The following is a 144179-nucleotide window of genomic DNA, read 5'->3' on the forward strand; positions in this document are numbered from 1 at the left end:
CTTAGGCTAGGGCACCATTAGGCTTAGGCTATGGCTAGGGCTTCCCTAGCCTAAGGCTGGAGCTCCCATAGGCTTAGGCTAGGGCACCCCTAGGCTTATGCTAAGACTAGGGCTCCTCTAGCCTTAGGCTAGGGCTCCACTAGCCTGGACTAGGGCACCCCTAGGCTTAGGATAAGGCTAGGGCTCCCCTAGCCTTAGGCAGGGCTCCCCTAGCCTTAGGTTAGGGCGCCTTTAGGCTTAGGCGATGGCTAGGGCTCCCCTAGCCTAAGCTAGGGTTCCCCTAGGCTGAGGCTAGGCTCCCCTAGCCTTAGGCTAGGGTACCCCTAGGCTTAGGCTAGGGCTCCCCATTCCTAAGGCTAGGGCTCCACTAACCTTAGGCTAGGGCACCCCTAGGCTTAGGCTAAGGCTAGGGCGCCCCAAGCCTTAGGCTAGGGCTCCCTTAGCCTTAGGCTAGGGCTCCCCTAACCTTAGGCAAGGGCACCCCTAGCCTTAGGCTAGTGCACCCCTAATCTTAGGCTAGGGCTCCCCTAGCCTTAGGCTAGGGCTCCCCTAGCCTTAGACTAGGGCTCCCCTAGCCTTAGGCTAGGGCACCCCTAGGCTTAGGCTAGGGCTCCTCTAGTCTTAGGCTTGGGCTCCCATAGCCTTAGGCTCGGGCTCCCCTAGCCTTAGGCTCGGGCTCCCCTAGCCTTAGGCTCAGGCACCCCTAGCCTTAGTCTACGGCTCCCCTAGCCTTATGCTAGGGCACCCCTAGCCTTAGGCTAGGACTCTCCAAGCCTTAGGCTAGCGCACCCCTAGGCTTAGGCTAAGTCTAGTGCTCCCCTAGCCTTACGCTAGGGCACCCCTTAGCTTAGGCTAAGGCTAGGGCTCCCCTTGCCTTAGGCTAGGGCTCCCGTACCCTTAGACTAGGGCTCCCCTAACCTTAGGCTAGGGCACACCTAGCCTTAGGCTAAGGCTAGGGCTCCCCTAGCCTTTGGCGAGGGCACCCCTAGGCTTAGGCAAGGGCACCCCTAGACTTAGGCTAAGGCTAGGGCTCCTCTAGCCTTAGGCTAGGGCACCCGTATGCTTAGGCTAAGGCAAGGGCTCCTCTAGCCTTAGGCTAGGGCTCCCCTAGCCTCGGCTAGGGCACCCCTAGATTTAGGCTAAGGCTAAGGTTCCCCTAGACTTAGGTTAGGGCTCCCCTAGTCTTAGGCTAGGGCTCAACTAGCCTTAGGCTAGTGTTCCCCTAGCCTTAGGCTAGGGCACCCCTAGGCTTAGCCTAAGGCTAAGGCTCCCCTAGCCTTAGGCTAGGCCTCCCCTAGCGTTAGGCTAGGGCTCCCCTAGTCTTAGGCTAGGGCTCAACTAGCCTTAGGCTAGTGTTCCCCTAGCCTTAGGCTTTGGCTATCCTAGCCTTAGTCTAGGGCTCCCCTAGCCTTAGTCTAGGGCTCCCCTAACCTTAGGCTATGGCTCCCCTAGCCTTAGGCTTTGGCTATCCTAGCCTTAGGGTAGGGCACCACTTGGCTTAGGCTAGGGCACCCCTAGGCTTAGGCTAGGGCTCCCCTAGCCTTAGGCTAGGGCTCCCCTAGCCTTAGTCTAGGGCTCCCCTAGCCTTAGTCTAGGGCTCCCCTAACCTTAGGCTATGGCACCCCTAGGCTTAGGCTATGGCTACGGCTCGCCTAGCCTAAGGCTAGGGCTCCCCTAGTCTTAGGCTAGGGCCCCCCTAGGCTTAGGCTAAGACTAGGGCTCCTCTAGCCTTAGGCTAAGGCTCCCCTAGCCTGGACTAGGGCACCCCTAGGCTTAGGCTAAGGCTATGGCTCCCCTAGCCTTAGGCAGGGCTCCCCTAGCCTTAGGTTAGGGCACCTTTAGGCTTAGGCGATGGCTAGGGCTCCCCTAGCCTAAGGCTAGGGCTCCCCTAGGCTGAGGCTAGGCTCCCCTAGCCTTATTCTTGGACACCCCTAGTCTTAGACTAAGGCTAGGGCCGGCTAGCCTTAGGCTAGCGCACCCCTAGGCTTAGGTTAGGGCTCCCCTAGCCTTAGGCTAGGGCTTCCCTAGCCTTAGTCTAGGGCTCCCCTAACCTTAGGCTACGGCTCCCCTAGCCTTAGCCTAGGGCTCCCATAGCCTTAGGCTATGGCACCCCTAGGCTTAGGCTAAGGCTAGGGCTCCCCTAGCCTTAGGCTAGGGCTCCCTTAGCATTAGGCTAGGGCTCCCCTAACCTTAGGCAAGGGCACCCCTAGCCTTAGGCTAGGGCACCCATAGGCTTAGGCTAAGGCTAGGGCTCACCTAGCCTTAGGCTAAGGCACCCCTAGTCTTAGGCTTGGGCTCCCCTAGCCTTAGGCTAGGCCACCCCTAGGCTTAGGCTAAGGCTTGTGCTCCCCTAGCTTTAGGCTAGGGCACCCCTAAGCTTAGGCTAAGGCTAGGGCTCCCGTAGCCTTAGGCTAGGGCTCCCCTAGCCTTAGACTAGGGCTCCCCTGGCCTTAGGCTAGGGCTCCCATAGCCTTAGGCTAGGGCTCCCATAGCCTTAGGCTAGGGCACCCCTAGGCTTAGGCTAAGGCTAGGGGTGTCCTAGCCTTAGGCTAGGGCTCCCCTAGCATTGCATAGGGCACCCCTAGGCCTAGGCTTACGCTAGGGCTCCCCTAGCCTTAGCCTAGGGCACCTTTAGGCTTATGCTAAGGCTAGGGCTCCCCTAGCCTTAGGCTAGGGCACCTTTAGGCTTAGGCTAGGGCTCCCCTAGCCTTAGGCTAGGGCTCCCTTAGCCTTAGGCTAGGGCTCGCCTAGCTTTAGGCTAGGGCACCACTAGGCTTAGGCTAAGGCTAGGGCTCCCCTAGCCTAAGGCTAGGGCACCCCTAGGCTTAGGCTAGGGCTCCCCTAGCCTTAGGCTAGGGTACCCCTAGGCTTAGGCTAGGGCTCCCATAGCCTTAGGCTAGGGTACCACTAGGCATAGCCTAAATCTAAAGCTCCCCTAGCCTTAGGTTAGGGCACCCCTAGGTTTAGGCTAGGGCTCCCCTACCCTTAGGCTAGGGAACCCCTATGCTTAGACTAAGGCTAAGGATCCCCTAGCCTTAGGCTAGGGCTCCCCTAGCATTAGGCAGGGCTCCCCTAGCATTAGGCTAGGGCACCCCTAGGGTTACACTAAGGCTAGGGCTCCCCTAGCCTTAGGCTAGGTCTCCCCTAGCCTTGGATAGGGCACCCCTAAGCCTAGGCTAATGCAAGTGCTACCCTAGCCTTACGTTAGGGCACCCCTAGGCTTAGGCTAAGGCTAAGGCTCCCCTAGCCTTAGGCTAGGGCTCCCCTAGCCTTAGGCTAGATCACCCCTAGGCTTAGGCTAAGGCTTGGGTTCCCCTAGCCTTCGGCTAAGGATCCCCAAGCCTTAGGCTAGGGCACCCATAGGCTTAGGCTAAGGCTAGGGCTCCCCTAACCTTAGGATATGGCTCCCCTAGCCTTAGGCTAGGGTACCCCTAGGCTTAGGCTAAGGCTTGTGCTCCCCTAGCCTTAGGCTAGGGCACCCTTAGGCTTAGGCTAGGGCTCCCCTAGCCTTAGGTTCGGGCATCCCTAGGCATAGGCTAAGGCTAGGGCTCCCCTAGCCTTAGGCTAGGGCACCCCTAAGCTTAGGCTCGGGCACCCCTAGGCTTAGGCTAGAGCTCCACTAGTCTTAGGCTAGGTCTCCCCTCACCTTATGCTAGGGCACCCCTTGGCTTAGGCTAACGCTAGGGCTCCCCTAACCTTAGGCTAGGGCTCTCCTAGCCTTAGGATTGGGCACCGCTAGGCTTAGGCTAGGGCTCCCCTAGCCTTAGGCTAGGGCACCCATAGGCTTAGGCTAGGGTTCCCTTAGCCTTAGGCTAGGGCACATTTAGGCTTAGGCAAAGGCTAGGGCTCCCCTAGCCTTAGGCTAGGGCACCCCTAGCTTGGGCTAGGGCTCCCCTAGCCTTAGGCTAGGGCACCCATAGTCTTAGGCTAAGGCTAGGGCTCCCCTAGCCTTAGGCTAGGGCACCCCTTGGCTTAGGCTAGGGCTCCCCTAGCCTTAGGATAGGGCACCCATAGGCTTAGGCTACGGCACCCATAGGCTTAGGCCAAGGCTAGGGCTTCCCTAGCCTTAGGTATGGCAGCCCTAGGCTTAGGATTGGGCTCCCCTAGCCTTAGACTAGGGCACCCCTAGGCTTAGGCTAAGGCTAGGGCTCCCCTAGTCTTAGGCTAGGGCACCCCTAAGCTTAGGCTAAGGCTAGGGCTCCCCTAGCCTTAGGATAGGGCTCCCCTATCCTTAGGCTAGGGCTCCCCTAGCCTTAGGCTAGGGCACCCCTAGGCTTAGGGTAAAGCTAGCGCTCTCCTAGCCTTAGGCTAGGGCACGCCTAGGCTTAGCCTATGGCTCCCCTAGCCTTAGGCTCGGGCACCCCTAGCCTTAGGCTAGGGCTCCCCTAGCCTTAAGCAAAGGCTCCCCAAGCCTTAGGCTAGGGCACCCATAGGCTTAGGCTAAGGCTAGGGCTCCCCTAGACTTAGGCTAGGGCTCCCCTAGCCTTAGGCTAGGGCACCCCTAGACTTAGGTTAGGGCACCCCTAGGATTAGGTAAGGCTAGGGCTCCCCTAGCCTTAGGCTAGGGCACCCCTAGGCTTAGGCTAAGGCAAGGTCTCCCCTAGCCTTAGGCTCAGGCTCTCCTAGCCTTAGGCTAGGGCACCCCTAGGCTTAGGCTCGGGCACCCCTAGGCTTAGATTAGGGCTCCATTAGCCTTAGACTAGGTCTCCCCTAGCCTTAGGCTAGGGCACCCCTAGGAATAGGCTAAGGCTAGGGCTCCCCTAGCCTTTGGCTAGGGCACCCCTTGGTTTAGGCTAGGGCTCCCCTAGCCTTAGGCTAGGGCACCCATAGGCTTAGGCTAGGGCACCCATAGGCTTAGGCTAAGGCTAGGGCTCCCCTAGCCTTAGGCTAGGGCTGCCCTATCCTTAGGCTAGGGCTCCCCTAGCCTAAGGCTAGGGCACCACAAGGCTTAGGGTAAGGCAAGGGCTCTCCTAGCCTTAGGCTAGGGCACGCGTAGGCTAAGGCTAGGGCTCCCGTAGCCTTAGGCTCCGGCACCGCTAGCCTTAGGGTAGGGCTCCACAAGACTTAGGCTAGTGCTCCCCTATCCTTAGGCCAGGGTACCCCTAGGCTTAGTCCAGGGCTCCCCTAGCCTTAGGCTAGGGCTCCCCTAGCCTTAGGCTAGGGCTCCCCTAGCCTTAGGCTAGGGCACACCTAGGCTTAGGCTAGGGCTCCCCTAGCCTTAGGTTCGGGCACCCCTAGGCTTAGGCTAGGGCTCCCCTAGGCTTAGGCTCTTGATCCCCTAGCCGTACCTTAGGGCACCCCTAGGCTTAGGCTAAGGCTAGGGCCCCCCTAGCCTTTGGCTAGTGCTCCCCTAGCCTTAGGCTATGGCTCCCCTAGCCTTAGGCTAGGGCAGCCCTAGGCTTAGGCTAAGGCTTTGGCTCCCCTAGGCTTAGGCTAGGGCTTCCCTAGCCTTAGGCTAGATCACCCCTAGGCTTAGGCTAAGACTTGGGCTCCCATCGCCTTCCCCTAGCCTTAGGCTAGGGCTCCCCTAGCCTTAGGCTAGGGCTCCCCTACCTTTAGGCTAGGGCTTCCCTAGCCTTAGGCTAGTGCTCCCCTAGCCTTAGGCTAGGGCACCCCTAGGCTTAGGCTAAGGCTTTGGCTCCCCTAGCCTTAGGCTAGGGCTTCCCTAGCCTTAGGCTAGATCACCCCTAGGCTTAGGCTAAGACTTGGGCTCCCATCGCCTTCCCCTAGCCTTAGGCTAGGGCTCCCCTAGCCTTAGGCTAGGGCTCCCCTAGCCTTAGGCTAGGGCTCCCCTAGCCTTAGGCTAGGGCTCCCCTAGCCTTAGGCTAGGGCTCCCCTAGCCTTAGGCTAGGGCTCCCCTAGCCTTAGGCTAGGGCTCCCCTAGCCTTAGGCTAGATCACCCCTAGGCTTAGGCTAGGGCTCCCCTAGCCTTAGGCTAGGGCTCCCCTAGCCTTAGGCTAGGGCTCCCCTAGCCTTAGGCTAGGGCTCCCCTAGCCTTAGGCTAGGGCTCCCCTAGCCTTAGGCTAGGGCTCCCCTAGCCTTAGGCTAGGGCTCCCCTAGCCTAAGGCTAGGGCACCACAAGGCTTAGGGTAAGGCAAGGGCTCTCCTAGCCTTAGGCTAGGGCACGCGTAGGCTAAGGCTAGGGCTCCCGTAGCCTTAGGCTCCGGCACCGCTAGCCTTAGGGTAGGGCTCCACAAGACTTAGGCTAGTGCTCCCCTATCCTTAGGCCAGGGTACCCCTAGGCTTAGTCCAGGGCTCCCCTAGCCTTAGGCTAGGGCTCCCCTAGCCTTAGGCTAGGGCTCCCCTAGCCTTAGGCTAGGGCACACCTAGGCTTAGGCTAGGGCTCCCCTAGCCTTAGGTTCGGGCACCCCTAGGCTTAGGCTAGGGCTCCCCTAGGCTTAGGCTCTTGATCCCCTAGCCGTACCTTAGGGCACCCCTAGGCTTAGGCTAAGGCTAGGGCCCCCCTAGCCTTTGGCTAGTGCTCCCCTAGCCTTAGGCTATGGCTCCCCTAGCCTTAGGCTAGGGCAGCCCTAGGCTTAGGCTAAGGCTTTGGCTCCCCTAGGCTTAGGCTAGGGCTTCCCTAGCCTTAGGCTAGATCACCCCTAGGCTTAGGCTAAGACTTGGGCTCCCATCGCCTTCCCCTAGCCTTAGGCTAGGGCTCCCCTAGCCTTAGGCTAGGGCTCCCCTACCTTTAGGCTAGGGCTTCCCTAGCCTTAGGCTAGTGCTCCCCTAGCCTTAGGCTAGGGCACCCCTAGGCTTAGGCTAAGGCTTTGGCTCCCCTAGCCTTAGGCTAGGGCTTCCCTAGCCTTAGGCTAGATCACCCCTAGGCTTAGGCTAAGACTTGGGCTCCCATCGCCTTCCCCTAGCCTTAGGCTAGGGCTCCCCTAAGCCTTAGGCTAGGGCTCCCCTAGCCTTAGGCTAGGGCTCCCCTAGCCTTAGGCTAGGGCTCCCCTAGCCTTAGGCTAGGGCTCCCCTAGCCTTAGGCTAGGGCTCCCCTAGCCTTAGGCTAGGGCTCCCCTAGCCTTAGGCTAGGGCTCCCCTAGCCTTAGGCTAGATCACCCCTAGGCTTAGGCTAGGGCTCCCCTAGCCTTAGGCTAGGGCTCCCCTAGCCTTAGGCTAGGGCTCCCCTAGCCTTAGGCTAGGGCTCCCCTAGCCTTAGGCTAGGGCTCCCCTAGCCTTAGGCTAGGGCTCCCCTAGCCTTAGGCTAGGGCTCCCCTAGCCTTAGGCTAGGGCTCCCCTAGCCTTAGGCTAGGGCACCCCTAGGCTTCGGCTAAGGCTTTGGCTTCCCTAGCCTTAGACTAGGGCTTCCCTAGCCTTAGGCTAGATCACCCCTAGGCTTAGGCTAAGACTTGGGCTCCCCTAGCCTTAGGCTAATGCTCCCCAAGCCATAGGCTAGGGCACCCCTAGGCTTAGGGTAACGCTAGGGCTCCCCTAGCCTTAGGCTACGGCTCCTCTAGCCTTAGGCTAGGGCTCCCCTAGCCTTAGGCTAGATCACCCCTAGGCTTAGGCTAAGGCTAGTGCTCCCCTATTCTTAGGCTAGGGCAACCATAGGCTTCCGCTAAGGCTAGGGCTCCCTAGCCTTAGGCTAGGGCACCACTAGGCTTAGGCTAGGGCTCCCCTAGCCTTAGGCTCGTGCTCCCCTAGCCATAGGCTCGTGCTACCCTAGCCTTAGGCTCGGGCACCCCTTGCCTTAGGCTAGGGTTCACCTAGACTAAGGCTAGGGCTCCCCTAGCCTTAGGATAGTGCTCACCTATCCTTAGGCCAGGGCACCTGTAGGCTAAGTCCAGGGCTCCCCTAGCCTTAGGGTAGGGCTATCTAGCCTTAGGCTATGGCTCCCCTAACCTTATGTTAGGGCACCCCTAGGCTTAGGCTAAGGCTAGGGCTCCCCTAGCCTTCGGCTAGGGCTCCCCTAGCCTTAGGGTAGGTCACCCCTAAGCTTAGGCTAAGGCTAGGGCTCCCTTAGCCTTAGGCTAGGGCTCCCCTATCCTTAGGCTAGGGCACCCCTAGGCTTAGGCTCGTGCACCCTTGGGCTTAGGCTAGGGTTCCCCTAGACTTAGGCTAGGGCTCCCCTAGCCTTACGCTAGTGCGCCCCTATCCTTATGCCAGAGCACCACTAGGCTTAGTCCAGGGCTTCCCTAGCCCTTGGCTAGGGCTCCACTATCCTTAGGCTAGGGCAGCCCTAGGCATAGGCTAAGGCTAGGGCTCCCCTAGACTTAGGCTAAGGTTCCCCAAGCCTTAGGCTAGGGCACCCATAGGCTTAGGCTAAGGCTAGGGCTCCCCTAGCCTTAGGCTAAGGCTCCCCTATCCTTAGGCTAGGGCTCCCCTAGCCTTAGATTAGGGCACCCCTAGGCTTAGGCTAGGGCACCCCTAAGCTTAGGCTAGGGCTCCCCTAGCATTAGACTAGGGATCCCCTAGGCTTAGACTAGGGCACACCTAGGCTTAGGCTGGGGCACCTCTAGGCTTAGGCTAGGACTCCCCTAGTCTTTGGCTAGGGCACACCTAGGCTTAAGCTCGGGCTCCCCTAGCCATAGGCTAGTGCACCACTAGGTTTAGGCTAAGGCTAAGGCTTCCCTAGCCTTAGGCTAGGGTTTCCCTAGCCTTAGGGTAGGTCACCCATAGGCTTAGGCTAAGGCTAGGGCTCCCCTAGCCTTAGGCTAAGGCTCCCCTAGCCTTAGGCTAGGGCACCCCTAGGCTTAAGCTTAGGCACCCCTAGGCTTAGGCTAGGGCTCCCCTAGCCTTAGGCTAGGGCTCCCCTAGGCTTAGGCTAAGACTAGGACTCCCCTAGCCTTAGGCTAAGGCTCCCCTATCCTTAGGCTAGGGCTCCCCTAGCCTTAGCCTAGGGCACCCCTAGGCTTAGGCTAGGCCACCCCTAAGCTTAGGCTAGGGCTCCCCTAGCCTTAGGCTAGGGCTCCCCTAGGCTTAGGCTAGGGCACACCTAGGCTTAGGCTGGGGCACCCCTAGGCTTAGTCTAGGACTCCCCTAGCCTTTGGCTAGGGCACCCCTAGGCTTATGCTCGGGCTCCCCTAGCCATAGGCTAGGGCTCCCCTAACCTTATGCTAGGGCACCCCTAGGCTTAGGCTAAGGTTTGGGCTCCCCTAGCCTTAGGCTAGGGCTCCCATAGCCTTAGGCTAGGGCACCCATAGGCTTAGGCTAGGGCACCCATAGGCTTAGGCTAAGGCTAGGGCTCCCCTAGCGTTAGGCTAGGGCTATCCTAACTTTATGCTAGGGCAACCCTAGGCTTAGGCTAAGGCTAGGGCTCCCCTAGCCTTAGGCTAGGGCTTGCCCAGCCTTAGGCTTGGGCTCCCCTAGCCTTCAACTAGGGCTCCCCTAGCCTTAGGGTAGGTCACCCCTAGGCTTAGGCTAAGGCTAGGGCTCCCCTAGCCTTAGGCTAGGGCTCCCCTATCCTTAGGCTAGGGCTCCCCTAGCCTTCGGCTAGGGCTCCCCTAGCCTTAGGGTAGGTCATCCCTAGGCTTAGGCTAGGGCTCCCCTAGCCTTAGGCTAGGGCAACCCTAGGCTTAGGCTCGGGCACCCCTAGGCTTAGGCTAGGGCTCCCCTAGCCTTAGGCTAGGACTCCCCTAGGTTTAGGCTAAGACTATGGCTCCCCTAGCCTTAGGCAAGGGCTCCCGAGCTTTAGGCTAGGGCTCCCCTAGCCTTAGGCAAGGGCACCCCTAGGCTTATGCTAAGGCTAGGGCTCCCCTAGCCTAAGACTAGGGCTCCCCTAACCTTAGGCCAGGGCACCCATAGGCTTAGGCTAAGGCTAGGGCTCCCCTAGCCTTAGGTATGGCACCCCTAGGTTTAGGCTAAGGCTAGGGCTCCCCTAGTCTTAGGCAAGGGCACCCCTAAGCTTAGGCTAAGGCTAGCGCTCCCCTAGACTTCGGCTAGGGCTCCCCTATCCTTAGGCTAGGGCTCCCCTAGCCTTAGGCTAGGGCACACCTAGTCTTAGGCTAAGGCTAGGGCTCCCCTAGACTTAGGCTAGGGTTCTCCTAGACTTAGGCTAGGGCACCCCGAGGCTTAGGCTATGGCTCCCCTAGCCATAGGCTCGGGCTACCCTATCCTTAGGCTCGTGCTCCCCTATCCTTAGGCTCGCGCTCCCCTAGCCTTAGGCTAGGGCACCCCTAGGCTTAGGATAGGGCTCCCCTAGGCTTATGCTAAGACTAGGGCTCCCCGAGCCTTAGGCTAGTGCTCCCCAGCCTTAGGCTAGGGGTCCCCTAGCTTTAGGCAAGGGCACCCCTAGGCTTAGGCTAAGGCTAGGGCTCCCCTAGCCTTAGGCTAGAGCTCCCCTAGCCTTAGGCTCGGGCACCCCTAGGCTTAGGCTCGAGCACCCCTAAGCTTTGGCTAGGGCACCCCTAGGCTTAGGCTACGGCTCCCCTAGCCTTAGGCTAGGGCTACCCTAGCCTTAGGCTAGGGCTCCCCTAGACTTAGGGTACGACACCCCGAGGCTTAGGCTAAGGCTAGGGCTCCCCTAGCCTTAGGTTAAGGCTCCCCTATCATTAGGCTAGGGGTCCCCTAGCCTTAGGCTATGGCACCCCTAGCCTTAGGTTCGGGCACCCCTAGACTTATGCTAGGGCTCCCCTAGGAATAGGCTAAGACTTGGGCTCCCATAGCCTTAGGCTAGGGCTCCCCAAGCCTTAGGCTAGGGGTCCCCTAGCCTTAGGCAAGGGCACCCCTAGGCTTAGGCTAAGGCTAGGGCTCCCCTAGCCTTAGGCTCTTTCTCCCCTATCCTTACGTTAGGGCACCCCTAGGCTTAGGCTAAGGCTAGGGCTCCCCTAGATTTAGGCTACGGCTCCCCTAGCCTTAGGCTAGTGCTCCCCTATCCTTAGGCCAGGGCACCCCTAGGCTTATTCCAGGGCTCCGCTAGCCTTAGGCTAGGGCTCCCCTAGCCTTAGGCTAGCGCACACCTAGGCTTAGGCTAGGACTCCCCTAGCTTTAGGTTAGGGCACCCCTAGGCTTAGGCTAGGGTTCCCTTAGCCTTAGGCTAGGACACCCCTAGGCTTAGACTAAGGCTACGGCTCCCCTAACCTTAGGCTAGATCACTCCTAGGCTTATGCTAAGGCTAGGGCTCCCCTAGCCTTAGGCTATGTCTCCCCAAGCCTTAGGCTAGGGCACCCATAGGCTTAGGCTAAGGCTAGGGCTCCCCTAGACTTAGGCTAGGGCTCCCCTAAGCTTAGGCTAAGGCTAGGGCTCCCGTAGCCTTAGGCTAGGGCTCCCCTAACCTTATGCCAGGGCACCCCTAGGCTTAGGCTAAGGCTAGGGCTCCCCTAGCCTTAGGCTAAGGCTCCCCTAGCCTTAGGCTAGGGCTCCCCTAGCCTTAGGATCGGGCACCCCTAGGCTTAGCCTCGGGCACCCCTAGGCTTAGGCTAGGGCTCCCCTAGCCTTAGGCTAGGGCTCCCCAGCCTTAGGCTAGGGCTCCACTAGCCTTTGGCTAGGGCACCCCTAGGCTTAGGCTAGGGATCCCCTAGCCATAGGCTAGGGCACCCCTAGTCTTAGGCTAAGGCTAGGGCTTCCCTAGCCTTAGGCTTGGGCTCCCCTAGCCTTAGGCTAGGTCTCCCCTAGCCTTAGGCAAGGGCACCACTAGGGTTCGGCTAAGGCTAGTGCTCCCCTAGCCTTAGGCAATGGCTCCACTAGCCTTAGGCTAGGTCACCCCTAGGCTTAGGCTATGGGGCCCCTAGCCTTAGGCTAGGGCACCCCTAGGCTTAGGCTAAGTCTAGGACTCTCCTATCCTTAGGCTAGGGCTCCCCTAGCCTTAGGCTATGGCACCCCTTGGCTTAGGCTAGGACTCCCATAGCCTTAGGCTAGGGCACCCCTAGGCTTAGGGAAGGCTAGGGCTCCCCTAGCCTTAGGCTAGGGCTCCCCTAGCCCTAGGCTAGGGAACGCCTAGGCTTAATCTAGGGTTCCCCTAGCCTTAGGCTCAGGCTCCCCTAGCCTTTGGCTATGGCTCCCCTATCCTTAGGACACGGCACCCCTAGGCTTAGTCCAGGGCTCCCCTAGCCTTAGGCTAGTGCTCTCTAGCCTTAGGCTAGGGCAAACCTAGGCTTAGGCTAGGGCTCCCCTAGCCTTAGGTTCGGGCACCCCTAGGCATAGGCTAGGGCTCCCCTAGGATTAGGATAGGTCTCCCCTAGCCTTTGGCTAGGGCACCCCTAGCCTTAGATTCGGGCCCCCCTAGGCTTAGGATAGGGCTAGGGCTCCCCTAGACTTAGGCTAGGGCTCCCCTAGCCTTAGGCTATGCTCCCCTATCCTTAGGCCAGGGCACCCCTAGGCTTATTCCAGGGCTCCCCTAGCCTTTGGCTATGGCACCCCTAGGCTTAGGCTGGGACTCCCCTAGCCTTAGGTTAGGGCACCCCTAGGGTTCCCTTAGCCTTAGGCTAGGGCTCCCCTAGCCTAAGGCTAGGGCTCCGCTAGCCTTAGGCTAGGACACCCCTAGGCTTAGACTAAGGCTAGGGCTCCCCTAACCTTAGGCTAGATCACCCCTAGGCTTAAGCTAAGGCTAGTGCTCCCCTATCCTTAGGGCAGGGCACCCCTAGGCTTATTCCAGGGCTCCCCTAGCCTTTGGCTATGGCACCCCTAGGCTTAGGCTGGGACTCCCCTAACCTTAGGTTAGGGCACCCCTAGGCTTAGCCTAGGGCTCCATTAGCCTTAGGCTAGGGATCCCCTATCCTTAGGCTAGGGTTCCCCTAGCCTTAGGCTCGGGCACCCCTAGCCTTAGGCTAGGGCACGCCTATCCTTAGGCCAGGGCACCCCTAGGCTTAGTCAAGGGCTCCCCTAGCCTTAGGCTAGGGCTCCCCTAGCCATAGGCTTGGGAACACCTAGGCGTAGACGAGGGCTCCCCTAGCCTTAGGTTCGGGCTTTCCTAGGCTTAGGCTAGGGCTCCCCTAGGCTTAGGATAGGTCTCCCCTAACCTTTGGCTAGGGCACCCCTAGGCTTAGGCTAGGACTCCCCTTGCCTTAGGTGAGGGCACCCCTAGGCTTAGGCTAGGGTTACCTTAGCCTTAGGCTAGGGCTCCCCTAGCCTAAAGCTAGGGCTCCCCTAACCTTAGGCTAGGGCACCCCTAGGCTAAGGCTAAGGGTAGGGCTCCCCTAGCCTTAGGTCTTGCTCCCTAGCCTTACGTTAAGGCACCCCTAAGCTTAGGCTAATGCTAGGGCTCCCCTAGCCTTAGGCTACGGCTCCCTTGGCCTTAGGCTAGGGCACACCTAGGCTTAGGCTAGGGAACCCCTAGGCTTAGGCTAAGCCTAGAGCTCCCCTAGCCTTAGGCTAGTGCACACCTAGGCTTAGGCTAGGGCTCCCCTAGCCTTAGGCTAGGACTCCCCTAGCCTTGGGCTAGGGCACCCCTAGGCTTAGGCTTGGGTTCGCTTAACATTAGGCTAAGGCTCCCCTAGCCTAAGGCTAGGGCTCCCATAGGCTTAGGCTAAGTCTAGGGCTCCCCTAGCCTTAGGCTAGGGCACCCCTAGGCTTAGGCTAAGGCTAGGGCTCCCCTAGCCTTAGGCTAGATCACCCCTAGGCTTAGGCTAAGGCAAGGGCTCCCCTAATCTTAGGCTAAGGCTCCCCAAGCCTTAGGCTAGGGTACCCATAGGCTTAGGCTAAGGCTAGGGCTCCCCCAGCCTTAGGCTAGGGCTCCCCTAGCATTAGGCTAGGGCTCCCCTAGCCTTAGGCTAAGGCTAGGGCTCCCCTAGCCTTAGGCTAGCGCACCCCTAGGCTTAGGCTAGGACGCCCCTATCCTTAGGCTAGGTCACCCCTAGGTTTAGGCTTGGACACCCCTAACCTTAGGTTAGGACACCCCTAGGCTTAGGCTAGGGCTCCCCTAGCCTTAGGATAGGGCTCCCCTAGGCTTAGGTTAGGGCTCCCTTAGCTTTAGGCTAGGGCTCCCCTAGCCTTTGGCTAGGGCACCCCTAGGCTTAGGCTAGGGCTCCCCGAGCCATAGGCTAGGGCACCCCGAGGCTTAGGGTAAGGCTAGGGCTTCCCTAGCCTTAGGCTTGGGCTCCCCTAGCCTTAGGCTAGGTCTCCCCTAGCCTTAGGCAAGGGCACCCCTAGGCTTAGGCTAGGACTCCCATAGCCTTAGGCTAGGGCACCCTGAGGCTTAGGGTAAGGCTAGGACTCCCCTAGCCTTGGGCTAGGGCACCCCTAGCCTTAGGCTAGGGTTTCCCTAGCCTAAGGCTAGGGCTCCCCTAGCCTTAGGCTAGGGCTCCCCTATCCTTAGGCTAGGGCTCCCCTAGCCCTAGGCTAGGGAACGCCTAGGCTTAGGCTAGGGCTCCCCTAGCCTTTGGCTTGGGTACCCCTAGCCTTAGGCTAGGGCTCCCCTATCCTTAGGACAGGGCACTCCTAGGCTTAGTCCAGGGCTCCCCTAGACTTAGGCTAGGGTTCTCCTAGACTTAGGCTAGGCCAACCCGAGGCTTAGGCTAGGGCTCCCCTAGCCTTAGGCTTGGGCACCCATAGGCTTAGGCTAAGGCTAGGGCTCCCCTAGCCTTAGGCTTGGGCTCCCCTAGCCTTCAACTAAGGCTCCCCTAGCCTTAGGGTAGGTCACCCCTAGGCTTAGGCTAAGGCTAGGGCTCCCCTAGCCTTAGGCTAGGGTTCCCCTATCCTTAGGCTAGGGCTCCCCTAGCCTTCGGCTAGGGCTCCCCTAGCCTTAGGGTAGGTCATCCCTAGGCTTAAGCTAGGGCTCCCCTAGCCTTAGGCTAGGGCACCCCTAGGCTTAGGTTCGGGCACCCCTAGGCTTAGGCTAGGGCTCCCCTAGCCTTAGGCTAGGACTCCCCTAGGTTTAGGCTAAGACTATGGCTCCCCTAGTCTTAGGCTAGGGCTCCCCAGCATTAGGCTAAGGCTCCCCTAGCCTTAGGCAAGGGCACCCCTAGGCTTAGGCTAAGGCTAGGGCTCCCCTAGCCTAAGACTAGGGCTCCCCTAACCTTAGGCCAGGGCACCCATAGGCTTAGGCTAGGGCACCCATAGGCTTAGGCTAAAGCTAGGGCTCCCCTAGCCTTAGGTATGGCAACCCTAGGTTTAGGCTAAGGCTAGGGCTCCCCTAGTCTTAAGCAAGGGCACCCCTAAGCTTAGGCTAAGGCTAGGGCTCCCCTATCCTTAGGCTAGGGCTCCCAATCCTTAGGCTAGGGTTCCCCTATACTTCGGCGCGGGCTCCCCTAGCCTTAGGCTAGGGCACCCCTAGGCTTAGGATTGGGCTCCACTAGACTTAGGTTCGGGCACCCCTAGGCTTAGGCTAGGGCTCCCCTAGGCTTAAGCTAAGACTAGGGCTCCCCGAGCCTTAGGCTAGTGCTCTCCAGCCTTAGGCTTGGGGTCCCCTAGCCTTAGGCAAGGGCACCCTAGGCTTAGGCTAAGGCTAGGGCTCCCCTAGCCTTAGGCTAGAGCTCCCCTAGCCTTAGGCTCGGGCACCCCTAGGCTTAGGCTCGAGCACCCCTAAGCTTTGGCTAGGGCTCCATTAGCCTTAGGCTAGTGCTCCCCTATCCTTAGGCTAGGGCTACCCTAGCATTAGGCTAGGGCTCCCCTAGCCTTAGGGTATGTCACCCCGAGGCTTAGGCTAAGGCTAGGGCTCCCCTAGCCTTAGGCTAAGGCTCCCCTATCCTTAGGCTAGGGCTCCCCTAGCCTTAGGTTCGGGCATCCCTAGGCTTACTGTAGGGCTCCCCTAGGCTTAGGCTAAGAATAGGGCTCCCCTAGCCTTATGCTAGGGCTCCCCAAGCCTTAGGCTAGGGTTCCCCTAGCCTTAGGCAAGGGCACCCCTAGGCTTAGGCTCGGGCACCCCTAGCCTTAGACTAGTGCTCCATTAGCCTTAGGCTAGGTCTCCCCTAGCCTTAGGCTAGGGCTACCCTAGCCTTAGTCTAGGGCTCCCCTAACCTTAGGCTAAGGCTCCCCTAGCCTTAGCCTAGGGCTCCCCTAGCCTTAGGCTATGGCACCCCTAGGCTTAGGCTAAGGCTAGGGCTCCGCTAGCCTTAGGCAGGGCTCCCCTAGCCTTAGGCTAGGGCACCATTAGGCTTAGGCTATGGCTAGGGCTTCCCTAGCCTAAGGCTGGAGCTCCCATAGGCTTAGGCTAGGGCACCCCTAGGCTTATGCTAAGACTAGGGCTCCTCTAGCCTTAGGCTAGGGCACCACTAGCCTGGACTAGGGCACCCCTAGGCTTAGGATAAGGCTAGGGCTCCCCTAGCCTTAGGCAGGGCTCCCCTAGCCTTAGGTTAGGGTGCCTTTAGGCTTAGGCGATGGCTAGGACTCCCCTAGCCTAAGCTAGGGCACCCCTAGGCTTAGGCTAGGGCTCCTCTAGTCTTAGGCTTGGGCTCCCATAGCCTTAGGCTCGGGCTCCCCTAGCCTTAGGCTCGGGCTCCCCTAGCCTTAGGCTCAGGCACCCCTAGCCTTAGTCTACGGCTCCCCTAGCCTTATGCTAGGGCACCCCTAGCCTTAGGCTAGGACTCTCCAAGCCTTAGGCTAGCGCACCCCTAGGCTTAGGCTAAGTCTAGTGCTCCCCTAGCCTTACGCTAGGGCACCCCTTAGCTTAGGATAAGGCTAGGGCTCCCCTTGCCTTAGGCTAGGGCTCCCGTACCCTTAGACTAGGGCTCCCCTAACCTTAGGCTAGGGCACACCTAGCCTTAGGCTAAGGCTAGGGCTCCCCTAGCCTTTGGCGAGGGCACCCCTAGGCTTAGGCTAGGGCACCCCTAGACTTAGGCTAAGGCTAGGGCTCCTCTAGCCTTAGGCTAGGGCACCCGTATGCTTAGGCTAAGGCAAGGGCTCCTCTAGCCTTAGGCTAGGGCTCCCCTAGCCTGGGCTAGGGCACCCCTAGATTTAGGCTAAGGCTAAGGTTCCCCTAGACTTAGGTTAGGGCTCCCCTAGTCTTAGGCTAGGGCTCAACTAGCCTTAGGCTAGTGTTCCCCTAGCCTTAGGCTAGGGCACCCCTAGGCTTAGCCTAAGGCTAAGGCTCCCCTAGCCTTAGGCTAGGCCTCCCCTAGCGTTAGGCTAGGGCTCCCCTAGTCTTAGGCTAGGGCTCAACTAGCCTTAGGCTAGTGTTCCCCTAGCCTTAGGCTTTGGCTATCCTAGCCTTAGTCTAGGGCTCCCCTAGCCTTAGTCTAGGCTCCCCTAACCTTAGGCTATGGCTCCCCTAGCCTTAGGCTTTGGCTATCCTAGCCTTAGGGTAGGGCACCACTTGGCTTAGGCTAGGGCACCCCTAGGCTTAGGCTAGGGCTCCCCTAGCCTTAGGCTAGGGCTCCCCTAGCCTTAGTCTAGGGCTCCCCTAGCCTTAGTCTAGGGCTCCCCTAACCTTAGGCTATGGCACCCCTAGGCTTAGGCTATGGCTACGGCTCGCCTAGCCTAAGGCTAGGGCTCCCCTAGTCTTAGGCTAGGGCCCCCCTAGGCTTAGGCTAAGACTAGGGCTCCTCTAGCCTTAGGCTAAGGCTCCCCTAGCCTGGACTAGGGCACCCCTAGGCTTAGGCTAAGGCTATGGCTCCCCTAGCCTTAGGCAGGGCTCCCCTAGCCTTAGGTTAGGGCACCTTTAGGCTTAGGCGATGGCTAGGGCTCCCCTAGCCTAAGGCTAGGGCTCCCCTAGGCTGAGGCTAGGCTCCCCTAGCCTTATTCTTGGACACCCCTAGTCTTAGACTAAGGCTAGGGCCGGCTAGCCTTAGGCTAGCGCACCCCTAGGCTTAGGTTAGGGCTCCCCTAGCCTTAGGCTAGGGCTTCCCTAGCCTTAGTCTAGGGCTCCCCTAACCTTAGGCTACGGCTCCCCTAGCCTTAGCCTAGGGCTCCCATAGCCTTAGGCTATGGCACCCCTAGGCTTAGGCTAAGGCTAGGGCTCCCCTAGCCTTAGGCTAGGGCTCCCTTAGCATTAGGCTAGGGCTCCCCTAACCTTAGGCAAGGGCACCCCTAGCCTTAGGCTAGGGCACCCATAGGCTTAGGCTAAGGCTAGGGCTCACCTAGCCTTAGGCTAAGGCACCCCTAGTCTTAGGCTTGGGCTCCCCTAGCCTTAGGCTAGGCCACCCCTAGGCTTAGGCTAAGGCTTGTGCTCCCCTAGCTTTAGGCTAGGGCACCCCTAAGCTTAGGCTAAGGCTAGGGCTCCCGTAGCCTTAGGCTAGGGCTCCCCTAGCCTTAGACTAGGGCTCCCCTGGCCTTAGGCTAGGGCTCCCATAGCCTTAGGCTAGGGCTCCCATAGCCTTAGGCTAGGGCACCCCTAGGCTTAGGCTAAGGCTAGGGCTGTCCTAGCCTTAGGCTAGGGCTCCCCTAGCATTGCATAGGGCACCCCTAGGCCTAGGCTTACGCCAGGGCTCCCCTAGCCTTAGCCTAGGGCACCTTTAGGCTTATGCTAGGGCTAGGGCTCCCCTAGCCTTAGGCTAGGGCACCTTTAGGCTTAGGCTAGGGCTCCCCTAGCCTTAGGCTAGGGCTCCCTTAGCCTTAGGCTAGGGCTCGCCTAGCTTTAGGCTAGGGCACCACTAGGCTTAGGCTAAGGCTAGGGCTCCCCTAGCCTAAGGCTAGGGCACCCCTAGGCTTAGGCTAGGGCTCCCCTAGCCTTAGGCTAGGGTACCCCTAGGCTTAGGCTAGGGCTACCATAGCCTTAGGCTAGGGTACCACTAGGCATAGCCTAAATCTAAAGCTCCCCTAGCCTTAGGCAGGGCTCCCCTAGCATTAGGCTAGGGCACCCCTAGGGTTACACTAAGGCTAGGGCTCCCCTAGCCTTAGGCTAGGTCTCCCCTAGCCTTGGATAGGGCACCCCTAAGCCTAGGCTAATGCAAGTGCTACCCTAGCCTTAGGTTAGGGCACCCCTAGGCTTAGGCTAAGGCTAAGGCTCCCCTAGCCTTAGGCTAGGGCTCCCCTAGCCTTAGGCTAGATCACCCCTAGGCTTAGGCTAAGGCTTGGGTTCCCCTAGCCTTCGGCTAAGGATCCCCAAGCCTTAGGCTAGGGCACCCATAGGCTTAGGCTAAGGCTAGGGCTCCCCTAACCTTAGGATATGGCTCCCCTAGCCTTAGGCTAGGGTACCCCTAGGCTTAGGCTAAGGCTTGTGCTCCCCTAGCCTTAGGCTAGGGCACCCTTAGGCTTAGGCTAGGGTTCCCCAGCCTTAGGTTCGGGCATCCCTAGGCATAGGCTAAGGCTAGGGCTCCCCTAGCCTTAGGCTAGGGCACCCCTAAGCTTAGGCTCGGGCACCCCTAGGCTTAGGCTAGAGCTCCACTAGTCTTAGGCTAGGTCTCCCCTCACCTTATGCTAGGGCACCCCTTGGCTTAGGCTAACGCTAGGGCTCCCCTAACCTTAGGCTAGGGCTCTCCTAGCCTTAGGATTGGGCACCGCTAGGCTTAGGCTAGGGCTCCCCTAGCCTTAGGCTAGGGCACCCATAGGCTTAGGCTAGGGTTCCCTTAGCCTTAGGCTAGGGCACATTTAGGCTTAGGCAAAGGCTAGGGCTCCCCTAGCCTTAGGCTAGGGCACCCCTAGCTTGGGCTAGGGCTCCCCTAGCCTTAGGCTAGGGCACCCATAGTCTTAGGCTAAGGCTAGGGCTCCCCTAGCCTTAGGCTAGGGCACCCCTTGGCTTAGGCTAGGGCTCCCCTAGCCTTAGGATAGGGCACCCATAGGCTTAGGCTAGGGCACCCATAGGCTTAGGCCAAGGCTAGGGCTTCCCTAGCCTTAGGTATGGCAGCCCTAGGCTTAGGATTGGGCTCCCCTAGCCTTAGACTAGGGCACCCCTAGGCTTAGGCTAAGGCTAGGGCTCCCCTAGTCTTAGGCTAGGGCACCCCTAAGCTTAGGCTAAGGCTAGGGCTCCCCTAGCCTTAGGATAGGGCTCCCCTATCCTTAGGCTAGGGCTCCCCTAGCCTTAGGCTAGGGCACCCCTAGGCTTAGGGTAAAGCTAGCGCTCTCCTAGCCTTAGGCTAGGGCACGCCTAGGCTTAGCCTATGGCTCCCCTAGCCTTAGGCTCGGGCACCCCTAGCCTTAGGCTAGGGCTCCCCTAGCCTTAAGCAAAGGCTCCCCAAGCCTTAGGCTAGGGCACCCATAGGCTTAGGCTAAGGCTAGGGCTCCCCTAGACTTAGGCTAGGGCTCCCCTAGCCTTAGGCTAGGGCACCCCTAGACTTAGGTTAGGGCACCCCTAGGATTAGGTAAGGCTAGGGCTCCCCTAGCCTTAGGCTAGGGCACCCCTAGGCTTAGGCTAAGGCAAGGTCTCCCCTAGCCTTAGGCTCAGGCTCTCCTAGCCTTAGGCTAGGGCACCCCTAGGCTTAGGCTCGGGCACCCCTAGGCTTAGATTAGGGCTCCATTAGCCTTAGACTAGGTCTCCCCTAGCCTTAGGCTAGGGCACCCCTAGGATTAGGCTAAGGCTAGGGCTCCCCTAGCCTTTGGCTAGGGCACCCCTTGGTTTAGGCTAGGGCTCCCCTAGCCTTAGGCTAGGGCACCCATAGGCTTAGGCTAGGGCACCCATAGGCTTAGGCTAAGGCTAGGGCTCCCCTAGCCTTAGGCTAGGGCTGCCCTATCCTTAGGCTAGGGCTCCCCTAGCCTAAGGCTAGGGCACCACAAGGCTTAGGGTAAGGCTAGGGCTCTCCTAGCCTTAGGCTAGGGCACGCGTAGGCTAAGGCTAGGGCTCCCGTAGCCTTAGGCTCCGGCACCGCTAGCCTTAGGGTAGGGCTCCACAAGACTTAGGCTAGTGCTCCCCTATCCTTAGGCCAGGGTACCCCTAGGCTTAGTCCAGGGCTCCCCTAGCCTTAGGCTAGGGCTCCCCTAGCCTTAGGCTAGGGCTCCCCTAGCCTTAGGCTAGGGCACACCTAGGCTTAGGCTAGGGCTCCCCTAGGCTTAGGCTCTTGATCCCCTAGCCGTACCTTAGGGCACCCCTAGGCTTAGGCTAAGGCTAGGGCCCCCCTAGCCTTTGGCTAGTGCTCCCCTAGCCTTAGGCTATGGCTCCCCTAGCCTTAGGCTAGGGCAGCCCTAGGCTTAGGCTAAGGCTAGGTCTCCCCTAGCCTTAGACTAGGGCTCCCCTAGCATTAGGCTAGGGTTCCCCTAGCCTTGGATAGGGCACCCCTAGGCCTAGGCTCACGCTAGGGCTCCCCTATCCTTAGGCTAGGGCACCCCTAGGCTTAGGCTAAGGCTTTGGCTCCCCTAGCCTTAGGCTAGGGCTCCCCTAGCTTTAGGCTAGGGCTTCCCTAGCCTTAGGCTAGTGCTCCCCTAGCCTTAGGCTAGGGCACCCCTAGGCTTAGGCTAAGGCTTTGGCTCCCCTAGCCTTAGGCTAGGGCTTCCCTAGCCTTAGGCTAGATCACCCCTAGGCTTAGGCTAAGACTTGGGCTCCCATCGCCTTCCCCTAGCCTTAGGCTAGGGCTCCCCTAGCCTTAGGCTAGATCACCCCTAGGCTTAGGCTAGGGCTCCCCTAGCCTTAGGCTAGGGCTCCCCTAGCCTTAGGCTAGGGCTCCCCTAGCCTTAGGCTAGGGCACCCCTAGGCTTCGGCTAAGGCTTTGGCTTCCCTAGCCTTAGACTAGGGCTTCCCTAGCCTTAGGCTAGATCACCCCTAGGCTTAGGCTAAGACTTCGGCTCCCCTAGCCTTAGGCTAATGCTCCCCAAGCCATAGGCTAGGGCACCCCTAGGCTTAGGGTAACGCTAGGGCTCCCCTTGCCTTAGGCTACGGCTCCTCTAGCCTTAGGCAAGGGCTCCCCTAGCCTTAGGCTAGATCACCCCTAGGCTTAGGCTAAGGCTAGTGCTACCCTATTCTTAGGCTAGGGCAACCATAGGCTTCGGCTAAGGCTAGGGCTCCCTAGCCTTAGGCTAGGGCACCACTAGGCTTAGGCTAGGGCTCCCCTAGCCTTAGGCTCGTGCTCCCCTAGCCATAGGCTCGTGCTACCCTAGCCTTAGGCTCGGGCACCCCTTGCCTTAGGCTAGGGTTCACCTAGACTAAGGCTAGGGCTCCCCTAGCCTTAGGATAGTGCTCACCTATCCTTAGGCCAGGGCACCTGTAGGCTAAGTCCAGGGCTCCCCTAGCCTTAGGGTAGGGCTATCTAGCCTTAGGCTATGGCTCCCCTAACCTTATGTTAGGGCACCCCTAGGCTTAGGCTAAGGCTAGGGCTCCCCTAGCCTTCGGCTAGGGCTCCCCTAGCCTTAGGGTAGGTCACCCCTAAGCTTAGGCTAAGGCTAGGGCTCCCTTAGCCTTAGGCTAGGGCTCCCCTATCCTTAGGCTAGGGCACCCCTAGGCTTAGGCTCGTGCACCCTTAGGCTTAGGCTAGGGTTCCCCTAGACTTAGGCTAGGGCTCCCCTAGCCTTACGCTAGTGCGCCCCTATCCTTAGGCCTGAGCACCACTAGGCTTAGTCCAGGGCTTCCCTAGCCCTTGGCTAGGGCTCCACTATCCTTAGGCTAGGGCAGCCCTAGGCATAGGCTAAGGCTAGGGCTCCCCTAGACTTAGGCTAAGGTTCCCCAAGCCTTAGGCTAGGGCACCCATAGGCTTAGGCTAAGGCTAGGGCTCCCCTAGCCTTAGGCTAAGGCTCCCCTATCCTTAGGCTAGGGCTCCCCTAGCCTTAGATTAGGGCACCCCTAGGCTTAGGCTAGGGCACCCCTAAGCTTAGGCTAGGGCTCCCCTAGCATTAGACTAGGGCTCCCCTAGGCTTAGGCTAGGGCACACCTAGGCTTAGGCTGGGGCACCTCTAGGCTTAGGCTAGGACTCCCCTAGTCTTTGGCTAGGGCACACCTAGGCTTAAGCTCGGGCTCCCCTAGCCATAGGCTAGTGCACCACTAGGTTTAGGCTAAGGCTAAGGCTTCCCTAGCCTTAGGCTAGGGTTTCCCTAGCCTTAGGGTAGGTCACCCATAGGCTTAGGCTAAGGCTAGGGCTCCCCTAGCCTTAGGCTAAGGCTCCCCTAGCCTTAGGCTAGGGCACCCCTAGGCTTAAGCTTAGGCACCCCTAGGCTTAGGCTAGGGCTCCCCTAGCCTTAGGCTAGGGCTCCCCTAGGCTTAGGCTAAGACTAGGACTCCCCTAGCCTTAGGCTAAGGCTCCCCTATCCTTAGGCTAGGGCTCCCCTAGCCTTAGCCTAGGGCACCCCTAGGCTTAGGCTAGGCCACACCTAAGCTTAGGCTAGGGCTCCCCTAGCCTTAGGCTAGGGCTCCCCTAGGCTTAGGCTAGGGCACACCTAGGCTTAGGCTGGGGCACCCCTAGGCTTAGTCTAGGACTCCCCTAGCCTTTGGCTAGGGCACCCCTAGGCTTATGCTCGGGCTCCCCTAGCCATAGGCTAGGGCTCCCCTAACCTTATGCTAGGGCACCCCTAGGCTTAGGCTAAGGTTTGGGCTCCCCTAGCCTTAGGCTAGGGCTCCCATAGCCTTAGGCTAGGGCACCCATAGGCTTAGGGTAGGGCACCCATAGGCTTAGGCTAAGGCTAGGGCTCCCCTAGCGTTAGGCTAGGGCTATCCTAACTTTATGCTAGGGCACCCCTAGGCTTAGGCTAAGGCTAGGGCTCCCCTAGCCTTAGGCTAGGGCTTGCCCAGCCTTAGGCTTGGGCTCCCCTAGCCTTCAACTAGGGCTCCCCTAGCCTTAGGGTAGGTCACCCCTAGGCTTAGGCTAAGGCTAGGGCTCCCCTAGCCTTAGGCTAGGGCTCCCCTATCCTTAGGCTAGGGCTCCCCTAGCCTTCGGCTAGGGCTCCCCTAGCCTTAGGGTAGGTCATCCCTAGGCTTAGGCTAGGGCTCCCCTAGCCTTAGGCTAGGGCAACCCTAGGCTTAGGCTCGGGCACCCCTAGGCTTAGGCTAGGGCTCCCCTAGCCTTAGGCTAGGACTCCCCTAGGTTTAGGCTAAGACTATGGCTCCCCTAGCCTTAGGCAAGGGCTCCCCAGCTTTAGGCTAGGGCTCCGCTAGCCTTAGGCAAGGGCACCCATAGGCTTATGCTAAGGCTAGGGCTCCCCTAGCCTAAGACTAGGGCTCCCCTAACCTTAGGCCAGGGCACCCATAGGCTTAGGCTAAGGCTAGGGCTCCCCTAGCCTTAGGTATGGCACCCCTAGGTTTAGGCTAAGGCTAGGGCTCCCCTAGTCTTAGGCAAGGGCACCCCTAAGCTTAGGCTAAGGCTAGCGCTCCCCTAGACTTAGGCTAGGGCTCCCGTATCCTTAGGCTAGGGCTCCCCTAGCCTTAGGCTAGGGCACACCTAGTCTTAGGCTAAGGCTAGGGCTCCCCTAGACTTAGGCTAGGGTTCTCCTAGACTTAGGCTAGGGCACCCCGAGGCTTAGGCTATGGCTCCCCTAGCCATAGGCTCGGGCTACCCTATCCTTAGGCTCGTGCTCCCCTATCCTTAGGCTCGCGCTCCCCTAGCCTTAGGCTAGGGCACCCCTAGGCTTAGGATAGGGCTCCCCTAGGCTTATGCTAAGACTAGGGCTCCCCGAGCCTTAGGCTAGTGCTCCCCAGCCTTAGGCTAGGGGTCCCCTAGCTTTAGGCAAGGGCACCCCTAGGCTTAGGCTAAGGCTAGGGCTCCCCTAGCCTTAGGCTAGAGCTCCCCTAGCCTTAGGCTCGGGCACCCCTAGGCTTAGGCTCGAGCACCCCTAAGCTTTGGCTAGGGCACCCCTAGGCTTAGGCTACGGCTCCCCTAGCCTTAGGCTAGGGCTACCCTAGCCTTAGGCTAGGGCTCCCCTAGACTTAGGGTACGACACCCCGAGGCTTAGGCTAAGGCTAGGGCTCCCCTAGCCTTAGGTTAAGGCTCCCCTATCATTAGGCTAGGGGTCCCCTAGCCTTAGGCTAGGGCACCCCTAGCCTTAGGTTCGGGCACCCCTAGACTTATGCTAGGGCTCCCCTAGGAATAGGCTAAGACTTGGGCTCCCATAGCCTTAGGCTAGGGCTCCCCAAGCCTTAGGCTAGGGGTCCCCTAGCCTTAGGCAAGGGCACCCCTAGGCTTAGGCTAAGGCTAGGGCTCCCCTAGCCTTAGGCTCTTTCTCCCCTATCCTTACGTTAGGGCACCCCTAGGCTTAGGCTAAGGCTAGGGCTCCCCTAGATTTAGGCTACGGCTCCCCTAGCCTTAGGCTAGTGCTCCCCTATCCTTAGGCCAGGGCACCCCTAGGCTTATTCCAGGGCTCCGCTAGCCTTAGGCTAGGGCTCCCCTAGCCTTAGGCTAGCGCACACCTAGGATTAGGCTAGGACTCCCCTAGCTTTAGGTTAGGGCACCCCTAGGCTTAGGCTAGGGTTCCCTTAGCCTTAGGCTAGGACACCCCTAGGCTTAGACTAAGGCTACGGCTCCCCTAACCTTAGGCTAGATCACTCCTAGGCTTATGCTAAGGCTAGGGCTCCCCTAGCCTTAGGCTATGTCTCCCCAAGCCTTAGGCTAGGGCACCCATAGGCTTAGGCTAAGGCTAGGGCTCCCCTAGACTTAGGCTAGGGCTCCCCTAAGCTTAGGCTAAGGCTAGGGCTCCCGTAGCCTTAGGCTAGGGCTCCCCTAACCTTATGCCAGGGCACCCCTAGGCTTAGGCTAAGGCTAGGGCTCCCCTAGCCTTAGGCTAAGGCTCCCCTAGCCTTAGGCTAGGGCTCCCCTAGCCTTAGGATCGGGCACCCCTAGGCTTAGCCTCGGGCACCCCTAGGCTTAGGCTAGGGCTCCCCTAGCCTTAGGCTAGGGCTCCCCAGCCTTAGGCTAGGGCTCCACTAGCCTTTGGCTAGGGCACCCCTAGGCTTAGGCTAGGGATCCCCTAGCCATAGGCTAGGGCACCCCTAGTCTTAGGCTAAGGCTAGGGCTTCCCTAGCCTTAGGCTTGGGCTCCCCTAGCCTTAGGCTAGGTCTCCCCTAGCCTTAGGCAAGGGCACCACTAGGGTTCGGCTAAGGCTAGTGCTCCCCTAGCCTTAGGCAATGGCACCACTAGCCTTAGGCTAGGTCACCCCTAGGCTTAGGCTATGGGGCCCCTAGCCTTAGGCTAGGGCACCCCTAGGCTTAGGCTAAGTCTAGGACTCTCCTATCCTTAGGCTAGGGCTCCCCTAGCCTTAGGCTATGGCACCCCTTGGCTTAGGCTAGGACTCCCATAGCCTTAGGCTAGGGCACCCCTAGGCTTAGGGAAGGCTAGGGCTCCCCTAGCCTTAGGCTAGGGCTCCCCTAGCCCTAGGCTAGGGAACGCCTAGGCTTAATCTAGGGTTCCCCTAGCCTTAGGCTCAGGCTCCCCTAGCCTTTGGCTATGGCTCCCCTATCCTTAGGACAGGGCACCCCTAGGCTTAGTCCAGGGCTCCCCTAGCCTTAGGCTAGTGCTCTCTAGCCTTAGGCTAGGGCAAACCTAGGCTTAGGCTAGGGCTCCCCTAGCCTTAGGTTCGGGCACCCCTAGGCATAGGCTAGGGCTCCCCTAGGATTAGGATAGGTCTCCCCTAGCCTTTGGCTAGGGCACCCCTAGCCTTAGATTCGGGCCCCCCTAGGCTTAGGATAGGGCTAGGGCTCCCCTAGACTTAGGCTAGGGCTCCCCTAGCCTTAGGCTAGTGCTCCCCTATCCTTAGGCCAGGGCACCCCTAGGCTTATTCCAGGGCTCCCCTAGCCTTTGGCTATGGCACCCCTAGGCTTAGGCTGGGACTCCCCTAGCCTTAGGTTAGGGCACCCCTAGGGTTCCCTTAGCCTTAGGCTAGGGCTCCCCTAGCCTAAGGCTAGGGCTCCGCTAGCCTTAGGCTAGGACACCCCTAGGCTTAGACTAAGGCTAGGGCTCCCCTAACCTTAGGCTAGATCACGCCTAGGCTTAAGCTAAGGCTAGGGCTCCCCTATCCTTAGGGCAGGGCACCCCTAGGCTTATTCCAGGGCTCCCCTAGCCTTTGGCTATGGCACCCCTAGGCTTAGGCGGGGACTCCCCTAACCTTAGGTTAGGGCACCCCTAGGCTTAGCCTAGGGCTCCATTAGCCTTAGGCTAGGGATCCCCTATCCTTAGGCTAGGGTTCCCCTAGCCTTAGGCTCGGGCACCCCTAGCCTTAGGCTAGGGCACGCCTATCCTTAGGCCAGGGCACCCCTAGGCTTAGTCAAGGGCTCCCCTAGCCTTAGGCTAGGGCTCCCCTAGCCATAGGCTTGGGCACACCTAGGCGTAGACAAGGGCTCCCCTAGCCTTAGGTTCGGGCTTTCCTAGGCTTAGGCTAGGGCTCCCCTAGGCTTAGGATAGGTCTCCCCTAGCCTTTGGCTAGGGCACCCCTAGGCTTAGGCTAGGACTCCCCTTGCCTTCGGTGAGGGCACCCCTAGGCTTAGGCTAGGGTTACCTTAGCCTTAGGCTAGGGCTCCCCTAGCCTAAAGCTAGGGCTCCCCTAACCTTAGGCTAGGGCACCCCTAGGCTAAGGCTAAGGGTAGGGCTCCCCTAGCCTTAGGTCTTGCTCCCTAGCCTTACGTTAAGGCACCCCTAAGCTTAGGCTAATGCTAGGGCTCCCCTAGCCTTAGGCTACGGCTCCCTTGGCCTTAGGCTAGGGCACACCTAGGCTTAGGCTAGGGAACCCCTAGGCTTAGGCTAAGCCTAGAGCTCCCCTAGCCTTAGGCTAGTGCAGCCCTAGGCTTAGGCTAGGGCTCCCCTAGCCTTAGGCTAGGACTCCCCTAGCCTTGGGCTAGGGCACCCCTAGGCTTAGGCTTGGGTTCGCTTAACATTAGGCTAAGGCTCCCCTAGCCTAAGGCTAGGGCTCCCCTAGGCTTAGGCTAAGTCTAGGGCTCCCCTAGCCTTAGGCTAGGGCACCCCTAGGCTTAGGCTAAGGCTAGGGCTCCCCTAGCCTTAGGCTAGATCACCCCTAGGCTTAGGCTAAGGCAAGGGCTCCCCTAATCTTAGGCTAAGGCTCCCCAAGCCTTAGGCTAGGGTACCCATAGGCTTAGGCTAAGGCTAGGGCTCCCCCAGCCTTAGGCTAGGGCTCCCCTAGCATTAGGCTAGGGCTCCCCTAGCCTTAGGCTAAGGCTAGGGCTCCCCTAGCCTTAGGCTAGCGCACCCCTAGGCTTAGGCTAGGACGCCCCTATCCTTAGGCTAGGTCACCCCTAGGTTTAGGCTTGGACACCCCTAACCTTAGGTTAGGACACCCCTAGGCTTAGGCTAGGGCTCCCCTAGCCTTAGGATAGGGCTCCCCTAGGCTTAGGTTAGGGCTCCCTTAGCTTTAGGCTAGGGCTCCCCTAGCCTTTGGCTAGGGCACCCCTAGGCTTAGGCTAGGGCTCCCCGAGCCATAGGCTAGGGCACCCCGAGGCTTAGGGTAAGGCTAGGGCTTCCCTAGCCTTAGGCTTGGGCTCCCCTAGCCTTAGGCTAGGTCTCCCCTAGCCTTAGGCTAGGTCTCCCCTAGCCTTAGGCAAGGGCACCCCTAGGCTTAGGCTAGGACTCCCATAGCCTTAGGCTAGGGCACCCTGAGGCTTAGGGTAAGGCTAGGACTCCCCTAGCCTTGGGCTAGGGCACCCCTAGCCTTAGGCTAGGGCTTCCCTAGCCTAAGGCTAGGGCTCCCCTAGCCTTAGGCTAGGGCTCCCCTATCCTTAGGCTAGGGCTCCCCTAGCCCTAGGCTAGGGAACGCCTAGGCTTAGGCTAGGGCTCCCCTAGCCTTTGGCTTGGGTACCCCTAGCCTTAGGCTAGGGCTCGCCTATCCTTAGGACAGGGCACTCCTAGGCTTAGTCCAGGGCTCCCCTAGACTTAGGCTAGGGCTCCCATAGCCTTAGGCTAGGGCATCCCTAGACTTAGGCTAGGGTTCTCCTAGACTTAGGCTAGGCCAACCCGAGGCTTAGGCTAGGGCTCCCCTAGCCTTAGGCTAGGGCACCCATAGGCTTAGGCTAAGGCTAGGGCTCCCCTAGCCTTAGGCTTGGGCTCCCCTAGCCTTCAACTAAGGCTCCCCTAGCCTTAGGGTAGGTCACCCCTAGGCTTAGGCTAAGGCTAGGGCTCCCCTAGCCTTAGGCTAGGGTTCCCCTATCCTTAGGCTAGGGCTCCCCTAGCCTTCGGCTAGGGCTCCCCTAGCCTTAGGGTAGGTCATCCCTAGGCTTAGGCTAGGGCTCCCCTAGCCTTAGGCTAGGACTCCCCTAGGTTTAGGCTAAGACTATGGCTCCCCTAGTCTTAGGCTAGGGCTCCCCAGCATTAGGCTAAGGCTCCCCTAGCCTTAGGCAAGGGCACCCCTAGGCTTAGGCTAAGGCTAGGGCTCCCCTAGCCTAAGACTAGGGCTCCCCTAACCTTAGGCCAGGGCACCCATAGGCTTAGGCTAGGGCACCCATAGGCTTAGGCTAAAGCTAGGGCTCCCCTAGCCTTAGGTATGGCAACCCTAGGTTTAGGCTAAGGCTAGGGCTCCCCTAGTCTTAAGCAAGGGCACCCCTAAGCTTAGGCTAAGGCTAGGGCTCCCCTATCCTTAGGCTAGGGCTCCCAATCCTTAGGCTAGGGTTCCCCTATACTTCGGCGCGGGCTCCCCTAGCCTTAGGCTAGGGCACCCCTAGGCTTAGGATTGGGCTCCACTAGACTTAGGTTCGGGCACCCCTAGGCTTAGGCTAGGGCTCCCCTAGGCTTAGGCTAAGACTAGGGCTCCCCGAGCCTTAGGCTAGTGCTCTCCAGCCTTAGGCTAGGGGTCCCCTAGCCTTAGGCAAGGGCACCCTAGGCATAGGCTAAGGCTAGGGCTCCCCTAGCCTTAGGCTAGAGCTCCCCTAGCCTTAGGCTCGGGCACCCCTAGGCTTAGGCTCGAGCACCCCTAAGCTTTGGCTAGGGCTCCATTAGCCTTAGGCTAGTGCTCCCCTATCCTTAGGCAAGGGCTACCCTAGCATTAGGCTAGGGCTCCCCTAGCCTTAGGGTATGTCACCCCGAGGCTTAGGCTAAGGCTAGGGCTCCCCTAGCCTTAGGCTAAGGCTCCCCTATCATTAGGCTAGGGCTCCCCTAGCCTTAGGTTCGGGCATCCCTAGGCTTACTGTAGGGCTCCCCTAGGCTTAGGCTAAGAATAGGGCTCCCCTAGCCTTATGCTAGGGCTCCCCAAGCCTTAGGCTAGGGTTCCCCTAGCCTTAGGCAAGGGCACCCCTAGGCTTAGGCTCGGGCACCCCTAGCCTTAGACTAGGGCTCCATTAGCCTTAGGCTAGGTCTCCCCTAGCCTTAGGCTAGGGCTACCCTAGCCTAAGGCTAGGGCTCCCCTAGCCTTAGGGTATGTCACCCCGAGGCTTAGGCTAAGGCTAGGGCTTCCCTAGCCTTAGGCTAAGGCTCCCCTATCCTTAGGCTAGGGCTCCCCTAGCCTTAGGCTAGGACACCCCTAGGCTTAGGCTCGGGCACCCCTAGGCTAAGGCTAGGGCTCCCCTAGCCTTAGGTTCGGGCACCCCTAGGCTTACTGTAGGGCTCCCCTAGGCTTAGGCTAAGACTAGGGCTCCCCTAGCCTTAGGCTAGGGCTCCCCAAGCCTTATGCTAGGGTTCCCCTAGCCTTAGGCAAGGGCACTCCAAGGCTTAGGCTCGGGCACCCCTAGCCTTAGGCTAGGGCTCCATTAGCCTTAGGCTAGGGCTCCCCTAGCCTTAGTCTAGGGCTCACCTAGCCTTAGGTTGGGGCACCCCTAAGATTAGGCTAAGGCTAGGGCTCCCCTAGCCTACTGCTAGGGCTCCCCTAGACTTAGAGTAAGTCTCCCCGAGGCTTAGGCTAAGGCTAGGGCTCCCCTAGCCTTAGGCTAAGGCTCCCCTATCCTTAGGCTAGGGCTCCCCTAGCATTAGGTTAGGGCACCCTTAGGCTTAGGCTCGGGCACCCCTAGGCTTAGGCTAGGGCTCCCCTAGCCTTAGGCTAGGGCTCCATTAGCCTTAGGCTAGGGCTCCCCTAGCGTTAGTCTAGGGCTCACCTAGCCTTAGGTTGGGGCACCCCTAAGCTTAGGCTAAGGCTAGGGCTCCCCTAGCCTACTGCTAGGGCTCCCCTATCCTTAGGGTAAGTCACCCCGAGGCTTAGGGTAAGGCTAGGGCTCCCCTAGCCTTAGGCTAAGGCTCCCCTATCCTTAGGCTAGGGCTCCCCTAGCATTAGGTTAGGGCACCCTTAGGCTTAGGCTCGGGCACCCCTAGGCTTAGGCTAAGGCTAGGTCTCCCCTAGCCTTAGGCTAGACCTCCCCTAGCCTTAGGCTCGGGCACCCCTAGGCTTAGGCTCGAGCACCCCTAAGCTTTGGCTAGGGCTCCATTAGCCTTAGGCTAGTGCTCCCCTAGCCTTAGGCTAGGGCTACCCTAGCCTTAGGCTAGGGCTCCCCAAGCCTTAGGGTATGTCACCCCGAGGCTTAGGCTAAGGCTAGGGCTCCCCTAGCCTTAGGCTAAGGCTCCCCTATCCTTAGGCTAGGGCACCCCTAGGCTTTGGATAGGGCTCCCCTACCCTTACGTTCGGGCACCCCTAGGCTTACTGTAGGGCTCCCCTAGGCTTAGGCTAAGACTAGGGCTCCCCTACCCTTAGGCTAGGGCTCCCCAAGTCTTAGGCTAGGGTTCCCCTAGGCTTAGGGTCGGGCACCCCTAGGCTAAGGCTAGGGCTCCCCTAGCCTTAGGCTAGGGATCCCCTAGCCTTAGGCTAGGGCACCCCTAGGCTTTGGATAAGGCTCCCTTACCGTTACGTTCGGGCACCACTAGGCTTACTGTAGGGCTCCCCTAGGCTTAGGCTAAGACTAGGGCTCCCCTAGCCTTAGGCTAGGGCTCCCCAAGCCTTAGGCTAGGGTTCCCCTAGGCTTAGGCAAGGGCACCCCTAGGCTTAGGCTCGGGCACCCCTAGGCTTAGGCTAAGGCTAGGGCTCCCCTAGCCTTAGGTTCGGGCACCCCTAGGCTTAGGCTAAGGCAAGGGCTCCCCTAGCCTTAGGTTAGGTCACCCCTAGGCTTAGGCTAAGGCTAGGGATCCCTGAGCCTTAGGCTAAGGCTCCCCTAGCCTTAGGCTAGGGCTCCCTTAGCCATAGGCTAGGGCACCCCTAAGCTTAGGCTCGGGAACCCCTACATTTAGGCTAGGGCTCCCCTAGCCTTAAGCTAGGGCTCCCCTAACCTTAGGCTTGGGCTCCCCTAGGTTTAGGCTCGGGGACCCCTAGCCTTAGGCTAGTGCTCCCCTACCCTTAGGGTAAGTCACCCATAGCCTTAGGCTAAGGCTCCCCTATCCTAAGGCTAGGGCTCCCCTAGGCTTAGGATAGGGCTCCTCTAGCCTTAGGTTCGGGCACTCCCAGTGTTAGGCTAGGGCTCCCCTAGGCTTAGGCTAAGACTAAAGCTTCCCTAGCCTGAGGCTAGGGCTCCCCTAGCCTTAGGCTCGGGCACCCCTAGGCTTAGGCTCGAGCACCCCTAAGCTTTGGCTAGGGCTCCATTAGCCTTAGGCTAGTGCTCCCCTATCCTTAGGCTAGGGCTACCCTAGCATTAGGCTAGGGCTCCCCTAGCCTTAGGGTATGTCACCCCGAGGCTTAGGCTAAGGCTAGGGCTCCCCTAGCCTTAGGCTAAGGCTCCCCTATCCTTAGGCTAGGGCTCCCCTAGCCTTAGGTTCGGGCATCCCTAGGCTTACTGTAGGGCTCCCCTAGGCTTAGGCTAAGAATAGGGCTCCCCTAGCCTTATGCTAGGGCTCCCCAAGCCTTAGGCTAGGGTTCCCCTAGCCTTAGGCAAGGGCACCCCTAGGCTTAGGCTCGGGCACCCCTAGCCTTAGACTAGGGCTCCATTAGCCTTAGGCTAGGTCTCCCCTAGCCTTAGGCTAGGGCTACCCTAGCCTAAGGCTAGGGCTCCCCTAGCCTTAGGGTATGTCACCCCGAGGCTTAGGCTAAGGCTAGGGCTCCCCTAGCCTTAGGCTAAGGCTCCCCTATCCTTAGGCTAGGGCTCCCCTAGCCTTAGGCTAGGACACCCCTAGGCTTAGGCTCGGGCACCCCTAGGCTAAGGCTAGGGCTCCCCTAGCCTTAGGTTCGGGCACCCCTAGGCTTACTGTAGGGCTCCCCTAGGCTTAGGCTAAGACTAGGGCTCCCCTAGCCTTAGGCTAGGGCTCCCCAAGCCTTATGCTAGGGTTCCCCTAGCCTTAGGCAAGGGCACTCCAAGGCTTAGGCTCGGGCACCCCTAGCCTTAGGCTAGGGCTCCATTAGCCTTAGGCTAGGGCTCCCCTAGCCTTAGTCTAGGGCTCACCTAGCCTTAGGTTGGGGCACCCCTAAGATTAGGCTAAGGCTAGGGCTCCCCTAGCCTACTGCTAGGGCTCCCCTAGACTTAGAGTAAGTCTCCCCGAGGCTTAGGCTAAGGCTAGGGCTCCCCTAGCCTTAGGCTAAGGCTCCCCTATCCTTAGGCTAGGGCTCCCCTAGCATTAGGTTAGGGCACCCTTAGGCTTAGGCTCGGGCACCCCTAGGCTTAGGCTAGGGCTCCCCTAGCCTTAGGCTAGGGCTCCATTAGCCTTAGGCTAGGGCTCCCCTAGCGTTAGTCTAGGGCTCACCTAGCCTTAGGTTGGGGCACCCCTAAGCTTAGGCTAAGGCTAGGGCTCCCCTAGCCTACTGCTAGGGCTCCCCTATCCTTAGGGTAAGTCACCCCGAGGCTTAGGGTAAGGCTAGGGCTCCCCTAGCCTTAGGCTAAGGCTCCCCTATCCTTAGGCTAGGGCTCCCCTAGCATTAGGTTAGGGCACCCTTAGGCTTAGGCTCGGGCACCCCTAGGCTTAGGCTAAGGCTAGGTCTCCCCTAGCCTTAGGCTAGACCTCCCCTAGCCTTAGGCTCGGGCACCCCTAGGCTTAGGCTCGAGCACCCCTAAGCTTTGGCTAGGGCTCCATTAGCCTTAGGCTAGTGCTCCCCTAGCCTTAGGCTAGGGCTACCCTAGCCTTAGGCTAGGGCTCCCCAAGCCTTAGGGTATGTCACCCCGAGGCTTAGGCTAAGGCTAGGGCTCCCCTAGCCTTAGGCTAAGGCTCCCCTATCCTTAGGCTAGGGCACCCCTAGGCTTTGGATAGGGCTCCCCTACCCTTACGTTCGGGCACCCCTAGGCTTACTGTAGGGCTCCCCTAGGCTTAGGCTAAGACTAGGGCTCCCCTACCCTTAGGCTAGGGCTCCCCAAGTCTTAGGCTAGGGTTCCCCTAGGCTTAGGGTCGGGCACCCCTAGGCTAAGGCTAGGGCTCCCCTAGCCTTAGGCTAGGGATCCCCTAGCCTTAGGCTAGGGCACCCCTAGGCTTTGGATAAGGCTCCCTTACCGTTACGTTCGGGCACCACTAGGCTTACTGTAGGGCTCCCCTAGGCTTAGGCTAAGACTAGGGCTCCCCTAGCCTTAGGCTAGGGCTCCCCAAGCCTTAGGCTAGGGTTCCCCTAGGCTTAGGCAAGGGCACCCCTAGGCTTAGGCTCGGGCACCCCTAGGCTTAGGCTAAGGCTAGGGCTCCCCTAGCCTTAGGTTCGGGCACCCCTAGGCTTAGGCTAAGGCAAGGGCTCCCCTAGCCTTAGGTTAGGTCACCCCTAGGCTTAGGCTAAGGCTAGGGATCCCTGAGCCTTAGGCTAAGGCTCCCCTAGCCTTAGGCTAGGGCTCCCTTAGCCATAGGCTAGGGCACCCCTAAGCTTAGGCTCGGGAACCCCTACATTTAGGCTAGGGCTCCCCTAGCCTTAAGCTAGGGCTCCCCTAACCTTAGGCTTGGGCTCCCCTAGGTTTAGGCTCGGGGACCCCTAGCCTTAGGCTAGTGCTCCCCTACCCTTAGGGTAAGTCACCCATAGCCTTAGGCTAAGGCTCCCCTATCCTAAGGCTAGGGCTCCCCTAGGCTTAGGATAGGGCTCCTCTAGCCTTAGGTTCGGGCACTCCCAGTGTTAGGCTAGGGCTCCCCTAGGCTTAGGCTAAGACTAAAGCTTCCCTAGCCTGAGGCTAGGGCTCCCCTAGCCTTAGGCTCGGGCACCCCTAGGCTTAGGCTCGAGCACCCCTAAGCTTTGGCTAGGGCTCCATTAGCCTTAGGCTAGTGCTCCCCTATCCTTAGGCTAGGGCTACCCTAGCATTAGGCTAGGGCTCCCCTAGCCTTAGGGTATGTCACCCCGAGGCTTAGGCTAAGGCTAGGGCTCCCCTAGCCTTAGGCTAAGGCTCCCCTATCCTTAGGCTAGGGCTCCCCTAGCCTTAGGTTCGGGCATCCCTAGGCTTACTGTAGGGCTCCCCTAGGCTTAGGCTAAGAATAGGGCTCCCCTAGCCTTATGCTAGGGCTCCCCAAGCCTTAGGCTAGGGTTCCCCTAGCCTTAGGCAAGGGCACCCCTAGGCTTAGGCTCGGGCACCCCTAGCCTTAGACTAGGGCTCCATTAGCCTTAGGCTAGGTCTCCCCTAGCCTTAGGCTAGGGCTACCCTAGCCTAAGGCTAGGGCTCCCCTAGCCTTAGGGTATGTCACCCCGAGGCTTAGGCTAAGGCTAGGGCTCCCCTAGCCTTAGGCTAAGGCTCCCCTATCCTTAGGCTAGGGCTCCCCTAGCCTTAGGCTAGGACACCCCTAGGCTTAGGGTCGGGCACCCCTAGGCTAAGGCTAGGGCTCCCCTAGCCTTAGGTTCGGGCACCCCTAGGCTTACTGTAGGGCTCCCCTAGGCTTAGGCTAAGACGAGGGCTCCCCTAGCCTTAGGCTAGGGCTCCCCAAGCCTTATGCTAGGGTTCCCCTAGCCTTAGGCAAGGGCACTCCAAGGCTTAGGCTCGGGCACCCCTAGCCTTAGGCTAGGGCTCCATTAGCCTTAGGCTAGGGCTCCCCTAGCCTTAGTCTAGGGCTCACCTAGCCTTAGGTTGGGGCACCCCTAAGATTAGGCTAAGGCTAGGGCTCCCCTAGCCTACTGCTAGGGCTCCCCTAGACTTAGAGTAAGTCTCCCCGAGGCTTAGGCTAAGGCTAGGGCTCCCCTAGCCTTAGGCTAAGGCTCCCCTATCCTTAGGCTAGGGCTCCCCTAGCATTAGGTTAGGGCACCCTTAGGCTTAGGCTCGGGCACCCCTAGGCTTAGGCTAGGGCTCCCCTAGCCTTAGGCTAGGGCTCCATTAGCCTTAGGCTAGGGCTCCCCTAGCGTTAGTCTAGGGCTCACCTAGCCTTAGGTTGGGGCACCCCTAAGCTTAGGCTAAGGCTAGGGCTCCCCTAGCCTACTGCTAGGGCTCCCCTATCCTTAGGGTAAGTCACCCCGAGCTTAGGGTAAGGCTAGGGCTCCTCTAGCCTTAGGCTAAGGCTCCCCTATCCTTAGGCTAGGGCTCCCCTAGCATTAGGTTAGGGCACCCTTAGGCTTAGGCTCGGGCACCCCTAGGCTTAGGCTAAGGCTAGGTCTCCCCTAGCCTTAGGCTAGACCTCCCCTAGCCTTAGGCTCGGGCACCCCTAGGCTTAGGCTCGAGCACCCCTAAGCTTTGGCTAGGGCTCCATTAGCCTTAGGCTAGTGCTCCCCTAGCCTTAGGCTAGGGCTACCCTAGCCTTAGGCTAGGGCTCCCCAAGCCTTAGGGTATGTCACCCCGAGGCTTAGGCTAAGGCTAGGGCTCCCCTAGCCTTAGGCTAAGGCTCCCCTATCCTTAGGCTAGGGCACCCCTAGGCTTTGGATAGGGCTCCCCTACCCTTACGTTCGGGCACCCCTAGGCTTACTGTAGGGCTCCCCTAGGCTTAGGCTAAGACTAGGGCTCCCCTACCCTTAGGCTAGGGCTCCCCAAGTCTTAGGCTAGGGTTCCCCTAGGCTTAGGGTCGGGCACCCCTAGGCTAAGGCTAGGGCTCCCCTAGCCTTAGGCTAGGGATCCCCTAGCCTTAGGCTAGGGATCCCCTAGCCTTAGGCTAGGGCACCCCTAGGCTTTGGATAAGGCTCCCTTACCGTTACGTTCGGGCACCACTAGGCTTACTGTAGGGCTCCCCTAGGCTTAGGCTAAGACTAGGGCTCCCCTAGCCTTAGGCTAGGGCTCCCCAAGCCTTAGGCTAGGGTTCCCCTAGGCTTAGGCAAGGGCACCCCTAGGCTTAGGCTCGGGCACCCCTAGGCTTAGGCTAAGGCTAGGGCTCCCCTAGCCTTAGGTTCGGGCACCCCTAGGCTTAGGCTAAGGCAAGGGCTCCCCTAGCCTTAGGTTAGGTCACCCCTAGGCTTAGGCTAAGGCTAGGGATCCCTGAGCCTTAGGCTAAGGCTCCCCTAGCCTTAGGCTAGGGCTCCCTTAGCCATAGGCTAGGGCACCCCTAAGCTTAGGCTCGGGAACCCCTACATTTAGGCTAGGGCTCCCCTAGCCTTAAGCTAGGGCTCCCCTAACCTTAGGCTTGGGCTCCCCTAGGTTTAGGCTCGGGGATCCCTAGCCTTAGGCTAGTGCTCCCCTACCCTTAGGGTAAGTCACCCATAGCCTTAGGCTAAGGCTCCCCTATCCTAAGGCTAGGGCTCCCCTAGGCTTAGGATACGGCTCCTCTAGCCTTACGTTCGGGCACTCCCAGTGTTAGGCTAGGGCTCCCCTAGGCTTAGGCTAAGACTAAAGCTTCCCTAGCCTGAGGCTAGGGCTCCCCTAGCCTTAGGCTAGGGCACCCCTAGGCTTAGGCTAAGGCTAGGGCTCCCCTTGCCTGAGGCTAGGGCTCCCCTAGCCTTAGGCTAGGGCACCCCTAAGCTTAGGCTCGGGCACCCCTAGGCTTAGGCTAGGGCTCCATTTGCCTTAGGCTAGGGCTCCCCTAGCCTTAGGCTATGGCACCCCTATGCTTACGCTAAGGCTAGGGCTCCCCTAGCCTTAGGCTATGGCACCCCTAGGCTTAGGCTAGGGCTCCCCTAGCCTTAGGTTGGGGCACCCCTAAGCTTAGGCTAAGGCTAGGGCTCCCCTAACCTTTTGGTAGGGCACCCCTAGGCTTAGGCTAAGGCTAAGGCTCCCCTAACCTTCGGCTAGTGCTCCCCTAGCCTAAGGCTAGGGCACCCCTAGGCTTAGGCTCGGGCAACCCTAGGCTTAGGGTAGGACTCCCCTAGCCTTAGGCTAGGGCTCCCCTAGGCTTTGGCTAGGGCACACCTAGGCTTTGGATAGGGCTCCCCTAGTCTTAGGTTCGGGCACCCCTAGGCTTAGGCTAGGGCTCCCCTAGCCTTAGGTTAAGGCACCCCTAGGCTTAGGCTAGGACTCCCCTAGCCTTAGGCGAGGGCACCCGAGGCTTAGGCTAGGGCTCCCCTAGCCATAGGCTAGGGCACCCCTAGGTTTAGGCTAAGGCTAGGGCTTCCCTAGCCTTAGGTTTGGGCTCCCCTAGCCTTAGGCTAGGTCTCCCCTGGCCTTAGCCAAGGGCACCCCTAGGCTTAGGCTAAGGCTAGGGCTCCCGTAGCCTTAGGCTAGGGCTCCCATAGCCTTAGGCTAGGGCACCCATAGGCTTAGGCTAGGGCACACATAGGCTTAGGCTAAGGCTAGGGCTCCCCTAGCCTTAGGTATGGCAGCCCTAGGCTTAGGCTTTGGCTCCCCTAGTCTAAGCCTAGGGCTCCCCTAGCTTTAGGCTAGGGCTTCCCTAGCCTTACACTAGGGCACCCCTAGGCTTAGGCTAGGGCTACTGCTCCCCTAGCCTTATGCTAGGGCACTTCTAGGCTTGGGCTAAGGCTAGGGCTCCCCTAGCCTTAGGTTGGGACACCGCTAAGCTTAGGCTAAGGCTAGGGCTCCCCTAGCCTTAGGCTAGGGCTCCTCTAACCTTTCCCTAGGGTACCCCTAAGCTTAGGCTAAGGCTACGGCTCCCCTAACCTTAGGCTAGGGCTCCCCTAGCCTTAGGGTATGTCACCCCGAGGCTTAGGCTAAGGCTAAGGCTCCCCAATCCTTAGGCTAGGGCTCCCTTAGCCTTAGGCTAGGGCACCCCTAGGCTTAGGCTCGGGCACGCCTAGGCTAAGGCTAGGGCTCCCCTAGGCTTAGCCTAGGGCACACCTATGCTTAGGATAGGGCTCCCCTAGTCTTAGGTTCGGGCACCCCTAGGCTTAGGTTAGGGCTCCCCTAGCCTTATGCTAGGGCTCCACTAGCCTTTGGCGAGGGCACCCCTAGGCTTAGGCTAGGGCTCCCCTTGCAATAAGCTACGGCACCCCTAGGTTTAGGCTAAGAATAGGGTTTCCCTAGCCTTAGGTTTGGGGTCCCCTAGCCTTAGGCTAGGTCTCCCCTAGCCTTAGGCAAGGGCACCCCTAGGTTTAGGCTAGGGCACCCATAGGCTTAGGCTAGGGCACCCATAGGCTTAGGCTAAGGCTCGGGCTCCCCTAGCCTTAGGTATGGCAGCCCTAGGCTTAGGCTTGGGCTCCCCTAGCTTAAGCCTTGGGCTCCCCTAGCTTTAGGCTAGGGCTCCCCTAGCCTTACACTAGGGCACCCCTAGGCTTAGGCTAAGGCTAGGGCTCCCCTAGCCTTAAGCTAGGGCACCCCTAAGCTTGGGCTAAGGCTAGGGCTCCCCTAGATTTAGGCTAGGGCACCCCTAGGCTTAGGCTAGGGCACCCATAGGCTTAGGCTAGGGCACCCATAGGCTTAGGCTAAGGCTCGGGCTCCCCTAGCCTTAGGTATGGCAGCCCTAGGCTTAGGCTTGGGCTCCCCTAGCTTAAGCCTTGGGCTCCCCTAGCTTTAGGCTAGGGCTCCCCTAGCCTTACACTAGGGCACCCCTAGGCTTAGGCTAAGGCTAGGGCTCCCCTAGCCTTAGGCTAGGGCACCCCTAAGCTTGGGCTAAGGCTAGGGCTCCCCTAGATTTAGGCTAGGGCACCCCTAGGCTTAGGCTAGGGCTCCCCTAGCCTTAGGTTCGGGACCCCTAGGCTTAGGCTAAGGCAAGGGCTCCCCTAGCCTTAGGGTAGGTCACGCCTAGGCTTAGGCTAAGGCTAGAGCTCCCCTAGCCTTAAGCTAAGGCTCCCCTAGCCTTAGGCTAGGGCACCCCTAGGCTTAGGCTCGGGCTCCCCTATCCTTAGGTATGGCAGCCCTAGGCTTAGGCTTGGGCTCCCCTAGCCTTAGGCTAGGGCACCCCTAGGCTTAGGCTAAGGCTAGGACTCCCCTAGTCTTAGGCAAGGGCACCCCTAAGCTTAGGCTAAGGCTAGGGCTCCCCTATCCTTAGGCTAGGGCTCCCCTATCCTTAGGCTAGGGCTCCCCTAGCCTTAGGCTAGGGCACCCCTAGGCTTAGGCTAAGGCAAGGGCTCTCCTAGACTTGGGCTAGGGCTGCCCTAGCCTTAGGGTAAGTCACCCCGAGGCTTAGGCTAAGGCTAGGGCTCCCCCAGCCTTAGGCTAAGGCTCCCCTATCCTTAGGCTAGGGCTTCCCTAGCCTTAGGCTAGGGCACCCCTAGGCTTAGGCTCGGGCAACCCTAGGCAAAGGCTAGGGCTCCCCTAGCCTTAGGCTAGGGCACTCCTAGGCTTAGGATAGGGCTCCCCTAGCCTTAGGTTCGGGCACCCCTAGGCTTAGGCTAGGGCTCCCCTAGGCTTAGGCTAAGACTAGGGCTCCCCTAGCCTTAGGCTGAGGTTCCACAAGCCTTAGGCTAGGGGTCCCCTAGCCTTAGGCAAGGGCACCCCTAGGCTTAGGCTAAGGCTAGGGCTCCATTAGCCTTCGGCTAGGGCTCCCCTAGCCTTAGGCTAGGGCTCACCTAGCCATAGGCTATGGCACCCCTATGCTTAGGCTAAGGCTAGGGCTCCCCTTGCCTTAGGCTATGGCACCCCTAGGCTTAGGTTAAGGCTAGGTCTCCCCTATCCTTAAGCTAAGGATCCCCTAGCCTTAGGCTAGGGCACCCCTAGGCTTGGGCTCGGGCAACCCTAGGCTTAGGCTAGGGCTCCCCTAGCCTTAGGCTAGGGCTCCCCTAGGCTTAGGCTAAGACTAGGGCTAACCTAGCCTTAGGCTAGGGCTCCCCAGCCTTAGGCTAGTGCTCCCCAAGCCTTAGGCAAGGGCACCCCTAGGCTTAGGCTAAGTCTAGGGCTCCCCTAGTCTTAGGTATGGCAGCCCTAGGCTTAGGCTTGGGCTCCCCTAGCCTTAGACTAGGGCACTCCAAGGCTTAGGCTAAGGCTAGGGCTCCCCTAGTCTTAGGCAAAGGCACCCCTAAGTTTAGGCTAAGGCTAGGGCTCCCCTATCCTTAGGCTAGGGCTCCCCTATCCTTGGCTAGGGCTCCCCTAGCCTTAGGCTAGGGCACCCCTAGGCTTAGGCTAAGGCAAGGGCTCTCCTAGACTTAGGCTAGGGCTCCCCTAGCCTTAGGGTAAGTCACCCCGAGGCTTAGGCTAAGGCTAGGGCTCCCCTAGCCTTAGGCTAAGGTTCCTTATCTTTAGGCTAGGGCTTCCCTAGACTTAGGCTAGGGCACCCCTAGATTAGGCTGGGAACCCCTAGGCTAAGGCTAGGGCTCCCCTAGCCTTAGGCAAGGGCACCCCTAGGCTTAGGATAGGGCTCCCCTAGCCTTAGGTTCGGGCACCACTAGGCTTAGGCTAGGGCTCCCCTAGGCTTAGGCTAAGACTAGGGCTCCCCTAGCCTTAGGCTGGGGCTCCCCAAACCTTAGGCTAGGGGTCCCCTAGCCTTAGGCAAGGGCACCCCTAGGCTTAGGCTAAGGCTAGGGCTCCATTAGCCTTAGGCTAGGGCTCCCCTAGCCTTAGGCTAGGGCTCACAGAGCCATAGGCTATGGCACCCCTATGCTTAGGCTAAGGCTAGGGCTCCCCTAGCCTTAGGCTATGGCACCTCTAGGCTTAGGATAGGGCTAGGATACCCCTAGCCTTAGGCTAGGGCTCCCCTAACCTTTTGCTAGGGCATCCCTAGGCTTAGGGTAAGGCTAAGGCTCCCCTAGCCTTAGGGTAAGTCACCCCGAGGCTTAGGCTAAGGCTCGGGCAACCCTAGCCTTAGGCTAAGGCTCCCCTATCCTTAGGCTAGGGCTCCCCCAGCCTTAGGCTAGGGCTACCCTAGCCTTAGGCAAGGGCTCCCCTAGCCTTAGGGTACGTCACCCCGAGGCTTAGGCTAAGGCTAGGGCTCCCCGAGCCTTAGGCTAAGGCTCCCCTATCCTTAGGCTAGGGCTCCCCTAGCCTTAGGCTAGGGTACCCCTAGGCTTAGGCTCGGGCATCCCTAGGCTTAGGCTAGGGCTCCCTTAGGCTTAGGCTCGGGCACCCCTAGTCTTAGGCTAGGCCTCCCCTAGCCTTAGGCTAGGGCACCCCTACGCTTAGTCTAGGACTCGCCAAGCCTTAGGTTAGGGCACCCCTAGGCTTAGGCTAGGGCTCCCTTAGCGTTAGGCTGGGGCTCCCCTAGCCTTTGGCTAGGGCACCCCTAGGCTTAGGCTAGGGCTCCCCTAGCCATAGGCTATGGCACCCCTAGACTTAGGCTAAGGCTAGTGCTTCCTTAGCCTTAGGCTTGGGCTCCCCTAGCCTTAGACTAGGTCTCCCCTAGCCTTAGGCAAAGGCACCCCTAGGGTTAGGCTAAGGCTAGGGCTCCCTTAGCTTTAGGCTAGGGCTCCCATAGCCTTAGGCTAGGGCACCCATAGGCTTAGGCTAGGGCACGCATAGGCTTAGGCTAACGCTAGGGCTCCCCTAGCCGTAGGCTAGGGCACCCCTAGCCTTAGCCTAGGGCACCCCTAGGCTTAGGCTAAGGCTAGGGCTCCCTTCACCGTAGGCTAGGGCTCCCCTAGCATTAGGCTAGGGCACCCCTAGGCTTAGGCTAAGGCTAGGGCTCCCCTAGCCTTTGGCTAGGGCTCCCCTAGCCTTCGATAGGGCACCCCTAGGCCTAGGCTAACGCTAGGGCTCCCCTAGCCTTAGGCTAAGGCACCCCTATGCTTAGGCTAAGGCTAGGGCTCCGCTAGCCTTAGGCTAGGGCATCCCTAGGCTTAGGCTAAGGCTAGGGCACCCCTAGCCTTAGGCTAAGGTACCCCTAGCCTTAGGCTTATGTACCATTAGCCTTAGGCTAGGACACCCATAGGCTTAGGTTAAGGCACCCCTAGGCTTAGGCTGGGGCTCCCCTAGCCTTTGGTTCGGGCAACCATAGGCTTAGACTAAGGCTAGGGCTCCCCTAGGCTAAGGCTAGGGCTCCATTAGCCTTAGGCTAGGGCTCCCCTAGCCTTAGGCTAGGGCTCCCCTAACCTTAGGCTATGGCACCCCTAGGCTTATGCGAACGATAGGGCTCCCCTAGCCTTAGGCTAGGGCACCCCTAGGCTTAGGCTAGGGCTCCCCTAGCCTTAGGTTGGGGCTTCCCTAGGCTTAGGGTAGGTCACCCCTAGGCTTAGGCTAAGGCTAGGGCTCCCCTAGCCTTAGGCTAAGGCTCCCCTAGCCTTAGGCTAGGGCTCCCCTAGCCTTAGGCTAGGGCACCCCTAGGCTTAGGATCGGGCACCCCTAGGCTTAGGCTAAGACTAGGGCTCAACTAGCCTTAGGCTGGGGCTCCCCAAACCTTAGGCTAGGGGTCCCCTAGCCTTAGGCAAGGGCACCCCTAGGCTTAGGCTAAGGCTAGGGCTCCATTAGCCTTAGGCTAGGGCTCCCCTAGCCTTAGGCTAGGGTTCACAGAGCCATAGGCTATGGCACCCCTATGCTTAGGCTAAGGCTAGGGCTCCCCTAGCCTTAGGCTATGGCACCTCTAGGCTTAGGATAGGGCTCCCCTAGCCTTAGGTTTGGCCACCCCTAAGCTTAGGCTAAGGCTAGGGTTCCCCTAGCCTTAGGCTAGGGCTCCCCTAACCTTTTGCTAGGGCATCCCTAGGCTTAGGCTAAGGCTAAGGCTCCCCTAGCCTTAGGGTAAGTCACTCCGAGGCTTAGGCTAAGGCTAGGGCTCCCCTAGCCTTAGGCTAAGGCTCCCCTATCCTTAGGCTAGGGCTCCCCTAGCCTTAGGCTAGGGCTACCCTAGCCTTAGGCAAGGGCTCCCCTAGCCTTAGGGTACGTCACCCCGAAGCTTAGGCTAAGGCTAGGTCTCCCCTAACCTTGGGCAAAGGCTCCCCTATCCTTAGGATAGGGCTCCCCTAGCCTTAGGCTAGGGCACCCCTAGTCATAGGCTCGGGCACCCCTAGGCTTAGGATAGCGCTCCCCTAGGCTTAGGCTCGGGCACCCCTAGGCTTATACTAGGTCTCCCCTAGCCTTAGGCTAGGGCTCCCCTAGCCTTAGGGTACGTCACCCCGAGGCTTAGGCTAAGGCTAGGGCTCCCCTAGCGTTAGGCTAAGGCTCCCCTATCCTTAGGCTACGGCTCCCCTAGCCTTAGGCTAGGGCACCCCTAGGCTTAGGCTCGGGCACCCCTATGCTTAGGATAGGGCTCCCCTAGGCTTAGGCTCGGGCACCCCTAGGCTTAGGCTAAGGCTAGTGCTTCCTTAGCCTTAGGATTGGGCTCCCCTAGCCTTAGACTAGGTCTCCCCTAGCCTTAGGCAAGGGCACCCCTAGGGTTAGGCTAAGGCTAGGGCTCCCCTAGCCTTAGGCTAGGGCTCCCATAGCCTTAGGCTAGGGCACCCTTAGGCTTAGGCTAGGGCCCCCATAGGCTTAGGCTAAGGCTAGGGCTCCCCTAGCCTTAGGTATGGCAGCCCTAGGCTTAGACTAGGGCACCCCTAGGCTTAGGCTAACGCTAGGGCTCCCCTAGCCGTAGGCTAGGGCACCCCTAGCCTTAGGTTAGGGTACCCCTAGGCTTAGGCTAAGGCCTGGGCTCCGCTAGCCTTAACTAGGGCATCCCTAGGCTTAGGCTAAGGCTACGGCTCCCCTAGCCTTAGGCTAAGGTACCTCTAGCCTTAGGCTTAGGTACCCCTAGCCTTAGGCTAGGACACCCATAGGCTTAGGTTAGGGCACCCCTAGGCTTAGGCTAGGGCTCCCCTAGCCTTTGGTTCGGGAAACCCTAGGCTTAGGCTATGGAACTCCTAGGCTTATGCTAACGGTAGGGCTCCCCGAGCCTTAGACTAGGGCACCCCAAGGCTTAGGCTAAGCCTAGGGCTCCCCTAGTCTTAGGCAAGGGCACCCCTAAGTTTAGGCTAAAGCTAGGGCTCCCCTATCCTTAGGCTAGGGCTCCCCTATCCTTAGGCTAGGGCTCCCCTAGCCTTAGGCTAGGGCACCCCTAGGCTTAGGCTAAGGCAAGGGCTCTCCTAGACTTAGGCTCGGGCACCCCTAGGCTAAGGCTAGGGCTCCCCTAGCCTTAGGCTAGGGCACCCCTATGCTTAGGATAGGGCTCCCCTAGCCTTAGGTTCCGGCACCCCTAGGCTTAGGCTAGGGCTCCCCTAGGCTTAGGCTAAGACTAGGGCTACCCTAGCCTTAGGCTGGGGCTCCACAAACCTTAGGCTAGGGGTCCCCTAGCCTTAGGCAAGGGCACCCCTAGGCTTAGGCTAAGGCTAGGGCTCCATTAGCCTTAGGCTAGGGCTCCCCTAGCCTTAGGCTAGGGCTCACAGAGCCATAGGCTATGGCACCCCTATGCTTAGGCTAAGGCTAGGGCTCCCCTAGCCTTAGGCTATGGCACCCCTAGGCTTAGGCTAGGGCTCCCCTAACCTTTTGCTAGGGCATCCCTAGGCTTAGGCTAAGGCTAAGGCTCCCCTAGCCTTAGGGTAAGTCACCCCGAGGCTTAGGCTAAGGCTAGGGCTCCCCTAGCCTTAGGCTAAGGCTCCCCTATCCTTAGGCTAGGGCTCCCCTAGCCTTAGGCTAGGGCTCCCCTAGCCTTAGGCAAGGGCTCTTCTAGCCTTAGGGTACGTCACCCCGAGGCTTGGGCTAAGGCTAGGTCTCCCCTAGCCTTGGGCAAAGGCTCCCCTATCCTTAGGCTAGGGCTCCCCTAGCCTTAGGCTAGGGCACCCCTAGGCTTAGGCTCATGCAACCCTAGGCTTAGGCTAGCGCTCCCCTAGGCTTAGGCTAGGTCTCCCCTAGCATTAGGCTACGGCTACCCTAGCCTTAGGCTAGGGCTCCCCTAGCCTTAGGGTACGTCACCCCGAGGCTTAGGCTAAGGCTAGGGCTCCCCTTGCCTTGGGCTAAGGCTCCCCTATCCGTAGGCTAGGGCACCCCTAGGCTTAGGCTCGGGCACCCCTAGGCTTAGGCTAGGGCTCCCCTAGGCTTAGGCTGGGGCACCCCTAGACTTAGGCTAGGCCTACCCAGCCTTAGGCTAGGGCACCACTACGCTTAGGCTAGGACTCCCCAAGCATTAGGTTAGGGCACCCCTAGGCTTAGGCTAGGGCTCCCCTAGCCTTAGGATAGGGTTTCCCCTAGCCTAAGGCTAGGGCTCCCCTAGCCTTAGGCTAGGGCACCCCTAGGCTTAGGCTAGGGCTCCCTTAGCGTTAGGCTGGGGCTCCCCTAGCCTTTGGCTAGGGCACCCCTAGGCTTAGGCTAGGGCTCCCCTAGCCATAGGCTAGGGCACCCCTAGGCTTAGGCTAAGGCTAGTGCTTCCTTAGCCTTAGGCTTGGGCTCCCCTAGCCTTAGCCTAGGTCTCCCCTAGCCTTAGGCAAGGGCACCCCTAGGGTTAGGCTAGACTAGGGCTCCCCTAGCCTTAGGCTAGGGCTCCCATAGCCTTAGGCTAGGGCACCCATAGGCTTAGGCTAGGGCACGCATAGGCTTAGGCTAAGGCTAGGGCTCCCCTAGCCTTAGGTATGGCAGCCCTAGGCTTGGACTAGGGCACCCCTAAACTTAGGCTAACGCTAGGGCACCCCTAGCCTTAGCCTAGGGCACCCCTAGGCTTAGGCTTATGTACCCCTAGCCTTAGGCTAGGACACCCATAGGCTTAGGTTAGGGAACCCCTAGGCTTAGGCTAGGGCTCCCCTAGCCTTTGGTTCGGGCAACCATAGGCTTAGGCTAAGGCTAGGGCTCCCCTAGGCTAAGGTTAGGGCTCCATTAGCCTTAGGCTAGGGCTCCCCTAGCCTTAGGCTAGGGCTCCCCTAACCTTAGGCTAGGGCTCCCCTAGGCTTATGCTAACGCTAGAGCTCCCCTAACCTTAGGCTAGGGCACCCCTAGGCTTAGGCTAGGGCTCCCCTAGCCTTAGGTTGGGGCATCCCTAGGCTTAGGGTAGGTCACCCCTAGGCTTAGGCTAAGGCTAGGGCTCCCCTAGCCTTAGTCTAAGGCTCCCCTAGCATTAGGCTAGGGCTCCCCTAGCATTAGGCTAGGGCTCCCCTAGGATTAGGCTAAGGCTAGGGCTCCCCTAGCCTTAGGCTAGGGCTCCCCAGCCTTAGGCTAGGGCTCCCCTAACCTTAGACAAGGGCACCCCTAGGCTTAGGGTGTGGCTAGTGCTCCCCTAGCCTAAGACTAGGGCCCCCCTAACCTTAGGGTATGTCACCCCGAGGCTTAGGCTAAAGCTAGGGCTCCCCTAGCCTTAGGCTAGGGCACCCCTAGGCTTAGGCTCAGGCACCCCTAGGCTAAGGCTCGGGCTCCCCTAGCCTTAGGCTAGGGATCCCCTAGCCTTAGGCTAGGGATCCCCTAGCCTTAGGCTAGGGCACCCCTAGGCTTAGGATAGGGCTCCCCTAGCCTTAGGTTCGGGCACCCCTAGGCTTAGGGTAGGGCTCCCCTAGGCTTAGGGTAAGACTAGTGCTCGCCTAGACTTAGGCTAGGGCTCCCCAAACCTTAGGCTAGAGGTCCCCTAGCCTTAGGCAAGGGCACCACTAGGCTTAGGCTCGGGCACCCCTAGGCTTAGGCTAGGGCTCCATTAACCTTAGGCTAGGGCTCCCCTAGCTTTAGGCTAGGGCTCCCCTAGCCTTAGGCTATGGCACCTCTATACTTAGGCTAAGGTTAGGGCTCCCGTAGTCTTAGGCTATGGCACCCGTAGTCTTAGGGTAAGTCACCCCGAGGCTTAGGCTTAGGCTCGAGCCCCCTAGCCTTAGACTAAGGCTCCCCTATCCTTAGGCTAGGGTTACCCTAGCCTTAGGCTAGGGCACCCCTAGGCTTAGGCTCGGGCACCCCTAGGCTTAAGCTAGGGCTCCCCTAGTCTTAGGCTAGGGCTCTCCTAGGCTTAGGCTAGGGCACAACTAGGCTTAGGATAGGGCTCCCCTAGCCTTAGGTTAGGGCACCCCTAGGCTTAGGCTAGGGCTCCCCTAGCCTTAGGCTAGGGCACCCCTAGGCTTAGGTTAGGACTCCCCTAGCCTTATGCTAGGGCATCCCTAGGCTTAGGCTATGGCTCCCCTAGCCTTAGGCAAGGGCACCCCTAGGCTTAGGCTAAGGCTAGGGCTTCCCTAGCCTTAGGCTAGGGCTCCCATAGCCTTAGGCTAGGGGACCCAAAGGCTTAGGCTAGGGCACCCATAGGCATAGGCTTAGGCTAGGGCTCCCCTAGCCTTAGGTATGGCAGCCCTAGGCTTAGGCTTGGCCTCCCCTAGCCTAAGCCTAGGTCTCCCCTAACTTTAGGCTAGGGCTACCCTAGCCTTACACTAGGGCACCCCAAGGCTTAGGCTAAGGCTAGGGCTTCCCAAGCCTTAGGCTATGGCACCCCTAGGCTTAGGCTAAGGCTAGGGATCCACTAGCCTTAGGCTAGGTCACCACTAAGCTTAGGCTAGGGCTCCCCTAGCCTTAGGTTCGGGCACCCCTAGGCTTAGGCTAAGGCAAGGGTTCCCCTAGCCTTAGGGTAGGTCACCCCTAGGCTTAGGCTAAGGCTAGGGCTCCCCGAGCCTTAGGCTAAGGCTCCCCTAGCCTTAGGCTAAAGCAACCCTAGGCTTAGGCTCAGGCACCCCTAGGCTTAGGCTAGGGCTCCCGTAGCCTTAGGCTAGGGCTCCCCTAGGCTTAGCCTAAGACTAGGGCTCCCGTATCCTTAGGCTAGGGCTTCCCTAGCCTTAGGCTAGGGCTCCACTAGCTTTAGGCTAGGGCACCCCTAGGCTTAGTCTAAGTCTAGGGCTCCCCTAGCCTTAGGCTAGGGCACCCCTAGGCTTAGGCTAGGGCTCCCATAGCCTTAGGCTAGGGCACCCCTAGGCTTAGGATAAGGCTAGGGCTCCTCTAGCCTAAGGCTAGGGCTCCCCTAGCCTTAGGCTAGGGCACCCCTAGGCTTAGGCTAAGGCTAGGGCTCCCCTAGCCTTAGGCTAGGGCTCCCCAGCCTTAGGCTAGGGCTCCCCTAGGCTTAGGCTAGGGCACAACTAGGCTTAGGATAGGGCTCCCCTAGCCTTAGGTTCGGGCACCCCTAGGCTTAGGCTAGGGCACCCCTAGGCTTAGGCTAGGGCTCCCCTAGCCTTAGGCTAGGGCACCCTTAGGCTTAGGCTAGGACTCCCCTAGCCTTAGGCTAGGGCACCTCTAGGCTTAGGCTAGGGCTCCCCTAGCCTTAGGCAAGGGCACCCCTAAGCTTAGGCTAAGGCTAGGGCTTCCCTAGCCTTAGGCTAGGGCTCCCATAGCCTTAGGCTAGGGCACCCATAGGCTTAGGCTAGGGCACTCATAGGCATAGGCTAAGGCTAGGGATTCCCTAGCCTTAGGCTATGGCACCCCTAGGCTTAGGCTAAGGCAAGGGTGCCCCTAGCCTTAGGGTAGGTCACCCCGAGGCTTAGGCTAAGGCTAGGGCTCCCCTAGCCTTAGGCTAAGGCTCCCCTATCCTTAGGCTAGGGCTCCCCTAGCCTTAGGCTAGGGCTCCCCTAGGCTTAGGCTCGGGCACCCCTAGGCTTAGGCTAAGGCTAGTGCTTCCTTAGCCTTAGGATTGGGCTCCCCTAGCCTTAGACTAGGTCTCCCCTAGCCTTAGGCAAGGGCACCCCTAGGGTTAGGCTAAGGCTAGGGCTCCCCTAGCCTTAGGCTAGGGCTCCCATAGCCTTAGGCTAGGGCACCCATAGGCTTAGGCTAGGGCCCCCATAGGCTTAGGCTAAGGCTAGGGCTCCCCTAGCCTTAGGTATGGCAGCCCTAGGCTTAGACTAGGGTACCCCTAGGCTTAGGCTAACGCTAGGGCTCCCCTAGCCGTAGGCTAGGGCACCCCTAGCCTTAGGCTAGGGTACCCCTAGGCTTAGGCTAAGGCTAGGGCTCCCCTCAACTTAGGCTAGGGCTCCCCTAGCATTAGGCTAGGGCACCCCTATGCTTTGGTTAAGGCTAGGCCTCCCCTAGCCTTTGGCTAGGGCTCCCCTAGCCTTCGATAGGGCAGCCCAAGGCCTAGGCTAACGCTAGGGCTCCCCTAGCCTTAGGCAAAGGCACCCCTAGGCTTAGGCTAAGGCTAGGGCTCCGCTAGCCTTAACTAGGGCATCCCTAGGCTTAGGCTAAGGCTAGGGCTCCCCTAGCCTTAGGCCAAGGTACCCCTAGCCTTAGGCTTAGGTACCCGTAGCCTTAGGCAAGGACACCCATAGGCTTAGGTTAGGGCACCCCTAGGCTTAGGCTAGGGCTCCCCTAGCCTTTGGTTCAGGCAACCCTAGGCTTAGGCTATGGCACCCCTAGGCTTATGCTAACGCTAGGGCTCCCCTAGCCTTAGACGAGGGCACCCCAAGGCTTAGGCTAAGGCTAGGGATCCCCTAGTCTTAGGCAAGTGCACCCCTAAGTTTAGGCTAAGGCTAGGGCTCCCCTATCCTTAGGCTAGGGCTCCCCTATCCTTAGGCTAGGGCTCCCCTAGCCTTAGGCTAGGGCACCCCTAGGCTTAGGCTTAGGCAAGGGCTCTCCTAGACTTAGGCTAGGGCTCCCCTAGCCTTAGGGTAAGTCACCCAGAGGCTTAGGCTAAGGCTAGGGCTCCCCTAGCCTTAGGCTTAGGTTCCCTATCCTTAGGCTAGGGCTTCCCTAGCCTTAGGCTAGGGCACCCCTAGGCTTAGGATAGGGCTCCCCTAGCCTTAGGTTCGGGCACCCCTAGGCTTAGGGTAGGGCTCCCCTAGGCTTAGGGTAAGACTAGTGCTCGCCTAGACTTAGGCTAGGGCTCCCCAAGCCTTAGGCTAGAGGTCCCCTAGCCTTAGGCAAGGGCACCACTAGGCTTAGGCTCGGGCACCCCTAGGCTTAGACTAGGGCTCCATTAACCTTAGGCTAGGGCTCCCCTACCTTTAGGCTAGGGCTCCCCTAGCCTTAGGCTATGGCACCTCTATGCTTAGGCTAAGGTTAGGGCTCCCTTAGCCTTAGGCTATGGCAACCCTAGGCTTAGGGTAAGTCACCCCGAGGCTTAGGCTAAGGCTCGGGCCCCCTAGCCTTAGGCTAAGGCTCCCCTATCCTTAGGCTAGGGTTACCCTAGCCTTAGGCTAGGGCACCCCTAGGCTTAGGCTCGGTCACCCCTAGGCTTAAGCTAGGGCTCCCCTAGTCTTAGGCTAGGGCTCTCCTAGGCTTAGGCTAGGGCACACCTAGGCTTAGGATAGGGCTCCCCTAGCCTTAGATTAGGGCACCCCTAGGCTTAGGCTAGGGCTCCCCTAGCCTTAGGCTAGGGCACCCCTAGGCTTAGGTTAGGACTCCCCTAGCCTTATGCTAGGGCATCCCTAGGCTTAGGCTATGGCTCCCCTAGCCTTAGGCAAGGGCACCCCTAGGCTTAGGCTAAGGCTAGGGCTTCCCTAGCCTTAGGCTAGGGCTCCCATAGCCTTAGGCTAGGGCACCCAAAGGCTTAGGCTAGGGCACCCATAGGCATAGGCTTAGGGTAGGGCTCCCCTAGCCTTAGGTATGGCAGCCCTAGGCTTAGACTTGGCCTCCCCTAACCTAAGCCTAGGGCTCCCCTAGCTTTAGGCTAGGGCTACCCTAGCCTTACACTAGGGCACCCCAAGGCTTAGGCTAAGGCTAGGGCTTCCCAAGCCTTAGGCTATGGCACCCCTAGGCTTAGGCTAAGGCTAGGGATCCACTAGCCTTAGGCTAGGTCACCACTAAGCTTAGGCTAGGGCTCCCCTAGCCTTAGGTTCGGGCACCCCTAGGCTTAGGCTAAAGCAAGGGTTCCCCTAGCCTTAGGGTAGGTCACCCCTAGGCTTAGGCTAAGGCTAGGGCTCCCCGAGCCTTAGACTAATGCTCCCCTAGCCTTAGGCTAGGGCTCCCGTAGCCTTAGGCTAGGGCTCCCCTAGGCTTAGGCTAAGACTAGGGCTCCCGTAGCCTTAGGCTAGGGCTTCCCTAGCCTTAGGCTAGGGCTCCACTAGCTTTAGGCTAGGGCACCCCTAGGCTTAGTCTAAGTCTAGGGCTCCCCTAGCCTTAGGCTAGGGCACCCCTAGGCTTAGGCTAGGGCTCCCATAGCCTTAGGCTAGGGCACCCCTAGGCTTAGGATAAGGCTAGGGCTCCTCTAGCCTCAGGCTAGGGCTCCCCTAGCCTTAGGCTAGGGCACCCCTAGGCTTAGGCTAAGGCTAGGGCTCCCCTAGCCTTAGGCTAGGGCACCCCAGCCTTAGGCTAGGGCTCCCCTAGGCTTAGGCTAGGGCACAACTAGGCTTAGGATAGGGCTCCCCTAGCCTTAGGTTCGGGCACCCCTAGGCTTAGGCTAGGGCTCCCCTAGCCTTAGGCTAGGGCACCTCTAGGCTTAGGCTAGGGCTCCCCTAGCCTTAGGCAAGGGCACCCCTAAGCTTAGGCTAAGGCTAGGGCTTCCCTAGCCTTAGGCTAGGGCTCCCATAGCCTTAGGCTAGGGCACCCATAGGCTTAGGCTAGGGCACTCATAGGCATAGGCTAAGGCTAGGGATTCCCTAGCCTTAGGCTATGGCACCCCTAGGCTTAGGCTAAGGCAAGGGTTCCCCTAGCCTTAGGGTAGGTCACCCCGAGGCTTAGGCTAAGGCTAGGGCTCCCCTAGCCTTAGGCTAAGGCTCCCCTATCCTTAGGCTAGGGCTCCCCTAGCCTTAGGCTAGGGCACCCCTAGGCTTAGGCTCGGGCACCCCTAGGCTTAGGATAGGGCTCCCCTAGGCTTAGGCTCGGGCACCCCTAGGCTTAGGCTAAGGCTAGTGCTTCCTTAGCCTTAGGCTTGGGCTCCCCTAGCCTTAGACTAGGTCTCCCCAACCTTAGGCAAGGGCACCCCTAGGGTTAGGCTAAGACTAGGGCTCCCCTAGCCTTAGGCTAGGGCTCCGATAGCCTTAGGCTAGGGCACCCATAGGCTCAGGCTAGGGCCCCCATAGGCTTAGGCTAAGGCTAGGGCTCCCCTTGCCTTAGGTATGGCAGCCCTAGGCTGAGACTAGGGCACCCCTAGGCTTAGGCTAACACTAGGGCTCCCCTAGCCGTAGGCTAGGGCACCCCTAGCCTTAGGCTGGGGTACCCCTAGGCTTAGGCTAAGGCTAGGGCTCCCCTCAACTTAGGTTAGGGCTCCCCTAGCATTAGGCTACGGCACCCCTAGGCTTAGGCTAAGGCTAGGGCTCCCCTAACCTTTGGCTAGGGCTCCCCTAGCCTTCGATAGGGCAGCCCAAGGCCTAGGCTAACGCTAGGGCTCCCCTAGCCTTAGGCTAAGGCACCCCTAGGCTTAGGCTAAGGCTAGGGCTCCGTTAGCCTTAACTAGGGCATCCCTAGGCTTAGGCTAAGGCTAGGGCTCCTCTAGCCTTAGGCCAAGGTACCCCTAGCCTTAGGCTTAGGTACCCGTAGCCTTAGGCTAGGACACCCATAGGCTTAGGTTAGGGCACCCCTAGGCTTAGGCTAGGGCTCCCCTAGCCTTTGGTTCAGGCAACCCTAGGCTTAGGCTATGGCACCCCTAGGCTTATGCTAACGCTAGGGCTCCCCTAGCCTTAGACTAGGGCACCCCAAGGCTTAGGCTAAGGCTAGGGCTCCCCTAGTCTTAGGCAAGGGCACCCCTAAGTTTAGGCTAAGGCTAGGGCTCCCCTATCCTTAGGCTAGGGCTCCCCTATCCTTAGGCTAGGGCTCCCCTAGCCTTAGGCTAGGGCACCCCTAGGCTTAGGCTTAGGCAAGGGCTCTCCTAGACTTAGGCTAGGGCTCCCCTAGCCTTAGGGTAAGTCACCCCGAGGCTTAGGCTAAGGCTAGGGCTCCCCTAGCCTTAGGCTTAGGTTCCCTATGCTTACGCTAGGGCTTCCCTAGCCTTAGGCTAGGGCACCCCTAGACTTAGGCTCGGGCACCCCTAGGCTAAGGCTAGGGCTCCCCTAGCCTTAGGCTAGGGCACCCCTAGGCTTAGGATAGGGCTCCCCTAGCCTTAGGTTCATGCACCCCTAGGCTTGGGCTAGGGCTCCCCTAGGCTTAGGCTAAGACTAGGGCTCCCCTAGCCTTAGGCTGGGGCTCCACAAACCTTAGGCTAGGGGTCCCCTAACCTTAGGCAATTGCATATTCTGGACCTGGAGAGATTATTACAGGATTATTTCAGAGACCACTGTACCCACTGTTGGATAGGCATCAGCTGACATTTGGGCCTCCTAGAATGAGTGTCAGTTTAGTGCCATAGGGATCCTTTGAGAAATATTAACTATCTATATTCTGACAGTGTAGTGGATTTCTACCTCAGAGGATTCATAGGAGTTGTGGGCCTATACACTTGCTCATCTTGGAATTGATAGAGCCCTCTAAGCATCCCCTGAATGTGTGGGTATGTCCATCTTGATAAATCTACTCTAACATTCCAATTAACTTCAGCTTTTAGATCCCTTTTCCAGTATATAAAAGCAATTCAACTTCATTCAGTATAGGCCACTTCATAGTCCTCATTGTCGTCCCGCAACAATGTAACTACTAGGTACTTTTCTGACGCCGTGAGCTGAAACATCGAATGAAGACTTGCCACTTGGCAGGCTCATAGCACTACACTCAGACTGACACAGTTCCCACACCTAATCCCGAGGCCTTTGTTTCTCCTTGTGTTCAGTAGGAAAAGCAAGCAGTCTCTGTCTGGAGTATGCCATACCTCCTCCTGGGCCACACTTTATGCCTCAAAGAAGTCGTGTCACGGGACAGTGGACTTCACACTAGTTATTGTTCTAAAAGCAAAAAGTGCATCTTGCAAAGCATTTGCCTCATACAAAGATTCCTGGGACACAGCTGTGGGACTATGGTCAGATGAGGATAAGAGGGCTGATTTTACTCTCGAAGGTGATTCAGGCAAAGAAGGTGGGTTAATCCCTTCAGATGGGGGCAGGAGGCTGGTCCTTCTGAAAATAAAAAAAGGTAATTCAACAATAAGGGCTCCATGTCCCTAGCTTGATCCTTTTATTGTCCACATTTTCCCATCTCAATTTTCAGGATCTCACATCTTCCCCGTCAAACCTTTCAACATAAGGGATTCAGTTGATGGTGTAATTAGCTATTCTTCAGCTAGGACTCAGGAATGATGGTGGTGTGTGGGTTACAAACTGGACTGTTAGCTAAAGGTCAGCGATTTTAAAAGCACCAGCCACGCCCCAGGTAAAAGATGAAGTTTGTGCTCCGATAAATATTTATAGCCCCCAGAGCCCTCGAGGACATTCGATTTTGGCTTATGCAGTCACTGTGCATTGCAGCCAACTCAGTGGTAGTGAGGATAAGACTCTGGATGGGTTTTCAGCAATCTCAACACTGCTACAAGAAATAAGACTTTATTTCAAGACCCAAATAGCAACTTTCAGGTCCTTTATGTACTGCTTGAGCCAGGACTTTGAAGCTCTGGACTCATCATTTTCTCTTTCCGCGTTGTGTATCTGAAAGCTGAACCAGCCAGCTTCACTATGCTTGTGGGTGTAACAAAAATGTTGAAAGATAATAATGAAATAGTAGTCACTCACAGCATTGTCTCTCACAGATGTTTGATCTAATGGTGGGGATATTATGCTTGTCTTTATTGCCACCTCATGCCATGGATTACTATGCCTCTTTACTATTGGAAGTCGAGCAATTAGTACTTTTAAATCCAGCCAGACTTGAGAATAAGTTCAGAAAGCATGCTGTAGTGGAGTTAACAAACCCAGGGACAAGAGAACAACAAGTGCTCCAAAATCAGTGACGAGGATGGTGTAAGAGGCCTAGTAGGGCTTGATCAAGGACAATGTAACTGAGAGGAATTACTGAAACTCAAATGAAGGCTGAGCATGATAGTGGGACAAGAGAAAAGTAAATGGAAATAGAGGAAAGAACTACAAGGCAAAGGGCATTTATAGAGGTCTAAGTACAGGTGTGTACATATGTAAATATATTTATATATGATGATGGGGAAATAGATCTATGTGCATATAGTTATAGATTTAGTATTAAGGTAGCAGATGGACATTGGGCCTCCACTCAAGTACTCCCTCAATGTCAGAACACTTTGTTCTATTAAGCTGGTATTCCATGAAGCTCACCTTCCTGACATGATCGCTGAAGGCAAATGGGTACATAAGCAAATGTGGTGAAGAAAGCTGATGGTGCCCAGCTATCAAAAGATATAGCATCTGGGGTCTTAAAGGCTTGAAGGTAAACAATTGGCCATCTAGCTCAGAGCAACAAAACCCACATAGAAAAAGCACAACAACCTGTGTGATCATGAGGTGTCGAAGGGATCAGATATCAGGCATCAAAGAACAAAAAATCCTATCATGGTGAATGAGGGGAAGTGCAGAGTAGGGACACAAAGCCCATCTTTAGGCAACTGGAGATCCCCTCACAGAAGGATCATGGGGAGGAGACAAGCCAGTCAGGGTGCAGTGTAGCAATGATGAAACATACAACTTTCCTCTAGTTCTTAAATGCTTCCTCTCCCTCCCCCGCCATCATGATCCCAATGCTACCTTACAAATCTGGCCAGAGGATGTAGACTGATACAGATAGGAAATGGAAACACAGGGAATCCAGGATGGATGAACTCCTCAGGACGAGTGGTGATACCGGGAGTGTCAAGGGAATGTAGAATAGAAAGGGGGAACCAGTCACAAGGATTTACATAAAACCCCCTCCCTGGGGGATAGACAACAGAAAAGTGGGTGAAGGAAGATGTCGGACAGTGTAAGACATGACAAAATAACAATTTATAAATTATCAAAGGTTCATAAGAGAGGGGGACTGGGGAGAGGGGGGAAACAAGGAACTGATGCCAAGGGCTCAAGTAGAAAGCAAATGTTTGAGAATGATGATGGCAACAGATGTACAAATGTGCTTGACACAATGGATGATTGTGTGGATTGTGATAAGAGATGTAAGAGTTCCCAAGGAAAGTATATAACTAAAAAAGAAAGAAAGCATTCTGTGTTGGGCCGGGTTGACTAGAGAAACAAATCCAGAGATACTCATATATGTATAAGAAAAAGTTTTATCTCAAGAAGTAATTATGGATCAATAAAACATTCCATCCCAGTCCAGCTCTTCAGTCTATAAGTCGCTCTTCAGACTCATTAAGTCACATGCAATGATGCAGAATGCAGGACAATCACAGGCCAGTGGGTTTAGTTATGTGGATCCAACTGACCGTATCGTAGTGCTTGCAGCAGCCAGGAAAGTGAAGGCACAGAGAGTGGGGGAGGTGCCCAGGACCCTGCTTATGAGAAAGTCTCGCCCACAGAGAGTCACCATCAGGGTGTGACCTGATTGACAGACTAAACTCTACCCTTACACTTTCATATATCTTCAAGTTGACATGAAATGATGTAACTACCACTTATTCTTTGAGTTTTGTTCTTCTAGAATCACTCTTGGTGCCAAAAAGCTAAGTCTGAGTTCTCGAGAGGGGTGCATCAGTGAGATGCACACATACATACATATAAAGAGATTTGCTGCATGGTAGGGGTTTATGCAGTTGTAGAGGTTGGCAAGTCCCAAACCTACCGTTTGTGTCCAGTGGAAGCTAAGGATTTCTGATGACTTGTGGGGTTGTAGGACTGGTGAATCCACGACCTGCTGGTTAGGATGGAGACTTCTTCAGGTTTATAACACAGGAACTGCAGATCAGGCAACTAGAGTGCAGGTCAAGAAAGAGAGCAAACTTTGCCACAACTTCCACTTCGATAAAGGAAGCTGGCCACACTCCCGAGGCAATTTCCCTTTCAACTGATTGGCTGTTCATATCAGATCACAAAAATGAAAGTTGATTCCATTATGAAAAAGCACCTGTCAGACTGATGAGAATCACAGTCTAGTCAAATTGAGGTTTACATTAGTCGTTACAGTTCCCTCAACCAACTAGCTGCCCCCCTCTTGCTCCTTGCTTGGTTTTCTCAGCACTTCCCCCATATGGCATACTAAGTTTGGTTCTCATTAGCATATGTGGTGCACAGCCCAGAGACTACGTTCACCACTGCTTCGCTAGTGCTAGAGCAAGACCTGGCATGTGGGCGCTTACTGACTATGTTCTACAAGTGAAATTTGGTGTTGACTGAACCCCATGCTGGGATTCTTGTGCCCTTGTATTTTGAATGAGGTCATTGCTAGTGTTTCCTGTCATTCACATCTGTGAAACCGTATGGGTTTGGCAGAAAGCTCAGACCCAGGAAACAGCAGTGGGGGTCAGGGCCACAGTGATTCCTAGGGCAAGGGGCAGTAAAGAACCAAAAATTGTTGTCATTCTTTGCAATTCATTATTGTATCGTACAATAGCCTTTCTGAGAACTGTTGATTTGTGACTCTTGGGTCTTCCGGTTAAACTGATTCCCACAATTTCCCTTAAATTTTCTCCAGTACATAATTCATCACACCCTCAGTTGGAGGTCTCACTTCAGGGTAACAAGAAGTGTCATACACGCAATATTTTTGTTATATCCTTAAGAGCCTAAAGTTATCATTTCAACGACCGTGGAATGAACAGGGTCGGGACATGTACCCCTTCCCTGCACTCACAGTAATGGGTGGCTCTCTTCCCTCTCTAGTTTGAAAACAGCGTGAAGTCCAATTTGCTGCTCAAGGAGCTTTATGTGGAGAACGCACACCTGCTAAAAGCCCTCCAGGTTACTGAAGAGAAACAAAGAGGAGCTGAGAAAAACAGCCTCATCTTGGAAGAAAAACTCAGAGCTCTCAACAAATTAATCAGTAAGATTTCTCCGGCATCCCTCTGTGTGTAAAGACTGCTTGCTTTCTTGGAATTTATTCTGAAAAGAAAATCTTAAAACCTGAGCCACTGTGATGCCTTAATCACTTGCAGCTTATTGGCCATGGTCCTCAGACACAGGGCGACTGTGGTGTCTGGCTCGTTCCAGCAGCATCTGCTCTGTGCCAGATCCTGGGAACATACACGTGTTGGACAAGAGCACATTTTTATAAAACTCCCAATTTTACCACTGGGAAAACATGATGGAAACACTTGGTCAGGCCTGACAGAGAAAGTGGGTTAAGATAATGCAGTTCCAATACTGCATTTTCGACTTAAGCTCTCATTGCCATCGAGTCAATTACAATTCGTAGTGACTTTGGCTTCAAAGATTAAAATGTAAAGTAGGGCTCTAGACAGCTTTATCATATTTTTCCTTTTAAATTTCATTTATGTTTTCTTAAGCAGACACACAACAAAACATACATCACTTCAGCAGTTTTTAATGTATACAGTTTGCTGATACGGATTTTATTCCTCCGGTCTGTAGCCATTTTCAGCTTTTTTGAGTTGTTGCTCATCTGTTAGCATAAATTCACTCCCCTTAGAGTTCCAGGGGAGTCCAGGTGGCATGGTGATGACAGCGCTGGGCTGCTAGCCACAAAAGCAGCACTTTAAATCCAACAGACTTGGGAGAAAGACATGGCTGTCTGCTCCCATGAAGAGTTGCGGTCTCAGAAACGCACAGGGGCAGATCTACTCGGTCCTGTAAGGTCATTGTGAATCAGAATTGATTTCATGGCAGTGTGGTTGGCTTTGTTTTTTGTTTAAAGTCCCAGGCAAATACTTCAAGTTGTTTTCCATTTTATTCCACATACATAGTTGTTAAAAGATCATCAAGCTCAAAGCAGACTTTTTTTTTACTAGTTAAGCCAAACTATTACTTGGTTTCAAGAAGACATTATGATACATTTCTGGTTTAAGGCAATAGTTTTAGGAGTTCAGCACCCTCCATGGCTCCAGAAAGTTGGGAATTGTGAGAATTTTATATTCTTGTCTGTATTTTTGCCCCATTTTGTTCAGGATCCTTCTCTGAACTCTTTGATCAAAATGCTCAGCAGTGGTAGCCAGGCACCATGCAGTTCATTTGGACTCGTGACAAAGGAGGGCATTGTTTATGGAGGCAGCTAATTAGCCATGCATTCCAGAATCCTACTCTATTCCATTCTGTTGTTCCACATGAATCGACACCAACTGTGCCTGACAACTGAAGGAGGAGGTAGAACAGAAGCACCAAACATGTTAATAAGCCAAATAATGGTATGTCCCATGAAACCATTACCCTGAACCTAAGAGCTTTACTGTCTGGTTATTCAGCTCTGTCCTCTGTTACACTTCCCAATGGCTGCTGAGTGCAGACTTTCCAGAAGGGCTTCCCTCTGTAAGCAGAGTGTCCTCTAGACAATAAAGGGGAGGACTCTTGTTCGTTTGGAACCACTTTACCACATGTAAATATTGGTACTGTGGTTACATCTGTAGGCTTGTATTTATTGTACATTAATCTTTTTTTCATTGGAGTGTTTTTGCACTGGGAATTGAACTATATGTTAAAAAAGATAAAAATATAGTTTTATACCAAAATTGATGGTCATTTGTTTATCTGAATGTACTACTGTAATGTGAAATGAGTCACTGTATTTGCAGTTTTTCAATTAAAAAATTTCAATTTTGTCCTTTGTTCTTCAATTATAAAATATCTCAAATAATTAGAAAATACAGTTTTAGGAGAAAACCCATATACCCATCAACTAGATACATTTAATATAATATTTTGAAATTTTTCTTTTTAAAAGATATAAAATATTTTAGATAGAGGTGAAGGTCGTATTCTATTGATTGTAACCTTTTACTCGTCCTAAAGGCACGCACTATCCCAAAGATGGTAAGTAAGTGTCCTGGTCTCTTTGTACATTTATTATATATGCATTATATAGTCTTGATTAGTGTCCACTCTTTTACTTTTGCATGTATCCATTGCAACGGCTACACAGAAACTCATAGACAAAATGCGTGATGAAAGAATTTAATAACTCAATAAGTTATAGTGCCAAGAGAAATGCTCAGGGTAGGTGTTTAACAGGACACATTACAGAGTTTCAGGTATGCTAATAAACACCCGAAGTGGCATACAACTCTGCTATGAGCCTCAACCCAAAGACATTCAGCTCAGGCTCTGGTCAAACCCAGGTCAGCAAACCCAGGTCTCTGAATTAAGTGCCCAGACTGAAGGACCAGGAAAACGTCAGTCTTCACAACCTAGAAATTGAAAACATTGTTCGGCACCCAGCTACCATGACCAAGTGTTATGAAAAGGATCACAACAGAAGGTTCTGTCTAGAGTGGGGGAGAAGTTAAGAACATAACCCTAAAGGATGCCAGGTTTACTGATCGAACAGAGATAGGCAGGACCTCCAAGATTTGCACTCTTCCCCTGCAGATCGGGAACTGAACTCAAATGGTACATTGACGGTATTGCTGCAATTAATGGGTTGAATCAGAATGCATATGAATTGTGGTAAATGATGTAAAAATATCACCTGATCTTTTGAGGGCAGGCCAGGTATGAGTGATAGGCTTTTTCACTGGGGTCAAGGAGGGGAGCCAAGCCCTTCTTTCAAAAGATATTTTTAATTAAAAGTTTCTTTTTTCATATAACACTGTTTAGGAATGAATAAAATGTAGCACAAAACCTGTCTCTTTCAGCACTGCCATGTTCCCAAACATGCTCCGCAGTGTTCCCCTTGCTCATATGATAAATATGATTATATCTATCCATACTTGTTTTATGAAAAATGCTCACACTGTACAAGTTGTAAAGCGGTCCTTCAAAAATTAAGGACTGTAAAAATTGTCCTTCAAAAAAAAGTTAAGTATTCCAAGATAAAAGCTGAGCGTTCATAGCTATTAGACTCCCGTACAAGAAAACTTAAATCCAGTCCTCCAACGTGAGAAATGTAAAGGAATGATACTAGAAAGTCACTCAAAGTTGAACACAAAAGGGAAAATGATGAGAACAAATGTACAAATGTGCTTGAAAATTGATATATTTATGGATTGTGATAAGAGTTATACAAGCCCCCAATAAAACTATTTTTTAAGTTGTACGAGCCCCCCAAAACCTGATTTAATAAAAAAGAAAGAGCTAGATCTGGAAATGGTGGAATGTCACCTGGCTTATATTCTTTTCTTATTTTTTGTACAATGACTATATTCCTTTCTCTCTTTTTTAATCATTTTACCACAATCCATATCTACACCCATTGTGTCAAGCACATGTGTACATTTATTTCCATCATCATTCTCAAAATACTTTCTTTCTACTTGAGGCCTTGGTATCAGCTCCTCATTTTTCCCCTCCCTCCCCACCCCCTTCCCTCATGAACCCTTGACAATTTATAAATTACTATTATTTTGTTATGTCTTACACTGTCCAACATCTCCTTTCACCCACTTTTCTGTTGCCTGTTCCTCAGGGAGGGGCTTATATTGTAGATCCTTGTAATCGGTTCCTCCATTCTATCCCACCTTTCCTCCACCCTTGAATTATCGCCACTCTCACCACTAGTCCTGAGGGGTTCATCTGTCCTGGATCCCCTGTGTTTCTTTCTGTACCCGTGTACATCCTCTGGTCTAGCCAGATTTTAAGATAGAATTGGGATCATGATAGTGGTGGGGAGGAAATATTTAAGAACTAGAGGAAAGTTGACTCATCCTTCCCTGTGGTCCCTCTGTGGGGAGATTGTTCCACTATCTACAGATGAGCTTTGGATCTCTGCTCCAGCCCTCTCGTTTTTATTTGTTATGTGTCTGCTGATGCCCAGTTCCTATGACTCCTCATGATCGCACCAGCGATGTGCTTCTTCCATGTGGACTTGTTGCTTCACTGCTGAATGGCAGCTTGTGTGACATCAAGCCTTTTAGACCCCAGACACTATATCTTTTAATAACCGGGCACCATTTGCCCTCTTCACCACATTTGTTTATGCACCTATTTTGTCTTCAGCGATTGTGTCAGGAGGGTAAACATCTCATGCTGCTGACTGGTTAGAACAAAACTTTCTCTTTTTTAAAAAATTTATGTATTGGGGCTCATGCAATTCTTATCACAATCCACACATACATCAATTGTGTAAAGCACACTTATACATTCATTGCCCTCATCATTCTCAAACTTCGCATTCCGCTTTGGTTCCTGGAATAAGCTCCTCATTTTCCTTTTTTCTCTCCCTCTCCCTCCCCGCTCCCCTCTCCCTCATGAACCCTTGATAATTTATAAATTATTATTTTATCTTATCTTACACTGCCAGGCGTCTCCCTTCACCCACTTTCCTGTTGCCCATTCCCCAGAGAGGAGGTTATATATAGATCCCCGTGATTGGTTTCCCCTTTCTACCCCTCCTTCCCTCCCGGTATCACCACTCTCACTGTTGGTCCTGAGGGGGTTCATCTGTCCTAGATTCCCTGTTTCCAAATCCCAACTGTACCGCTGTGCATCCTCTGGTCTAACCAGGTTTGCAAGGTAGAAGTGGGATCATGATAGTTGGGGGGAGGAAGTGTTTAAGAACTAGAGGAAAGTTGTGAGTTTCGTTATTGCTACACTGAAGCCTGAGTGACTCATCTCCCCACTACCGCTCTGCAATGGATGTCCAGTTGTCTACAGATGGGCATTGGGTCCCCATAGAACAAAGTGTTCTTGAATGGAAGGAGGATATGAGTGGATGCCCAAAGTCCATCCCCTACCTCAGGGTATTGCCATATAAATATATGTACATGGGCCAATACCTCTATTTTTGTAGATTAATGTATTTACATATGCACACCACTATGTTTATACCTCTATCCATTGCTTTGCTTCCTTGGTCCTTCCTCTGTTGCCTTTTACCTTCCTCATGTCCCACTGCCACTTTCCCCTTATTTCTGCCTCTTGGTAACCCCCTTAGCTAGTCTGCTGTTGCTCCAACATTACCACCACCCCCACCTTGGATCCCTATATCCTCATTACTGGCTCTGACACCCCAGTTGTTCCCCTGTCCATGGCTCAGCCTGCTCAGCACCCCCTTCCTCCACCACTCTGACCTCCCAGGTCTCCCTGGAACCGTTGGTCCCAATGCTCTCACCTCAAGCATGCCTCCCATACCTATCCTATATAGGTAGGTACACCGACTATGACATGGCCCAAAATGATTTTTTAAAATAAAAATAGTAAATCAATAAGAAAAATTTTTTAAAAAGAGAAAAGAACTATACAAAAATCCTGGGTCTCTTCGCTGGCCTTCAAGACTGTCCAGGAGCTGCCTCTCCCAGCCTGGAGTGCATGTAGACCCTACTATGAAGCACCAAACCATGAGGACAGCATGGTCACATGGAAGGATGCATGAAGAGAGAGAGCTACAGGCTAGGGAGAGGAGCCAGCATGCCACACCCACACAGAGGCAGGCCAGGAGAGAGGAAGAGAAAGAGAGCGGGACTAGACCCCACGCTGGCACGCCAGGCTCGGAGGATGACGTCCCTGGGGGAAGCTAATGGGACACAGAGGGAACTGGACAACTGACAACAGCTGGTGGCATGCTGTCCCCTTGCTGGAGCAGACTGCGACAAAGTATATTTCTTGATCACAATTGAATGTAAACAGAATTTGGTAACACAATGAAACTGAAATACACAATTATATGGAAATTAAACCATTATACAAACAACCAGTGAATATTTAGAGTCAAATGAAAATGAAGATACAACACACGAAAACATTTGAGACTCTGAAACTCTTAGGGTGGGGGAAGGGAAGTATACTTATTGCCAATTAAGTGAAGGTTTACAGAGAAGTTCATCAGTTTTACATCGAAAAATTCATACACATTGATTTTGCACATCCACTCCAATACCTTCCATGTGCCATCCTACTTCCCCACTGGGCTTTCTCTTACCATCACTCCTTCTTTAGTAACCCTCTGGACTTTGTCATTGGGTAAATGCTGCCCTTTGGGTTTTAAGCTGTTGATGGTTTTAAAAAAGGTCATTTCAGTTCCACGCCTAGAGGACATTGGCTATATTCTTGGGGTATGCTACTAGACTCCATTCAACCAGTAAACCCAGTCTGTTTTATGATCATGAGTTCTGTTCCACATTTTACCCCCATTCCATTGAGGACCTTCTAATGTGATTGTGTTCAGAGTAATAGGTAGCAGTAGTCAGGCACCATTTAGGTTTTCCAAGCTCAAGATTATAGAGACTAATGTTTGGGTTGTTCATCATTCTATTGTAATAATTGTATTCAACATGTCTTTTGACTTCACTCTTGTTTCCTCCGAGTGCAGAGAGACCAATAGTTACTACTGGCTGCTCATGCACAGTTTTTCTTATTTAAGTCACTTTTTTAAAAAACAAAAATTTCAAAAGAGGACCTGATGCAAGGGGCTTAAGTGGAGAGCAAAAGCCTTGAGAATGATTGGGGCAGGGAATGTATGGATGTGCTTTATACAATTGATGTATGTATATGTATGGATTGTGGTAAGAGTTGTTTGAGTCCCTAATAAAATGTAAAAGAAGAAAAGAGAAAAAAATGATTAGGGCAAAGACTGTACAGATGTGCTTTATACAATTGATGTATGTATATGTATGAACTGTGAAAAGAATTGTATCAGCCCCAATAAATTGTTAAAAAAATAAATTTAAAAAAATTCCTTTTATTTTTTTTGTACTGTCCGGCGTCTCCCTTCACCAACTTTTCTGTTCTGTTTTAATGTAATTTTTATCATTAAACTGTGAGTCTAATGGTAACAAAATAGAACGTGTGTGTGTCTGTGTTAAAACAGTCATTAAAGAATAGAATTCAGAGACAGAGAATTTTTTTAAGTTTTTAAAAATATTTTCTATTGTTACTTAGGTGAAGGTTTAAAGAGCAGACATCAGTTTTACATTAAATAAGTCGTTAAATCTACCATTGTCTTTTCATTTCCAATATTTTTTGCCTATCTCTTGTTTTATATTGTCTTCCCTTCACAAAAATAACACCTGTCTACCCTCTAGCTTCCACAGACAGAGAACTTATTGTTGACAAAGGCCTAAAAAACATTAAATGGGAAGCAGACACCTCTTCAATAAATGCTATTGGAAATACTGGCTATCCACTTGCAGAAGAACAAAAAAAAGACGACTGCCTCACCCATGCACAGAAACAAACTCAAGATGGATCAAATTCCTAAATGTAAAACCCAAAGCTCTCAGGATCAGAAAACTGGGACAAAACTAGGAACCCTAGTGCAGTAGATGGGCTATCAGAAATAACAAAGCTGACACAATCCATAGAAAACAAAATAGTGGGACATATTAAAAAATAAAAAACTTGCATACATTAAAAGACTTCATTGAAAGAGTAAAAAGACCCATAGACTGGGAAAAGATATTTAGTAATGACATAACAAAGGACTAATTACTAAAATCTACAGAATTTACAAGGTGGCAAGAAAAACAAACTAGTAGCCCTATGAAAAAGTGGGCAAAGGACCGGAGCAGATGATTCACAAAGGATGATACGCGAATAACTAATAAACATATGAGTAAGTTCTCTCAGTCATTAGCTATCCAGGAAATGCAAGTGAAAGCAACCATGAGATACCACCTAACACCCATAACTGTAGCCCAGTTAAAGTAAAAAAGCTGAGAACAGCAAATGTTGGAGAGTGTGTGGTGAGATAGGAACTCTTATCCTCTGCTGGTGGACTTGTAAATATGTACAGACACTCAGGAAGGCAGTATGGCGATACCTAGAACAGATGGCAACTGAACTACCATATGATCCAGCAATACCATTACTGAACATATACCCCAAAGAAATAAAAAACATCATAAGCAGACATTTGCTCCCCCATGTTCATCACAGCACAGCTCACAATTGCTAGAAGCGGCCTCCATTCCCAACAATGGATAAAAAACCTCTGGTACATAAACATGATGAGTACTGCGCATGCCTGAAGAACAGCAATGAGACCCCTCACGTCGTGGAGGGCTCTGGAAGACATGCTGAGGGAAGCGAGTGAAGCACGAAAGGACAAGCACTGTGTGAGTCCAGAGCAGCAGGAACAAGCAGCAGAAGGGGCGCAAGCTCAAGTGTGCAGGCCATGCAGTCGTCTGGCTGGGGTCAGACAGGCCGCTAACGAGCTGGACCAGTGCCAATGACCTACACATCATCTGCTCCTGGTGAGTATAGTGTAGGTCACTTGGCCGGAGGTCACCTCACGACAGCTGGGATCAAATGGAGGGTGCGAGGGGGTAGTGGCTGTTCGCTGAATAGTAGCCATTTAGATCTGTGGTGAGGTCTCCCAGAGAGGGAGGTAGCCCCGTCGGAGGAATGGGGTTTACTGATGAGAGGTGCCGCACAGGAGATGAAAGGGAATGGTCAAATTTGGGGGTACATAGGTGCATGCCTGTTGAAGGGAGGGGAGGGAGAGCTAACCTCCAGGTGGGGGACAAAAGACTGAGGATGCTCTTGGCAACAATAAATGGGAGGTGTCTTCAGTGGCATGCAATGGGTGGGCAGAACTGGTGTAGGGCATCTGGGGGGGGGGTATCCCAGGAAAGCAGACCAGGTGCCATAAAATGCTGGGACAACAAATCCTGGATCTTTGGGGTGCATGCATGCTCCAGAGGCTACATCAGTGAGCCCCATATGGGAATCCCACTGGGTAAACTAGACTCTACCTCAGACACACTTGTAACATGAGGACTTAAGCGGGAAATACATGGTGCCTGAGGAAGCAGAAAACAGCTGTACCAAGAGTGGTGTACTGATGGTTGGTGGACAAATAAGGTCATGTTACATCAACCCCCTTTATGCTGGGTTAAGATATCTAGTATTCTGGAAATCTTGTGACAGCCCCTCTACTGTGTGTTGCATGTGCTTGGGTATATTAAGGTGTGTCTCAGGGGTGCAGCACCATGGGGGTCACTTTCTTGAAGCTGTTATTTGTTTCTGCTCTTTAGTAAATGAGACCCAGAGACTTTGAGAAAGAAAATATAACAATAGTTTGGGGGGGCGAGGATAAAGAGGGTCGGGGGAAGTAAGAGGGAGATGATGTCAAGTAGTCTAGGAGGGAAATGTATGTGTGGAGACTGATTGTGGCAGCAATTTTACAATTCTGTTTGATGTGATTGAACTATGGAATAATATGACATTTGTATTAACTCCTAAGTTAGCAAATTTTTTAAAAAGCATAGATTCAGGAATGGTTTGGGGGCTCACACTTAAAAAGAATTATCATGGCCCTGCTCAGTACTCACCTTCATGAAATGATCACTGAAGATAAAGGTACTACAGCGAAGTGTCGCAAAAAAGTAGATAGTAGCACTACCTCAATGTATGAATACTTTCTTTTATTAAATTGGCACTCTGTGATGCTCACCCTCCCAACACAACTGCTGAAGCCAAAGCGGGTAAACAAGTAAATGTGAAGAAAGCTGATGGTGCCCGGCTATCAAAAGAGATAGTGTCTGGGGTCTTAAAGGCTTGAAGATATACAAGCGGCCATCTAGCTCAGAAGCAACAAAGCCCACATGGAAGAACACACCAGCCTGTGTGATTGCATGGTCCCGAAGGGAACAGATATCAAAGAACAAAAACTCAAATCATTGGCTGCACACCTCCATGATACAATCACCGAAGACAAACAGGTGCATAAGCAAATGTGGCGAAGAAAGCTGATGGTGCCCGACTATCGAAAGAGATAGTGTCTGGGGTCTTAAAGGCTTGAAGGTGAACAAGCGGCCATCTAGCTCAGAAGCAATAAAGGCCACATGGAAGAAGCACACAAGCCTGTGCAATCACGAGGTGCCAAAGGGACCAGGTATAAGGCATCATGAAATATATATATATATATATATATATATATATATATATATATATATATATATATATACACACACACACACACACACACACACACACACACCATAGTGAATGAAGGGGGAAGTGCAGAGTGGAGACCCAAAGCCCATTTGTCGGCCACTGGAGATCCCCTCATAGAGGGGTTTAGGAGAGGAGATGGATCAGTCAGGGTGCGATGTAGTACCGATGAAGAACACAGCTTTCCCCCAGATCCTGGATGCTTCCTCCCGCCACCTACCATGATCCGAATTCTACCTTGCAGGACTGGATAGGGCAGAGGTTGTACACTGGTGCATATGGGAGCTGGAGGCACAGGGAATCCAGGGTGGATGATACCTTCAGGACTAGGGGTGTGAGGGCCGATGCTGGGAGAGTGGAGGGTGAGTGGGTTGGAAAGGGGGAACTGATTACAAGGATCCACATGTGACCTCCTCCCTGGGAGATGGACGGCAGAGAAGGGGGGGGGGCGGTAGATTCTGGATAGGGCAAGATATGACAAAATAACAATCTATAAATTATCAAGGGCTCATGAGGGAGGGAGGAGCGGGGATGGAGGGGGGAAAAAAAGAGGACCTGATGCAGAGGGCTTAAGTGGAGAGCAAATGCTTTGAAAATGATTAGGGCAAATAATGTATAGATGTGCTTTATACAATTGATGTATGTATATGTATGGGTTGTGATAAGAGTTGTATGAACCCCTAATAAAATGTTTTTTTAAAAAGTACTAAATCTAAAAAAAAAAAGAGTGGCTGAATTACAACACTAACTGAACCCTCTACTTAGAATGATTTCTGATGTTAATAGGAGAGCATGGATTGGGACTAAATGGGAACCTGAAAGTTACGGTGGAGAGGACTGTGCTACGCTGAGTTTTCTAGAGAAATAAATCAAACTACACTCAAATAACTTTATAGCAAAAGTCAATTTACATCAGGAAGCCCAGCCCAGTTCAACTCAAGTCCATGGGTCAGATGCTAGATGAAGTCCCCTTTAGACTCACCCAGCTTCCAGCCAATGAAGCAAAGGCAAAGCAGGAATCGGGAAAATCACAGGCCAGTAGGGGCAAGAGCATCTGGATGTAAGGTCAGCAGGAAGAGGGCAGGGCACTGCAGCTCCTATGATCAGCAGGCCGGCTCGGCCATGAATCCTAGAGATGCAGAATCAAGGTAAGCAGGATGGAGGGAGAGGGAAGAAAAGTTGTCCATGGCATCTCTCTAAATTGGGCACCTCCTCCAAGGAGAGGGCCTTATTGAGATTGAACTCTACCCATACTTTCACACAGATGCATCAAACTGATATAAAATCGAACCATCATAGGGACACACGGAAAGATTATTCTCAGAAATATCAGAACATGGATCCTTGACATGCCATTGAGTTACTTCAGCCAACAACACTACCACTCACATCTGAAGAGTTTAATCCATCATTAGTAAAGCCATTGTCCCCTCCACCTGCACTTGAGCTTAGCCCAACTTTCCCTGCTGATAGGGAACCTCGAGTTGTATCTGGAGCATTCCCTGCAGCAGATGCCTTGCAAGATAATGCTGACACTTGCTGGGAAACACCTTCGACACTCATGCCTGCTTCGACACTGCCTCTAAACTTGTCTCAGTAATCCCAAAGGTGACCTCCAAATATTGATCCAGAAAGAGCTGTGCTATCCTCTTAAAGGACTGCTAGCATTTTCTAGTATGTACAGGCAGAGACCCGAGGAATGTGTGCGGGAGTGAGATGATGATGCAAGGAGCGAACGGTTGCATCAGTCTGAATGTGTTGACGTGGACCAACTAAGCACTGATCCTTCAGTCAGTGTTTCAGCACCAGACGTTAGGACAGAATCTAATAGTTTATCTGTTTGGTTTACTGAAGCAAAGCTTCTGCAGTGGCTTAGAGCAAGTTAAGTTGAAGTACCAGACCTAGCTTGGTATACTTTAGAGGATTAAGGGAATGGGCATGTTTCAGGGCAGACCCATAGACTCACAAATGGAATGCACTGAGGACACACCTTTTCTCTCAGTGGGAAACAAATTTCTGAAGGGATCATAAGTATCTCTAAAGACTGCTGTGATTGATATTTTATTTTGAGCCAGTTTTGACAGTGGAAAATACCCTAATTAAGACGTTTGCACATAACATGGCTGATTGGGTCCCATGGTAGTAGGCGGTAAGCAGTAGCATTTAACAGAGACAAGGTGGGTGTGGTTGCCAAATGGTTAGCAGAGTCAAAGTAGTAACAGAATAGCCTGATTTGTATGGCATGGATACCTAAGCAGAGTGTCCCTAGGAGTGAAATAAATGAGAAACCTACCAAATCTTTCATTGATCTGTACAAGTTGAAAAATTCTAGGCCAGTTGAATAGCAGTCTAATTCAAATAGCCAGATATAGAGTCGCAAATGCTCGATCAATTCCCAAAAATTGAGCCAGTTCACAAACCCTTCATTTATGGGGAAGCCAGGTCCCTTTGAGGAAGGCACCCACTACACTAATAAAAAAAATGCATAGTTAGCCTTTCTCCCAGGCCTGCCCAGTGGAAACTGCGCCTTTTATAAGTGACAATTCATTGGAGAAAGGAAATAATCAGACATTGGGGATGGTTACTGGACATTGGCTCCAAACTGACATTAATCTAAGTGACCCTAAATTTTAAGGTCCCACAATCAGACTAGGAGCATATAAAGGTCAAGTTATAATGGAGTCTTAGCTCAGGTTGATCTCACAGGGGATCCAGTATGAGCCCAAACCTATCCTATAGTAATTTCCCTGTTCTAGAACACATAAATGGAATAGACAGACTCACTGACTGCCAGTACCCCATATGGCTACCTGACTCTAGAACATGGACTACTATGGCAGGGGCAGGAGTGGAAGCTAGTAAAGCTACCTCTACTTAGGAAAATGGTAAAGCCAACGCAATTATGTTTTCCTGGAGGGATTGCAAAGATCAGGGTGCAAAGATTGCACCATCAAGGAATTGAAGAATATAGGGCTGGAGACCATTACTTCCGAACTGAGCTGTTGTCTATGGGGGGACTAGCAAACTCTAGACCTATGTGGTTTGTAAGGGTCCAGGTATAAGCTGTGCTTACACACACACAAGCACCAGCAGCGGTTAAGCCAGTTTTTAGTGTGGGGTTTTTTAATCACTTTATTAGGGGCTCTTACATCTCTTTTATAACAATCCATACATCAGTGGAGTCAAGCATATTTGTACATATGTTGCCATCATCATTTTCAAAACATTTTCTTTCTACTTGAGCCCTTGATATCAGCTCCTTTTTTCCCTCCCTCACCCACCCTCCCACCCTCAAGACCCTTGATAAATTATTATCGTTTTCCTATCTTACACCATCTTCTGTCTCCCTTCACCCACATTGCTGTTGTTTGTCCCCCTCAGGGTGTGGGGGTTATGTCTACATCATCATTGTAATCAATTCTCTGTTTCTCCCCCTTCTCCCCCTACATTCCCCCTAAGTGGCCTACGCTGATAGTATTGCTACTCCCATTACTGTTCCTGATGTGTTTATCTGTCCTGGATCCCGTGTGACAAGAGCTCTTATCTGTACCATCTGGTCTAGCTAGATTTGTAAGCTAGAACTGGGATTTGTAAAGTAGAAGTGGGGTCATGATAGGTGGGTGGGGTGGGGTGCGGGAAGCACTAAAGAACTAAAGAAATGTGTGTCTCGTTGGTGCTGTACTGCACTCTGGCTGACTTGTCCCTCCTGTGAGGGATGTCCAATTGTCTACAGATGGGCTTTGAGTCTCCATCCGACTCCCTTCATTCACATCATATGATGGTTTGGGGTCTCCTGATGTCTGATACTGTTAGATTCCTCAGGTGGAAATACCTGGGTCATTGGCTTCCCATGAGAATGAATTCACACCGAAGCCTGGTTTGTGATCCAAGTGAATTTTTATAAAGGATAGAAGTGTAAAGGTGAAACTGAGGTACAGGGAGGAAGACAGACATAACTGACAGGACAAGGAAAGCAGAAACAGAAATAGCTTTATTAGGTGGGGCAGTAGGGCGGCTCCTGGGGCTCCCTGCCGAGGTTTCGTGACCTAGGCGGACAGGTCAGGGAAGTCCCATTCAGCAGCTGGGGGTGAGGGTTTTTACAGGGGTAGTGAGGAATGTATGGCAATTAGCATATGGGGTCTGGAGACCTGGAGAATTGCTTGTCATCTCCTTGCAATTCTGACTTTTCAGGGCCCTCCACTGGGAGGCGTGGTTGACAGTACTGGTTGACTCCATTGACTCAATTAAGCTCACCTGGCCTAGATTGAGGTCCTCCCAAGAGTACTGGCTTCGTCTCAACTGCCTGAATTTATTCATGCCATCCAGCCTGGAGCAGCTTCCCACAGTCTGTAAGGGTGGAGGGAGGCCTTGGCAGGTAGAGGTAGAGGTTTCTGCCTCTAGCTCCCTAACACTTTCTGATCCCATCTACACCTTGTGATCACACAGGCTGGGCAACAATTTTATTAGAGCATAGATAGAATCATTTCCAAAGAAAGTATGTGAGTCCTTCTGGCATGGTGAAAAGGATACCTTAAGCATAGATAAAATATGCTTTGCTCCCGGAATGTAGTGGGGGCCCCTTTCACAAATTAAGAAGGGTCATTCATTGTCTAGGGGAAGACTCCTAGTTTCTAAAAGACAGTTTTAAAGGGGAGGAGTTTGCCACTCCACAGATGTACAATTAGCTTTCTAATTAGTTATTTAGACCACCCTTGAGGCTCTTTAAATTACAATCTCAGCTTTTGTCTCTGGATCAGTGTGCTGTCAGATTTATCTCCAGCAGCACTGCTGTGTGAGGACATTCATTAGGGCCTAGCTTCAAGGTTGACCTGCTTACTAACCTGTTCTCACAAGGTCTTCTGTTAATTCCCATATTGCAGGCAGAAAATGCCTCTTCTGTCCCTGTCAATTTGGTCAGTGCAAAAAACAGATGGATCTTTGAGAATGGCAGGGGGTGCCTGGAAACTTATCCAGGTGGTGACTCCAATTGAAGCTACTGTCCCAGAAATGGTTTTATTGCTTGAGTAGATTAATATCTCTTCTAGTATCTGATAGCAGCTACTAATTGGGCAAATGTGTTTTTCTCAATTCCAGTTTTAAAGGAGCAGCACAAGCAGTTTGCCTTTAGCTGTTGTGGCAGTTAGATGTTATGTCAACGTGACCCTGTGGGAAACTGTAGCACTAGTCCCACCTATCAAACAGGTTACAGCCTGATGACTCCTCCTAGGGGATATGAACTTTCAAATAAGAAAGACAATGAGAGCAGCAAGAGGAGATAAGCAGCACCCCAGAGGGGATTGAGGGGCAGCTGGGAGGAGGAGGATGACCAAGCAGCACACACTGCAGAGAACAGCGCAAAAGAGTTACTGAAAGGGATAGCACTTCCAGACCACAGGATTGTCACCATAAAGATAGGTAGACACAAATAGACTACAACGAGAGAGCAGAAACACCAGCCAATTAGAACCGCTTAGGGCATCTCCTCGGCCGCCTGAGGGGAGATTCCCGGGTCTTTGAATTGGGAAGCTAGCTGAGGGGGTGGGGGGTACGTGCCAGTGGGGTGTGATGGAGCAAAAGGATCATAATTCGAAGTGACCAGACTGGGACCAGGGAAAATAAAAATATAAATTTCTTTGGCTTCCTGCCAAGACCAGAAGACTGCCAGTGGAGATCCCCCATCTAGGACTCACTCCTAGTAGTGGGTACTTCACAGCTTACTGAGCCTCACAGGGCGGAGAACAGGGCAGCTGAAAGCAGGTGTTAAGTGATTAACACCAAGAGCTCCAGCCCCCTCCTGAGGTACCACTCAGCACAACCCCTGATCGGAAGACACCCCAAAGGCCTGGTACCTTAAATAATTGGGCCACTCTGAGGATTTATTTTCATATTACTTGTTACACATACCTGGATTGCATACACCTGACTCATTGACTAAGTATTTGCATCACAAAACAAGAAGCTGGAGCAGGTTTGGCAGGCAGAACAGGTTTTACAAGCCCAGGCAAGGAATTTATATAAGGGAGTTTATATATATCATTTGTATGATATATTACTTTACGTTTTTTCCTTCCGATCTCATTGGTTTATTTCCTAGACCCCTAACACCCCATCTACCTACTAGTTCGCACCCACAACAGAGACTAAGCTCTGTGTGAAGCTTAGTGTCCCGGACAAACATACATTAACAGCTCTCCTGCATCTTATGCTAGTATGATTTTTCCTATTACTATTATTAAAACTTTCATCTCTTACCCCTTTTCTTTCATTTTCCTTTCTTTAGTCTAAATATCCAAAGTTTTACTTCATAACATCATTAACCTGTCTTTTAGTTTCACTGTACTGATCATCAAAATTTTTCTTACATTTTCAGACTCATAAAACCAAAGACTAATACTACTATCACAATATTTAAAATTGTTTTTGCTCTCAAATACTAGTACCCATTGATCCATCGTTGCAAATGAGGCATTTCAGGGCCAAATACCCCTTCCTTTAACCTACTATATAACACTACCTGATCCTCCACCCTCTTTTTTAACCTACTGCTTCTTTCACTCTCCCAACACTCATAACATTTCCTCCCCAAATTTCATATGACTCCCTTAACACATAAATTAGCAACCTCCCTCAGACACTTAATACAAACTATCCATTAGCCCTCTACTGCACCACCTAATAGAGTTAACCAGTTCCAAATAACATCGCCTACATAACACTCCCAATAGACTCCAAGATGACAAGGAAACAACAGAAGATATTAGTCTCACACACACACACACACACACACACAAAACAAGAGAAACAGAAACAAATAACCAAATAGCAATCAGACCTAAATGTAATACCTGAAACTGTACAAGTTATGGATTTCCCAGAAAAAGAATGTAAAGAATGATGTTTGTGCTCATGCAACAGCTGAAAGAAGTCTGAAAGGAAAAATAAAACAATAGAAAAGCTATAACCTCATTAGAGAAACAAACAGAAACACAAAAATCAAACACTACAATAAATAGCAGAATTACAAAGCAGGGGTGTCAAACTCAATTAAAAAGCGGGCCATTTGGTGCAACAGGCAAGATTCACATGGGCCACATCACATTTACAAATTTTGTTCAATTTCTATTTTGAAGTGAGGATTCAGGAATATGGATAGGATAATTAAAATACTATAATAGCTTTTATTTAAATATTTATTTTATTTAATGTATTTATAAAACTAAAATTATTGTTTTACCCTTAACTTGACAGTGCTTTCCTTCTACTAGTTTTCACTACGTCTTATGTTGTGACCGGAAAATATAACAAGGTAACTAATAAAAAACACCAAGATTTGGGCAGCTGACAAACGTGATGCACAATTGTAATGGCTTCCCTCTAAAAATGTTCACTAGCACTGCTGCTAGGTATGATCATAACAGCACAACCCAGAGTGCTATTTTTCACCTTTTCACTATTGGGATCTCTTTACATTATGTGACACTGAGAGTGGCAGACAGATCGCTTCCAATCATCACTGGAACTAGGTCAGTGCATTTATACACATCCACAGGCCCCCCAAAAAGCACTGGGCCACATGTATACTCATCTTCAGATAAAGGGTTAACGAGGGAATTGTGTGTACGGTATTGCCTCGATCTCCCCTAAGTGCTATTTTCTTCATAACAATTTTTTTCTATTTTCATTTTATTTCAGAGCATCGCAGGCCACAAAAAAAGCTCCTCAGGGGCTACATGCGGCCGACAGGGCCAGTTTGACACCCCTGCTATAAAGGAAAAGCGGGAGGCTGTAAAAGAAATAGAGATACAGAATTGAAGAGATAGAAACCCAAATTAGTGAACTGAAAGACAAATCTATAGATTCCAATCTAAAGGAAGGACAAATAACCAAAAAATGCAAAAGAGACTGAGAAAAGCTTGATAATAATGTGGGACACCATTAAGAGGAACAACCTGCATCTTGTAGGAATTCCAGAAGAGGAAGAAACAAACAAAGTTACATCCACACAGAGAATAGTCCAAGAGCGCCAGTCAAAGAACTTTGCTCAATGTCTAAAAGAGAAAAAGATGATTATTTAGGAAGCCAAAAGAACCCCAGCCAGGAGAGATTCTAAAAGGCAAACTCCACGGCATATTGTAGTCAAGATGTCGAACATCAGAACGGAAACAACAAACAATCTAAAAGCACCTAGAGAAAAAGATCAATTACACACAAAGGTTCAGCAACTAAATATGGTGGTATAATACAATTATTTCAAGACAAGAAAAGCCAAAAGCAAGACCACCATTACAAAAAATACTCAATGAAGTACTGTGGCCAAAAAAACCAACAGCAACAACACACAAACCTGAAACCAACATTCAAGACAATTCCTCACAAAAACCAGCACACACGGAACAACACCCAGAGCAAGGGAACGACACAGGAAGAACAAAGAAACTGAACATAATACACATCCAAACACACAACACACGCATATATAAACCAAAATGGTGGAAACAAATACACATACATGTCAATAATTTCACTGAATGTTAATGTACTAAATACACCAGTACAGAGACAGAGAGAAGCTGAATGGATAAGAAAGCAAGCCCCATCAATATGCTGCCTACAAGAAAAACACCTCACAAACAGAGACTTGAAGACATTAAAAATCAGAGGTGGAACAAAAGCATACCCAGCAAACAACAACAAAACTCAGCAGGGGTAACAATATTAATCTCCAAGAAGATAAACTTCAAGGTAAACAACATAACGAGAAAAGATTGAATACTACATAATGATAAAGGGAAAAATAGCTCAGAAAACCATAACTTTAATAGTCATCTATGCACTCAATGAAATACCTTTGAAATACATCAGATCCTCATAGAATTGAAAAAGGACCAAGACACATCGACAGTAAGAACAGAAGACTTCAATACACCACTCTCAAAGAAAAAAAATGTCAAGAAAAAAGGCAATGAAGACCAAAAAAAGTTTAATAACACAATCAATAAAAACTATCTTGGATGTATGAGCCCCTAATAAAATGTTTTTTAAAAAAACTATCTTGGAGGGAAGATGGTGACTGAGTAACACATACCAGAGGGACTCCACAGAAATCAACCCAGGAGAGCTACTAAGAGGGAAATTCAACACTGCTGGGTCACAGGAGGCGCATCATAAAGATAAGTAGGCACAGATCCACAAGGTTTGAAGGGACTGGCGGGCCCTCAAAGTTTAGTATTAAGGTAGTAGATAGACATTGGGCCTCCATTCAAGTACTGCCTCAATGCAACACTGTGTTCTATTAAACTGGCATTCCATGATGCTCACCTTCCCAACACAATCGATGAAGACAAATGAGTGCATAAGCAAATGTGGTGAAGAAAACTGATGGTGGCAAAAGATATAGTGTCTAAGGTCTTAAAGACTCAAGGTAAACAAGCGAACATCTAGCTGAGGAGCAACAAAGCCCACATGGAAGAAGCACAGCAGCCTGTGGGATTATGAGGTGTCAAAGGGATGAGGTAGGAGCCATCAAAGAACAAAAAATATTATCATTGTGAACGAGGGGGGTGCAGATTAGGGAACCAAGAGAGACTCATCTGTAGACAACTGGACATCCCCTTACAGAAGGGTTGGGGGGTGGGGCGAGACAGCCAATCAGGGTGCATTGTAGCAACAATGAAACTTACAACTTTCTTCTAGTTCTTTAATGCTTCCTTCCCCACCACTATCATGATCCCAATTCTAATTTACAAATCTGGCTAGATGAGAGGATGTACACTGGTACAGATAGGAACTGGAAAAACAGGGAATCCAGGACAGATGATCCCTTCAGGACCAGTGGTGAGAGTGGGGATACCAGGAGGGTGGAAGGAGGGGGGGGAGGGGAAACCAATTACAAGGATGTACATATAACCTCCTCCCTGGGGAATGGACAACAGAAAAGTTGGTGGAGGGCGATGTTGGACAGTGCAAGATATTACAAAATAATACATTGCCAAGGGTTAATGAGAGAGAGGGCAGCGACGGGTGGGGGGGGAATGAGGAGCTGATGCCAAGGGCTTAAGTGGAGAGCAAATGTTTTGAGAATGATGTGGGCAACGAATGTACAAATGTGCTTGACACAATTGATGTGCTATGGATTGTGATAAGAGTTGTATGAGCCCCCAATAAAATGATTTAAAAAAATAAAGATTTATTTGAACATAAAAAATAGATATAACTGATGGCATATATTCAATCTTGTTTTGTTAGGTGCCACCCAGTCAGTTCAGACTCGGTGACCCTATCAACAACATAAGGAAACAGTGCTTGTTTCTTGTGTCATCCTTACACACGTTTTCTCTTTGAGCCTATGATTTCAGTCATGTCAATCCATCTTTTTTGCTGTGCCTTTTCTGTAACAAGCATTCTTTCAGGGACTGGTCTCTCCTGAAAACCTGTCCAATGTCCAACATCTTGCCATCCTTGTATCTAAGGAGCTTTCCGGCTGTACTTCTTCCAAGACAGATTTGTTGTTGTTTTTTGGCAGTCCAATTACTTCCAATATTTTTCACAAGCACCATAATTCAAATACATCGATTCTACATTGATCTTCCTTAATCAATGTCCAATTTTTACATGTGAATGAGATGATTAAAAATGCCATGGCCCCCAAAAGACTGGACTGGAAAACGCTCCTAAGGGCCAGCAAACGATCCCTGAACTAACTACAAGCTTTTCTCTTGTGAACTGTTTTGTTCTGTTCTTTGTCAGTGGTTTGTTTTTGTTGTTTTGTTGCCTGGTTGTATATTGTTGCTTTGTTTTCCTCTGTCTTGTTTTCGTGCATGTTAGTGTCTCCACAGGTCTGTCTGAATAGGACAGGCTGGATGAACTATCTGGAGGAAAAACAATGGGACCGACAGTTCCGGGGGGACTTGGGGTGGGGGGGTAGAGGGGTATAAGGAAGTGGTGTTAACAAACCCAGGGACAAGGGAAAAACATGGGACCCAAAATGGTAGAGAAGGGGGAGTGGCAGGCCTGGTGGGAAATGATCAAGGGTAAGGTTGATTAGAGAAGAGGTATACTCTAGCCCAGGTGGCGATGAAGCATGGTAGATGGGCAGGAGGAAGGTCAAGGGAGATGGAGGAAAGAGCTAGGAGTCAAAGGGCATTCATGGAGGTCTAGACAAAGACAGGTACATGCAAATATATATAGGAGGATGGGGAAATAGATCTATGTGTCTATATTTATAGGTCAAGTATTAAGGTGGCGGAAGGACCTTGGGCCTCTACTCAAACACTCCCTCAATGTATGAATACCTTCTTTTATTAAATTGGAACTCTATGATGCTCACTCTCCCAACACAACGGCTGGAGCCAAAGTGGGTGAACAAGTAAATGTAGTGAAGAAAGCTGATGGTGACCGGCTATCAAACGAGATAGTGTCTGGGGTCTTAAAGGCTTGAAGGTGAACAAGCGGCCATCTAGCTCAGAAGCAAATAAGCCCACATGGAAGAAGCACATCGGCCAGTGCGATCCCGAGGTGCCCAAGGGACCAGGTATAAGGCATCATGCAAAAAAAAAAAAAAGATATAAGTGTGTGTATGTATGTGTATATATGTGTATATGTATATATGTATGTATATATGTATATATATATATCATAATAAATGAAGGGGGAAGTGCAGAGTGGAGACCCAAGGCCCAAGTGTCGACCAATGGAGATCCCCTCATAGAGGGGTTTAGGAGAGGAGATGGGTTAATTAGGGTGTGAGGTAGTATCGAAGAACACAGCTTTCTCCCAGATCCTGGATGCTTCCTCCCCCCAACTACCATGATCCGAATTCTACCTTGCAGGGCTGGATAGGACAGAGGCTGTACACGGGTACATATGAGGGTTGGAGGTACAGGGAATCCAGGGTGGATGATACCTTCAGGACCAAGGGTGTGAGGGACGATGCTGGGAGAGTGGAGGGTGAGTGGGTTGGAAAGGGGGAACTGATTACAAGGATCCACATGTGACCTCTTCCCTGGGAGAGGGACAGCAGAGAAGGGGGGAAGGGAGACTCTGGATAGGGCAAGATATGACAAAATAACGAGGTATAAATTACCAAGGGCATACGAGGGAGGGGGGAAAGGGGAGGGAGGGGGATGGAAAAAAGAGGACCTGATGCAAGGGGCTTAAGTGGAGAGCAAATGCCTTGAGAATGATTGGGGCAGGGAATGTATGGATGTGCTTTATACAATTGATGTATGTATATGTATGGATTGTGGTAAGAGTTGCTTGAGTCCCTAATAAAATGTAAAAGAAGAAAAGAGAAAAAAATGATTAGGGCAAAGACTGTACAGATGTGCTTTATACAATTGATGTATGTATATGTATGAACTGTGAAAAGAATTGTATCAGCCCCAATAAATTGTTAAAATAAAAAATTTTTTTTAAAAAAGCAAAAAAAAAGATGTAAGTGTGTGTATGTATGTGTATATATGTGTATATATATGTGTATATATGTATATATATGCCATATTAAATGAAGGGGGAAGTGCAGAGTGGAGACCCAAGGCCCAAGTGTCGGCCAATGGAAATCCCCCCATAGAGGCGTTTAGGCGAGGATATGGTTTAATTAGGGTGTGAGGTAGTACCGATGAAGAACACAGCTTTCCCCCAGATCCTGGATGCTTCCTCACCCCAACTACCATGATCCGAATTCTACCTTGCAGGCCTGGATAGGACAGAGGCTGTACACTGCTACATATGAGGGCTGGAGGCACAGGGAATCCAGGGTGGATGATACCTTCAGGACCAAGGGTGTGAGGGACGATGCTGGGAGAGTGGAGGGTGAGTGGGTTGGAAAGGGGGAACTGATTACAAGGATCCACATGTGACCTCTTCCCTGGGAGAGGGACAGCAGAGAAGGGGGGAAGGGAGACTCCTGATAGGGTAAGATATGACAAAATAACGATGTATAAATTACCAAGGGCACATGAGGGAGGGGAGAAAGGGGAGGGAGGGTGAAAAAAAAAGAGGACCTGATGCAAGGGGCTTAAGTGGAGAGCAAATGCCTTGAGAATGATTGGGGCAGGGAATGTATGGATGTGCTTTATACAATTGATGTATGTATATGTATGGATGGTGATAAGAGTTGTATGAGTCCCTAATAAAATTTTAAAAAAGAAAAAAATATGCCACGGCATGGTCAGGTGCAACTTGGTACTCAAAATATTCAGTTACCCAAATACATGTCTTCTGATCTCTTTGACTGCTGCATCCATGAGCATTGATTGTGGATCCAATCAAGACAAAATCCTTGACAACTTCAAACTTTTCTCCATTTATCATGCTGTTACCTACTGGTCCAGTTGTATTTTGGTTTACCTTATAGAGTAGTAACCCATACTGAAGGCTGCAATCCTTGACCTTCATCAGCAAGTGCTTCCATTTCTCTTCATTTTCAGCAAGCAAGGTTGTGACATCCGCATATTGCAGTTTGTTAATATGCCTTCCTCCAATTCTGGTGTCACATTCTTCATATAATCGAGCTAATCATACAGATTGAGTAAGTATGGTAAGACAGTATAAACCTGACTAACACCTTTCATGATTTTAAACTATGCAGTATTCCCATGTTTGATAAATTACAGAATGGAGACATAGGTACATAGGTAGAAATTTTCAATTTCTGTATCACTAGCTTGAATGGTTGGTATGTAAATTTGAATAATCACAATTGTTTGGATTTCCTTATATGAGGATAGATTTTGCATCACAGACAGCATTATACTCTAGATCTTGAAATGTCCTTTTTGACAATGCATGAAACACTATTCCTCTTGAATCTATCATTCTCAGCAAGCTACATTTAGATTCAGAATGGCCAATGCTAGTCCATTTTGGTTCACTAACACCACGAATATCTATTTCTGTCTTCCATTTCATTTTTTACAACTCTCAATTTTCCTAAATCCCTACATTCTAAGTTCCATTACTGTATATACTCAAGTATATGACTTGAATATCTGCCGAAGCACCTAATTTTACCACAAAAATTACATTAAAATGTGCTGAAAAACGTGGCTTACCCACATGGAAGAAGCACACCGGCCAGTGCGATCACGAGGTGCCAAGGGACCAGGTATAAGGCATCATGCAAAAAAACACAAACAACGATATAAGTGTGTGTATGTATGTGTATATATGTGTATATGTATATATATACCATATTAAATGAAGGGGGAAGTGCAGAGTGGAGACCCAAGGCCCAAGTGTCGGCCAATGTAGATCCCCTCATAGAGGTGTTTAGGAGAGGAGATGGGTTAATTAGGGTGCGAGGTAGTACCGATGAAGAACACAGCTTTCCCCCAGATCCTGGATGCTTCCCCCCACCTCCCAACTACCATGATCCAAATTCTAACTTGCAGGCCTGGATAGGACAGAGGCTGTACACTGGTACATATGAGGGCTGGAGGTACAGGGAATCCAGGGTGGATGATACCTTCAGGACCAAGGGTGTGAGGGACGATGCTGGGAGAGTGGAGGGTGAGTGGGTTGGAAAGGGGGAACTGATTACAAGGATCCACATGTGACCTCTTCCCTGGGAGAGGGACAGCAGAGAAGGGGGGAAGGGAGACTCCGGATAGGGCAAGATATGACAAAATAACGATGTATAAATTAGCAAGGGCACATGAGGGAGGGGAGAAAGGGGAGGGAGGGGGAAAAAAAAAGAGGACCTGATGCAAGGGGCTTAAGTGGAGAGCAAATGCCTTGAGAATGATTGGGGCAGGGAATGTATGGATGTGCTTTATACAATTGATGTATGTATATGTATGGATGGTGATAAGAGTTGTATGAGTCCCTAATAAAATTTTAAAAAAGAAAAAAATATGCCACGGCATGGTCAGGTGCAACTTGGTACTCAAAATATTCAGTTACCCAAATACATGTCTTCTGATCTCTTTGACTGCTGCATCCATGAGCATTGATTGTGGATCCAATCAAGATAAAATCCTTGACAACTTCAAACTTTTCTCCATTTATCATGCTGTTACCTACTGGTCCAGTTGTATTTTGGTTTACCTTATAGAGTAGTAGCCCATACTGAAGGCTGCAATCCTTGACCTTCATCAGCAAGTGCTTCCATTTCTCTTCATTTTCAGCAAGCAAGGTTGTGACATCCGCATATTGCAGTTTGTTAATATGCCTTCCTCCAATTCTGGTGTCACATTCTTCATATAATCGAGCTAATCATACAGATTGAGTAAGTATGGTAAGACAGTATAAACCTGACTAACACCTTTCATGATTTTAAACTATGCAGTATTCCCATGTTTGATAAATTACAGAATGGAGACATAGGTACATAGGTAGAAATTTTCAATTTCTGTATCACTAGCTTGAATGGTTGGTATGTAAATTTGAATAATCACAATTGTTTGGATTTCCTTATATGAGGATAGATTTTGCATCACAGACAGCATTATACTCTAGATCTTGAAATGTCCTTTTTGACAATGCATGAAACACTATTCCTCTTGAATCTATCATTCTCAGCAAGCTACATTTAGATTCAGAATGGCCAATGCTAGTCCATTTTGGTTCACTAACACCACGAATATCTATTTCTGTCTTCCATTTCATTTTTTACAACTCTCAATTTTCCTAAATCCCTACATTCTAAGTTCCATTACTGTATATACTCAAGTATATGACCTGAATATCTGCCGAAGCACCTAATTTTACCACAAAAATTACATTAAAATGTGCTGAAAAATGTGGCTTACCCACATGGAAGAAGCACACCGGCCAGTGCGATCACGAGGTGCCAAGGGACCAGGTATAAGGCATCATGCAAAAAAACACAAACAACGATATAAGTGTGTGTATGTATGTGTATATATGTGTATATGTATATATATACCATATTAAATGAAGGGGGAAGTGCAGAGTGGAGACCCAAGGCCCAAGTGTCGGCCAATGTAGATCCCCTCATAGAGGTGTTTAGGAGAGGAGATGGGTTAATTAGGGTGCGAGGTAGTACCGATGAAGAACACAGCTTTCCCCCAGATCCTGGATGCTTCCCCCCCCCCCAACTACCATGATCCAAATTCTAACTTGCAGGCCTGGATAGGACAGAGGCTGTACACTGGTACATATGAGGGCTGGAGGTACAGGGAATCCAGGGTGGATGATACCTTCAGGACCAAGGGTGTGAGGGACGATGCTGGGAGAGTGGAGGGTGAGTGGGTTGGAAAGGGGGAACTGATTACAAGGATCCACATGTGACCTCTTCCCTGGGAGAGGGACAGCAGAGAAGGGGGGAAGGGAGACTCTGGATAGGGCAAGATATGACAAAATAACGATGTATAAATTAGCAAGGGCACATGAGGGAGGGGAGAAAGGGGAGGGAGGGGGAAAAAAAAGAGGACCTGATGCAAGGGGCTTAAGTGGAGAGCAAATGCCTTGAGAATGATTGGGGCAGGGAATGTATGGATGTGCTTTATACAATTGATGTATGTATATGTATGGATGGTGATAAGAGTTGTATGAGTCCCTAATAAAATGTAAAAAAAGAAAAGAGGAGAAAAAATGATTAGGGCAAAGACTGTACAGATGTGCTTTATACAATTGATTTATGTATATGTATGAACTGTGATAAGAATTGTATGAGCCCCTAATAAATTGTTAAAATTAAAAAACAAAAAACATGGCTTACACTCAAGCATATATGGTAATTGGTGTTTTCAGCTATCTCTTCTCCTTTTGAGTCATGTCCCATCAGTAAATGAAGGTCCTGAAGGCTTTACTCATGTAGGGTGTATTCCACCCACATCACAAGACTCTACTTTGTGAAGGCAGTTCTCCTGGAGTCATACTGAGTGTCTTCTGGACTGAAGGCTCATCTTCTGGCACCATCTCTGACAATGTTGTTTCTACTCTTAAGGTTTTCTGTATCTGATTCACTCTGTTTGCCTCCCTGTGAGACATTCCTGTTGACAAGCCACTGGGAGCTACACTGATGGAGCCAGGGCCCTGGAGATGGAGGAGTCATATGGAGACCCATGACATCGCTCAGATGCTTCCACCACCACTGGATCCCGATTTTTCACCCACTGGCCTGTGATTTTCCTCATTCAACATCATTGCATGTGTTGCTTGAGTCTGAAGAGGAATTTATAGACTGGTATTGGACATATGGACTAATATCAGACTTATGGACTTGATCTGGCCTGGGCAGGGATGTTTTCTCAATATACAGTTGCTCTTTTATATAAAGTTCTTTTTTATACACGAGTGTCTCCCTGGATCTCTCTACCTGGACTAACACACACAACCACCACAGTAAACCTGAGTCATGAATATCCCCGGGAGAAGCAGCTAGATTATGGGCCCCAAATGAACTCTAGCTCCAGCCCAAGAATAGTCAGTTCTGAAAACATGGCCCTGCTCAATACTCACTCACATGAAAAGATCACTGAAGAGTGTCCTACGCATTGTGGTGAGAAAGCAGATGGTGCCTGGCTCTCAAGTGGAATCGTGTTTGTGGTTTTAAGGTGTGTATTCAAATAAAAAGCCATCTAAGTAAGGAGTCCACTAAGCCAACATGGAAGAAAACCAGCTCGTATGAGTCAAAGATGACAATAAACTCAAATATGATGAAAGAAGTAATATCAGACCTAAAATTATGAACACCCAATTTGTGGAAGGCTATGGAGGACAGTGGGAGCCCAAAATCCATCTGCAGAATATCAAGACAAATTAAGCCACTGGCAGATCTCTAGTTACAGGCAAAGGTCTGAAATACTTACTACCAAACAAAAATCATTGTCATCCTGATTATGCTGGATCAAACTTGGGATTTGATCAATTGACCTTCTAGATCCATCCTGAATTTGTTCTAGGTGTAAGGATCTCTTGCTTACTCCATGATAAAAACTTCTTCCCTGGCCTTTAAAATATTGATGGTGGTGGGTTAGGGAAAAAAAAAATGATGGTGGTGCTTTTTATTTGTCTTTATATATTATTGTCTTATCCATATCATTTTATTTTTTGTTATTATTTCTGTTGGATTTACCAGTTGAAGCACAGGAGTGGATAAATATAGTTAACTGATGAAAGGGTTTCTAGGAGATATAGGGGTGGGTGAGCAGGGATTGGGGAGGGTGAGGCTATTTCGGGAGTAAACAATGAAGGTGGGAGGGGGAGTGAGTACTAGGACTCAAGGTGATTACACAACTCAATTTAAAGATGATTTAACCATGGGAGTGGGGGGGTATAGAGAAAATATCCTGAAATTGTGGTAATGATTGTACAATTCTTCTTGATATGACTGAACTATTGAATTGTGTGAATGTGGATTAAAGAGAATTTCAAAACTTAAAGTACAATGCTTTCTGTAATATGAAAATATCTATATACCTACAAGGAAGCCCAATTAGTATGACTATTATTCTAATTTAAGAATAAAGAAATTGAATTCTACCAACTTCAGTCTGAACTGATCACAAATATAATCAAGATGCATTATTGATAATTGGAATGAGAGCTGGAACAAAGAGGGACAATAGTTTGAAACTATGGCTTCAGAGAAACAAAAGTTGCTGATTGCATGATAGAATTTTCTGAGATGGACTTAAATGCAATACCTTTTTCAACAACATAATGTGTACTTGGATAGACAGCATACAGAATGTATAGATAGGTCTCATACTGACTACCTCCATGGGAAGAGATGACAGAGAAGCTCAGTAATAGCAGCCCAAAGGCTGACTGTGAAACAGAACATCAATTGCTCACATAAAAGTTCAGGTTGATGTTGAAAATTAAAACATGCCCACAAAAGCCCCAATATGACCTTGCATATATCCCACCTCAATTTTATAGACACATCAAGAACAGCATTAAATATTAACAACACTGATGACAACTGATATGCTGTGGGATGAAATAAATGACAAGGTTATATAATAAGAAAGCAATATGCCAATAAAAAGAAAACAAAGCAGATATCAGAAGAGACCCTAAAACTTGCAGTTGATCATAGATCAACTGTAATAAATTTAAGAAATGAAGTTCACAGAAAATCACAAAGGGCAGATTAATGAGACAAAGTATCAAATATGCAGACTTGAAGTTAGAAAACCAAAAAGGAAGAACACACTCAACATATCTCATGCTGAAGGACTGAAAAAAAAAAATCCAAGCATTGAGTTAAACATTAAGGATTCCTATGGGCAAAATATTGAACAAAGCAGGAAGTACCCAAAGATGATGGGAAGAACACTCACTGTACTGAAAAGTACATTCAGCTATTTTAAGAGGTAACTTCTGATCACAAACCAATGGTATTGAAGGAAGAAGTCCAAGCCCTATCAAAGGCATTCGCAAAAAATAAAGTTCCTGCAATTGGTCAATGGAAATGTTTCTTCAGCGAAGTAATATACAGGCTCGTCTATGCCTAAGAAATTTGGCACAAGGTTACAAGGCCAACTGAAAATCTGTGCCTACGTCAAAGAAAGGTGACACAACAGACTGCAGAAGTTATCAAACTTCTTATATTAATATCTGTTAAATCAACTTTTGCTGAAAAAAATTCATCAATGGTTACAATCAACAGAGTGCTGCCAGAAATTCAAGTCAGATTCAGGAGAGGATGTGGAACAAAGGATTTATCATTGATTATATGAGATGGATCTTGGATGAACAAAGATAACAACTGTTGCTACTTGCGTTGTAAAGGTAACAGGGTACATAGATCATAACTATTGATCACATTTGGAAAAATGGGAATTCCTCAACCCTTGATCATCCCTGTACAAACCAAGTGGTATTTGAGGCATTCATTGGAATAGAACAATATGGGGCTGTTTAAAAGCAGCTAATATTCATGTCAGAGCTGCTTTCTTTCGCCATATTTAATCAAAATATATGGTGAAGTAATAATCTAAGAACATATGAAGACAGGCCCAGGATTGGAGAGAGTGTTTATTAACAACTTACAATATACAGATGACACCTCAACTGCTACAGGTGAGGACCTGAAACACTTGCTGATGAAGATCAAGGGTTGCAATCTTCAGTATGGAATACAACTCAATGCAAAGGAAACCAAAACCCTTATAATCAGTAGTCAACATTATGGTAAAGACTAATATTATCTAAAATGTCATTCTGCTTGGATTGACAAGCAATGCCCATGGAAGGAGCAGTCAAGAAAACAAACAGTATTGCACTGGACAAATCTGCTGCACAAGACATTTTAGTGTTGAAGAGCAAGGGAGTCACTTTGAGACTGAGACCTGTCTGACCCAAGAGAGTGTGGCATTTGGGCATTAAGACCAGAGAAGAATGGATACATTTGAATCATGGTATTGATGAAGAACAGTGAGAAGACCAGGGACAGGCAGAACAAGTATTCTAGAACAAATACAGCTAGAATGATCCTTAATGGTAAAGATGACAAGATTTCATTTCACATACTTTGAACATATTGTCTCAAGATGTTGGACATCAGACTTGTTAAAATAGGGTAGTAAAAAAGATTCTCACAATGGACTGATAAAATGGTTACAAGTTCAAACCTAATTGTGAAGAGGCACAGGACGGTAGTATTTTGCTCTTTTGTACACTGGGTTGCTATGAGGAACCAACTAAATAGCACCTAAAAATGATCAGCTTAATGAGCTTGGTCTTCTCTTGATGAATGTTTCTTCTTGATTACATTTCATTGACTTACCTTCAATGCTACCTACTTCTGTAATCTTTTGGATTTTAATTTGCTGTGTTGGTATAATTTCTAATGTTTCATTTATTTTGTTATTGTAGTCGTCCCTGAATTTTCCCAAAGTTTTGTTTGCCTTGCAATATTCTCTATGTAAAATGCCCAATTATTAACTATTAGGAAGTTCCCATGACATTTCTTCCTTAGAAAGGGTTTCTAGATCTTTATTTTGGTGAATTGTTTCTTTGGGTGAAATGAAATTGAATTCTTCAGTGTACTGTAATGGTACTATTTGTACTTAATTGGTGATTATATGTTGTTAGGTGCTAAGCACCTGTCTCCTTATGGGTGTGACACAGAACGGGAATGACTATAATTCTCTGTTCACTGCGGAGTGCAGTTGAGAACAGATTTAGAAGATGTTGGCCACTATCATTAGTCAAAAAGTGGCCCCCACCTGTAGGTAGAACTCCTATGGTAAATGGGTGGGGGGAGGGGGAGGGCTGGGCACCTGGGCTGCCAGCTATTGATATGGGGCAGTTGTCAGCTCATTGTTCTGATCAAACCCTGTTCACAAAACTTCATAATGTTCAACAGCAATGGGTACAAGAAGAAAATCTTCCAATGTTGATTATAGTGATGATTTCACATTAAACACAAATTTCATAATGGATGTGCTGTAATGTCAGTTGAGAATTTACTAGTCTCGTGTCTTCATATTTAGATTTTATTCAGCTTCTTGTAGTCAGCATTCAAATAATCTCTCTATCCTCTCCTTTAAAACTGAGGGTCCCTGGATTTTCATTCGTGTTTTATTTGGTCTTTCACATATTTCTTGTACAGGATCTTGGTAGTGTGTCTGTTTGGGCCAGGTCCGGACCAGGCAGCCCCTTGCACCAGCCTCTCAAGAAGACAAATGACCTGCTGAACTTCAAAGCAGCTGCCTCCAGCATGTCACAAAGCTTACCCCCGGGCAGAACACAGACTCCCCCCCAGCGTGCCAGGAAGCAAGTTTGCTGAGAACAAGATGATTTATGGACAGGTCATCTCCTGCTCCGAAACTTGCAGCCGCAGTACAAAGAACCTCCCTTCCCCTTACCGGCCCATAGGCCTTTAAGCTCATATAATATGTATATATCCTGCCACCCTAGCACCATGCGCGACTTCCTTAACCTATTCTTGTTGGGTTGTGGAATCCATCTGGGAGTTCTTTTCCCTCAATAAAATCTTTCTCTTTCACTCATTTTTGTCTGAACCCTGCCTCTGTTCTGTGACTCTGTCTCAATCTCTCGGTGTCTATTTAATCTTGGCAGAAGTCCTTCTTGATTATCTTTTAGTTCTATTTCCACATGACTTTTTGGAAAAGCTTTACTCACTTACTTAACATTTCATCATTTCATAATTTAAAATATAGTAGAGATGACCAAAACTACAGCCCCAACAAACACTTATGGGGTTGCTGAGTTGAAAATCTTAAACAGCACCCAACATGCACAGCAACAACAATCTAATACTAAGTTTTTATTTAATTAAAGAACACTTCATCATTGTACCTGTTTACAGAATTAGTTTCGCATTCAACAATTCTTAATTTGTTTCTTTTGTGACATTAGTTGTAATCCCTTAAACATCCTTTTTGGGTTCCCATTTCACCCTCTTCCTGCCTTCTGAACTTGGCTTTTAGCAACATTTCTTCTCATATGATTGTCAGTATACTTTGATCTCATGAGTCCTCACAAGTGTTACTATTTTACAGGTCTGTCCAGTATGGCATAAAAATGATCTCTGGGAATAGGTTCATTTTCAGGTTTGACGGATGTTTAAGGGTTATAGTCTTAGGGGGAGAGGGGATTCTCTACCTGTCTTTATCAGACCAGTGAAGCTGGTCTTTTCTCTCCTACTCTGTTCAGGATCTTCGATTTTTACTAGAGTGGTAGCCAGGAACCTTCCAGTTCTCCTCGTCTTAAGGTTAGAGAGGTTGTGGGATACAGAAAGGTTTTCCCCAGGTTGTCACAACCTTATTATGACACATGGTAAATGACTGTACACTTGGAGGTCAGCTGCTTAGAGGGTATCTTGTCACAGGTGTATCCCCAGTGTTTCCCCCTTCCTATTGTGTGTGCATTCCTAGCTCGTCCCCTTCCTGTCACGCATAAACCTATTGTACAGCCCCTTCCTGTTACGCATATGGTTACCTGTCACTAGGGGGCTTGAATGTCCTCAAAATGTATATACAGCATGATTAGAAATATGATACATTTTCTCTCTGTGTGTGGACCTGGCTGTTGAGATCATGGCCGTCCTGAAGGTGAGCAATTGTATACTTTATTTTGTCTGTTGTCTCTTTAATTTTACCCCTCAATTACACAACTGGACCCGTTTGATTGTGGGAGTTGGTACCCCTCAGGAGGTAGGAGTTCATGTGGTCCAAAAGTTCTTTAACCTAATTGTTTGGGTCTTTGATTTCAACTCTTTTCCAAATGGAAAGAGACTAACAGTTGGAACTTAACTGGTCACCACGCAAGCTTATAAGACTCCCTGTAACTGCTACTCATCCAAATAAAATGCAAAACATTCGGTTTAAAGACTGTTACACCAATTGCCCTAGACAGTCTCCAAACTATGGTCTTTACCCTTCCAGTCCAGTGCCTCAGAACTTGAAGGTGTTTTTGGATATGAATAAGTTTTCATAACTTTGTACCCTGTATGCTCTATCACATACGTGGACACATTGACATATTTACAGTACAAATAAGTATATCAAAATAGTCCCTGCCACAGAGGTATACTCCCACAGACCACCGGTTCAACTCATATCTACCTATATATATACATACACTTATAAATTATTATTTGCTTTCACTGTTATTTCAAAATGGTGATTGGTATCTTTAAAAGGCATTTGAATCCAAAAACACAATTAAATAGATAATGAATGATTGACTACAAGCTAAGCAACTCTAAGAATTGCTGGCAGTTCCCAAAAGCTGAGAAAAACGATATACGGACCTCCCTTATTTCAGAGAGAGAACAAGGTGCTGTCAACACTTGCCTTCAGATTTCTGGCCTCCAGAACCGAGAATAAACTTCCCTTTGTTTTAAGCTACCTTGCTTATGGCATTTAGTTGTTGCTGATGCACAAGTTTATTGATAGTCATGTGCCAGGCTAGCCATTACTGTCTGCCTTCGCAAATCAGATGATAAACAATTGTGGTTACACATTAAATATAGCAAGAGGTCTTACACATCATCGTAACTTGCTTGTGTGAAACATTAATAAATATTCAAGAATCTTGGGCTTCTTGGCTTCACCAGGAATGCTACAGCATCCCTGCCGAATGTAAGACCCATGAGGGTCTGCCTTCTTCTTGTACAGCCAAATGCAACTGTGTTTGGGGGGAAAAGAGGAAAAAGACTCAAAGGTAATTAACAAACCACTAATATAAAATGTTATATATATGGATAGAGATTACTGCAAGGATGAGAATTCTTAGGATTCTAATAAATTCTTAGAAATGAGCACTAAAACTATGTAGTCAAGTAATTCTGGTTTTACATAAAGAATGCCTGTAATTTTAACAATTAAACAGTGGTGTCAGGTAGATGGAAAGATGTACAGATGTCTCCAAGAGCTGGACTCTGTCTAAATGTGAAGCTATGACAGCACATGTTCCAGAATTCCTTGTCTGATTAACTGTTCACACTTCCAACGAGGTAAAAAATGCTGAGGAAAAAAAGGGACACAGAAAAGAAATTATTGGAAAATAACCTCTTGGATTATATTTTACATCAATAAAAAACAAACTAATAGCTTATTTTAAAATTCCAACAGTGATAGATCATAATCAACTCAACAGCAACAAGTAGTTAATAAGGAATTAAGTTAACTTTACTATATTTATTGCTTTATTCAAATTTTGTTAAAGCTATTGGTATTTTAATCAGAATTACTTAAATGAATTGTATAGTTTAAATTAAATTCAATAAGAAACTTGTAAACACAGAAGTGGTTTTTTGCCCAACTTTAATAAACCCTGAATTTTCCAGGAGTGTAACTAGTATATATTTTTTTTTAAAAAAGAAGAACTTATGAATTAAGGACATCAGGTATAATGAATAACTATACAGACAACTTACAACAAAGATACAAGAGATCTAGTAAAACTAGGTAATCTTGGAACCTTGAGCTTCAGAAGAAATTATAGAAAAGTGGACTGAAAACTAACTAGAAGATGAAGGGAAACAAAAGTGGTGCAAGAACAGACAGGTGAATTGTCAGCTAGCCTGACGCATTCCATCCAGACAGAAGCCTGGCACATTGGTAGCTGGCACTAAGAAAGGATCCTCACTTGTTTCCCACACCCTCCTGATATCACAATTGCCAGCCCCTACCTTCACCCATACACCAGACAGAGATATCCTTGTAAGTCCATTTCTGCTTGAAGACAAAGCTATGCCCTCATGGTTTAACATCCCCATGCCTAGAGATGGATTATCACCCCCATGCCCAGAAATGCTTGAGATTCTCCTCAAAGCACTAGCAAAAAATACAATGCTGGATCCCTCGCTGCTCTTGGACACGTGGAAAGTTCCCCCATGATTAGCCATTCTGACCCAGCTGCTTCTCTACCAGAAAGAATCCCCTCAGCTATCACCTAAGCTGTAAAAACGCCCTACTGGATCAGGTGCGTGGACCACAGAAAACAGATAGGCCTGCCAAGCTCCATCTGGAATCAATATTCAACCCCCTAGAGGCTGTGACCTATACAAAAAGGTCCTCACCCCAAGTTTTCTCTTTGTTTTTCCTTTTCCTTCACTTCCTTTTATTTATTTTAATCACGTCTGCACTCTGCTTTCTTCTTTATTTCTGCTTCTACTTCTATTCTTTCCATTTTAATTTACTTTTCCAGTTCCCTTCCTTTCCTTTTTTATGTTTTGATTAGCTTCTCTTTTATTTTTCTCTACCTTGGTTTTTGACACACACACACACACACACACACACACTTCTAGTTATTAAATTCCTTTCACTTGCTCTTGTTTGTCCGCTGTCTCTTGCTGGTTTCTTTTTCAAAAATTATTTCTTCGTTGGCAATTTTTTTTGTCCCTTCCTGTTCTACCTGACAGTGGACAGCAATCGCAGGCCTAGCCACCTCTATGACTGTAGTCATACCTATACAGTGACAGACACTACATACTCCTGTACCACCTGATCATCTTTACGTAAGTGAGACCACCAAACAAACCATTGCTAACTGTGCTATAATAACAACAAACAGTACTACACACATTCTCAAATTATCCTTTACAACAACCAGTAGATAGGTGGAGTGTCTGCAGTCTCAAGATACTAAGATCAATTAAACACAAAAACACTAATACTACAACATCTCAGTGGCAAAGACAATTTAAGTTTATATGAAGAAACAAGACAGAACAGCTGAAGCACATGACCAATATAGAGCTAGAAGACCTTTTTTCAGGAAGAAAAGGCATTGAAATTACCTGATAAACTATTAAAAATTATACTTTTATACTATCAATGAACCGGGAGAAAGGAAAGATTGCGAAGCTAAAGAAAAACTGAACACACACACACACACTAGAGTAATTCAGGAAAGCACTAAAATAACACATCAATTGAAACTAGAAACCGTACACCACAGCAAAGAGAAATTCAGAAGATTAATACTAAGATGAGAGAAACAGATAACGCATTAGAAGAGCAAAGGACTTTGCGAGTAGAAGGAGGCAGGGGAAGGGAGTGGTAAGCAAACAACGCCAAAGACGGGAATAACTAAGGAATTAAAATCAACAATGAGGAGGACATAGAGATCCTGGTGGTGTTGGGGTAACAGCAATTTAGCTGAGAAGAACTACTAAGGTGGAAGAAGGGTGAGTGTGATGGTGAGGTAGAAGAAAGGTAAAAAGAAACAGGAAAGATCTAGGAAGCAAAGCTATAGATAGAGGTATAAGCATAAGTGTGTACCTATGTAAATACATTAATTCATAAAAATAGAGGTATTGGTCTATGTACATCATATATGGCAAGACATTGGTGTAGTAGATGGACGTTAGGTCTCTGCTCAGGGCCTGCCTTCAATACAAGAATACTTTGTTCTAAGAACCTGGCATGTTGTGATGCTCACCCTCCTGGCATGATCGGTGAAGACAAAATGGGTGCACAAGCAAATGTGGTAAAGAAAGCTGATGGATTGCCTGCAACAATGATGCAAAAATAGAGCGATACTGGGGATGGTTCAGGACTGGATGGGGTGTGCTCTCTTGTCTAGAGGGTCACTGTGAGGTGGAGCTGGTTCGACAGCACCCGACCACAACAACAACAGAAAACTAAGACTGGCTCTGACAAGTGTCAGATGCTGCTCACCCAGGCTTGGACATTAACTTTCCATCGCATTAAATGTAATCGCTTGGTGTCAGAGTTGGAGAAGCTGCTATTCATACTCTAGTGATCAAGTGTTATGTGAGAAAATTACTTGTACATTTACTAGTTTGCTATTCATACCTTATTTCAGTTTAGCTTAATAACCCATTCCCTTGTTTTCTTTATCTCTGGGGAAAATAAGTATCACTAATTGGAGCAGGATATGTGAAAGTACTGCAAAAATAAAACACACCATGCTAATAATAAAAAAAAAAATGAAAGCTGATGGTACCTCTTCTATCAAAAGATATAGCATCTGGGATCTAAAAGGCTTGAGGTTAAACAAGCAGCTGTCTAGCTGATAAACAAACCCACATGGAAGAAGCACACCAGCCTGTGTGATCATGAGATGGGATCAGGTAACAGGCATCAGAAGACCCAAAACACACACACACACACACCCCACACCCCCCCCCCAAATCCATCTGTAGATAATGGAACATCTCCTTGCAAAAGGGTCACAAGGGATGAGTCAACTAGGATGCAGTATAACACCAATGAAATATACAATATTCCTCTGGTTCCTTGAGGTTCCTCACCCCCCACTACCATGACTCCAGTCCTGCCTTTCACTGAGGGCTAGACCAGAACATGTACACAGATACAGATAAGAGCTCGAGACACACACTGAATCAAGGAATAACAATGGAAGTAGTGATACCAGGAGGGCAGGAGAAAGGTGACTCCAATGATTGACACATAACCACACCCCCACCCCAGGGGGACGATCAACAGAAACCAAGGGTGACGGGAGAGAGTGGTTGGTTAAGATATGAAAATAATAATAATTTATAATTTATCAAGGGGTCAAGGTGGGGTGGGGAGGGAGGGGAAAAAGAGGGACTGATATTTTGACCCTGGCCTCTAAACCCCTGATAAGGCCTGACCGTGGCAGCCTGCTCTCTGCTGGCTCCTCTAAGCCCCATGTCCATCACATGGCTGGTTCATTTTCTGTCAGCGCCCACGTAACTGACATATCTCCCCCACTTGCCTGAAAAGACAGCCAGGAGATCACCTCGCTAGGGTTTGGGATCAACGGTGGCCCTCTCTCCTTTGGGGACTGCCTACACCAGCGGAGCTCTTAACACTGGTCTCACTTCATGCCCTGCCTTGCCCTAGGGGCTAACTGACCCTGGGGCACAGCAAGGCCAGTATCATCACAAGGGCATAAGGACTGCACCTCTTGGCCTCCTAGTACAATCCTGCCCCTTGAGAGTCCCTGGCGTCTAATAGTAAGGGCTCAAATAGAAAGTAAATGTTTAGAAAATAATCTTGGCAACATATGTACAAATATGCTTGATACAATTGATGTATTGATTGTTATAAGAGCTCTAAGAGCCCCTTTATTAGTCTAGGTACTTTGGAGAAGTAAATCTACAGCAACTTGTGTATAAGAGAGAGTTGTATGTAAAGGTTAAGTGCGCATCAAGAAAATATCCCAACCCAGTGCTGCCCAAGCCCACAAGTCCAACATTAACCCATTAGTCCAATAACAGTCCACAAAGTCCTGCTCCATCTCACAAAACAGACACAATGATGTCGACTGCAGAGGAAAGCTGAGTCAATGAATATGTAAGCATCTCAGCGCTGGCAGGGGTCTCCACGTGGGTGCTCCCGCACCCAGGGCTGCATCGGGGTACGTTCATGTGGCTTCTCCCTGGGGATGTCTTGCAGGAAGTCTGTCTTGCAAGCTGAAGCAGGGAACTGCGAAAGCAGTTGCACCCTGGTGTGACCACAAAGCAAGAGACCCGAGAACTAGAAAGGTGAGGCTCACTGAGCCATTTATCCCTCTGCCCTTCAATTAACCCCACATGTGTTTATCGGCCAGGTTGGCACAATAAACTAACTGAGTCCCCAGTAGTATGATCTTTCCCCAGTAGTATGATCTTTTAATTTTAAAAAAGAGCAAATGGACTAGAATTGAATCAGAGAGAGTTCATCAGTGAGATTAAAGAAAATCTCTCAACCTAATTTGGTAAAGGAATAATTTTTAAAATAGACAAGAAAATCTAGAGAAAATCACAGAATTCTGTGGGACAACATCAAGTACATTATGTGTGATTGGACAAAAAAACAGGAAGAAACAAACAAAACAATCAAAAGAGCAGAGAGAAGGAAACTTCCTTAATATATCATGACATGGTAACAAATGTACTCATGAAGCTAAACAAACCAAAAGCAGGGCTGACTGAAATAAAATAATCATGACATATCATGATGAAAGTTACAAATGACAGGAATCCTGACAGCAATTGAGGAAAAATAAGTTACTTAAAAAGAGGAACTGAAAACAAAAATTGTCTTAGAAAAAGTGCATCCAGAAGGCTCTGTAGCAGAAAATGACGAGACTTGGTTTAATGTACTTTGGACATGTTGTCCAGGGAGACAGACCTTGGAGACGTGTCCCACGCATGATAAAAGTACCGGGTTTTAGAACCGAGGAAAACCTTCAACAAGATGGATTGACACAGTAGCTGCATCACTGGGCTCAAAGATAAGAACAATAGTGAGGACTGCACAGTATGGGGCAGGGTTTTGCTCTATTGTCCATAGGAACACTGAGTTGGAATAACTCCACAGCACCTTCCAATAACAGCAACAACACCACCATCTATCATACACGAACACACTGAAGCAGGAAAAGTAAACATACATATTGAAAAGAGAAACGAGTCATGCAATTAAAAACTCCCAATACATTCAAAGAAGAGTTGACACCAATTTTATTCAAACCATTGTAGGACATAATAAAAATGGAAAGTCCCCAAATTCATTTTATGAAACTTGTAAAATCATTATACCCAAATCAGACAGAAACATAGCCAGGAAAGAAAATAATACAGCAATATCCCTTATGAACATAAATGTAAAAATATCTCAACAAAACCCTACCTAATAAAGCCAACAATAAATATCTCAGTAAAGTAAATCATCATGACCAACATGAATTCATAACAAGGGTGCAATGATGGTTACATATTAGAAAAACAATCAATGTTATCCACTATATAAACAAAACAACAGGAAAGAACTTTATAATCATATTAGAAAAATTCAAATCCTACAATCCTGAGAAGAAAATGGGACCGACGGTTCCAGGGGATAATAGAAAGGGAGAGCTAGGGAAGGGGGAGGGGAGCCAACAGACCCACGGACAGGGAACAACAAGAGATCTAAAATTGATGGAGAGGAAGGTGTAGAATGCCTGGTGGGGTTAGATCAAGTGCAATGTAGCTGAAAGAGGAATTACTGAGAGCCAAATGAAGGTCAAACATGATAGTGGGACAGGAGGAAAGTAAAGGGAAATAGAGGAGGAAAGGAGGCAAAAGACATTTTTTTTTACATTTTATTAGGGGCTCATACAACTCTTATCACAATCCATACAAATACATACATAAATTGTATAAAGCACACCCCTACATTCTTTGCCCTAATCATTTTCAAAGCATTTGCTCTCCACTTAAGCCCTTTGCATCAGGTCCTCTTTTTTTCCCCCTCCCTCCCCGGTCCCCCCTCCCTCATGAGCCTTTGATAATTTAGATTGTTATTTTGTCATATCTTTCCCTATCCGGAGGCTCCCTTCCTCCCTTTCTCTGCCGTCCATCTCCCAGGGAGGAGGTCACATGTGGATCCTTGTAATCGGTTCCCCCTTTCCAACCCACTCACCCTCACTCTCCTAGTATCACCCCTCAGACCCCTGGTCCTGAAGGTATCATCCACCCTGGATTCCCTGTGTCTCCAGCTCTCATATGCACCAGTGTACATACAACCTCTGCCCTATCCAGTCCTGCAAGGTAGAATTCGGATCATGGTAGTTGGGGGAAGGAAGTATCCAGGATCTGGGGGAAAGCTGTGTTCTTCATCGGTACTACATCGCACCCTGACTGACCCATCTCCTCTCCTAAACCCCTCTATGAGGGGATCTCCAGTGGTTGACAAATGGGCTTTGGGTCTCCACTCTGCACTTCCCCCTTCATTCACTACGGTATATATATATATATATTTGCATGATGCCTTTGGCACCTCGTGATTGCACAGGCTGGTGTGCTTCTTCCATGTGGGCTTTATTGCTTCTGAGCTAGATGGCCGCTTGTTCACCTTCAAGCCTTTAAGACCCCAGACACTATCTCTTTTGATGGCCGGGTACCATCAGCTTTCTTCGCCACATTTGCTTATGCACCCGTTTGTCATTGGTGATCGTATCATGGAGGTGTGCACCCAATGATATGATTTTTTTGTTCTTTGATACCTGATAACTGATCCCTTCAGGACCACGCGATCACACAGGCTGGTGTGTTCTTCCATGTGGGCTTTGTGCCTTCTGAGTTAGATGGCCGCTTGTTTATCTTCAAGCCTTTAAGACCCCAGACACTATCTCGTTTGATAGCCGGGCACCATCAGCTTTCTTCACTACATTTACTTGTTCACGCACTTTGGCTTCAGCAGTTGTGTAGGGAGGGTGAGCATCGTAGAGTGCCAACTTAATAAAAGAAAGTATTCATGCATTGAGGGAGTGCTTGAGTAGAGGTCCAAGGTCCTTCTGCCACCTTAAAACTAAACCTATAAATACAGAAACATAGATCTATTTCCCCATCCTCATATATATATTTGCATGTACATGTCTTTGTCTAGACCTCTATAAATGCCCTTTGACTCCTAGCTCTTTCCTCCATCTCCCTTGACTTTCCTCCTGCCCTACTACCAAGCTCCATCCCCACCTGGGTTACAGCTATACCTCTTCTTTATGTAACCTTACCCTTGATCATTCCCTACCAGGCCTGCCACTCCCTCCTCACTACCATTTTGGGTCCCATGTTGTTCCCTTGTCCCTGGGTTTGTTAACACCACTTCCTTACCCCCCCACTTCCCCTATCCCAAGCCCCCCCCGGAACTGTCGGTCCATTGTTTTTCCTCCAGATAGTTCATCCAGCCTGTCTTATTTAGACAGACCTGTGGAGACAATAACATGCACGAAAATAAGACAGAGGAAAACAAAGCAACAGTATACAACCAGACAACAAAACAACAACAAATCACTGACAAAGAACAAAACAAAACACATCAAGAAAGAAAACTTGTAGTTAGTTCAAGGATCGTTTGTTGGAGGCAAAAGACATTTATAGAGGTGTAAATATACACACATATATAAAAATATACTTATATAATGATAGGGATATGGGTCTATGTTCATATATTTATGTTTAATATTAAGGTTGCAGATGAATATTGGTTCTCTATTCAAGTCCTCCCGCAACGCAAGAACACTTCCTTCTAATAACCTGGCATTCTGTGATGCTCACCTTCCTGACATGATAGCTAAAGTCAAATGGGTGCATTAGCAAATGTGGTGAAGAAAGCTGATGGTGCCTAGCTATGAAAAGATACAGTGTTTGGGGTCTTAAAGGCTTGAAGTTAAACAAGCGGCCATCTAGCAGGGAAGCAATAAAACCCACATGAAAGAAGCACACAGCCTGTGTGATCACAAGGTGTCAACAGGATCAGGTATCAGATGACCCAAAACAAACCATCATATAGATATGAATTGGGGGGGGGGGTTTGGAGTGGAGACCCAAGGCCCATTTGTAAACAATTGGACATCTCTTCACAGAAGGGTCAAGTCAGTCAGGGTGAAGTTTAGCACCAACAAAATACACACTACTCTAGCTCTTTAATTGACCTTGGCACCCCACTATCCTGACCCCAGTTCTAGCTTACAAATCTGGCTTGACAGGAACATGTACCCTAGTACATATCAGAGCTCTTGGTACACGGAATCCAGGACAGATAAATCCCTCAGGAACAGTAATGGGAGTAGCAATACCATGAGGGGAAGGGGAAGATGGGAGAGGAAAGGGAGAAAAGGAAAACCAGTCACAATGATCGACATATAAGCCACTCCCCACCTGCAGGGGACAAGCAACAGAGTAAAGGGAGACTGCAGACAGTGTAAAATATGAAAATAATAATAATTTATAATTTAACAAGGAGTCATGAGGGTGAGGGAGGGAAGGAGGGAAATAAAACAGGAGCTGATACCAAGGCCTCAATTAGAAAATGTTTTGAAAATAATGGTGACAACATATGTACAAATGTGCTTGATACAATTGATATATGGATTGCTATAAGAGGTGTAAGAGCCCCTAGTAAAATGATATTAAAAAATACATCTACCTCTCCGTCTCTCTGCCACCCCGAGTGTGGTGGTGCTCCGACTTCACCATGTCATCTCATAAGACTTTCAGGATCAAGAGATTCCTGGCCAAGAAACAGAAGCAGAATCTGCCCATTTCCCAATGGATTCGAATGAAAACCGGTAATAAAATCAGGTACAACTCCAAGAGAAGACATTGGAGAAGAACCAAGCTGGGTCTGTAAGGAGCCCCCTGAAGGATGGCACGCATGGCCGCATTTTCCCAGGCTCAAATCATGAATTAACATTTTTGTCCCCATCTGATGAATTGAACTTCAATCGGCAAATAATCTGGTTTATTCCTTGTTTTTTTGCTTCCTAATCAAGTTTAACAATAAATAATGTAAGGTTGTTGTTGTGAGAAAAAAAATACATCTATACTACTATAATACCTCAAGTAGAAAAAGACAGAAAATGGGGTAAGATGGCCACCATATAACAAGCCCGGGAAGATGTGCTCAGCAACTACCAAAGAGTTTCCACTATGAGAGAGATTCTGCACTTCCTGGTAGCAAGAAATTCAACTTAAAAGCCAAGTTGACCCAAGTTTCTCAAAGTGGAAAGCAGCAAGGCCTGCTGACAGACTCCCCTTTACGGATGAGCAGCAACATGAGTTGCTTCTACAAGCATCGTGATTCTTCGTGGCCCCTGAGAAAAGACAGTCAGCCAGCCAACCCTCTACCTCCCTGGCCTCTAGGGACACAGATAGCTAGATCACTTGGGCAGCTTGGTACACACATGCTCAGTACCCAAGGTACGCTTTGTACCATTTCCCCATCTTCCTCCTCTTTTCCTGCTTTGTTCTACAAGGCATTCCATGCCGTGTGCCAGCGCCCTGATACCGCATACATGTACACACAGACTACTAAAAGAGCAGGAATCCCCACCCACAAGGTAGCTTTATTATATATATTTTTGGATTTTGTACTTTTGTTCTATTTTAATACTCTCTCTCTCTCTCTCTTTTTTGATCTCCTACTTCCTCTTCTGGAGTGACTCCACCCTCCTGAGAATCCACATTCCTCCCAGGAAGAGACAGGTCTGTGTATCCCAGCATACCCACTCTAGCATGGGCTTTCCAGGACCTCCTAAGTGCACAGATATGCTCACATTCATTCACATTGCCACAATAGCAGAATCTGGTACCCACAACCATACCCAAGTCTTTTTTTTTGATCCTTGTACTTCTATCAATTATCTTTCTATTTTCTTGCTGTTCTCTCGTTAAATATCTTTCCATGAAACCTATTAATTGAGATTAACTCTCTGCCCGCAAGTGTCAACTCACAGTGATCCTATAGGACAGGGTAAAACTGTCCGGTGAGTTTCTGAGACTGTAACTGTTTATGGGAATAGAAAGTCTCCTTTTTTTGGCGGAGCAGCTGGTGGTTTTAAAATGTTGACCTTTCGGATTACAACTCAATACATAACCATTATATGACCAGAGCTCCTTATTGTGATTACCCCTCTGAAAATATTTTCCCATTATTTTTGCAAGTCTGTTGGCTTATTCACAGTCACTTATTACTATCATTACTTTATTCTTATCATTACTTTTATTTTATTCTATTTTTCCCAGCCACTATCCCCACTTAGGCACCTTTCCCCTTCTTTTCATTTCACCACTGTATGTTTTCTAGCTCCTATTAGAACTCACCTGTGTCACTAGACAAACTCTACCTCTGTATGACCAGCAGCTCACACACCACAATGCTGAAGAAACAGCAGTCAAGCACAGAAAGCTTCCAAATTCAAGAAAAACAAACATGAACAACCAAGTAGCACTCAAACCAATGGAATAGTCTGAAGATGTGATTGTGAACCACCAGTAACAGAATTCAGAAGAATGATGCTTAGGTCAAGAGATCTGGGGAATGTTCATGAGAAAAACAGAAGAAATTGAGAAACTAAAATCCTTAAACCAAAGGATTCTAGAAGACAAGCAATGAGATAACTGAATTAGGCAACATAGTAAAAGGCTAGAGGAATAAAATGGAAAAGGAAAATAAAATAAATGAGCTTGAAGACAATTACCCTCACGACAGTAGACAAGAGAAGCAATCAACAAAAAAAACCCGGAAGCATCCAAATAAATCCTGTAGGACACTATCATAAGAACCCATCTAAGAAAAGAAAAAAGAAAAGAAATGCTGGGAAAAGAACACCACCAAAAAAAAAATCTACAGAGAATAGTACAAGAAACCATGGAAGAAAATTTCAACATACTATTCAACAAGCTGAGAAGAATGGACAACCAAAGAGAAAACATCAAGACATAAAGAAAAGGAGAGAATCTGAGGGCAGCTAGAGAAAAAGGAAAAGTCATCTACAAAGGAAAGTTGATAAGGATAAATTCAGACTTCTCAGCAAAAGACCTGCAGGCAAGAAGACAATGGAATGACATATATACAATTGTGACGGGTGGAAGGGGGGGTGGGGCGGAAGGAAGCCAGCCAAGAATATTATACTGAACAAAAATATCCCTCAAATACAAGGGAGAAATAAAGGTTATTTCCTGAGGAGGAAAAAATAAAGGAATTTTGAATTCAACAATTCATTTTCTCAGATCACAATGTTATAAAACTGGAAATCTACAACAGAAAGAAAAGGAACAAAAAGACAAACACATGGAGACTGAACAACATACCATTTCAAAATGACTGGACACTAGAGTAAACGAAAACGAGAAATTAAGAAACTCCTTAAAACAAGCAAACCTATAACACATCATACCAAAAACTCGGATACAACAAATGCAGTTATCTGAAGTCAATTTATAGCAATCAATACACACACGAAATATGAGAGAAATCCAAAACCAATACTAATAAAACACTTCCAAGAAGTAGAAAGAGGGAAACCACATAAGTCCTTCAACAATAAAGGGAAAGAACTAATAAAAATTGAAGCAGAAATAAATGAACTGAAAAATGGGGGGGAAATCAACAAGACAAAAAGTTGGTTATGAAAAGATTAACAAAATCGACAAACTGCTAGAAAACTTAACAAAGGAAAAGAAAGATGCAAATATCTAGAATTTGAGATGAAAAGGGTGCCATCACAAAAGATCCAAATGAAATAAAAAGATACATGTAGAGCAAAAGAAGAATTAGAGGTCACCAAGAGACTTCCAACCAAGAAAGATTCTAAAGAAGTATGTATGTTGCCTTCACAGGAGAATGCTAGCAAGTATTCAGGGAAGAGCCATAACTAATTCTGTGCAGACTATTCCAAAATATAGAAACTGACAGCAAACTCCCACACGCATTCTATGAAATGAGCATAATCCTCAAAACCTGATCACGAGCATTTAGAAAAAATGAAAACAGGAAGTAGATAAGAGTGTCCCTCATCAATATTCTTATTCAACATTGTACTACAATAAACATCTTAGCCAGACAGACAGCAAAAAAATTTTAAAATAAAAGGAATATAATTGGGCAAAAAATAGGTCAAGCTGTCACTATTTGCAGATAGTATGATTTTACATAGTGAGAGCCCCAAGGACTCCACAGAAAGATTGTTGGAAAGTACTAACGAATCTGTTAAAGTAATGGCATACAAGATTAATAAGCAGAAATCAATTTTAATATGCTATTGAAGAGCTCCAAAATAAAAACATCAAGAAAAAAAATTAAAAAAGAGAAAACAATATCATTTATAATATCCATACAAAAGATGAATACCTGGGAATAAACTTAACCAAAGAAACAAAAGACCTGTACAAAGGAAACTACAGAAAAATCAAAATGTGAATATTACTGAAAGCAATAAATCTATAGATAGAACACAATTCTGATCAAAATCATTTTCTTGGGGGCTCATACAGCTCTTATCACAATCTATGCATCCATCCATTGTGTCTAGCACATTTGTTCATTGTTGCCATCATCATTTTCAAAACAATTTCATTCTACTTGAGCCCTTGGCATGGGCTCCTCATTTTTCCCTCTTCCCTTCTTCACGAACTCTTAATAATTCATAAATTGTTATTAATTTTTCATGTCTTACACTGTCCGAGGTCTCTCTTTACCCTCTTTTCTACTGCCCATGCCCAAGGAGGGGTTACATTGTGATCAGTGCCCCCTCTTGTTACCACTACTCTCACAGCTGTCTACAAATGGGTTTGGGGTCTCCAGTCCACCCTCCCCCTCAATCACATCAATAAGGCTTTTTGTTCTGGGTCTTTGATGCCAGATACCTGATCCCTTCGACACCTCTTTATCACACAAGCTGGTGTGCTTCTTCCATGTGGGCTTTGTTGCTTCTTAGAGAGAGTCACTTGTTCATCTTCAAGCCTGTAAGACCCCAGATGCTATATCTTTGCATTGCTGGACACCATCACCTTTCTTCATTACATTTGCTTATGCACCCATTTGTCTTCAGCAATTCTGGCGGGAAGGTTATCACAGAATGCCAGGTGACTAGAACAAAGTGTTCTTGCGTTGAGGGAGTACTTGAGTAGAGGCCCACTTAATTGGACCTTTTGGACCTACTTTCTATCCAGCTCTTGGTAATCCAGGGTGTGTGCTACAGACTCGTGGACTTAATATTGTTCTTTGGAGGCACACAATATCTTTCATAGGCCACACCAGAAAGAATCCTTGTGGAAGCTACATTCACTGGAGTTTGTAAACTGGGCTTTCATTCAAACTCATCAGGAGCCCTTTGATTTAAGACTGAAATTCATCAGTGTGAGAAGATGATGACTGCTATCCCAAGTTATGGAATTGGCAGTTATTGGACTTTGGTTTGACTCTCTGGCCTTCAGGGTGCCTAATGAATGGTGATCCAGGAATACCAAATATTTACTACTTTAATGCTCTTCTTATTTTGTTATGACATGTATTAGTCAGGTATGCATGTTGCTACCTTTTGGAATGAATTTTGTTGAAAGTTTTGTTCCAACATCAACCCTAATTATTTGTGTAAATAGTGTCCAGCCCAGCCTGTGTGATCACGAGGTGTCAATGGGATCAGGTATCAGGCATCAAAAAACAAAAAGTCCTATCACTGTGATGAGTGGGAGTGCGAAATGGGGACACAAAACCCATCTATAGGCAACTGGACATACCCTTACAGAAGGGCCTTGGGGAGGAGACAAACCAGTCAGGGTATAGTATAGTAAAGATAAAACATACAGCTTTCCTCTAGTTCTTTAATGCTTCCTCCCTCCCACTATCATGATCCCATTTCTACCTTACAAATACGGGTAGACCAGAGGATGTACACTGGTACAGACAGGAACTAGAAACAGAGGCAATCCAGGACAGATGACCCTCTGAGGACTAGTAGTGAGAGTGGCGATACCGGGAGGGTGGAGGGAAGGTAGGGTAGAAAGGGGCAAGGGATTATAAAGATCTACATATAAACTCCTCCATGGGGGACAGACAACAGAAAAGTGGGTGAAGGGAGACGTTGGACAGTGTGAGATATGCCAAAATAATAATAATTTAGAAATAATCAAGGGTTCGTGAGGGAGGGTGGGGGAAGGAGGGTGAAAATGAGGAGCTGATACCAAGGGCTCAAGTAGAAAGAAAATGTTTTGAAAATTATATGGCAACAAATGTACAAATGTGCTTGACACAATGTATGTATGGATGAATTGTAATAAGAGCTGTATGAGTCCCCCCAGAAAAGATTTTTTAATAAATTGTTCAGAAACTTGAATTTAATCTATATAAGTCAACAATTCGAGCATGAATTGATGTCTGAAACCAGCCTATACTTCTATATGCTTTTCTCAACCGTGTTTTAAATTCTGTATCATTAGCTAAATGAATAACACTATCGTTACCTTATGTCCCAGGAAGATGGTTTGAAAAATTTTCGTTATCATAAAATGATAATGTTGTTTCTAAAGTGAACCAGAGACATATATAAACCACAGATATGTGAATGGATTTTGTGCTCCCATTTAAATCTAGCACCAATCTAAGAACTATGAGTTCTTAGGATGTGGCCCTCTTTAATGCTTAAAGAAGTCACTAAAGATATAGGTGCTATAGAAAAAACAAAACAAAAGAGAATGAAAAAACAACAAACAAAACCAAAGTAATATACTCATAAAAATTATATCTGTTTGTAATTAACAGATAAAAATTTTACTAGTACATTGCTTAGAACACATGGTAGATAAATGGAATCACAGAATGGAATTTTCCCACTTTTTGCAGTCCATTGTATATTCAATATTTGTAAGTCTTAACATTTACAAAAAGTACAAAACAAGGTGATCTATATTAAACATAATGCCTGTGCTATAAATTGTCATCACAAGGTAATTATTTTACTATTGATTCGAACATTTTCTTCATTCAATACTTTTATTGAAGTTCAAAGTATACATTCTTAAGACAATAAATACCTGGCTGTTTTTTCTTAGTATCACAGAGGTACCATCATCAACTTCAAATTCTCCGTAGTCTCTTAGACACCGTACCTGAAAAGAAAATCAGATATTTTATCCAAATTACCTTTTAAAATATGCAGTGATCATAACATGAAGTGGGATTATATAAATGCCCGAACAGTAAAAGTACTGTATTTTATGTGTCTGTTTCCTCCTCTGTGTACTTAGGACCCTTACTATTCCCAGATATTTACTGTGGTCCTAAAACTAAAGATCTCAATTTCCTACGTCACCGGGAAGGGAAACATAAGCTTTGCTAATGTATACATGGATGGTATTACCAATAAGGAAACCAGGGATTTAGATAAAAGGAGACTACATAGTTGGACGTTTTCCTCTCAAACAATGCACTATATTAATCAGAAGGAATAAAAATGAGGGACATAACAGTGGCAAACAAGAAAGAAAAGAGCATTTTACCTCAACTAGATTGACCAGATCCTTCCCATAATCCATCAGGATAAAAGAACATACATCTAAAAACAAACTGTTTTTCTTTTTAACAATTTATTGGGGCTCATACAATTCTTATCACAGTTCATACATATACATACATCAATTGTATAAAGCACATCTGTACAGTCTTTGCCCTAATCATATTTTTCTCTTTTCCTTTTTTACATTTTATTAGGGACTCATACAACTCTTATCACAATCCATACATATACATACATCAATTGTATAAAGCACATCCATACATTCCCTGCCCCAATCATTCTCAAGGCATTTGCTCTCCACTTAAGCCCCTTGCATCAGGTCCTCTTTTTTATTTTTTCCCCCTCCCTCCCCTTTCCCCCCTCCCTCGTGTGCACTTGGTAATTTATACATCGTTATTTTGTCATATCTTGCCCTATCCGGAGTCTCCCTTACCCCCCTTCTCTGCTGTCCCTCTCCCAGGGAAGAGGTCACATGTGGATCCTTGTAATCAGTACCCCCTTTCCAACCCACTCACCCTCCACTCTCCCAGCATCGTCCCTCACACCCTTGGTCCTGAAGGTATCATCCACCTTGGATTCCCTGTACCTCCAGCCCTCATATGTACCAGTGTACAGCCTCTGCCCTATCCAGCCCTGCAAGGTAGAATTCGTATCATGGTAGTTGGGGGGAGGAAGCATCCAGGATCTGGAGGAAAGTTGTGTTCTTCATCGGTACTACCTCGCACCCTAATTAACCCATCTCCTCTCCTAAACCCCTCTATGAGGGGATCTCCATTGGCCGACACTTGGGCCTTGGGTCTCCACTCTGCACTTCCCCCTTCATTTAATATGGTATATATATACATATATACATATACATATATACATATACACACATGTACACATACATACACACATATCTTTTTTTTTTTTTTTTGCATAATGCCTTATACCTGGTCCCTTGGCACCTCGTGATCGCACTGGCCGGTGTGCTACTTCCATGTGGGCTTTTTTGCCTCTGAGCTAGATGGCCGCTTTTTCACTTTCAAGTCTTTAAGAACCCAGACACTATCTCTTTTGATAGCCAGGCACCATCAGCTTTCTTCACCACATTTGCTTATGCACCCATTTGTCTTCAGCGATCCTATCATGGAGGTGTGCAGTCAATGATATGATTTTTTGTTCTTTGATGCCTGGTAACTGATCCCTTCGGGACCACTCGATCACACAGGCTGGTGTGTTCTTCCATGTGGACTTTGTTGCTTCTGAGCTAGATGGCCGCTTGTTTATCTTCAAGCCTTTAAGACCCCAGTCACTACCTCTTTTGATAGCCGGGCACCATCAGCTTTCTTCACCACATTTACTTGTTCACCCACTTTGGCTCCAGACGTTGTGTCGGGAGAGTGAGCATCATAGAGTTCCAATTTAATAAAAGGAGATATTCATGCATTGAGGGAGTGAACAAACTGTTTTTCAAAGGAAATCAAGTCTTCCAATCTCTTGTTTCTCAGGAATACTTAAAAATACATTTAAAAGATTCAGTTTCATGCTCTTTCATTTTGCTTACACAGTAACTTAGCAATCAATTAATTTTCATTTAGTATTTTAAAAATAAAACAAAATTTATGGAAGATGGAATGTTAGATTACATTAAGATGCTTGAAATTAAAGTGCCAACATCCAATCATTTTTGACCTATAAAATGTAAGCTTAATATAGTTCAGCTCACACATCACTATTACCTTAAAACTGTGAATCAAAGTTTGTTGCAGAGAGGGCACTATAAGCATTTCCATACTCCTGTCCCTCTATAGCAGTGTTTCCCAAAGTGGGGATACTGCAATGATCCAGGAGGAGTACAAAGCAGATAGCTACACTTTATCCTGGAGTATAGGCTATTGTATAAAAGTTTTTAATTTTACACACACACACACACACACACACACACACACACACACCATAGTGAATGAAGGGGTAAGTGCAGCGTGGAGACTCAAAGCCCATTTGTCGGCCACTGGAGATCCCCTAATAGAGGGGTTTAGGAGAGGAGATGGGTCAATCAGGGTGCGATGCAGTACCGATGAAGAACACAGCTTTCTCCCAGATCCTGGATGCTTCCTCCCCCAACTACCATGATCCGAATTCTACCTTGCAGGACTGGATAGGGCAGAGGTTGTACACTGGTGCATATGGGAGCTGGAGGCACAGGGAATCCAGGGTGGATGATAACTTCAGGACCAATGGTATGAGGGGCAATGCTGGGAGAGTGGAGGGTGAGTGGGTTGGAAAGGGGGAACTGATTACAAGGATCCACATGTGACCTCCTCCCTGGGAGATGGACGGCAGAGAAGGGTGAGGGGGGGGGGTAAGGGAGACTCCGGATAGGGCAAGATATGACAAAATAACAATGTATAAATTACCAAGGGCACATGAGGGAGGGGAGAAAAAAAAGAGGACCTGATGCAAAGGTAAAGTGAAGAGCAAATGCTTTGAGAGTGATTAGGGCAAAGAATGTAGGGATGTGCTTTATACAATTGATGTATGTATATGTGTGGATTGTGATAAGAGTTGTATGAGCCACTAATGAAATGTAAAAAAAGAAAGAAAAAAAAAAAGAACACAGCTTTCCCCCGGATCCTGGATGCTTCCTCCCCCCAACTACCATGATCCTAATTCTACACTGGTGCATATGGGAGCTGAAAGCACAGGGAATCCAGGGTGGATGATAACTTCAGGACCAATGGTATGAGGGGCAATGCTGGGAGAGTGGAGGGTGAGTGGGTTGGAAAGGGGGAACTGATTACAAGGATCCACATGTGACCTCCTCTCTGGGAGATGGACAGCAGAGAAGGGTGGGGGGGCGGGGGGTAAGGGAGACTCCGGATAGGGAAAGATATGACAAAATAACAATCTATAAATTATCAAGGGCTCATGAGGGAGGGGGGGCAAGGGAGGGAGGGGGGAAAAAAGAGGACCTAATGCAAAGGGCTTAAGTGGAGAGCAAATGCTTTCAAAATGATTAGGGCAAAGAATGTAGGAATGTGCTTTACACAATTGATGTATGTATATGTGTGGATTGTGATAAGAATTTATGAGCCCCTAATAAAATGTAAAAAAAATGATTAGGACAAAGAATGTACAGATGTGCTTTATACAATTGATGTATGTATATATATGGATTGTGATAAGAGTTCTATGAGCCCCTAATAAAACAATTAGGAAAAAAACAGGCCCAAAGAACAAAAGAAAAAAGGGTTAGCAATATATATACATAAATTAAAATATCTATAAAGAGATTCTATCACAGCCCTCTAGTTGATTCTAACTCACAATGACCCTATATTGGTTTTCCAAGGCTGTAAATCCTTACAGAAACTAAGAGTCTCATCTTTCTCCTGAGCAACAGTTGGTAAATTTGAACCTTAAGAACCTCAGAACCCTGGTGGAACAGCAGTTAATCACTGGGTTGCAATCTGCATAGTCGACAGTTCAAAACTACCAGTACCAGTAGGAGAATGCCTGGGCTTTCTACTCAGAAACCCATAGGGGATCCCTAGGAATCAGCATTGACTCCATACCAGAGAGTTTGGTTCTGGAACCTTATGGTTAGCAGTCCAATCAATGCCTATCCTACAATGCCAGCAGGGATCCTAAGAAAGAGATGAAGAGATGTAGTCAATGAATAAGGCCCATCTAGCCATCATCTCTTATGCATTGTATTATCAATTCTAGCCTATATGGCTATGGTTAAAATCCCATTTTGGAGGGATGGTTATGTGGAAAAGCCATCTCAGAAGCAGGAACACAGAGAAATGCTGGACCATCAAGGTGTAAGAGGCCCTAGTGGGACATACTTGAGATCTTTGTCTGAAGTGGTAGAGACTGAGATGGAGGCATCAAAGGCTGCAGCACAGAGACCATGGGACAGAACAGAGGGACTAGGCCAAGACCAGAGGCTGAGGCAAGGCGTCCATGACATAAAACAGAGGAGCAATACTGAGACTATGATACTTTGACGCAGAGCAGTGGGCTGCCTTTCTGGCCCAAAGAGGCAAAGGGACTATGTGACTGAGAGGCTAAGGACTAAAGACTGACATGACTGCTGGATGACAGGAGAGGTACACTTACTGTTTCCTGATGCTGACTTGTGGTAACTAGTTACCTTCCTTAATAAGCCCACTAAATTGTGAATATTGTCTGTGAGTTCTGTGAGGCCAACTGGGACCGATAATTGAACCCGACAGAAAGGCAGTGTGTGAGGGAGGAGTGGGTGGTGTCAGAATAGATATTGAAGGATGAAGGATGGAAGCATGTCTGAACTCTGCCTCATGGAAACAGTGAAGCCAGAGAAAGTCAAATACGGCCCTCTGATATGTCTTCCTACATTTAAAGAAGCCAATCCAATTACTAGCACTAACAAATAAGAGAAACAACGTTACTGGATAACTCAACAGGATATTTGAGTTGGCAGAAGAACAGAACAGCTTATTGAGTCTGAGGAACAAAAGTAAAGAAACATGATCCCAAGGAACACCATCAAGCAAATCAATGCAAATATTATGGAAGTCCCAGAAGAGGGCAAAGGGTAACTAAATAAAACTTAATAGACAACAGCAGAACATTACCAAAACTTGACAAAGGACAAGAATGTACATATCAATGACACTTAAGAATTTCCAAATCAGAAGAAAGCCTGAGAGATCCACACCAAAATATCTTATCATCAAACTCTTTAAAAAAAAGATAAAATCTTGACAATATCAAATAAAATGAAGTACCAATTTACATATATAGAAACCCTGGAAACCAGGAGGTAATAGAGTCACATATTTAAAATAATGAAAGAAATGAACAGCCATTCAAGATTCCTATAGCCAGCAAAACTTTCCTTTATAAATGAGGATAAAATTCAAGAAAACAAATAAAACCTGAGGGAATGTTGAGACATTCCTTTAGATTGAAATACAAGGAGAGTAGATTGCAAGATGAAGCAATATAGAGAAAAAGGTGTTAGGTTCCTGGATTCAGGTACCTGAAAGAATTCACACAGCAGAAGCAGGTTTTTAATCCAAGTGATTTTATGGGGAAAAGGGAAGTTTCAGGTACTACAGCCTCAAAAAATACACATTGTTTTAAGAAAGCATACAAGGATCCGCAGAACTGCACATGGGTTCACTGCTGAATGGGGAAAAAACACATAGAAAGAACAGGAACACGTAACCCAGCACGTGGAACCAGGAAATCCCTGGGGCCAAAAGGGCTCCCACCCCCCACTTGTGGAGAATGCTGGAATGGAAGGAAGTCAAGGCAGGGTCTTTATTCCCTCCTCTCCACAACGGCTGGGGGAAGCATGGTTGAAGGTATTGGTTGGTTCCACTGGCTTGAGTTTAGGCCCACCTGTGTGAGGTAATGTAACTGAGCCTAATCTGTGTGCCCTGGTGGACCTCCCCTCGGGGCGGAGGGAGCTCTTGTCTGAGCATGCTCAGTTTGATTGTTCTAAAATTTAACGGATGCCTGATTTCTTCCAATCCTTTTGCTTTAGCCTTATGCAGTTAGTGCGGAGACAACCCCCTTGTGGTGCTTATGTAATCTGATGTCAATTTGGGACTTGAGAGGATTAAGAGTGAAGTGGTGGAGTCTAGTTGGTCAATCAGGATAGCCAGTGAGGCCTCTGTGTGGGCATTGCCTTCGCCTGAGAATTCTGGGAACTCCAGTATTTCCTCCTTAAACAGGAGACGCTTCTCTCTCTCAGCTCACTTCCTTGGAGATGCTCTACTGGCAAGACACATGGCACTACGTCCTGGTAGCTGGGAAAGCCACACGGACCTACCCTGATGCAACAGACCTCTGGAGCCAGAGAAGCTACATAGAGAAGAACCCTGCCAGCGCTGAGATGTTTACAATGCTACTGGATCCAAAAACTTTCTACTCGCTGGTTCAAGATCGTCCTGCAATCGGAGTCATTGCATGTTTCGTGAGTCTGACGAGGCCTTTACAGATTGGTATCAGACATATGGGCTAATATTGGGCTCACGGACTTGACCTGGACTGGGCTGGGACGTTTTCGCAATATTCAGTTGTTCTTCTATATAAACCTCTTTCTTATAAACATGAGTTTCTATGAATTTGTTTCTCTTGTCTACCCAGACTAACACTCCCCCTTTATGGCCCCTATTCTGGCTACCTAACATATTTAGCCAACACCTAAGTTGAATGCAAACATTTTTCTTTGGTCTTCTTTATTCAATATTCAAAAGTATACAAAAGAGGATAATAAAGATGGTTCAAAATCCAAAAATTAACTAAGCGCCAAAGTACGTGCTACTACTGGAAGAAATGAGGAGCAAAGAGAGGATAACCCACTTAACAAGTAACAAAATGACAACTATATGACAGGGACTTCAAGTGTGTGCAAATATGGAATTTAAAAACTGAAAAAAGTCCCAGAAACATTTGAAGCTCCTTGGTAAGTACTTCCTTAGTGGTAGTAACTTTCAATATGAAAGTATTAAAATGTCCAGTGTAAAAGCAGAGACCTTGTGATATGCATATGATACAACTTTGCTTATGGAAAGCTAAGAGGATTCAACACATTAATGAAGAACTGAGACTAAAGCTTTCTGTAGGGATTATGGCTCGATGGAAAAAAAAAGCCTCATGCTCGGGCCAATAAACACAATGATAAAAAGAGAAAAAAATAAATTGACACGGATTTCATTTATTTCAATGCATAATCAACATTCATGGAATTAGTGAAGAAATCAAGCCATGAGATAAATGCTGCAAAAGACTTCTTTAAAGTGTTAAAGAGCAGCAGAGTCAGCAAAATGACTGTCAGACAACAAACTCGGACAACTCTCAGCAATTATAGAGAAGGTCCACTAGGAGCGATATCCTAAACTTCATGGAAGAGAATCTCAATATGAAGTGCATCCAAGCTTCTTAAACTGAGAGAGCAGTAGCAACTACTAACAGATTCCCCTCTTTGTTATAGGCTGTCCACACGCTGGGGAAGCTTCCCTCCTGCCTGGCATAGCCAATTTTTTCTGGTCCCAGAGCTAACCCAGCTGACCAAGCCTCTTGGCTTGCTGTCCTCTGGTGAAGAACAGCTTTGCAGAGTCAGCTTGGTGCAGACAGTCACTAGCCAAGCTTAACTTTTGCTTTGTTCTACAGTTCCACCAGCCCTTGCTCAACATTCCTCACCTTGCCACCCCCAAGCAGGAAATGTGTTAGCAAAACAACACAATTAGGGGGCAAGGGGGAAAGAGAAGCCTAGCACTTCCCGCACCAATCTCAAAGTAGACTTGAGAGGTTTAATTTAACCCCCCCATTGGGTGAGAAATCCACACACCTGGCCTCTAGACCTGGCAGGAACCCCATCTTATCCCTCAAGGGGTGGAGTCAAGGGACAGAGTTTTTGTGGGTTTTGAACTGCGGACCATGCTGATCGCAACCCAATGTGTAACCACTGTACCACCAGGGGTCCTTTTATCTCAGTAAAACTATGAAAACTAGTCCTCGGTTTATCTGACCCCAGCCATGCTATTTTTTAATCACCTAATATGTATATGAAAGGTGAACAATGAATAAGACAGAGGTGAATTGATAACTATGAATTATGATATCGCAGAAAAGCACTGACAAAACATCAACAGCCAGAAGAGCAAACAAAGCTATGCTGGAAGAGCTACAGCGGGAGTGCCCCTTAAAGAGGCCGACTCCGTGTATATGTCATCTGGATGGCAAGTCCCTGGATGGTCAAAAAGAGGAAGCCTCTCAGTGGTACACATTGACACCATGACTGCAATAATGGGCTCAAACAGCAATGTTTGAGAAGAGGGTGCGGGGCAAGGCAGTGTTTCATTCTGTTGTACATCTAGTTACTATGAATAGGACTTGGTGGCACCTAACAAAACTATATTCATATCTCCTTCTTACATAATAGGAGCATAATCCACACATTCAATAAAATCCATTCTCAAGAGGTAAAACTTACTTCAATATATAAGCTTTGGGGAGGCTTCATATCCTGTGTTATGTCCAAACCTTCATTTCCTCCCAATGACCTCATGTAAGTAGCAAGGGACTTCTTATAACAATTGAACCATTCTATCTGAAAACAGAAAAATGGTCTTTTTACCAAGTGACAAAGAAAACAAGCTTGCCAACATTGTGTAATCGTGACTTCAAACAGCACATACGCCCATGTAGATCATGAGTGTGGCATTCCTGTATTTATATAGCGAACATTAATGGTTGTCTTCTACGAGTCAGGAACTGTCTGTGCACTTAGGATGGAGCATTCAACCAAAACAGACAAAATTCTTGTTATCACATAGCTTACAAACCAGTAGACCTAAGCACAGATCTAAAAAAACCATTCAACCAGAAACAACACTACGAAAAACACATGATTCAGTTATGGTCGCTTTAAATACTGCACGGACTCTTTTTATAAGAATGGAACAACATGCTTGAGCAGACAATGCAAATGTCCCCAAAGAGAAGGAAGGACAAGCAAAATGAGGAGTGCACACAATAGAAGATAGTGAGGCTTACTTTGGAATTCAGTTCTAAGTTGTATCTGACAAGGGTAAACCTTTATCACATGTAAAGTGGCGCAAGAGGTCACATTATTTTACGACTGCATTTGTAGGAAAGTCAGTCATCGGAATTCTATAAATGTAAAAAAGTAGATTAAGAGTTGCCAAAGGGCTGGGGGAAGGAAATAATAATAAAAGGCATTTGTTATTTTTTAAAGTCTATTATGGTTAGGGTGAAAGTTTACAGAGAAAACTCATGTTTTATACAATAATTTATATATATTTTGTTTTGTGACATTAGTTGCAATCTCCTCAGAATCTTATTTATGTATAATTACAGAAAGGTAGGCAAAACAAAGATGTACAGGTTAATGACATTATTAAGAAACAGCCTGGTCAAGGAGTAACACATCCTCAGCCCCAAAATGGAGACTTATCATTTTGTTCCATTCTGAAAATTTTACATTATCACCCAAGAATGCATCCCTAAAACACTAGTTTAGTGCTGTTCATTATTTGTACTTTAAATAGATCCACACAGTATTTATTATTTTGTGACAAATTTCTTTCACTAAACAGATTTTGGATTTCTGAAATTCTACTTTAAAGTGATGAAGAGCAAGGATGTCACACTTTGAGGACTGAGCAATGCCATGGGATTTTCCATTGACCTTAGCCATGGGATTTTCCATTGCCTCATAAGCATATGAAAGTTGGACAACAATTAATAAAGACCAAAGAATAGATGCCTTTGAATTAGCATGTTGGCAAAGAACACCGAAAGTACCATGGACTGCTAACTGAACAAACAAATCTGTCTCGGAAGATCACAGCCAGACTGATCCTTGGAGATGAGTATGGCAAGACTTGTCTCACAAGTTTTGGGCATGTTTTCAGGAGACCAGTCCTTAGAAAACGACACAATACTTGGTACAGTGCAAAGTCAGTGGGAAAAACAAAAACAACTCAAGGAGATGAATTGATACGGTAACTCAACAATGGGTTCAAACATAACAATTGTGAGGATGCAGAGTCCAGTAGTACTTCATGCTGATCTAGACAGGGCCACTATGAGGCGGAACTGACGAGAAGGCACCCACCACTACTATGTTGGTTAGTATTGGGTTATGTGTTGGCTAAAGCCAAGGTCAACAGTTTGACTCAACCAGTTACACCTAGGGAGAAAGGGGATTTCTGCTCCTATAAAGAAATACAGCTTCAGAAACCTAAAGAGCCAGTTCTACTTTGCTCATCCTTAAGGATTGTTAAAAGTCAATGGCAGTGGGTGTTTTACACAATCAATGTATGTATGTATGGATTGTGATAATAGTTGTATGAGCCCCAATAAAATGATTTTTAAAAAAGAAATTATGACATAAGATTATCTCTCTCTAAAGTGTCTTGGAGTCTCTAACTTGTAAACTACTATTTGTCTACCTTCATGGAAAAAAATAATACACTAATCTTTGTTAAAGATGGCATCACCTATCCCTTATCGGTGAGTTCAAAGTGAAATGTTCACATATAGAAACTGAATTTCGGTTTATGCTCTGAGAAGGAAAAGGCAGAGGCAGTGATTCTCTCCATAGACTAGACCTTGTAGAGACTCTATTAACACCGAATTTGGACCCCAGCTATAAGGGATTTCCATTGAACTCAAGGTCAAAATGAAGTCTAAAGTATGGAAATCTAATCTCAAGACTAACATTATAATTGTTAATTATAATTTTCTGGTTCTAAAATCAGCATCTTGAAGTCTTACTTGTGTGCCTTGTCATGACTACCTTGTACTAAACTAAAAAAGTTTATGCACGACAAGTTCATGTATTTATGTTTAAAATAAAATCCTCATCTATTGGTTACTTAAATTTTAAGATAAAATCCTACAAGAACTATTACTCTTAAACACTCTATGTTTTTAAAAAAATACTATAGCTATTGTTATTAGAGAAAGAACATGTTCTGTTCATTTCACCATAATAAAGAGGCACCCCTCAAGTCCACTTAATGTAAGATTCCGGCACAAAGACCATGGAAAAAGAACCTGAAAAATTAACTGGTAACGTAATTATTTAGTAGTTCCCTCAAGAAGCTGAGGTACTTTGTTTCTTTCTCCAGAACATGAACAGAATAAAAATAAAGCATGGAAATGTACTTAGCAATCCAAGATCAGAGGAGGCAATGGTATTAGAGATTAAAACCTGAGCAGACTGCGGATGACAGTGGAAGCCCAAACTCCATTTGCACAGTTCCCACACAGATTAAGCCTCCAGTGAATCTCCTTAGACCATGAACAAAGAATGGAAATAGTCTTGTTATACACTGAGTGCATTGGAAAGTAGATTAACACAGATAATTTTTAACGTTATTGTTTTTCTCTCTTTTGGTCCCTTTTAAATTTGTTCTAGTTTTTATATTTTCTTTTGGATTGAGGGCTGTTTTTTTTGCATATGATTTTCTTTCTTTTTTTTTGGAGTTTTCAGTGGTTTATTGAGCATTCAATATTTTGCCATGATGACTTAGGATAGTTAGGTGTTTTTTTTTATTTTGTGTTTTACATTTTATTAGGGGCTCATACAACTCTTATCACAATCCATACGCATATGATTTTCTTTAAATAAAATCTAGGATAGGACTTAGTTACTGTGAAGACTATAAATGGATTAAGTTTCTTTGGGTTAGGACAGGGCAGGCTGGGGCAAATGGTGAGTTTAAGACTGAAGAAAATGTTCTAAAATTGATGGAGATCATAACTGCACAGCTCTTTTTAATATATTTAAACCACTGGGTTGTGTGGTATATGAATTATGTCAATTAAACTCAAGTTAAATTTTTTAAATGCAGTTAGCAAGTAAATTGTTTATAAAACTCATGGCAAATTTACTGAATACATGCCGTGGCAATTACATTATATCCTGTCAGCCTGTCAATAAAATTGCAGCTTGATGACCTCATTTTGAGGCATGACAGAAATAAGTAGCTCAATGGAGATCAAACCCAGTCTCTCTGCCTTCCTTTTCTGCGCTGAGACAGTCAGAGAGCTGGAGGAGACCCGTGCCAACACTGAAATGCATACACTGCCACTGGATCCACAAGACCTTCTACCCACTGGCCTGCGATATTCCTGCATTTGGCATCATTACATATACTGTGAATCTAAAGAGGAATTTATCGACTAGTACCGAACATATAGGCTAATATCGGACTTAGGAACTTGATCTGAACTGGGCTGAGATGTTTTCTCAATATATAATTGCTCTTTTATATAAAGTTCTTATACACATGAGTGTATGACTGTTCCTCTAGTCAACCCAGACTAACACTTTCTTTCATAAGTGATATACTATACCAAACTCACACAATAACAGCATTGATCACATTCCGTTCTATGCTATGTTCCAAATGGGCAGCCTTAATCATCCTGTAACAACCCTGTTAATACAGCAGTTCTCAACCTGTGGGTTACGACCTCTTTTGGGGTCAAAGGACCCTTTCACAGGAGTCACTTAAGACCATTGGAAAACATGTATTTCCAATGGTCTTAGGAACCAAGTCACTGCTCCTCTATCCATCTCCAGGAGGGTCTGCCCACATACGAGTACGCAGCGTAATGACATAATCAGACAACCCCATCACATTCAACTTGTACAAATAAAGGTGGATGTGACAGGGTTGGCACCACAATGTGTTTATGTGGACAAGTCACACATGCGTAGAGAGCAGCTGCTGTGTTAAAAGCAGCTACTGTGTTAAAAGCAGCGACAGTGTTAAAAGCAGCAGTATTGGTGGTAAATGACACTTCATGAATTATTATTTCTGGGTAAAATCATAAACTACTGCAAAATATCGATATCTGTACCATGGGAACTTTATCTGGATGCTGATTGGTCTTTTTATATTCAGCTGTGGTTGATGTGAATACTGCTCCTTGTGATAGTAACAGGTATGTAAAAACACAACATAGAGAATGTTAAATCATAGGAAATTTTAATAAACTGTATTGACTAAATTGTGCCATGTATCATCTTTAGTACTATTTTTTTTTAAATAAGAAATTTAAACAAGACGCTTGACTTGAAGGGAAAACTATCTAGGCTTCATTGAGAGTAATTTACGCCTACTTAAAGACAGATTGCCCTACATGTAATAGCTACATACAAAAATGTTATAAAACTGTCCTTGGTTTTACAATGATAAATGAAAAACATAAAAATTCTTCAATCGAACAAGGCATGCAAGGATTTTTTTCATGTCATTTTTTTTGTTTTTGTTAAACAGTGAGAGCAAAATAACCTACTGAAATACAAAGAGAGAAGCTGAATGAGCAAGCCACTGATGGAGAAGGGGAGCTTTCACAGAACCAGTGTTTTCCCCATCCCATCTCCACCTGATGTTGATCAAAACATACCATTGGTGATTTAGTAAACGAATAAATAAACAAAGGGAAAAATTTAATATGCTTGTGTACATGCACCAGTTACTTTGTGTACAATAAAGGAATGAGGAAGGGGAAATGAAATAAAGAGAAAACTATACTGTAGTTGTCAGGAGGTGGTGGAATCAAACTGTGGTTTTCTAATCGAGAATGGATTCTTGGTCGGCTGGAAGAGAGTTCTGGAGGAAAGGAGCAGGCTCCCTTAGAAGATGCCTCCTTTCTGCTGCTGGAACACATCAATTGTATCTTCATCCTCCGTTTCCAACTGTGCAGGTGTGTCTGTTTCATTGATTGGCTGTCTGTCGAATCAAATCAGATCTGACTCATTGACAAACCCTGTTCACAATAGGCTTCCATTAGCTTACTAAGTGGGTGTGCCTCTGAATCTTAAACTGCACCACAGAACCATCCTGCCCTACCACCTTCAAGTTAATCTGATCATTGTTCTCAGTCTTGACTCCTCCCTTGAGTTTTTTGTTGGCCAGGGTGAATGCTGAAGTCTTCTCAAAAGAGGTACCAGGTCCGCACCAAACGAGCACACAGGCAGCTGCAGGAACAGCAGGAGGAGGTGGCAGTGGTGGAGGAGGGAGAGCCATCTTTTGTATTATTAAAGCTATGGTTATATATTATTTTCATTAGCCAACCATCCCATGACAATGGATCATGTAGAAGAACGTTAAGAAAAGATAGTGAGGATTTTTTATGGTATGGTTTTACTTCAATGACAGCAGGAACTGAGAAACTACAATGTCTTACTTGTTGTGAAGTTCTATTAGTTGAATCTATGAAGCTGAACAAACTAATATGCCATTTTGATAGCAAATATCCGAGCTTTGCTGGCAAGGATACCAACTATTTTAAAAGCAAAGCTGATGATAAACTCAAGAAAGCCAGACTTGACACTGGTGGCAAGTACCACAAACAAAACGTAGCAGTCATTGAAGTTTCATATTTGGTGGCACTCAGAATCACCAGCGCTATGAAACCCTACACCATTGCTGAGGATTCACTGTTGCCAGGGGCCAGTAAATTGTTCGAGTTATGATCAGAGATGAATTTGTTACAAAATTGAGCGCAATTTTCTTATCAAATGACACTGCCTGCAGAAGAATAGCAGACAAGGCTGCTGATATTCTTGATCAGATAATCCAGGAAAGTAAATCTGCTCCACTTCCAATATTTAGCATCCAGCGTGATGAATCTACAGACGTTGCAAACTGTTCACAGTTACTGTTTACCTGAGGCATATTAATGATGGCGACTTTAAATATGAGTTTCTTTTTTTGCAAACCTCTTAAAATGGCAACTACTACACGTGATGTATTTGATAGTTGGTTCATTCTGAAAGAGCATAAGATCTCTTGGGAAAAGGTTTGTGGTGTTTGCAGATGATGCTCCACTATGCTAGGATGTCAATCTGAATTTCAACGTTTGGTACTGAGTCACCGAAAGTCACCGGAACTCACTGTATAACTCATCAGAAAATATTAGCAACAAATACACGGCCAAAAGAGTTACAAGAAGTAATGAGAAGCATCATAAATTCTGTCAATTTTGTAAAGGCAAGCACTTTAAACAGTCTACTGCTTTCGCAACTGAAGTGAGACGGTTGTCCAGAGGAAAAGTTTTAAAAGGTGTTTTTGAGCATGGTGATGAACTCAAAACGTTTTTTATCAGAAAACATGACCGCAGTTCAAAGCATTTTGCAGCGATAAAAGTGAGATACAGAAAATAGTTTGATTGCCATCTTTGCCATCTTGAATGAGTTACAATTTATTACTGCAAGGACAAAATGCAACATGCCTTGATTTATCTGAAAATATCTGACCATTCCAAAGGAAACATCAGCTTTGGGGGAAAAAATTGGATGAAAATAAAATTTACCAAAAAAATAATAAAAAGAAAATAAAATTTACATGCCTACCCTATCTGTTTTCTTTGAAGAACATGACACTGAACCAGACAAAAGGATTACAATTTCTGTGAAAGAACACTTGCATATGCTTGCAGATGAAATTTCATCGTACTTTCCAAATCTACCCGACACCTCATTTGCACTTGCCATAAGCCCATTTGCAGTCAAAGTTGAAGATGTTCCTGAGATAGCACAAGAGACGTTTATTGAACTAACAGCGATGCAGCGAGAACTGATTTCTCTACAATGCCAGTTACAAAATTCTGGATCAAGTGTTTGCAGTCAGGTCCTGTTCTGTCGGAGACTGTGTTGCACCTTTTTCTTCCATTTCCAACAACTTATCTTTGTGAAACAGGGTTTTCCAGCTTGTTTGTTATCAAGTCTAAATAAAGAAGTAGATTTGTTGTCGAAGATGATCTTGTGCTCTTGCAAAGACTGTCTGGAGAATTTCTGATCTAGTGAGAAAGAAACTATCTCAACCTTCTGGCTTTTTACGCACACTGTCGCAAAATGTAGCAATGTAGTTCACTATTGTTATATTAAGACTGTTACTCATGCTACACCATGCTTCAAGACAAAATTTCATTTATTTATAATTAGAAATCAGTATTTCACAAGATATAATTACCTATTTTTGTGATTAATCACTATGCTTTAAATATGTTCAATTTGTAAACTAAAAATATATCCTACATATCAGATGTTTACATTATAATTCACAACAGTAGCAAAATTACAGTTATGAAGTAGCAACAAAAATGATTTTAAGATTGGGGATCACCACAACATGAGGAACTCTATTCAAGGGTCGTGGCATTAGGAAGGTTGAGAACCAAGGCTGTAGTAGGACACACTATGACCCCATTTTGTAAATAAAGGAGTGAACACAGAGCAATGAGGTTACTTGCCCAAGATTAGAAAGCAGTGTCAGGAGTTGAAACCAAGTGTTCTGACTCTAATGTTCTATCTTGAAATACTGGTCTAGCACCCTACCTTCAGTGACAAATACTCATCTTATTCTGAATATTTATTCATGCTGACTAGAAAACTACATATCTCCTAAGAATAATGTCGGCTTTTCAACTCCACTGATGAATCACTAATAAATAAAAGAAACTCCTTTTTTTATTGTTTGTCAGTTTTCCCTGTAGCACTAGAATTACTTACTACTACTCCCTTCCAGGAGGGTACCCCAGTGGCAGTTGCCACATTTGTCACTATTAATGGAAAGGTTGGCAATTTGAATCCACTTAGCTACTCTGTAAGAGAAAAATATGGCAGTTGGTTTCCATAAAGATTGATAGTGTATATGGATTATGTGCCAAATAAGACAGTTCAAAACAAAAATAATGTATAGCCTTATAAACCTCTGAGGCAGTTTTAGTCACAATCGACTTGAGAGTAATGAGTTTGGTTTTATACTTCCCATGCCTATCGCAGTAAGTACTAACTGCTTAAAAAACGCTGAAAACTTATTGCTGAAAAGGTGATCAAATCATGGATCAAATGATAGCAACTCAAAAGATTAGCTAGGAATCTTGGAGTAGTAAGCTTATGCTAGTGAGGAATAACTCAGAAAAGTATGGTAAGAATGGTTGCTTAATTCAAAAAGTATGTGTCAATAAATTATATATACAAACTGCTGAGTTAGTAGTTTATATTTACCTCTACACATTCTCACAAACAAAATATAGAAAATTTACAGAAAACAAAGAAATACCAGTAAACATCATTGTAGAAAAAAAAAGCCAGGATCTCAGTATTTTCCCAAAATCATTAACTTGAAAAAGTGCTAACTTACTTCTTCAGCAGACATGTGAAATCGTAAAGCATTAGGCAACACACTGCCATATTCCCACCTAAGTGCACGAATCCGCAGTAACCGGTCATACCTAGGACATTGAGAGTATTAGCATAGAAACAAGCAGGAAATCAGACACTGTTCTATCAGTAAGGACTCAAGGATCTTATCAACTAAACTGTCATTTGTGGATTTTTTTTTTTTAAGATTCTGATGCAAATAGATCTACTCTAAGAAGACATCTTTGGGACTACCAGAAATCGGGAATAGGAACTGGGCTGATGCCCCTAGCACTGTTCATTGTCGTAACTGTGATGGTGACACAGCAGTAATGTGGAAAAAGATCAGAAAGGCCCTTATTTCTTAGAGATGTATCCTAAAGTATATAGTGGTAAAATGTTATCTGATGTTTAGTACTTAGTTTTAAGTAGCCTAACATACATATGTCATAAATTATGGAAAATGTATTGTTAAATTTATAAGACAACTCCAGGAGCTTCACTATATTATTCTCTCTGCTTTCAAGAATAGTGCAATCTTTTACAATACAAATTTTAAACTGGAAAAACGAAATTAAAATGCTTACATTAAATCAAACTTAAAAGAAATAACTCACTGCCACATGGAGTTGTTTGACTCATACTGACACTGTAAGGACAGGATAGAAGCGCACCAGTGAGTTTCTGAGATTGTAACTCTTTTTTAAGAGTAGAAAGCCTCATCTTTTCCCCGCAGAACAGCTGGTGGTTTTGAAATGCTGTTTCTTGTTAACAGTCCAGCGCATAAACACTGAAAACACTCTCACTTCCATCAAGCCAATGCTGACTCATAGCAAACCCCTGTGGGTTTCCGAGATTGTAATTATTTACAGGAATAGAAACACGGCCTTTTCCCCTCGGAACTACTAGTGGTTTTGAACTGTGGACCATGTAGATCACAGCCCAACAAGTAACCATGCTACCAGGGCTCCATGCATAACCACAGAGATAAATAAATCTGAGATCTGTTGCTATCAACCAGAAACTTAATTGAGAAACCCCATGGAAAACTCTTCTTTGTTTCCTGCTACTACAAGTAAAATCACAGCAGCTTACAAGTACGCAATAGTGCAGCGTCGATTTCTTAACAAAGAACAGTGCCGAAATTTGATGGTTGGTATCAAATTGCTTCTTCCGTCTGATTTTGCTTCATTACTAGGAAGAGAATTAAAGAGAAAATGGATAAATACACTGCAGAACAACAAAAATTTTTAAGTTTTATTGACATGTAACAATTCACATCAAACAATTCAATAGTTATTAAGAATTGTACAAAAAACTGTACAATTACCACTACAATCAATTTTAGAACATTTTCTTATTTCTTGTACTCATTGTTATTAGCTTCCTGTTTCCCACCAACCACCCCTACAATCCCCACAAGAAACCATTAAATCCAGTTCCTGGCACTACAGAACCAAAAAAATTAATTTTTCCATGATATTTTTCAAAGGACTGATACACGTACACATTTTTACCTATTTGTACGTAACAGTTTACCTAAGCAAATTGTGCTGCTTCTACTTCAGAACTTTTATTTACACATTACAAGATTAAAGTAAGAAAAAGCCAAGTTAACTAACTTGTCAATGCAATGATACTATAATAATTTAATCTCCTTTAACCAGTTGGTATTGTACAGTTTTGCACACTGATTGCTTTCTATTATTTCAAAAAACAAGTGTCCTATTTGTTCACTGAGGTAAGAGAAAACCTGACATCATGGCCCGAAGAAGGTGGTCTTACATGATGTTTCTATTGTATGAGCACTCCGCTTCTAGGAGCACTTCCGAATCCTCACCACACTACTGTAGCTGGACATGGAGTCAGCAGTTTATTCATTCAACAAATATTTGCTATTTCCCCATCTATATTTTTTACTATACTTTAGGGTTTTTTCATATACAGAGGAAGTAGTTTCACCCTATAAAATGCACATCTTCTTAGACACTTGATATGGATCACATTTTAAAACCAGAAGAACAAAAGGAGTAAGTATCTACTTTAGCATTTTAAAGCAATTAGATGAATATAAAAAGGGTCCACCATGCTTTGTTCCACATAATGCACTAGGCCCTGAAAACAGGAAAAATGCACACCCTGTGCTGTTAGGTTTTTCTATCTGCTGTCACTCTATGGGTACCAGATTATGGTCTACATTGTACAAACTAAGCACAAATACACCTAATACCAAGTACTTAAAAACATACATCAAATGTCCTAAAAAAAATCACATTTAAAGGTGGGAAAATAAAAAGATTTCTTTTGATATATAATTTAACCAGACATTGCTTACAGTGATTGTTTTCTCAGAAGGACATCAGAAAGATGGGGGACAAATTTTTAAAACAAGAATTTACAAGTGTTATGAATACAAGAAAGTAGTTCAAAGTGGAACACATCCTGGCCCACCAAGCCCTGAGGACGATATTTCCATTCAGAGAAGTCAAAGCACAGAGAGGACCATATGGCCAGTCCACTATGAGACACGATGTACCTCACTGACCCATAGTGCTACCAGGGGACAACACTGGAAACACAGTGTGGGAACTGTGCTCAATCTGACCCCATCACACTGAGGCAAAACACTAAGACCCATGCAACAGAACAGCAAAGGAAGCAGAGCAAAGAAGTCTTGAGGGAGTACAAAAAATAGACTTTGGGGCCAGAGTGTGCCACCCCATCAGACTCAACTGGAAAACACTCCTAAAGGTCAACAAACAGACCTTGAACTATTTACAGGCTTTTCTTTTTTTTTTTTGTCTTTTTTTGGTTTTCTTTTGTTGCTTCGTTTTGCTCTGTCTTGTTTTTTGTGCATATTATTATCTCTGCAATTCTATCTAGAAAAAATAGGCGGGATAAACAATCTGAAGGAGAAAACAACGGACTGCTGGTTCTGGGGAGATATGGGAGCAGGGGAGGCGGGGGTGGGGGGAAAGGAAGTGGGTGTTAACAAACCTAGGGACAAGGGAACAATAAGTGATTCAAAATCAATGGCCAGGAGGGTGCAGGAGGCCTGGTAGGGCTTGATCAAGAGCAGTATAACCTAGAGGAATTACTGAAATCCAAATGAAGACTGAGCATGATAGTGGGACAAGAAGAAAGCAAAAGGAAATAGAGGAAAGAATTAGGAGTCAAAGAGTATTTAAAGGTCTAAATACAGGTGTGTACATGCCAATATTTATGTATGATGATGGAGAAGTAGATCTAATGTGCATGTATTTATAGGTTTAGTATTAAAGGACATTGGGACTCTACTCAAATACTCCCTCAATGCAAGAACACTTTGTTCTATTAAATTGGCATTCCATGATGCTCACCTTCCCTACATGATTGCTGAAGACAAAACAGGTGCATAAGCAAATGTGAAAAAGAAAGCTGATGGTACCAGCTATCAAAAGATATGGCCTCTGGGATCTTAAAGGCTTGAAGATAGAGACCCACATGGATGAAGCACACTAACCTGTGTGATCACGAGGTATCTATAGGAACAGGTACCAGTCATCAAAGAACAAAAAAAATCATCATTGTGAATGAGGGGGAGTGCGGAGTGGAGACTCAAAGTCCATCTGTAGGCAAGTAGACATCCCTTTACAGCAGGGTCACAGGGAGGAGACGAGCCAGTCAGTGTGCAGTATAACACTGATGAAACACGCAACTTTCCTCTAGTTCTTTAATGCTTCCTCCCCCAATTATCATGATCTCAATTCTACCTTACAAATCCGGGTAGACCAGAGGCTGTACACTGATACAGATAAGAGGCGGAAACACAGGGAATCCAGGGCAGATAAACCCTTCAGGATCAATGAGTGCAGCAATACCAGGAGGGTAAGGGGAAGGTGGGGGAGAAAAGAGGAACCAACGATCCACATATAACCCCCTCCCTGGGGGTGGAAAACAGAAAAGTGGGTGAAGGGAGATATTGGACAGTGTAAGACATGACAAAAATTTTATAAATTATCAAAGTTTTGTGAGGTAGGGAGGGAGGGAGAAGAAGGGTAAAAAATGAGCGGATACCAAAGACTCAAGAAGAAAGAAAATGTTTTGAGAATGATGATGGCAACAAATGTGCTTGACATAATAGATGGATTTATGGATTGTGCAAAGAGTTAGTTATACAAGCCCCCAATAAAATGATTTAATAAAATAAATAAACCTAACCAAACTCACTACCAAAAAAAAAAAAAATTTCCTGTATCCATTGCTGGTAGGAATGTAAAATGGTATCGCTAATGTAGGTAGTAGTGTCGCAGCTCAACAAAAATCTGATCTACTACACCCAGATTTGAAAAGACATGCAAACAGACTTGTACACCAACATTCCTTGCTATACTATTTGCAATGGGTGAAGATAAGAACCACCTAATGCCCATGAATAGGAAAATGTGATATATATGTGTACACACTACTGCTGCTGCTGATGTTACTCAGCCAATCGGAGAAATGAAGAATTGGCACAATCTACAATATGGATGGGACTCGATGTCATTAAACTAGTGAAAGAAGTCAACCACAGCACGGGACTTGGTTTCAATCTCTTGCCACCAAGAACAGTGGCCCAGAACTACCAGTCTGTTTTAATGCTTCTTTGCTTTTTATGGCAGGTGTGGCTCTGCTGTTGTAAATATTATTGGAACGTTTGCCCTATCACCAACTCCTGTTGTTTCTGTAAATAGTGCTCAGTCACTTAAAGGTTTAATTTACACAAGTCAACAATTCATGTATTGCAGTTCATAGCTGGCCCATACTTGTATAATTTCCCTTTCTCAACAATGTTCTAAATTCTGTAACATTGGCTAAACTAATGACACCATCAAAGTGTACCGGCTACACATTAGACTCCTAAGTGAAACATCAGCAGTTTAAAGTCACCAGCCAAGTCTGTGGGGGAAGGATGAGGCTTTTTACTCCTGTGATGATGTGCAGGCTGGGAGACTCACAGGACAGTTCTACCCTGCCCTATAAAGTTGTCATGAGTCAGCAAGGGGATGATAATTGATAATGTTCTGTAACATAAAATGACAATGATGTCTCTTAGGTGAACCAGAGTCATTTATAAACCATGAGTGGATTTTAGGCTTGTACTTAATTCTAGTCCCAATCTAAGAACAGCTAGTTCTTATGACATGGTCCTGCTTGGTGGTTGCCCTCATGAAGAAATCACTGAAGATATGAGTCTACAGCAAAATGTGGTGAAGAACCTAGATGGTGCCCAGCTATTAGAAAAAATAGTGTTGGGGATTTTAAAGGTTTGTTTTCAAACAAGCAGCCATCTAAGTGGGGTGTCACATGGAAGGAGCACATCAGCCTGTGTGAACATAATCCAAATCTAAAGGCTGGAATGATATCAAAGCTTAAATTGTGAACAATTGGTTTGTAGAAGGCTATGGTTGTCAGTGGAAGCCCAAAATCCATTTAGAGGGTCCACAAAGAGATCAAGCCTCTTGTGAATTCCCTCTCGTTATAGCTGAGGGATGTGAAGAGCTCTATTATCAGACACTGTAAATCAATATGTCAGACATAGATCAAAATGCAGTATATCTTATTTGATTTTCCTTTGGACCCATTTTAAAGCTGTTTCAATTTAAAAAAAAAGTGAAGGGAAAATACTCATGAAGCAAACCCTTGGAGCCTCACTGTGACCATGGACGAGGGGTGGAGGGCCTCGCTAGCATGCAGAGCGCAGTGGATTCCTGCGGATGCGGTTAGGTTCAAACTCAGCACCCCACCATTTGCTCTCCCTTATGAGCCATCTAAATGTGTTCTAGTTCTTAAGATACTTGTAGCTTTCTTTTGACTGAGGTTTTTGTTTTACTTTCATAGTCTTGTTAGTGTTGTTTTTATTGTTTTCACTGTTTTTCTGTATATAAAATCCAAGATAGGTGAATCAGAGGCAGTAACTGGATTCATGGTTCCTTGGGGCAGGGCAGGGGAGGTGGGGAGGAAATGGGGAGCTAATAACAATGAGTCCAAGAATGAAGAAAATATCTAAACCTGATTATGGTGATGATTCTACAACGATATGTGAATTATATACCAATAAACTGTTAAAAAGTCCATCGCAAATTATATAATTAAATGGTTCAATCATATTAAGAAGAGTTGTACAATCATTACCACAATCGAATTTAGAACATTTTCTTCCTTCTTGTACTCACTGTTATTATTGTACTCACTTCCTTCAAACCGCCCCGGCCACAACTCAGGAACCATTAATCAAGATACTGTCTCAATAGATATACCTACCCTAGATTTCATATACACTAAAACATTTAAAAACAGCAAAAAACCTACTAAAAATAACAAAGTAAAACAAAAGTATCCCAACTGAAAAGATAGAAAATATAAAAAACTAAAATCAATTTAAAATGGGTCAAAAAGGAGATCAATGGCTATGGTGCTAAATTTTAAAGGAATTGCATCTGCAATAATCCACTTTCCAATGCACTCTGCATAACAGCAAGGCTAACCACAACACTTGTCTATGCTCAGAGAGGACTCACAGAGCTTTATCCATACATATTTCCCCTGCACTTTGTTTTTACTGAAGTAAAATGGGTCAAAACAGAGGTCAAATGATATCATGCTTTATTGTAATCATCTCTATAACACTCTCTGTCTGATAGCAAGACTACTGACATCCTTCAACTGAGGCAGAGAGGATTCACTGGAATCTTAAACCACTTGTGTGGAACTTGCAAATGATTTTGGATTTCCACTGTCATCCATATCCTTCTGCAAATCAGGTGTTCACAATTTAAGCTCTAATACTATTCCCTCCTTCATATTTGAGTTTTAATTATTCACACTCCTCTGGTCACAAAGGCTGATGTGCTTCTTCCATGTGGACTTAGGTGACATTTCACTCAGAAGGCTGCTTGTTGAAAAATAAGACCCCCATGCGCCATTCTTTCTAAAAATCATACCATCTAAATTTCTTTACTACACTTTGCTATAGCATCCATATCTTGAGTGAGCATCAAAAAGGGCCAAGTCACAAGAACTAATTCTCATATTGGGCTAGAATTAAATGCAAGTCTAAATCCCATTCATGTTATCTATGGTTTACGTACATCTCTGGTTAATCTTAAGAGACATCATTGTAATTTTATATTAGAGAACATTATCAATCACCCCCAGGGGCACATGGCAATTCTATTGATAGTGTGAACTTTTTGATTAAAGAATCTATAAACGAATGCTGATCAAAAGGGAAAAATTCAAAATTGAATTTCAAATTACCAAGAACTCTAGACTTTCTAGAGCCACGTAAACTGGAAAAACCCAAGTCCTAAAATAATCCTCAAACCAAAAATATCCTCCAAAGTGGGTCACTCCACAAAGAGGTGGGATATGGGATAAGACCATCCACCTGAGGGTCTACACCAAGACAAGGCTGGGGCAAATCCCCACAGAAATGAAAGAACCTTGCCAGGAAATCAAGTTTAGGCCAGGGGAGAGGAACATCACTGATAGTTCTGTTGGCGAGCATGGTAGGTGATTGGGGAGAAATATCCTCACATTGGGAAGGGGTGCTAAACAATGATTGTAGGGAACCTATAGGGACAGATTTTATGTTCCTGGGTAAATATGTCTCTAGCCAAAGCTCAATAAAACATGCCATGGACTAAACACCAAGATGTCACTGGATGCTGACCTTGTGATACGGTAAACCTTGTGGTCAGCATGGCATCACTCGGGCTACACAAGCGCTTAACACAGAGGCCCAGCAGAATGAACTGAGCCTGGCCTCAAAGGTGCCTGTACCCTTGGACTGAGGACTGGGGTGCTTAGATAGAAGAGGAAGCAGAGTGGCTGCCCTGGACCTGTGGAAGTGATGGTCATTGGACCTTGGGGGGAACCCCATTTGGTTGGAGTCCATCAAAAGGGACTCAGAATCACCATATATTTAGTACCTTGATGCTCCCCTCTCAGTGATATGACTGGCTTTGATCTGTTGGGCAGGGATTTAAACTTGGAAGAATTGATCCAGGATGTTTCCCCTGGCATCGATCCCCCCTGCTTAGGGTAAACAGAATTCAACTGAATATGAGATCTAACTGTGTGGAGCAACAACTCATGGGTTTCGGCTCAAGTTAGAACTGTACTTGCAGACTCCTCAAACCTACAGCAGAATGATGTGTCATCGGAAAACTTGATGGTGTTGCCAGTGCAATCATCTTATACTCCAGGGGGAATGATTGACAATGTGTTACTTTTCTGTTTCTATGGGTTTTTTTCCTTGCCTTTCATTTGCTTGTTTTGTTTGTGTTTGTCTTTAGTTGTCTGCTAGTTGTTTTGTTGCTGTTGGTGGGGTAGTTGGTCTTACAGGGTATTAATTTGTCATAGTATGGCTGTCAAAGTAAACCCGAGCTATGCATATCCCAGGGACAAGCAGATGGATTCTGGCCCCAATTTAACTTTAGTCCCAATCCAAAGACAGTTAGTTTGGATAACATGGCCTTGCCCACCTCATGTAATGATCACTGAAGATAAGGGTGCTATAGCTAAGTGTGGTGAAGAAAACAAATGGTGCTCACTATCAATCGGAATAGTGTGTGGAGTCTTAAATTCAAACAAGTAGTCATCTAAACGAGGAGTGAACTATGTCCACAAAGAAGAAGCACACCAGCTTGCGTGACCCAAAGGCACGCAAAACAAAATTCAAAAATGACAAAGGGAAAAGTATCAGAGCCCAAATTTCGAAGACCCAATTTATAGAATGCTATAGAAGATAGGGGGGCCCCAAACCCATCTGCAGAGTATCTAGTCAGATTAAGCCACCAGCAGATCCCCTCTAGTCACAGGAAAGTGTCTCGAACAGCTTTTCTATCAGATAGAGATCATTGTAAGTGTGATTATGCTGGAATGAACTGGATACATGGTCAGATGACCTCCCTTCTAACCTGAACTTGTTCTTGGTCAGTGGTTTTCAACCTTCCTAATATACATTTACTACAGTCCCTCATATTGTGGTGACCCCCCCAACCATAAAATTATTTTTGTTGCTACTTCATAACTGTAATTTTGCTACTGTTATGAATCGTCATGTAAAACCTGATAAGCAGGAAGTATTTTCACTGTTACAATTTGAACACAATTAAAGCAGAGTGATTAATCACAAAAACATTTTCTATTGTGAAAGACTAATTTCTAACTACAAATGAAATTAATTTTGTTGTAAAGCATAGTGTAGCATGGGTAACAGTTTTCACGCCAGTTACTCGTATGTGGGCATATCTGCATATGGGCAGCCCTGCCTAGAGACAGCTAGAGGAACAGTGTCTTGGTTCCTAAGACCATTGGAAATGTGTTTTCAGGTCTTAGGTGACTCCTGTGAAAGGGTTGTTTGACCCCCAACGGGTAGTAACCAACAGGTTGACAACTGCTGTTTAGGTGAGAGCATTTCTTGCTTGTTCTAAGACAAGGTGGTCTTTTCTTTCTTACTCATTATTTGTAATTTTATCTCTAAAGAATTGATTGTGTTAATGATTATGTAAGTCTTCTTGATATGACTGAACTATTGAATTGTGTGATATATGTGGATTAAGTACCAATAAAACTGTTTTAAAAAAGGCTCAGAAACCCACACAGGCAGTCTATCCTGTCCCATAGAGTCACTATGAGTCGGCATTGACTCAATGGCAGTGAGCTTGGTTTGTTTTTTGACCAAATCACAGGGCACTATTACTTTGTCTTACAGCTCAAATTCTTCACTGTGCCAAATCCCAGGCTGAACTTTTACTATCTGTAAATCTAGAAACCTTTTGAGCTTTCTGCAGCACTAGTTCTGTATAAACTCCACTCCAACTATGAATAATCTCTACTGCGCCGATACTCAAACCAAACTCTGCCAGTGAGTTGATTTCCACCCAAAGCAGTTCTGCCCATAGGACAGGGTAGAACTGCCCCTCTGGATTTTTAAGACTGTCACTTTATAGGAGTAGAAAGCTTCATCTTTCCTCCTCAGAGTAGCTGATGGTTCCAAACAGCTGATCTTGCAGTCAGCAGCCCAACATGTAGCTATCATGTTGTCTATTGTCTATACTGCCTACTATATATTGTCTATTCTCTTTACTCAATGCATTAAAACATCTATTAATTTTTTTAAAAAGTAAAATGTATGTATTCCACTTTGTTAGTGCTTTTATTCACTTGTATCTCAATTTGGGTCTATCCTAATTCCGTCATATCAATCAACCAACAAATATGCATTAAAGCACCCAAAATGCAGATATAACAATAAGCAATATTAAGTCCTTTAGAGCTGGGCTAAATTATATAGTTAGAATATAATCAGGTGCACAGAGATTAAAAAAAACCCAAATATGATGCAAAATCAACTAGCTAATATTATTTCTAATTAATTCTTAACTCTGATAACTTAAAAAAAATCTTATGAAAACTTACACATCGGATTGGTTTTGTTCATATAAAGCCTTCATCTCCTCCAGAATTTGTCTGAATCCATCCTCCTGGAATATATAAACTGCTTTTGATATATATCCATGGATTCCCCAATGCATTCAATTAATCCCCTAAGTCTATCTGTACTACATTTATCCTCAATTTATATATATAATTTATTTAAAATCCATAGCCATTGCATAAATTCTGGCTATTTATGTACCTATATCAAAAATAAAGGCTTAATCGAGCATGAAAGTACACATTTTCACTGCAAAAACAACAAATACAAGTTTTAAAATATTTCTCCCAATTTTTTCCCCCAAAGACACAGTTTTGGTTTGTACTGCAAGAAAAGAAAGGCCAAAGGAATTTTTCCTACCATCTACCTTAAGATAGAAATTTTTCACTTAGACAAATAAAATGTTTTAATTCTAAAATTCATAAATATTAATAAGATAGTTGACCATTTGAAAAGAAGTGACATCACATATTCTTTCAGCCAAAATACAGTCTTGGGTTCAACCAACCCTGTAGCCAATTATATGTTGAAAATATTTGATGATGATGAATAGCCTTGTTTACTCTTGATGTCATTTATTACCCATTTCATCTCCACAATTCTAAAAGTTACAAGTCCTGCTAGTCTTCAATCACTTAAAAAACTCATTTATCAATATCTGTAGAATTGAGTTTCAATCATCCACATTTCTCACCACTAGCTCATCTCTCTGCCTCCATTAGTTCTTCTCTTCTGATGCATTTTCCATATTGCCAATAACCAAAACCACTTCCATTAAGTACATTTTGATTAAATGACCCTATAGGACGGAGAAAATTGCTCCCTATGGTTTACACAGCTGTAAATCTTTACAGAAGCGGCTATCTTTCTCCCTTAGAATGGCTGGTGTGTTTGAATTGCTGACCATTAGGCTAGCAGCCCAATGCATAACTCCAGGCCTCATTTTACTGCCAATAAGTACTCCAAAATATAAAAACATCCCGCCACACCCCTACCTGAAAACCTCTACCTGATTCCAAATGCCTGTGGAATAATGCCGAAGTTTTTCTAATCCTAGAACCCACCATTGACATCTCCATACATAACCTTTCCAGTTGTGATCATGAGTCTTAAGCCATTGTTTATCACCTGCCTGTGTGAGGGCTAATACTTCATACAAGGCTCGAACACCCACTCCCAACCCCCCAGTAGCATTTCTCTTTATGCTCCCATCTACGCAACACCAGTTTCACTTACCACATTGCATTCTATTCACTTGTGTTTCTTGGTCCTCTCACTGACATCTATCTAGTTGCTGCCCTATGATTGTTTACTACGATGCTTAAACGTACAGGCTCTTGAGCCAGACTTCCAGGGTTCAAGCTCTAGCTCTGCTCTTTACTGGCTATATCACCACTGACAAATCTCCTAACTTCAATTCTCCACTCACATGTTTGAGGTGGGGGGAGACAGCTCAGATCTCACACAATTATGAGGAGAGACAATTGCAAGCTAAGTGCTGAACATCATTCCTACTTCCATGTTATTGTAGTGGACAAATAATCATAATAGTAACAATACGACTGTTAGCACTATTATTATTTCTTGTAGAAACAGCATACAGGGACTCAGCCCTGGGTGTGTCAGGTACAGTTCCTCACTACACCAAGAGCTCTGTACCATCATCATGCCCATTTTTGTTGGTGAGAACACTGGACGCACAGAAAGCCTGAGTCCACAGTGATCAAACAGAGTATGAATCTCAGTCTGGCACCAGAGGCCTACTTCATCATCACATTTTGCTCACTGAGTGCGTGCGCGCACACTAACGCGCATAAAACGCTAGATCCAATAAAAACGACTGGTTCTGTGGGTTTCTGAGGCTGTCAATCTTTAAAAGAACAGAAAGCTTCCAGCTTTCTTCGGCAGAATGGAGGTGGATTCGTATTTACTTTAGTTCGTATTGGGCAACCTTTTACTTGGCTAAGCAAAGGAAAAGCAACAAAGCTAAAAATGAAGCAAAACGGAAGGAAGTAGACTTTGAGGAAGCGCAATTGCTGAGTTGTACAGTAACTTCCTTCTTTCTCCCACAGTAACCTTTTGTTATGCTGTTACTTTCCCTTCGGGAACTTGGCTCACACCCTCAGGGGAATCTGAAGCAAACCGCGAAAAAAGCAGCCCAGGGGAGATCCCGCTCACCCTCCAGCCCCTTTCAGCCAAGCTCCCCGGACCTCCATCCCGCCCTCTGCCGTCCAGCCCGTCATATTAAAGGCGGGCAGCTGCCCTTCTGACGTGTGGTGCAGTTCGCGGACCACCTCCGTCGCCTTTTCACAGAACATGGCGGGTAGACCTGGTACCGGGACCTCCTTGTCGGCCGCCCACTTGACCGAAGAGTCTGCGGGCTCCCTGCAGCCTAGTTCGCGCCGCGCTTATTAGCGCAGGTCTAGGAAATCGCCTGCGCTTTGGCGGTAAAAATCCCCAACCAATGGGAAGGCAAGGACGCAGGTTGCATGGCTATGGTGGTTGCAAAGGGACAATTCCATACGCGGTAGAGAAATATGACCGGAAGTGGGGAGGCGGTGACCGGTGCCTTCTTCCGGTGGAACGGGGCCCTCCGGAAAGAGTCCTTGGGGTTCCATTTGACTTTATCCATGAGGTGAGACGAATTTTCCAATACTAATCTGAGCACATAGTTTAGGGAGCAGCATAGCTTGGAATAGATGTACCGCCCACACCCCCCGAAACTTCCTCTTTTCCCTTTTTTAAAAATAAAAATCATTCTATTGAGGGCTCATATAACTATCCATATGTACATACATTGTGTCACGCTCATTTGTACATTTTTGATATCATTCTCAAAACATTTGCTTTCTCCTTACTCCCTTTATATCTGCTCCTCACTTTTTCCCCTGCTTCATGGAACCTTGATCATTTATCAATTATTTTGTCATGTCTTACAGTGCCCACATCTCCCTTCATCCACTTTTCTGTTGTGCAACTCCATGGAGGGGGTTATATGTAAATCCTTGTAATCAGTCCCCCCCTTTTTTTTTAAATCATTTTATTGGGGGCTTGTACAACCCTTATCACAATCAATACATCATTCCATTGTGTTTAGGACATTTGTGCATTTGTTGACCTCATCATTCTCAACACATTTCCTTTCTAATTGAGCCCTTGGTATCAGCTCCTCGTTTTTCTATCTCCCTCCCTTCCCCCTCCCTCCTAAACCCTTGTTAATATTGATAGGTTTAGAATTAAGGTAGCAGATGGACATTGGACCTCCACTTCTTTTCTCCCTCAATTGCAAGAACACTTTGTTCTATTGAACTGGCATGCCGTGATGCTCACCTTAAAATCTTGAAAATAAACAATCCGCGATCTAGCTCAGAAACAGCAAAGCCCACGTGGGAGAAGCACACCAGCATGTGTGATCACGAGGTGTTGAAGGGATCAGGCATTAAAGAACAAAAAAAATCACATCATTGTGAATGAGGAAGGGTATGGAGTAGGGACGAGGCCAAAACCCATCTGAAGGAAAGTGGACATCCCCTTACAGAACGGTTGTGGGAAGAGAAGAGGTGTTCAGGGTGCAGTGGAGCAACAATGAAACATACAGCTTTGCTCTAGTTATTTTCTATTTGTTTATGTATTTGTTTGTATCATTTTATCAGGAGCTTGCACATCTCTTATCACAACCCATACATACATTGTGTCGAGCACATTTCTACATTTGTTGCCATCATTATTCTCAAAACCTTTGCTTTCTACTTGAGCCCTTGGTATCAACTCCTCATTTTCTCCAACCCTCCCCGCTACCCCCTCCCTCATGAACCCTTGATAATTTATAAATTATTATTTTGTCATATCTTACACTGTCCGACTACTCCCTTCACCCACTTTTCTGTTGTCCTTCCCCCAGGGTGGAGGTTATGTAGGTCCTTGTAATCTGTCCCCCCTTAATACCCCACTTTCCCTCCACCCTCACGGTATAGCCATTCTTAGCACTGGTCCTAAAGAGAGCGTCTGACCTGGATTCCCTGTGTTTCAAGTTCCTATCTGTACCAGTGTACATCCTCTGGTCTAGCCAGATTTGTGCGGCAGAATTGGGATCATGATACAGGAGGGGGTTGGGAGAGGAAGCATTTAGGAATTAGAGGAAAGTTGTATGTTTCATCATTGCTACACTGCACCGACTGGATCATCTCCCGACAACCCTTCTGAAAGGGGATGACCACTTGCCTACACATGGTTCTTGGGTTCCCAATCTTCACTGCCCTCATTCACAATGATATAAATTTTTTGTTCTTTGATGCCTGATACCTGATCCCTTTGAAACATCATGATCACACAGGCTGGTGTGCTTCTTCCATGTTGCCTTTGTTGCTTCTGAGCTAGATGGCTGCTTGTTTACCTTCAAGTCTTTAAGAGCCCAGACGCTATCTCTTTTGACAGCCAGGATTTGTTTCACCACATTTGTTTATGCGCCCATTTGTCTTCAGCAATCATATCGGGAAGGTGAGCACACAATTATATGACTTTTTTTGTTCTTTGATGCCTGATAACTGATCCCTTTGGCACCTCATGATCACACAGGCTGGTGTGCTTCTTCCATGTGGGTTTTCTTGTTTCTGAGCTAGACAGCTGCTTATTTACTTTGAAGTCTCTAAGACCCTATATCTTTTGATAGCCATTTGTCTTCAGTGATCAGATCATTACACACCTCTTTTTAACAAGTTTAAACTATTGTATTATATGACATCTGAATTATATGTCAATAAAACTGAAAAAATTTTAAAGATTAAAGGAATATATGGAGTCGCTATACTAAAAAGAACTAGTCAATATTGCATCATGTTAAGAGGTATCATATAAGAACCAAAGGTACTGAAAGAAGAAGTCCAAGTTGCACTGAAAGCATTAGTCAAAAACAAGGCTCCAGGAATTGTTGGAAAACCCACTGTAGGCAGTTACATAATCTAATAACTTGAGAAAGGGTAAAGTCTAGCCTGTCAATAGGGTCACAGCGAATGAGGCCTCTGTGGGGCCTGGCTTTCTCCAGAGGATTTTGGGTATTCCTGTATTGCTATCTTGTGGTGGAACACACTGTCTCTTTTCTACACAATCCTGTTGACAAACCACATGGAGACACACTGAGAGAGCCAGAGCCCTGGAGCTGGAGGAGCCACATAGTGACCCCTGCCAGCACCAAGATCCTTCACCGCTACTGGATCTACATGACTTTCCACCCACTGGTCTGTGATATTCTTGCATTTGGCATTATTGCATGGCTACATGAGTCTAAAGAGGAATTTATTGACCAGTATTGGACATAGGGGATAATATTGGACTTACGGACTTGATCTGGACTGGGCTGGGATGTTTCTCAATATACAATTGCTCTTTTATACAAAGCTCTTTCTTATACACATGAGTGTCTGTGAATTTGTTTCTCTGGTCTACCTGGACTAACACATTATGCTACCTGGAGTGGTGTACTAGAGAAACAAATCACAAAGATGGAGAGTGGATGCTTGTTTGACGTCTGCTCATGGTAGTACTTTTTTGGCTAGCCAGAGGTTAGATCTGGCCATTCAGTTTGCTGGGTTGTTTTATGGAAAAAATACAGGAAGTTAAACTTTTTATGATTTCCTTTGATTGCTGTCTTTGGTGATTCCTGTACTAACTGGTAAAAATGAATGTGATTAATGTATATTTGGAGCTCAGGGGTAGAAATCCAGATTGGAGACTGGAAAGTCAACTCGGTGCTCCTCAAGGGGACAGGCACTCCCCTCTCTGGATCTCACTTTTAACATCGATACACAAAGGTCGATTCTGTGAGGGTCACAGACTGGGGACTCCCATGGCCAAATGAGGACCTGTGTGGACTCTGGTTGGCCTGCTTATTCACTGCCATCTAGAAGATTCCAACTCACAGTGACCCTGTAAGACCGAGCGGAACTGCCCCTGTGGGTTTCCGAGGCTGAAATTCTATATGGACTAGAAGGTCTCATCTCTGCACAGCCCCCCACCCTATCCCCCAACCCCCGCTCCCCCAGTGTGACTGGTGGTTTCAAACTACTGACCTTCTAGTTAGCTGCCCAACACATAACCCACTGTGCCATCAGGGCTCTTTGGCCTACTTGGCTTCTATCCAATGTTATTGAATCGCCTTTGAAAAAATCAGGAGGTTTTTAAGAAAACAGGAATTTTGACTTTCTCTAGAAAAATCGATCTGGCATCACTGGAACCTAAACTAGAGGATCCACAATTCCACGTGGCTCTGGGAATCTCAACATTTCTTCCTCCTGCTCAAAGTAAAATGGTTTAAGGGGACCTTTCACAGCTGGTGGGCTGGTCTCCTTTCTAGAAAGTTGCCTCTGTAAAGAAAATGCATCTTTCTTCCCTTTTACCTAGTTGGGGGTGGTGAGGGTAGCAGGAGCTATTGGGTTAAGAAAAATCAGTCCAGGTAGCTTCAGTCTGCCCTGCCAGGGCTTTAGAGGCCAAGCCTTTTTTGCTCCAGCTGACTGACCTGCTGTTTCCAGGGCAGCCCCACCATCTGTTCCCAGATGCAGGGAGGGAGCCGACTTTCCTCCATCACACCTGCCCCAAACTCAGGCCCAGAACTACTGTCTAAACACAGAACAACTTTTGTCTGTGGCCAAATGTGGGACCCCAAATTTCTTCCCTCTTTCCCGATACTCCTTCAGTGACTTGATGACCTGGGCCAGGCTGAGATGAATTAGCTTGCTCCTCACAGCTGGCTGCTGGGTTCCAGTCAACTCCCAGAGGCCACTGGCTGTGCCCATCAGTAGAAGTGGGAGTTGAGAACCCTCAGCTCTTGGCTGAGCAGCTCTGTCAGTCTGTAGCTGTTGACTGTAGCTGCTTCTGACAGCCAGTCTAGCTGGTGCTTTAAGTCATTTCAGTCGCTCCACCTCAGCTGTGATTAGTCTAGTCTCTGTAGCCTCAGAGGGAGGGGAAAACAAAACACCTCAATGACTTTGAATCAGAGTGGGTTATCCTCTTTTAAAAGGCAGAAAGTCTGAATTGGAGGATATTTTTGGGGGGTCTCTTTTATGCATTTCACATTTATGAAATAAGAACTAACAGTATTTGTTCCAGTAAGTGGATCAGAACCACCTAAGGGCACACTCCTCCCACCAGGCCACGCCTCACTAAGAATAGAGGTCCATCACTTGTCTGGCATTTTGTGGTACTGTGGTGACTTTTGTTTTGTGAGATACTGGGAGCTATGTGATTGGCATTTCATATACCAGCAGGGTCACCCAAAGAGCTTCCAGACAAAGAACAGACAATGAAGAAGGAATTGGCTGCCTGCATGGGAAGAATGAGCCATTGAAAACCCTATGGATAGCAGCAACACTGTCAGTTACTAGACCCCCATGAACAACAGAAGAACATTGTCAGAACGTGTGCCAGAAGATGAGCTCTTCAACTTGGAAAGTACTCAAAATACGGCTGAGGAAGAGGAAGAGCTGACTTTTCATAGGCAAGTCGACCATAATGATGCAAATCGAGTATAGCCATCAGGACCTTCATTTGCTGATGGGGCACAACTCAAAATGAGGAGAAAGAGTTCAAATCGTCATTAATAATTGAAACTTGGGATGTATGAAATATGAATCTAGGGACATTGGAAGTCATTAAAAATGAAATGGAATACATAAAGATTGATATTGTAAGCATTAGTTAGCTGAAATGGACTGATATTGACCATTTTGAAACAGAAAATCTTACGGTTTACTCTGCTGGAAATGACACAATCAAGAGAAACAACATTGCATTCATCATCAAAAGGACATTTTAAGATCTATTTTAATGTACAATGCTATCTTTGATAGGATGCTATCTATGCCCCTTCAAGGAGAACCAATCAATACAACTATTGTTCAAATTTATGCACCAACCACACAAAGCTGGTGATGCAGAAATTGAATAATTCTACCACCATATTCAGTCCCAAATTTGTCAGACTTGCTATCAAAATGCTATTGGAATGCAAAAGTTGAAAACAAAGAGGAAGGATCAGTAGTTGAAAAATATGGTCTTGGTGATAGAAAACAAGCTGGAGATCGCATGACAGAGTTTGCAAGACCAATAAATTGCTGATAGCATATACTATATTTTCCAACTTCTGTTCTTTCCTCTTTGGTTCCAACATTTGCACTCCAATCACCAATAATTACCAATTTATCTTGATTGGATGTTAGAATTTTGCATGATTAATGATTTCTTCAAACATTTGATCAACAACAAAAAAGGTGACCATAAATGTGGACTTCTCCAGATGGAATACACGGAAATCAAATTGACTACACCTGTGGGAAGAGACAATAAAAGAAGCTCAATATCAGCAACTGAAACCAGTCCAGGGACTGATTGTGGAACAGATCAGCAATTGTTCATATGTGAGCTCAAGTTGAAGTTCAAGAAAATGCAAACAAGTACACGAGAGTCAATATACAACCTTGATAATAACCAACCAAATTTTGAGAACATCTCTGAATAAAGCACAGTGTCATTATAAAAAAAAGGAAATAAAGAAAAGATACAAGTGCATGTCCAAAGAGACTCTGAAACTTACTCTTAATCAGAGAGTAGCTAAAGCAAAAGGAAGAAATGATGAAGTAAAGAGCTAAATAGAAAATTTCAAAGGACAACTCGAGAATACAAAGTAAAATATTATCACAAAATGTGCAAAAGCCTAGAGTTAGAAAA

Source organism: Tenrec ecaudatus, unplaced genomic scaffold, assembly GCF_050624435.1.
Source record: "Tenrec ecaudatus isolate mTenEca1 unplaced genomic scaffold, mTenEca1.hap1 Scaffold_148, whole genome shotgun sequence".
NCBI lineage: Eukaryota > Metazoa > Chordata > Mammalia > Afrosoricida > Tenrecidae > Tenrec > Tenrec ecaudatus.